Raw genomic sequence first — 130129 nt, 5'->3', positions numbered from 1 at the left:
CAAAGCTTTTGATGCGCTTTTTACAAGTGGTACTTATCTGATCCTAGTCAGGTGTCCACAGGATTGCAGGATTTCTGGCACCTAGGAACATCTGTCTGAACGATTCCTAACAAAAATGCATCCGGTCTTTTCAGGAAGGTAGCTTTAAACATTTTTTTCATTTCATTCTAAATAATTTCCCAGTATTCTTTAACCTCCATTTCTTTAGATGTCCAACACAAATCTTATTCTGATTAGCCAGTCTACTTGGGGTTGAATACCACCTGTGAATCATTTTCATATAATTCTCTTTCAATGTGTAGCATGCAGCAGATTTTAAATCGTTCTTCCAAAGTTTCTCCCAGAGGTTTAAATCCATATCATGCCCTATGTCCATTGCCCTAGGTCATTGAAACTTTAACCAGCTCATCCTTTGTTTCCCAGATGCTGTTGGACTCCCGACTCCTACCTGCTTCCCAACCAACAGGGTCAGGGGTCAGGGGAGTTGTAGTCCAGCTGCACCTCTGTAGAACCACATGTTCTCTGCTTCCGTTGAACTGTTCTCACCTGGCAAACTGCAGGTCACTTACCTAAGCCTGGCAAAGGATGAGGTGCTTCAGAAGGTGTTGGGGTGGAGCCTTAGCTCAGTGCTGGAGGGCACACACGGTGCATTGTATATAGGAGGTACCAGGCAGGGCTGACCAAAGACATTTTGGCACCAGAGATGAACCATGAAATGGCATTCCCCTCCCTGCCAGGGAAGGAGGGATGATCTACATCAGAAACGAGGAGGGAGGTAAAAGATCTACATTGGGATCTGTTGCCTCTGGGGATCCTGCTGCCCACTGGGTGGACTGGCCCTGGTACCATGTTTAACCCTTCTCTAGTTAGATCTCAAAGCTGATAAAGCAAGGGGGGGGGAGATTTTGCTCCCTTTCTTCCCCAACTTCCACTTTAGGTAGGCCAGTCATGCCAAACAGAGGAGAGTTCTTTCCTGCGATCCAAGGCAAATACATGAGAAAACAGAATATTCAGCTTGCCTGTCTCTCTTCAGAGGCTGGTGTAGCACTGCCAACCCCCCCCCCCCTAAAAACACCTGTAGCGTGAACCGAAGTCAATCCAGGCACTTGAAGGGAACATTTCCCTTGAGGCTAGGAGAAATGTACCCATGAGCCAAACACCAATTTTAAGAAGTCTATTTTGAATGAAAAGAAAGGAGGACAAAGGTAAAGGCACAATTGTACTTTAAAAAGGGAGGAAATGTTTCCGTTCTGTTGAAGACGATCCTATTGCAGCTACTTACAGGCAGATTTCTGATCTCCTGTAGCAGATCATCATTTGAGGGATTTGAGGGACAAATTACTTTTGGAAACAGTCATTTAAATTAAGAGTTTCTGACCCAGGTGAGTTGATTGACAAGTGGTTGTGTCTAGTCAAGCTGGAGTCAGTTGCAGAGATGTTTTTTGACACCTCTTGGAAGCAGAAAGATGGGAAAGATTACAGTGTTAACTACCTCCCATTACTGCATTTCCTTTGCCAGGCAGAACCTATTCAGTATATTCAAGGATAAATCTGACCTCCTGTTTGGAGGGAATGAAGAAAGAGATCTTAAAGTGACAGGCTAGTATAAATCAAGTCTTTGCTACACCCTCTGGCCATTGAAATAAACAGTCCTACAGTATGCTAGATGGACCAGTTAGCTGCATCTACTCTGCTTCCTTTGATGAATTTAATGTCTTCCAAGCCATGCAGCCACTCAGAGTGGCTGGGGAAACCCAGCCAGATGGACAGGGTATAAATAATAAAACTATTGTTATTGTTATGTTTTAATATATCTTTTCAGGTGCATTAGTATCTCATTCTTTGCAGAGCTATATTTCAGAATTAAATGATGGCTTCCCATTTCTGAACAATTGTTACGCTCTTACTGTTAGCTCATAAATTTAGGAAGCAATCCTATGCTGCAGTTATGTCAGCTGAGTAGCTTTCGGAAGTGGTGTAAGTCCTACCCGTCCCATAGACATAGCTGTCAACTTTTCCCTTTTCTTGCAAGGAATCCTATTCGGAATAAGGGAATTTCCCTTTAAAAAAGGGAAACGTTGACAGCTATGCTCATAGAGATGGGAGTTAGGCAGATCTCCCTCCATACACTGGTAAAAAATGGTGGTGGTCTGTCTATGGCATAACTTCATATTGGAGTACTCTGCCTGTAGCATAGGTCCATATATTCCTCCTCTCACTCACAACAAAAATTAATCCTCCATTGTTTCTGAGGAAATAATTTCTGTATTATCTGCACACCAGATTCATCAAGTATAGTTTTCCACTAGGATTTTTCCCCCTCCTACACAGTCCTTCTAGAATGATATTTGGGAATTGTTGAAGATTTTTGGGATGATATCTTAATCTCTATAGGGGTTATTCAGAATGTCTTGCTAGCATTCTTATTATCTACACCTATAAACTCTGCAACAGTCTGGCAGAAGCAAATCTATTCCCATCATCCTGACCTTTAATGAAACCATGAGGTACACTTGCAGATAACTGCCAAAAAAATAACATCCACCCATCCCCATATGTCACAGGGCAGCTTGATCAGAGGGTCTGGCAACTAGTTAGCTAGAAAGAATTATTATTACTCACCCTATGTACGATGGCATGTGGCTAACTTCAAAGTTGCCCCTCTGCTCTTTTGAATATTCTGATAGTTACATCATCCATGCTGATGTACTTACTTCTAGAGCAATCCCGTTGGAAGTGGTTTAAGAATGTCACAGGCGTACAAGCAATCATTCCTATTTAATGTATCAGCATTAAGCATGATTAGAAGAACGTGACTCGAGTCTGTGTTTCAAATAACGGCTCAAAGGAAATAGAGCAAGCACATTTCTGTCCCTCGTTATTTAGGCAGCAACTGCTGTGGTAATTCTGAAAACCATTTACCTCAATGGATATCTGGTATTGATGCTAATATTGTCTCAATAGGGTTGTGTGGAAAGGTGACAGAAGGTGGCACAGTGATCCTACCTCGTCTACCTTGAATATAGGTGTAACTATGCATCTCTGAACTACCTGTATCCACTCAGTCCAGATTTTGAGGTGGGGGAGTCCTTTGTAGAAATAATAATAATAATAATAATAATAATAATAATAATAATTTTATTTTATTATTTTGTTTTTCCCCAGCCACTCTGGGCAGCTCACAGCACATATCAGAACATACTAAAACATCAATCCTTAAAAACTTCTCGATACAGGGCTGCCTTCAGATGTCTTCTAAATGTCAGCTATGAGACTTTAACTTGTAGTCTGTAACAAATCTCTTTAATTTATGAGTATATAGGATGGGAGAATCAATCTGCTACATACCCTCTGATATTTTACATGTATATAATACATTTCATTCTAGGGCCTGGGTTTTCCAAGGACAGCAAGATGCCCACTGTGAGAGAAATGTTGAGGGAACAGTTGGGCCTTACTTGGTTCAATTCAGCAGGAATGTTCTTCACTTCTTGAGCTAGGGTACATAACATTACTCAGAATCACTGCCCAGAGATTAGTTGACTGTGGATAAATCCTAAGCACACGCTCTTGCTTTGTAAACATAAAGATGATGATGATGATGCCATCACACAGTTCTGATGTCAGTCCACCCTGATCTACAATCTGTATGCCACAACTTGTTAGTGGAATGGCAGACCTTCCAAGTGTCCCTATTTGCCAGGGACGTCCCTGATTTAGAGATGCCATTCCGGTTTCTGATTTGATCCCAGATTGTCCTGCTTTTCCTTAAAGGTAAAGGTAAAGGGACCATTAGGTCCAGTCGTGGCCGACTCTGGGGTTGTGGCGCTCATCTCGCTTTATTGGCCGAGGGAGCCGGCGTACAGCTTCCAGGTCATGTGGTCAGCATGACTAAGCCGCTTCTGGTGAACCAGAGCAGCGCATGGAAACGCCGTTTACCTTCCCGACGGAGCGGTACCTATTTATCTACTTGCACTTTGATGTGCTTTCGAACTGCTAGGTTGGCAGGAACAGGGACCGAGCAACGGGAGCTCATCCCGTCGCAGGGATTCAAACCGCCGACCTTCTGATCGGCAAGTCCTAGGCTCTGTGGTTTAACTCACAGCGCCACCTGCGTCCTTTTCCTTAGGACGTCCCTATTTTCAATGGAGAAATGTCGGAGGGTATGTAGTTACCCAATTCCTGAGCCGTCTGAAGGCAATCCTGTACAGTGGCACCTCAGGTTAAGTACTTAATTCGTTCCGGAGGTACTTAACCTGAAACTGTTCTTAACCTGAAGCACCACTTTAGCTAATGGGGCCTCCTTCTGCTGTCGCGCTGCGAGAGCACGAGTTCTGTTCTCATCCTGAAGCACTATTTCTGGGTTAGCGGAGTCTGTAACCTGAAGCGTATGTAACCTGAAGCATATGTAACCTGAGGTACCACTGTACAGGGAAGTTTGCTTAAAGTTTAATGTTTTATTATGTTTTTATATGTGTTGGAAACCGCTCAGTGTGGCTGGGGCAACCTAGTAAGATGTGTGGGGTTTAAACAGTAAAATTATCATTATGGAATGGGACATCCTTATTTCCATCAGATAAATGCTGGAGAGTATGGAATGAAACATTTGGCACTTCTACAAAGCAGTCATCTTCCTTCTCCATGAAATAATGCAATGGAAATTCTGTGACCGGCGGTAACGCAGGGTGTTTTCTGTCTTCACCTCTAATGATTCCCCTTGCTACTCCGCCCTGCTATCATCTACATTTTGACAGAGGCATCCGTTCTTAAATTAAGATTGTGCAGGGTCTCAGATGTATGAGGCATATTTGAACGTTCAAAGCCAAGTGGCAAATAAAAAAGAAAAGAAAAAGAAATAGGAGTCACTGTGTGTGTTTTATGGAGTGGGTTGTGTGATGTGAGCATTCAAGTATTAACATTAAATTCTGTCAAGTGGTCTCTGTTTCACTCTAGGCTGATATCACCGAGCAACAAAATCCTTTCAAGATGAGGTAAAGAGCACAGTCCCAAAGGGAAGGGAGTGCCTTGCATCACCCAACAGCTCACTTTTTGGATGATCACAACACTGACAAGCTCAAAAGGGAGTTCCTTCCAGTCATCCCACAGCCGCCAAAAGGATAGTAATTGAGCATGTGTGTCTCCAATGTGTAGAGGAAGGGCAAGTGGAGAAATCCTTAGGGTCTGTCAGGGATCTGGATGATCCTAGGGGACATATGAACAAAGTATAAATGCACCGTGAAAACGCAAGACACCTTAAAGGCGGTAAGTTCACAGACAGTTTTATGATTTGTTCTTAAGAGCGGGAAAAGAATGTGCGAGGGGTGTGGGGGGTTGGTGCTGACCTTTAAAGTCCTAAACAGCCTCGGTCCAGTATACCTGAAGGAGCATCTCCACCCCCATCGTTCTGCCCGGACACTGAGGTCTAACGCTGAGGGCCTTCTGGCGGTTTCCTTACTGCGAGAAGTGAGGTTACAGGGAACCAGGCAGAGGGCCTTCTCGGTAGTGACACCTGCCCTGTGGAACGCCCTCCCACCAGATGTCAAAGAGAACAACAACTACCAGACTTTTAGAAGACATATGAAACAAGCCCTGTTTAGGGAAGCTTTTAATGTTTGATGCATTACTGTATTTTAATATTTTGTTGGAAGCCACCCAGAGTGTCTGGGGAAACCTGCCGGATGGGCAGGGTGTAAATAATAAATTATTATTATTATTATTAATGTCATGTGTGTGACATTGTGGCGTCTTGACATCGCACATGTGAGCCTTGCACTTCCCTCCCTAAGCCGGGCGGAAGCTTCCCAGGCTTTGGGAAGGAGGTGCCAGGGGAACATTTAGGGGACTCCCAGTACGTTTCTGAGCACAATTCAAAGTGTTGGTGCTGACCTTTAAAGCCCTAAAAGCCTTGGGCCTGTATACCTGAATGAGAGTCTCCACCCCCATCGTTCAGCCCAGACACTGAGGTCCAGCGCAGAGGCCCTTCTGGCTGTTCCCTCCCTGCAGGAAGTGAGGTTGCAGGGAATCAGGCAAAGGGCCTTCTTGGTAGTGGCACCCGCCCTGTGGAACACCCTGCCATCAGATGTCAAGGAAACAACTAGCTGACTTTTAGAAGACATCTGAAGGCAGCCCTGTTTAGGGAAGTTTTTAATGACTGATATTTTAATGTATTTTTAATCTTTTGTTGGGAGCTGCCCAGAGTGGCTGAGGAAACCCAGCCAGATGGCAGTGTACAAATAATTTATTATTATTATTATTATTATTATTATTATTATTATTATTATTTAGTCCCCTTAGTCCAATGACCACATACCACTGGCATTCATCACAAATATATTGCAGTGGTACCTCAGGTTACATACGCTTCAGGTTACAGATGCTTCAGGTTACAGACTCCACTAACCCAGAAATAGTACTTCGGGTTAAGAACTTTGCTTCAGGATGAGAACAGAAATCGTGCTCCAGAGGGGCAGCGGCAGGCTCCATTAGCTAAAGTGGTGCTTCAGGTTAAGAACAGTTTCAGGTTAAGAACGGACCTCTGGAACGAATGAAGTTCTTAACCTGAGGTACCACTGGATTCACTTCAAAGGTCATAGTACCTATTTCTCAGTTGTGCCACTACAAGTTGAAGCTGTTGATGTGCTCGTACTGGACCCAACACACTTATAGAGCTTCCTAAGGATTAATCTTGACCTTCTGAGTTGCAGAAAGAAGTGTTTCTGTAAAAAGTCACTGAGACCAGTGAGTAAAATTAAGACCAGGATCTGAAGATAACCTTGCGCTTTGGCAAGCTGCTGAATGAATGAGACAAAAAATTGGAGCAACAGACACAGACACCAATGCCCTGTGAGACAGGATGTGTCTCGGGAAAATTATGCATCTGCAAAGGGAAATGACTGCAGCTGTGGCCAGAGGGAGAAGGGGGGGAACAGCTGCCATTCAACAGGATTTTCCAACAGTTAGTCACCCTGCAAGTCCATCCTTGGCATATTTCTGTATGATGCACAGATACTCAGTTCCTTACTTGTATTGATGGAACTTTCTGCGTGGCTATGTTGATAAAATATATTGCTAGGCGGTGATACAGATTATTAGGAAAAGGAAGTACATCTTTGATTAATGGTCCAAAAATTGGAAAACGCTCTTGCAATAGCATGCCAAAATCAGAACTTATAATGCATTTACTTTGAGACCTTGTAACCATCAAGTCCTATATTTAAATGGCAGTGTTTATTTTCTGTACGTAAAACCCAATCTTCTGTTCAAATGTTTGGAGTGGCTTAGAATGGGGTGTGTGTGTGTGTCAGTTTTCCTTTATACAAGCAGCCCATCATTGCTTAGCTCCCTCTCAGGATTGGATTCTGACCGCAGGGAAAATATGATTTCCTAGGAACGGATACACTATGTGGGAGGAAGATCATCTGGTTGCCCTCCGGCAGACCGATAACAATTACATATGCCTTATGCAAGAGGAACATCGTCTGGAAAGGGTCTAAGTCCTGCTGTCGGAAGGGTAATGAGGCTTCCACTGGCAGGTCTCCTCTGCCCTGTTTACCAGACACTAAATGATGATGTAGCTGCAGAAGCACTTGCTAAACTTGCCATCACTGCAGCTGCCCAAATATATAGGATCAGGGACACCAGGTGGCTAGATGTGTTTTGCAAATTATCCAATTATCTTGAGGATGAAGTTGACTTTCCTACTCATCACTTTTTCCTTTTCAAAGCGGTTATTTGGGAATGGTGGAAGAGGCAAGATAACCCTTTGCACATACCAGATTGCAATGTTGTGTTTTGTCAAGCAATTTCAAACTTTGAGGAATTGTGGATGAAGCTGTGGATCCATAAAACCATGGTCAGGTGGATGGCCTTGAAGATCCCTAGATTCTGGGATGTTTTAATATGTCACATCATACCCTTGAACATCTGCTGGTAAAGATGCAGGAGGGGAAGCCTGGGGGAAAATAGTCCTGTCTCTGTTTTATTTGTCTGTGTTTTATTGCACCATTGCACCATCTGATCTATTATTTTATAGATATCGAGGTTTTGAAATGATGGGTGTAGATGATGCAAGAATCAAAATGTATGCATGCTTATTAAAACTTTATTATTCCCAAACTTTGTTGAATATCTCTCTCATATATATATACAGAGAGAGAGAGAGAGAGAGAGAGAGAGAGAGAGAGAGGTTCAGTGATGTAATGGTACAATAAAGTCAAATATAACAAGAAGTCAGAATGTTATTCTCACTTCCAGTTGCTGTAACCCACTCAGAAGTCTCTCTACATCATAATGATGATGATGAATACCATATGAATTGTGAACTTACCCCAGAACTGAATTATCTGTTCATATCCCTGACCTTAGTTCTACCATCTAAAAATGTCAACTAGCTTCCCAAATATGGAAACTATTTCGGAAACAATAATGCAAACAATTCTTAGTCATCTGATGTTTTGGAATGCTGAGCAGACATGTTCATCGTTATTCAGCTGTTATCCAGGGTCATTTAGAGCAAAGGGAAACATATAAATGGGCTTGGTTGCCTCTTTTGTAATAGTTGAGAAATCCAAAGCTGCATTTTGGTACTGAGCAAATGCAATTGAAGATGCCATGTTGGTAACTAGCTCAGGGGTAGATTTCCATTTTGCATGCAAAAGTTATCAGGTTCAGTCCCTAGTGTCTCTGATGACTGGGGCTTGGAAAGCCCCTGATCCAAAATCCTGGAGAGCTACTGCCCATCTGTGTAGACCAGTGGTAGTAGGATTGCCCTATTTCAAAAAGTAAAAACCAGGACATCCCGAAAATTTTTGAGCTTTTAAATCAACTTGCCTAAGATCCAGGACAAAGCATCGCTTTTTGGAAATTCGCCCCGGTCACTCAGAGAGGTTTTTGGGTGTGCAAAGAATGTTGCAATCGGGGTTTCTCCTTTTCCTTGTTGACTTTTTTTTTAAAAATAAAAGTAAGGACTATCTCAAAGCAATATAAGGTACCTACGAATGGCAGCAAGGGTCTTGAGTGCCCATCCCTCTGTTTCACTGATCTAGTAAGAGTGCACTGCAGTCTAGCAGCAGACAGAATTGAGCCTTGTCTGCTTGTTTAAAATACAACATGTGCTCTTGGTTACACCAGACCGAAAGTATTTCAAAACTAGTCTGGACAAAGTACAAGGAAGGGGGGGGGGAGGAATATGGCATTGGAAGCAAATGTTCCTGAGCTGTGGAGAATGGACTGGGTGATTCCCCATACCTTGTCCCACTCAGGTCTTACTTAACTTTGTCCCATAATTATTTATTTGCTTGAAGTACCTGTTTGCGCAAGGTAATCATGTCGTCCAACCCTCACCTGTTCTGGCATTTCCCCCTCTTCTATCTTACGGTAATTCAAAAATAGGCCAGCCCAACTGATTGTTGTGTTTGAAGGTCAACTGTTTTTCACCCTTCCCAAACTTTGAGCACTATTTAAAAAGTGTGCTTCATACTAAGTCAGACCCATGGACCTTATAGCTCAAGGCTGTCCACAGTCCACTCTCCTGCCTCGGCTTAGCTCCCTGAAATCCTGGCGAGCTAGCGATGCCCAACGGACTCAGCATGCGGCCTTTGACAAGGTTTCCCCTTTCCAGAAACTGTTCCGAGAGTTTTAGCCCAAGCTCTATACCACTATCTGTTTTGATCTAGTGGGACGTGGGTGGCGCTGTGGTCTAAACCACTGAGCCTCTTGGGATTGCTGATCAGGTCAGCAGTTTGAATCCCCATGACAGGGTGAGCTCCCATTGCTCTGTCCCAGCACCTGCCAACCTAGCAGTACAAAAGCACACCAGTGCAAGTAGATAAATAGGTACTACTGCGACGGGAAGGTAAACAGCATTTCTGTGTGCTCTGGTTTCTGTTACGGTGTTCCATTGTGCCAGAAGTGGTTTACAGTACAGTGGTAAAGGTAAAGGTAAAGGTACCCCTGCCCGTACGGACCAGTCTTGACAGACTCTAGGGTTGTGCGCCCATCTCACTCAAAGAGGCCGGGGGCCAGCGCTGTCCGAAGACACTTCCGGGTCACGTGGCCAGCATGACATCGCTGCTCTGGCAAGCCAGAGCCGCACACGGAAACGCCGTTTACCTTCCCGCTAGTAAGCGGTCCCTATTTATCTACTTGCACCCAAGAGTGCTTTCGAATTGCTAGGTTGGCAGGCGCTGGGACCGAGCAACGGGAGCGCACCCCGCCGCGGGGATTCGAACCGCCGACCTTTCGATCGGCAAGCCCTAGCACTGAGGCTTTAACCCACAGCGCCACCCGCGTCCCTACAGTACAGTGGTACCTCGGGTTAAGTACTTAATTCATTCCAGAGATCCGTTCTTAACCTAAAACTGTTCTTAACCTGAAGCACCACTTTAGCTAATGTGGCCTCCCACTGCCGCTGCGCCGCTGGAGCACAATTTCTGTTCTCATCCTGAAGCACAGTTCTTAACCCTAGGTAATATTTCTGGGTTAGTGGAGTCTGTAACCTGACGCATATGTAACCCGAAGTACCACTGTAGTACCTCAAGCTACGAACGCCTCAGGTTACAAACACTTCAGGTTACAAACTCCACTAACCTGGAAGAGTTACCTCAAGTTGATAAATTTGCCTCTGGATGAGAACAGAAATCATGTGCCAGCGGCGCAGCAGCAGCAAGAGGCCCCATTAGCGAAAGCACGCCTCTAGTTAAGAACAGTTTCAGGTTAAGAACAGACCTCCGGAACGAATTAAATTTGTAACTAGAGGTATCACTGTAGTCATGCTGGCCACATGACCTGGAAAGCTGTCTGTGGACAAACGCCAGTTCCCTCAGCCTGAAAGCGATATGAGCACTATAGCATTGTCTGTTCTGATCTACCATGTATTAAAAGAATCTACAAAGATCTGGATCACCAAAACTGTGTGCTTAAACATTTCCATTATTCAAATATTGCATTTTACATGGTTGTAACCCAACCCTAGGGATGCGGGTGGTGCTGTGGGTAAAAGCCTCAGCGCCTAGGGCTTGCCGATCGAAAGGTTGGCGGTTCAAATCCCCGCGGCGGGGTGCGCTCCCGTTGTTCGGTCCCAGCGCCTGCCAACCTAGCAGTTCGAAAGCACTCCCGGGTGCAAGTAGATAAATAGGGACCGCTTACTAGCGGGAAGGTAAATGGCGTTTCCATGTGCGGCTCTGGCTCACCAGAGCAGCAATGTCACGCTGGCCACGTGACCCGGAAGTGTCTCTGGACAGCGCTGGCCCCCGGCCTCTTGAGTGAGATGGGTGCACAACCCTAGTCTGTCAAGACTGGCCCGTACGGGCAGGGGTACCTTTACCTTTACCTTTAACCCAACCCTGGGACCTTATGCTAAAAGCTAGGTAAGAAATCAATTTAAAAAATATATATATTATGGTGATGTTGATGATGATGATGATTCCTGTGTGATCGAAGCCTTTACAGAAATGCATAAGCAGCTAAGCACCTTTCACAGGTTGACCTGTTCACATGCAGAAACTTTGCCACACGGAATCCTGTCCAGTTGCGACATCAGGATGTTGTCTAGTGAAACATCTGGATTCTGCTGTATTGATTCATATCTTCAAGCAGCCATATGGAGCAGGAGGCTGCCAGACACAAAGCACCCTGGAGGGATTTCCGCATGGTGGATCATTGATGCAGTTTGGGGTACTTTGAACCACATCAGCATAAGCCTGGAAACCACAGAAAAGGCTAAATTGACCTGGTTAAATATCTCCTGAACTGCATAGTGGGGGAGCCTCTTCACATAAAACACTGGGTTGTGAAGCTGCCTACTGGGTCACTGGAACACATTAACAGAGATGGATTATTATTTAGCTTTTAAGACCAATTTATTTCTATCTGTCTATCTATCTAATTTGTCTATCTATCTATATCTATCATCTATCTATCTATCTATCTATCTATCATCTATCTATATCTATCTATCATCTATCATCTTCTATCTAATTTTTATTAAATTTTCTGTTTTACATTTTAGAATACTCTTTTATACTTTAGAAAAACCAAACCTTTCAGTATTTCATGATTACATCCACAAAAATTAATTGCACTGTTGAATTTATCTTAATGCTTCCAACGTTTTCAAGTGTACACAAATTCCCCCTTTATATTCAATAAACATTTTCCAATCTTGTCTATACATATGTTCTTCTTGTTCTCTTATTCTATATGCTAAGTCTGCAAGCTACGCATATGCCATCAGCTTAAGTTGCCATTCTTTTTTAGTTGGGACCTCTCTCGTTTTCCATTTTGGGGCTAACAAAACACAGACTGCAGTAGTGGCATACATAAATAACCATATTTGACACCTGGGAATTGCCCTCTGAATTAACCCCAACGAAAAGGACTCTGGTTTGTTTTTTATGGAAAAGTACTTTTAAACTTTTTCCACGAATTCATTATGGATTATTTCCCAATACTCTTTTATCCTTTGACAGGTCCACCAAAGACCAATTTATCTTCCTTCCCGATAGTTGTGAAGAAATATTTTAGCATCCCCCTCCAAGTCTAGCCGTGTGATTAGTTGTGCCAGAATTTGGCCAAAGATGCCCATTAAAATACCCATCCCACTGAAAGCCACATGGTTTGAATAGACAGCATCTGCCTTCAGCTATGTGCACTGTTACACCCAATATATTTTCCTGCCCGAAACTGTGCCCTTTTCTGCCGCCACAGTTGGGGAAAAAAGCCCGGCTGCAATGTCCACAGTGCAAAAAGGTCCTTATTTGTTTCTATTTGAAATGTTTTTTTGCCCAAAGGTTCCAGGGCAGCGGAAAATGTGTGTGTGTAAATTAATCTGCACAACATGTGTATGTAAGTCAGAACCAACAAATAAGGTGCCGAGGTGGGGAAAACCAACAAATAAGCATAACAAAACGTGACTATAAACAACAATAAGAAAAGCAGTAAAACTAAAAATGTATATGTTAAAAAAAAACAACTATAATCTATTCCATGCCATGCTGCATTTTCTCCCCGGGGTGGGGGGAGATGCTCCTCTTTCTAATACTCTCCTTGTGGTAAGTTATATTGGCTGAAACAATGTTCTTTTTCTAGCCACTAGAGGAAATTAAATGGTATGCGGAGGTGATTCAAAGCCCTTCCCCATTCCTAGAGAGTCTATTCAGAAAGGAAGAATGTCAAGTTCAATCTGAGTATTGTTTCTGCTCCAAGACGGAGAGGGGAGAGAAGGAAGGAAGGAAGGGGGAACATTTCATGGGGAATCGCTGCTTCTGATTAATCCACGCAGCACTAAGAGAAGGATTGCTTTGGCTGTCTGTGGCCCAAAGCTGTGTTAGCCAATCCAACGGTTGAAAAGCCCTCTTTTTACATCTGCTTCATAATAGTGGGTGAAGGTGACATTATCTAGATGATGGATAAGCACTCTGGTGATTCTTCTTCATGGTTTTCTGGCAGGTCTAGAGTCTCCAATTGACAAACAAGCTGTAAACAGATAAGTACCTTGGCGGTTTTATAAGAGTATACATTTAGCGTAGATGGAACAAATGATGAAGTTCATTTGGAATATGCAGGAAATAAAAATAAATAAATTTAAGGAACCGCAGAAAGAGGGGGAAGGAAGTTGAGTTTTGAAACGGTAAACTGGTTGCAAAATTATTGAAATATATATTTTTTAAGTCCAGCACCTCCGACCTGGACTCCCATGGGCTTCAGAACTAGTTCACGAATTGGGGAAGGGTGGACTTGAGGCTGTTGATGTTGCTAAATGATCAATCCCTTACAGGATGTGATAGTGGAGGACAAAAGAAGGGAAGGCTCCTTTCATTGCCTTCTGAAAGGCATCACTGATTACCTTTCAAAACACACACACACACGGCCCACACATGAGGCTAAGTGAGGCGAGTACCTCGGGTCGTAGGATCCACAGAGGCAACAGATCCCAATGTCGATCTTTCCCCCCCCCCCCGGTCCCTGATGTAGCTCTTCCCTCACCCCTTCTTACCTGGCAGCGTAGGGGGTGCAATTTTGGGGTCCACCTCGGGTTACCAGAATGTCTAGGAATGTTGGCATCTCTCTCTCTCTCTCTCTCTTTCACAGTATTTCAATGCAGCAGCATAAGCAAGCTCTCAGGAAAGCAAACTTAAGCACAGGATGCCATATCAACTTAAATTCTCTCCCCCCCCCCACAATGTGCACATTTTATCACTTATGCATCGCATTTGTATTGGGCCAGCTGTACTTATTTAACCGATTGAAAGATTTTGATTTGCACGGGAGAATTTCAGTGGGATGAAGAAAAGCTAAGGAAGTTTTCTCGACCTTCTCTTTTCCAGTTCCTCGAGGCTCCCTGGGCCTACATCTATGACTTTAGATGATCTCAATGCAATTGCTGAACTACAACCCGGAAATCCATCATGCAGTTCTTCACAATGCGTCTAGCTTTCCCCCCTGCAACCAAATACAGTGGTACCTTGGTTGTCAAACCATTCAAAAACTAAGGTGCGGCTTCCGATTGGCTGCAGGAGCTTCCTGCACTCAATAGAAAGCCGTGTCGGATGTTTGGCTTCTGAAAAACGTTTGCAAACCAGAACACTTACTTCTGGGTTTGCGGCATTCGCGAGGCGATTTGTTCAGGAGCCAAGCCATTCAACAACCAAGGTACCACTGTAATAATAATAATAATAATAATAATAATAATAATAATAATAATAAATTTTATTTATATCCCGCCCTCCCCAGCCGAAGCCAGGCTCAGGGCGGCTAACAACAATAAAACAGTACAAACAACACTCTAAAATCATTCATTATAAAATTAATTAATTCAAGCCACTGGCAACCATTGGGCCAGAGCTCTGCAAAGATTGACGATGGAGGGAGTCAGGCTGTGCCCTGGCCAAAGGCCTGGTGGAACAGCTCTGTCTTGCAGGCCCTGCGGAAAGATGTCAAGTCCCGCAGGGCCCTGGTCTCTTGTGACAGAGTGTTCCACCAGATCGGAGCCACGGCCGAAAAAGCCCTGGCTCTAGTTGAGGCCAGCCTAACTTCTCTGTTAGTGCCTCTGTCTCCTGTAGCTAAAGTTCTACAAAACAACAACAACACAAAATCCCACCTTTGGCATGAAGCTTTTGTGTGGAACTTTGGCCGGTCACTTACTATCCGTAGCCGAATCACCTACCTTCCTAGGTTGTTGTAAGGAAATAATTGGCGGAGGTGACTGAACGCCTTGGGAAAAAAGGGCAGAATTAAGGTTTGTTTAATTCATTCAATGATAAAAGGTAAAGGGACCACTGACCATTAGGTCCAGTCGTGGCTGACTCTGGGGTTGCAGCGCTCATCTCGCTTTCCTGGCTGAGTCATGTGGCCAGCATGACTAAGCTGCTTCTGGCAAACCAGAGCAGCACACGGAAACGCCGTTTACCTTCCCGCTGGAGTGGTACCTATTTATCTACTTGCACTTTGACGTGCTTTTGAACTGCTAGGTTGGCAGGAGCAGGGACCGAGCAATCGGAGCTCACCCCATCGTGGGGATTTGAACCGCTGACCTTCTGATTGGCAAGTCCTAGGCTCTGTGGTTTAACCCACAGCGCCACTCACGTCCCTGTATTATTCAATGATACTCTCTCCTAAACATTGGTTTGCTCCTATTGAATATTGAGTCTGCGATGTCTTGATATAAAAAGGGGGTGAAGCATGGAGATATAGGCTGAAGCATTCAGAGCAGGGGTCAGCAAACTTTACCAGCAGGGGGCCGGTTCACTGTCCCTCAGACCTTGTGGGGGGCTGGACTATATTTTGAAAAAAAAATAATAAATGAATGAATTCCTATCCTTACCTTTCCCGCCCCGACCTGGCCACAGTGATCCATGCAACGGTCATCTCCAGGCTTGACTACTGTAATTCGCTCTACGCAGGGCTGCCCTTGAAGCTGTCCCAGAAACTCCAGCGGGTACAGAATACTGCAGCGAGGCCCTCACGGGGTCTCTGCCATGGGAGCATATTCACCCAGTGCTTTTCAAGCTGCACTGGCTCCCGGTAGAGTACAGGGTCAGATTTAAGGTGCTGCTTTTGACCTTTAAAGCCCTTCATGGCCTAGGACCCTCGTACCTACGGGACCGCCTCTCCTGGTATGCCCCACGGAGAGCCTCAAGGTCCATAAATAACAACACCCTAGTAGTCCCAGGCCCTAAGGAAGTTAGATTGGCTTCAACCAGAGCCAGGGCCTTTTCAACTCTGGCTCCGGCCTGGTGGAACGCTCTGCCTCATGAGACCAGGGCCCTGCAGGATCTGATTTCTTTCCGCAGGGCCTGTAAGACAGAGTTGTTCCGCCTGGCCTTTGGCTTGGAGCCAATTTGATTCCCTCCCTCTCTTTCTTTTTTCTTTTCCTTCTCCTCCTCCGATGAGGCTACATTTTAATATTTTAATGTTCCATTATTTTAATGTTGTACTCTACTTTTGTTTTAAGTTGTAATCATTCATCTTGTTTTTATTATTGCTTGTAAGCCGCTCTGAGCCCGGCCTTGGCTGGGGAGGGCGGGGTATAAATAAAAAATTATTATTATTATTATTATCCTCCACAAATAACCCAGAGATGCATTTTAAATAAAAGCACACATTCTACTCATGTAAAAACACGCTGATTCCCGGACCTTCCGTGGGCCGGATTTAGGCAGCGATTGGGCCGGATCCGGCCCCCGGGCCTTAGTTTGCCTACCCATGATCCAGAGGGTTACCAAGAAATCCGCACAATGTCTTTGCCACATAAAACCTGTCAACTTTACCTGTGCATTGGAAGGAACCCAAGGGCTTGTTCAATCCACCACTGACCACCTGACTGTAATCCTGGGAAGATGGACACACATTAAGCAAGCTGCTTAGGAGGTGCAGGGTCATTCCTTGTCTAGATGTAATCGCTCACAATACAGGGTAAAGCATACTGATGGAAAAAGTCCAAGCTTACTAAAGCTGGGTTGAAAGTCAGGGCATACTGCCCTCTCATGGCCTTCTTCTGTACTACAGTCAGAAATCATGGTACTGAAATGGTCTCCACATTAGCAGTGAAAATATTGTCATAGGCCTCCATGGTGCTGTCTGGAGGGCAGAAATCAGAGACCCCCAGACCCTCTGCACAGGTGCAAAATATATCATACCAGAATCCTGTTCTACTTCCTTAAAAACATTGTACTGTTTTCATAATCTCTCCCTCTGCAATGCCTGCAATATTGTTTTCTTTATCTAACTTGCTTGCTGTACAGTCGAAACACGGTTTTTGAACTTCCAAAATGTTAAAAAACCAAGGATCGAAGGGCTGTCAGCAAGTTCAATGGGGAAAATTGAGGAAAGTTCCTCAGAAGCCCTTCGACTTCCGAGGCGCCTTCAAAAACGGATGCATTCACTTCCAGGTTTTTGGTGTTCGGCTTCCGAAATGTTTGGCTTCTGAGACGCTCGAAAACCGAGGTTTGACTGTACTTAGAAATATTGTTTCTTGTTCTCTGCACTCATAAGCGCTTTCCATCCTTTTCACAATTGTTTATCCCCCTGCTTGAGATGCAGACAGATGTACACTATTCTGCTCGGGTCATAAGTTGCCACAGCATATATTTAAAGCACTCACATACCATTTTTAAAAGTCTTGGATTTGACCCCGGCATTTGCTGGTCGAAAGATGCTGCTTCTGGCAACCTGGAAGTCATCTGCGAGGGTACGTCTTTTAAAAAACAAATTCAATTGATTTGAAGTCCACACATTTGCTTCAAATGCATTGGGTGTTGTGACTAGAAATTAGGGGTGTGTATGTGCCTAGTGGGACGCGGGTGGCGCTGTGGGTAAAACCTCAGCGCCTAGGACTTGCCGATCGCATGGTCGGCGGTTCGAATCCCCGCGGCGGGGTGAGCTCCCATCGTTCGGTCCCAGCGCCTGCCAACCTAGTAGTTCGAAGGCACTCTTAAGTGCAAGTAGATAAATAGGGACCACTTACCAGCGGGAAGGTAAAAGGCGTTCCGTGTGCTGCGCTGGCTCTCCAGATGCAGCTTGTCATGCTGGCCACGTGACTCGGAAGTGTCTGCGGACAGCGCTGGCTCCCGGCCTATAGAGTGAGATGAGCGCACAATCCTAGAGTCTGGCAAGACTGGCCCGTACGGGCAGGGGTACCTTTACCTTTACCTTTTATGTGCCTAGAATGATGGCCCAACTTCCCAAGTTCATTAGCGGTCAGAGATAAATGAGCCGAGGCAGAAATCCAGTGAAAGCAAGGCTGGTTTTTATTCTCTGTTGCAACAGAGTCCTCCCACCCACTTGTCAGGATGTGAAGGACCCAGAAGAAAGGAGCAGAACTCCTCTTAAAGGTTCGCATTTTGGCCTGGATTTTCCAGTCATATTTTTCTTACTACCATTGTATGGAATAAAAGGTAAAGGTACCCCTGACCGTTAGGTCCAGTCGCTGACGACTCTGGGGTTGCACGCTCATCTCGCTCTATAGGCTGAGGGAGCCGGCGTTTGTCCGCAGACAGCTTCCGGGTCATGTGTCCAGCATGACTAAGCCGCTTCTGGCAAACCAGAGCAGCGCACGGAAACGCTGTTTACCTTCCTGCCGGAGCGGTACCTATTTATCTACTTGCACTCTGATGTGCTTTCGAATTGCTAGGAGCAGGGACTGAGCAACGGGAGCTCACCCCGTTGGGGGGGTTCGAACCGCCAACCTTCTGATCGGCAAGCCCTAGGCTCTGTGGTTTAGAGCTAAACATGTTTTTTCAAGGTCTCATAATTTTGTGAAGTCTTGCTATTACTCAGTCTCTTCACATTTTTTCACGTGAGACTTAAGTAGTGTTCAATATTTGCCAAGCCAATCTTGTAGCAAGGAAGAACTTCCTTTAGAAAGGAGAGCATTACAAGGTTGCTGTATGCCTCAGAGGCAGCAGCCTCAGAGTGCTTCCCTCTGCCCCGCACCCTTTAACAAAAGGGAGAGCAATAATACATTCCAATGTTCTGGCTTTTTATTCTCTAGGGCAAGCAGCTATTCAGAGTATTTCCTGGACAGCTGATGGCTGTTCGAAGCCTGATTCAAGCGTTTTGCAACACTTCCCTACCATCAAGTCACTGCACAAGGAAAAATGCAAGACTATAGTAAGTTGACAGAAACCCAACTAATCTTTTGGCTGTGGTGGCAGGGATTACACAGGATTGACAACACTCAAATAGTCAAGATCAGGCACTAGGCAGGAAATACAGCGGTACCTCGGGTTAAGTACTTAATTCATTCTAGAGGTCGGTTCTTAACCTGAAACTGTTCTTAACCTGGAGACCACTTTAGCTAATGGGGCCTCCTGTTGCTGCCATGCCACTGGAGGACAATTTCTGTTCTCATCCTGAAGCAAAGTTCTTAACCTGAGATAATATTTCTGGGTTAGCGGAGTCTGTAACCTGAAGCGTATGTAACCTGAGGTACCACTGTATAATGAACTTGATTGCCTAACGAAGAATTATAGACCCAGGCTAACACTCAGGAAGAGTGATCCCCACCACTCACAGCTAAATCACAAACTCTGAAGCTCTGTTGGGTTTAACAAGAGGTTGACTGTTGACTAAAGGACAGAGCCTCACAGGATATAAACAGCCTTTATATTAAAAACACAAGCACAACAGATTTATCCCCCAAAACCTCATTTCCACCCAGGAAATTCGTTCAATCATTGAGGCCCTTCAACTAATTCGTTGCGCTAGCAGAAGCCAGTCCCAGTCCCGCTAGAACAACAGGACAGAGTGCTTTCCCCAGTTTCCATCCACGTTGATCTGTGAAGATTAGCCAGTACCCTTTTCACATTCAAAGGGTTTTCTCCAGAGAAGCCAGCAGATGGCCATTTCAGCTTCGGGAAAAGGCAAGGTGCCAAAGTTACTTGCCTGTAACCAGCGTTTGAATCTCCCATTGTCCTAGGTACATTTTGCAACAGGGAACTTCATTAAAGTGTGCAAATTCAGAGCTCTGGCCATGCGTCTAAGATTTCCGATTAAAAACTGCAGAGTGGAAGGAAAGGAGGACCTTTTTCTGCCTCCTCACTTCCAGCTACTCTCTGAAGACTGGCGAAGAGAAGAAAAAGCACGCCTAGACATTCCATTGTTGGGCCCACAACCTAGGTTTAAAGTGCCCTTTAGCTCCTAGCTTTAATATCTCTGTTTCTAACACTGCCTGTAGCTGTAGCTCAAGTAGCTTTAAAAAGGTAAAGGGACCCCTGACCATTAGGTCCAGTGGTGGCCGACCTTCTGATCAGTAAGTCCTAGGCTCTGTGGTTTAACCCACAGCGCCACAAGTGCACTTAATATATATTTACTATCAGAACAATGCCAGATGCTGTTCTTACCAAGGAACAGTCTTTGGGGTCATTATAGTTAAGAGGCAGATGAGAACAGGTGGAGCTAGTCAGGTAGGATCCAGCCAGCAGCAAGGCAGGGTCAAAGGTGAGCATCCTCTTCCACCAGCTATCGCTATTCTTAGTGTGTTATCTAGAACAGCACGCAACGAAACTCCTTTAAAAAGTTTAGTACTGGAGACAGATGGTGACAAAAGCAAAAACGATCACTTTGCTTCTCCTAAAGAGCCTGCCCCTTGTGGGAAGAGGAGGAGTAATCCAACCATCGCATTGCTCCCTAGCTCTTTACACACCCATTTTTTCATTTCAATTTTTAAAAAACCGTTTCATCTCATCATGCTTTCAAATTGTCTCTTTTGTTGCATGCTTTATTTTCCCAACTGAATTGTTACTGCGTCTTTTAATCATTGTATTTTATAGTTCAACAGCTACAGGCACTATTTTGCATCTTCAAAGAAGAGATTAACAACTTTGCTTATATGCAGATACCAGTTTATTAAGTTTGAACAAGAACTCTTTAAAAAGTATTTGGAAGGCTTTGCAATGAAAGCCAAGGAAGCACAAACTCCATTGAGATGGCTATGTTGCCAGGATATGACCACATCCCTTGTGCTCTGTGTGCATGTGTGTTTAGCAGGCTTGGGAGGTTATCGGGAAGTCCAGATCCCACATGCTGTTTTTAACGTCTTCCAAATACCATATGGAGCAGCCTAAATTCCAGCAAATCCTTCGCTGCTGAAGGTTAGTTCAAAGAAACAGAACTGAAGAATTTACAATTGTACAAAAAAAAACAGGTAGAGGAAGACAGTTGGCCAGTTCACAAAGCATAAACACCCTGCCATGAACTGTTCAAGTACTTTTCAGTTGTAACGAAGTGCTACTTCACATTTCACGTAAAAAAGAGAAAGGCAGTAAAAACAAGATGAAGGAGACAGACAAAGACAGATTAGAGAGGTTGAATGCTGTGTCACACAGAACAGCTAGAAGTTGAACGCGTTGGAAGTGTCCTGAATCTGGAAATTGTATGCATCGGTGCTGGATTCCGGGACGACACTCTCATCTTCTCCTTCCTAAACAAGCAGAAGAAACTTTTAAGTATAATAATCAGGGTGCAGATACAGCAACCAATAAGATGGCTGGAGCCAGTTAGGAGCAAGGTCAGGGTGTCCATTAGCTTCAACCTGATTTAGCGCAAGCTGGCACATACAAACCTTTTTTTAAAAAAGGTACAAGATGGACTTTGTACATCTGGCACGACCATTCCTCCTCTTTGCCACCCAATAGCTTTTTTTTGCTTTTTATTTACAGTGCAACAATTTAACAACCAGCTAAAACCCTACAGCAGTAAAGGTGAAAACAGGTAAAGGACCCCAGTCTAGTCAAAGGCGACTATGGGGTCTTGCTTTTCAGGCAGAGGGAGCCGGCGTTTGTCCACAGACAGCTTTCCAGGTCATGTGGCCAGCATGACTAAGCTGCTTCTGGCAAACCAGAACAGCACACGGAAACGCCGTTTACCTTCCCGCCGGAGTGGTACCTATTTATCTACTTGCACTTTCATATGCTTTCGAACTGCTAGGTTGGCAGGAGGAGGGACAGAGCAATGGGAGCTCACCCGGGATTCGAACCGCCGACCTTCCAATCAGCAAGCCCAAGAGGCTCAATGGATTAGACCACAGCTATCAGAACACGCTTTAACCCCTGATCAGTACGCTGGGATCTCTTATATGGTACAACTGCCACTGTTTCACAACACTGCAACTGCCACTTGGCCAGCTCAGAGCTTGCTCACCTCTGCTGAGAAATACTTTTCAATCAGGTTTGCCGCAGACTTGTACACCTGCTCGTTTTCATGGGACTGTAGAGCTTCAATCTTATCCAAGCCACCATACTCTTCAACCATGAGGCAAAGCTTTTCGGTCTCGCCTATCTTCTCAGCTGCCTGTCAGAAGAATACGTAACGTTTGGTAGCACCATTATCGATCCATCTGCAAACCCCATCCTCGATTCAAAGCATTATAGTACAGATAACGGCAGTTATGGAAAAGACTGTGTATGACTATATGACCATAAGCAGAGGCGCTGGTGCAACTTTAACCATCATGGGCTTCCATGATGCAACAGTTAGAAGCAATTGCCCAATATTGCAGGATATTGTTGAGCCAGTTCCTTTTAGAAAGCAAATTATTGAGATTTCACACAGGTAAAATAACTTGAGACCCGCAGCTTCTGTTGGCCAATGTTCCTTTACACTCATACACACAGTGCTTTTTTCTGGGGGGACACAGGGGTACGCATACCCCTAAACATTTTTGTCCATTTACTGTATTTATTTTTCACAATCCGACCTATAAAATGGTGGTTTTTATTGTGTCAAAATGAGAGTACCCCTAAACATTTTTTAAAGAAAAAAAGCACTCTGTGTGTGTGTATAACACAATTTAGAATATTCATTTAAACAACCTTAAAATATCAATGACTTCCCTTATTCTCTTTCCATGGTTCATTTTGCATAACATAAATCACTGCATATTTTACATAAACTAAACCATTCAGTATTCCATTAAAACTTATTTACAGTGTTGAATTTAGCCTAATGTTGCCAACGTTATCAAACGCACACAATTCCCGCCCAGGCTTCTTTGGGTCAACTTACCGCAAATATATTATTAATGGCATCCAGGATCACTAGGATGGTTTTGCTATCCTTAACCACCAGCAGGTTCAACAGTGGTTCCACCACACCAGCCTGAACAAGGTATATGATCTGGCCAATTGTTCCACCACTTGTGAAGTTGGTCACAGCCCACACCGCTTCTTTTTGAGATTTGAAGTCTCCCTGTTTTAATATACACAAGAGTATTATTACACAAAGCTAGCAATGATGGTCAGGAAGAAGTCAAAGGGAGGTTTGGTCACAAGATACTTCATGTTGAAAAACTCAGGAAAAAATATCTGGGGAGTTGCCTGCTAAAGTCAATGAAACCGTTTATAGCTAATTGTTACAGCTTCTGTTCAGCCCTTCAAAGTGCTTTCTAATAATAATTGTTTTAAAAACCACATTGATGGTTGTGAAGAGTTGCTTGGGCTTGTTACTATAGTTGAACAGAATGTGGCCAATGAATGTGCTTGAGGAAAGTTTTCTTTAAGAAATGCAATATTAAAGCAATGGAATTCTTTGGTATACTTTACTGTGTCCCAAGAGGGCTTTCCTTTTTTTGTTTTACCCTAAGCTGGGGGTCAACCAACCTGGTGCCCATGAATAAAATGGTACTCTTGTAATCTTCACCTTGTGCCCATAAAGATAGAGCCCCGCCCCCGCAGAACTTATCATTTTTATTTCTTGAAAAATTACATAGGGCTAAAAGGAAGTTGAGAGAGTGATGCTCTTTCCTGTTACTTCTTTTAACCTCTGTGTGCTTTCCAAACCTCAGCCTGGGATCTAACTGACCCAAACAGCTTGGAAACGCAAATATTGGTCTCTGGGTTGGGTGAATGTGATGTAGAGGAGAGAAATAAGCAGAGGGTGTGGCACTCCTGGCGCCTGCTTCAAAATGCACCAATGGGCTTCAAAAGGTTGGCAAACCCTACCCTTAAGTTGCTGGTTTTTCGCTTCCTCAAATGGCAAACAGGCATGGTGAAGCGTCCTACGGCATACCAGCTTGCATTTTCAGCCACCACCTCTGACAACTCTGGGAACTGTTTCTTATTTTTAAAAGCTTCCGACCTGTGGGCTTCCCCCCACCAAAGTTAAGGAGATTTTGTGTCCTCAAAAACAGGGGAGAAGCTTATGAAAGTCATTCAGTTTTCTATTTTAACGTTAACGGTAGTAGAGGTTTCATTTGACCGAAGCTGATGGTTGGCCATGGAAGAGTGTGCCTTTCGGGGTGAAGTCAAACTGTTGGAAGGTAACAGCGCCTCTAGTGTTAAATTTCAGTGAGCCCACGCTGACTCAGAGAATATATACCGTATTTTTCGCTCTATAGGACGAACTTTTTCCCCTCCAAAAATTAAGGGGAAATGTGTGCGCGTCCTATGGAGCGAATGCAGGCTCCGAGGCTTCAGCGATAGCAATGTGAAGCCTCCGAAGCGCAGAGGGAGCGCTCCCTCCGCGCTCTGGAGGCTTCGCGTTGCTATCGCTGAAGCCTGGAGAGCAAGACTCTCCTGGCTTCAGCAGAGACGGAGAGCTGCGCAGCTCCTGCCGCTTTGCTGAAGGGGCACTGAGCAGAGAGGGGGAGAATTCCCCCCCCTTGTTCTCCCCCTCTAAAACAAGGTGTGTCCTATAGAGCGAAAAATACGGTACCTTCCACTCTATAAGCATGAAGTTTTAAAAAGCAGTGTTCGTCTGCGGCAGAAATGGCACATGTGGGGGGGGGGGGGATTAGATTTAGGTTCCTTTTTTTTACCTTTGTCAAGATGCCAACGAGATATTGGACAAGCCCGTGGTCCACAACCTTCTGGATCTGGTCCTGCCGGCCGGCAGTGATGTTAGACATGGTCCAGGCTGCTTCTTTCTGGATGTTGTTTTTGTGGTGAGTAAGCAGGCTGGGGAAGACAGCGAGTGCTCCCGAATCTATTACAATCTGTGTCTGTTCATCAGTCCCCGTGACAATGTTTCCTATGGCTCTTAATGAAGGCGTCTGGGGAGGGGGGGAAATGGTTTAAAGCCATTTGAGAAGCATATTCATAAACCACACATATTAAGCTAGCTATAACATACTATTAAAGAGAGGAATCAAAGGGTGACTCTGCCTAATCCAGTGTTCACTGATAGCGGTCAGTCTCCAGCTGGCTAGGGACCCATTACATGACAAGCATCCAATTGGCACCAGCATCAGATCAACACACGATGGAGACAACCTAAATGGATCTTTTGAAAGAGTTTCTAACTGTGTGCAGTATATAGATCTAGCTTTTAGCAGACGCTTGGCTATTATATTAAGGGTCCTATTAATTATTATTAAATAATAATAATAATAATAATAATAATAATAATAATAATAATAATAGGTATTACTGTACAGCTCTTTATTTCAGTGCCTAAAACACAAACAAGTCGCACATCATTTCTGACGTGGCATCATGCAAAGCACTTAACAAGACAACACTTTTTTTCCATATATTATTTTAAAAGTATGAATTGCTTGCATGGCATTGTGGCTGATCCCATGCCATAAAATTCTAAGGGCCCAATTATATACTGTAAAGTGGCCTAGGTGTGCCCAGAGGGAAAAATCAAAGGAGTCCTTTCATCATGGCTATCAAAGTGTGAGGAAAGGGACCCAAACTTGTCGCAGAGCCTTCCTCGATGTGCACTGTTCTGGTTTGCCAGAAGCGGCTTAGTCATGCTGGCCACATGACCCGGAAGCTGTACACCGGCTCCCTTGGCCAATAAAGCAAGATGAGCGCAGCAACCCCAGAGTCAGCCATGACTGGACCTAATGGTCAGGGTCCCTTTACCTTTTAAGTAGGTTTTGGACTGCAGCTGTACTAACTGAAAAGATTCCAGGTCATAGAATATTGGAGCAATGTTAAGCTAGGGAACTATGTGCTGTCTGTGCTGAAGATAGCTGCTTGTGATTAAAAGCAACGATCTAGTCAGATTAGCCCAATAAAGCAGGGTTTCTTAACCCTGCCAAAACTTCATTAATATGTTCTTGTTGTATCCAGCTTACCATTATGGGAATTTCTCCACATCCCAGGAGCTTCACCAGCTGCGGCACGAGCCCTGTTTTCACCACCACTTCAATCCTGTCATTCGAGCCATCCGTCAAGTAAGAAATAGCCCAGCACGTATCTGCCAAGACTTCATGGTCATGGTGGTGCAGCAAGCGGACCAAAGTGGGAAGGATCTGTTCAATAGCTTCTATGGGCGGCGCGGGGTTCTTGTTACGGCAGAGGTTTGACAGAGTCCAGGTTACGTTGCGCAGGTAGCCAAGCTGAAAGCAATCACCAAGTTGATTTGTTAGCGCTGCTGTTGCTTTAACACAGAAGTGCCTGGCAGCCAAATTGCCACCGCAACACTCATACACTTACAGCGATAGAAGAGAGATCGGGAACAGCAAGCAGAGCCAAAAGCGGTTCGAGGGCGCCATATTTAATGACCAGGTCTCTGTAGGCGGAACCATCACCTGAAGGTAGAGATTGAGATCAAATGTTAAGATACACACCACCACGATATTTAAATTGTACACAGCCATGATTTTTTTCTTTTGAGTCCGCACTTTGTGAATAAAACGTTGACAGAAGAAACCCACAGGGAAGCGTTGGCATAGGACAACTTGGGCGCAGTTAAAGCATTAAACCCACAATGCAACAGATGCTGCCCATCAGATGCCACCATATAGGAGTTTCTCAACATCAAAAACGGCACAATTGGATAAGGCCCTATACATCAGCACAGAGATTCTCTTCAGGTTGCTGCAGTTAAGTCTGCAGAATCCCTGCATTAAGCACCCCCATGCTGAAGAGTGCCCAGATCAAAGACGTACTAAACAACCGTAGCCTGAGTTTATGGAGCAGCATGGATGACGAAAAGGACCATGTTTTCTCCACCTGTCCCTTCAAGTGCTTTCCACACTCATCCTTCCCCACTACACCTCAATTCCTGTCAATAAACACAGGATTTCTTGAGAGACTTTCACAGAATTATTCAACTACACAAAAGTTTCCTTGGTTACTGACTGAACAGCTTTCAGATCTCAAAGTAAAGGCCGTTGGAGTAGAACTTCTTTATGGTCAAAATATCAGCTTCGACCATAAAGCTTTAATCAATGTCATAGGAAAATGACCACCTAGTAATAATAACAACAATAATGAATTTTTAAATTCATATCCCACCCATCTTGCTGGGTTTCCCCAGCCACTCTGGACACCTTACAACATACAGTACAATGGTACCTTGGTTCCTGAATGGCTTAGTTGTCGAACCAATCAGCTCCCGAATGCCACAAACCCGGAAGTAAATGTTCCAGTTTGCGAACATTTTTTGGAAGGAGATGTCTTATGCGGCTTCCAATTGAGTGCAGGAAGCTCCTGCAGCCAATTGGAAGCCGTGCCTTGGTTTTCAAATGGTTTCGGGAGTCGAACGGACTCCCGGAACTCATTAAGTTTGAGAACCAAGGTTCCACTGTATATAGAAACACAACAAAGCATCAAACGTTAAAAAGCAAAATATCCTATACTAGCAACAAATAAGGTAAAGGTAAAGGTACCCCTGCCCGTACGGGTCAGTCTTGACAGACTCTAGGGTTGTGCGGCCATCTCACTTAAGAGGCCGGGGGCCAGCGCTGTCCAGAGACACTTCCGGGTCACATGGCCAGCATGACAAAGCCGCATCTGGCGAGCCAGCGCAGCACACCGAACGCCGTTTACCTTCCCGCTGGTAAGCGGTCCCTATTTATCTACTTGCACTTTGATGTACTTTCGAACTGCTAGGTTGGCAGGCGCTGGGACCGAGCAACGGGAGCGCACCCCGCCGCGGGGATTCAAACCGCCGACCTTTCGATCGGCAAGCCCTAGGCACTGAGGCTTTTACCCACAGCGCCACCCACGTCCCCAGCAACAAATAGAAACCAATAAAACAATACTAAATATTGTTTAACATTTAAATATTGTTTTAAGAGTGCATGCCCAAGAAAGCAATGTGGGGGATTTCTAGATCTGACTAAGGAATGACCTAATTTCTAGCTTTGATGACGTTGTGTCCTGATGGTACCATATCCAGTTTCAAGTGAACGATTTCAAGTGTATCATCCATTTCCACATTTTGCATACACGTTTAAAGTACACATAGACAAAGTAATCCACAGAATATATATATATATAGCTCAGTCGTATTGGCCTACCTGCAATATTTCCTAAAGCCCACACAGCTTGCTCACTGATGTGCATATGGGGGGAAGCCAGTAAGGAAATAAAGGCAGGTATTGCTCCACCATCTACGACAGCTTTTGTCTGCTCTGATGTGCCGGAGGCAATGTTGGTCAAGGCCCAAGCAGATTCAAACTGAATAGGGCTGCAATCTACTCTTCCCAAGAAGGTCACAAGCTTTGAGATCAAGCCAGCTCTGATTATCTGGTCTATAGGGGGCTGCTTTTCTCGGGATAGGAGCTTCCTGCGAGGAAGAAGAAAGCAAGTTGGTTTCGCACATCAACATTTTACAGACAGTCCTCAAATCCATTATAAGCCGATTGTGTGTGCTATACACAACTAACACCCCACCTAGAAATGGTGCCCATTAGTCTAGTGCGGTTTCATGAAATAACTTGCCATTTTCTGTCAACTTCTGCACATGGGTTTAAAACAACCCAACTTCAATTACAAAATCGGCAGATTGTTTTGACACCAGGTTTTTTTTTTGGGGGGGGGGGGGGATTCTTACATGAGAACTGACATTTTCAAGCAATAGGCGATGTGACTGAATGCACAGTTCCAGAACTGATCTCCTAGCTCCAATGACTCAAAATTAATGCTTTCAGAGACACCTTCTCATAATCACATTGTACCATCAGACTGGTTCATCGCTATGTGAACGCATTAGCCTGGACTGGAGACGACTTAATAGGCATCACAGTGACAGATGCTTGCCCAAAGCACCCCAGATAGGGATCTGCACCATAACATTTTAGCAGTTAAATTATCTTTATCACTTTTATTGTTAGCCAGTTTTGGAACTACAAGACAAGGAGCTGAGGTTTAGACAGCCTCCAACGTGCGTTCACATTCAGACTTCTGCCGTTTAGCTTTAGTTAGGTTCATCCTCCAACAAGGCAGCCAACTATTTAATATTTAGAAGACATGGCAAATAAATAATAATAATTTTTTTATTATTATTTATACCCCGCCCATCTGGCTGGGTTTTCTGAGCCACTCTGGGCAGCTAGATGATAAGATGTCTAGGTAAGACAAGAATGTTATGTTAGAGAAAGCTTGCCCACTCTCTTCCGTGCTGAGAACTGTAAAATGCCAGAAATTCACTGTAAATATTAGTTTCAGAACCTCAAATTATAATCGAAGTCACAGCTCTTATTGCAAGTCATTGGCTTGCCATAGTCAAGGTGCAAAGAACATGGATGTCTCTGTATGTTTACCTGGCAGCCTGTGTTGCCTGCAGCTGGCATTCCACATTATTGCTGTTGATGCCTTTAACTATTTCTTCGACAGACCAGTGGACAGTGGCCTGCAAAAGAAAATTCAAGTTATACACACCTACACATTAAGTCTCTTTGCCAATTACCAATATCCCAGAGCAAAGTCATTGGCAACATACAAATTACACGTGAAAGCTGTTGTATGTATGCCTTCTGGATTTCTGATTTCTATTCTTTCCTGACAAAAAAAGAAAGAAAGCCAGAATTCCTTCCAACACTCCAGATGGTTTTCCAATATAGACAATGCTCAAATTAATTTTGTCCCTAAAAGAAAAGGAAGATTTAAGCCACACATGCTGGCTACTCTTCATTCAAATACTAGAACCAATGATTTTATCTATGCTGCATAAATAGCAAACGAATGTAGAGTTCGGAGTTTTAATCCTTGGAATCAGGGAAAGACTCCTGCCTGAAAAATCTGAAGAGTTGCTGCTGATCAAGTCAGAAAATACAGAGGTAGGTGGGCTCAGTAGAAAGAAGCTCCTGACGGGTAATATCCAGTGATGGCAGGTTGTTGCTGAAATGAAATTGCTTAGGGCGGGAGGAAAATAATCAGCAATCCCCACTTGCCCTGCAACTACCCAAATATCTTCTAGATCTGGCCCAGAGGTTCTCCCCAACCCTCTAGAACAGATTTAAGGTGGACAATGAAATAAATAATCAGCTGAGAGATTCCATTCTATTAGCAGGCAGTCTCCACTGATACTACCTATGTTCTTAAGATTTTTTTTTTAAAAAAACAAGACACCCGTATAGCCAGAAAGGGAGCCAGAGGGGCCTGGACTCATTGCTTACTTGATTGTTCCGGTTGTTCTCCTGTAGAGGGGATGTGGCATCGTCAGGAAAAGTGCTAACATTTCTCCTTTTAAGCATCTGATCATCTTTTTTGGCTTTCCTCAGCTCCACGTTGACTTCCACCCGCCGCCTCCTCATTTCCTGGTGAAAAAGCAACCTTTTAAAAAACTGAACTGCATTTTTGGGCACACAAATAAAACAAAAAACTAACGACAGTCAGGTTTACTCACATTAGAATCCTTTCCCTTATTCTTGAACCTGTTGAGACGGGCGGCATTCTCATTGGCAGACATCTCGATATAGGCAAGATTTCAAATCTGCAAAAAGATTTTTGAGTTTATTTGTTTATGGCATTGATATATTGCCTTTCCGGCAAGGCACCCAAGGAAGTTTATGTTTTATGTCATTTATCTGTTATTTCAAAATTGTAAAGCCTGTGGAGTTGTTAAAGGTATTGCCACCTGTTCAAGAACATGAACTACTCTTCACCCAACTCAAATAAGGCAAGTCTACTTAGAGAGGATAGACTCAAATATGACCAAGAGCTAGTCCTACTGAGCTCAGTGGCTCTCAACTCCAAGACAGTGTCCTTCAGATTACAGGCTTGGGAACCTGCAAAACACTTAACACCAGAAAGAGAATAAACTTGGGTTGCCATTTGTCCTCTTTTTCCAGGATACACCCTCTTTTTTCATGGAAATTTAAAATGAGAACCGTCATAGCAACCCATAGTTAAAAATGTGTCCCTTTTTTTGCTGTTCAAAATATGGCAATCCTAGAATAAGCTATATCCTGTTTTGTTAGGCTTCAGTTAACTCCCCCATACAAGTTTGCTCCCCCTCTTTCATTCAGGCACCCTAAACATTTGAAATAACTACAAAATCTACAGCATTCCTGTGATGCTGTGTCAGTTATTACGGCTGGAATCTTAGGAACTATTTACTGGGAGCAAGTTCCACTAAACTCAGTGGTGCTTACTTCTGAGTAAACAAGAATGGGTACTCACTCAGTTTCAAATTCTCCTTCCTTGAGAGGAAAAAGGAAGGAATGACAAAGTGACAGGTAAGAGTTATCCCTTGGGGCGTTAACAATAGAATGGACAGCTTTGCTACAGTTGGGACCTCAACACTCCAATTCAGGATTTGAAAGCCATGCTTCCTCAGGTCTTCAAATTTTCAGGATCACTTTCACATTTCCCTGAGCTGCAATCCTACTGGTTATTACTTATTAATAGGAAAGTCCCGGACCGGTGCCCCTCCTTCTGTTCTTACGCGCCCTGTTCAAAACTCCCATTGTTCTAGGCACATTTTACGACAGGGAATTTCATTATGAGCTCTGGGCACAGTACTGCACCTAAGATTTCAAATTAAAACTGCCAAGTGGAAGGAAAGGAGGACCTTTTTTCTGCCTCCCCACTTCCAGCTACTCTCTGAAGACTGGAGGAGAAAACCTCTTAAGAATATTAGGGGAGTGGGCAGGGGAAGGACTAGACCATATGGGAAACGAACGCAATATTTTAGCTGCAGTTAATTCGTTTTCAGCTTTGTATTCTTGTTATTAAAAAAGTGTGCCTAGACATTACGTTGTTGCGCCCATAACCTCGGTTTAAGGTGCTCTTTAGCTCCTAGCTTTCATATTATTGCAACTGCAAGCGAACCGTTTTAAGCCTGATTCAAGTGCAACATACAACGTGACGCTAGATGGCGATGGCGAGCCTTATGGAAAATTCAATGCGTTTTTTAAAAAGCGCTTTAAAAAAAGCGTTTTCAGATTATTTTTCCACATGTGCAGATTCTACCTCAGTTTCTAACACTCCTTACACCCTTTCTTAACCCTCTCCTGCCCCAGCTCCCCTTTAAGTGAACACGTGCGAGAGAGAAAGAGAAGGTATCTAGCCCGTTTCTCCACCAGGAAAGGACGGACTCAGCTGCCTAAACGGCTCAGGCTCGAGTCACTTTCACTCGCCCAGCGTCTCTAATAATAATAATAATTATTATCATTTATACCCCGCCCTCCCCAGCCAAGGCCGGGCTCAGGGCGGCTAACAAACAATAATAAAAACAAGTTGAATGAATACAACTTAAAAGCAAGATTAAAATAAGACATTAAAACATTAAAGAGCAGCCTCATCAACAGGAGGAGAAAAGGAAAAAGAAAACCTTCTCTTGAGCCGAGCCAGAGCGGCTTATGGGGGACCACCCACAAGGAATCCCTCCCACCCACCCGCCACGTCGCCCTCGAGATTCCAGAGACGCGGCACAAAAGGAAAAAGGACCACGGAGGGAGGAGGAAAGGGCAACACCCAGTTCGGACAAGCGAGCAACTGAGCGGGAAAAGAAGGTGGGGAGGAGAAAAAGCAGAGTCCACTTCGGTCCCCTCCCCCTAAAAACCTTCCAGAGGCGTCTCCCTCTTCTCCAAATGCCCTATAAAAGGTGGGCCCGTACGCATTTCCCCCAATTTGGGTCCCTCCAGGGCACTGTCGGGGGTATCCCCTACCCGAAAAAGGAGCCCCGGCTTCGTCGCGTCGCAGCAGCAGCAGCAGCAAGCAACACCCGACACGGCCTCTAGCTCCACGACTATTAATACTCCACCCACCGCGGTGCGCGATTTGAACTTCCCTGCGCCTTCGCTCTTTCATTGGTGCGTTCGAGTCAAGTCGGAGCGCTCATTGGTCCGTTTGAAAATAAGGACGCGCTCCGAGCTCGCGCTCGCTCCTGAAAGGAGGAGGAGGAGGAGGGGAGGGAACGTCCCCGCCGGTGCCAAGACCTCGCGAGAGCTGTTAAGAAAACCGGCTCGCGGGACTACACGTCCCAGCATTCAGCGCGGCTGCTTAGTGCTTTTTTTGAATGAATCCGAGCCGGGTTCGGATCGGGAATGGAGGGCGGGATTGAGGAATCGTTAGCCGCTCCTAGGGCAAATCGTGAAGACAAGACAAGACTAGAGGAAGGAGGCTGGCAGCATTGAGATAAATTCAGCCAAGCAGACAATATTTGATGGATGTCAAAGTGGAAATCTGATGTGAATGGTGATAGTAAAATACGTAGGAAAGTTGTTTAGTCGTGCCTGACTCTTCGTGACCCCATGGACCAGAGAACGCCAGGCAGTCCTGTCTTCCACTGCCTCCCGCAGTTTGGTCAAACTCATGCTGGTAGCTTCGAGAACACTGTCCAACCATCTCGTCCTCTGTCGTCCCCTTCTCCTTGTGCCCTCCATCTTTCCCAACATCAGGGTCTTTTCCAGGGAGTCTTCTCTTCTCATGAGGTGGCCAAAGTATTGGAGCCTCAGCTTCGCGACCTGTCCTTCCAGTGAGCACTCAGGGCTGATTTCCTTCAGAATGGAGAGGTGTGATCTTCTTGCAGTCCATGGGACTCTCAAGAGACTCCTCCAGCACCATAATTCAAAAGTATCAATTCTTCGGCGATCAGCCTTTATGGTCCAGCTCTCACTTCCATACATCACCAACGTAGGAAAGTATGATGCGTCATATGAACCGTGGAAGGAGAAGAAGGGAAGTCCTCGGGTGCTTTAAAGTTTGTAAAATGTTTTGATTTGAAATGGAGAAAAAGAAAAAATCATACTGTACACACACACCGCAACAGTTCTCGCAGTGGCCAAGCAGTTAAAAGGCCTGCAAAAAAAGTGCAGCAGGAGCACTCTGTTCGCATGCGATTCCCAGAAACCGGTATACAGAAGCATAGTGTCTCTGAAAGTGGAGGTAGACATAGCAGCTGCGGCTAATAGTTATTGAAAGTCTTATCCTACATTAATTTGTCTAATCCTCTTTGAAAAGCCATCCAAGTTGGTGGCTCCCACTTCGCTTTGTGGGAGCAAGTTTAACATAAATTAGCTGCATGAAGAAGCACTTTCCTTTGACCCAAATCTTCCAACATTCAGCTTTACTGGATGTTAGAAGGGAGAGAAAACGTTTCTCGATCCACTTTCTCCATGCATGGCACGCCTAATTTTATAAACGTCTATTACATCACACCTTGCTTGCTTTTTTCTATACTAAAAAGTCCTAAATGCTGTGACCTTTACGTGGGCGTAGACAGGTTTTATGTTATGGGGGGGGCAGAACACCCACCTGTCAACATCGTCTGTCTAGCAGATTCAGAATGAAATGTATCCACAACAGTTGTTTTAAATTACTTTATTTTGACCCCAAGCGTTCAGAAAAATCTGTCAAAATCTTTCTACAATCTCTACCTTGAGTTAAGCATTTATATACAGTGGTACCTCGGGTTACATACGCTTCAGGTTACAGACTCCACTAACCCAGAAATAGTGCTTCAGGTTAAGAACTTTGCTTCAGGATAAGAACAGAAATTGTGCTCCGGCGGCGCAGCAGCAGCAGGAGTCCCCATTAGCTAAAGTGGTGCTTCAGGTTAAGAACAGTTTCAGGTTAAGAACGGACCTCCGGAACGAATTAAGTACTTTACCCGAGGTACCACTGTATTTATAAACACATTTTTAAACAAATACAAACACAATAACCATTAAACAGCAGTACAATGAATGATGTTTTTTATCCAGTCTCTAGGCATATACACTTAAACATTCAGCATTCAAACATATCACTTAGTGCTCCACTAAGGATAAAGAAAGTTTTTTTATATATATACTTGATTTACGGAGGTGGGGGTAGCTGCCCACTTCCATCCCCCTTCTGGCTACCCCATGAACCTTTCCTCATAGGGGAAGCTTACAATCCCCTTTCACCAAAGTGTCATCACTTTTGGACTGTTGCAGGGTTGCCATATTTCAGAAAGTGGAAGAGAAAATCCACAGTTGTTGAGCTTTTTTCTCCCTGTTGCTTTTTTTAAAGTTTTGGCCAAAGTTGTTGGGTTTTTTTGCAAAACCGCAAAACAAATTGGGCCATTTTGGTTACAGGGAACCAGGCAGAGGGCCTTCTTGGCAGTGGCACCCTCCCCATAGAATGCCCTTCCATCAGACAACAGGCAGATAAAGAATTACACAACTTTCAGGAAACATATGAAACTTCAGGGAAGTTTCTAATGTCTGACATGTTTTTTTTTGTATTTTGCTGGAAGGCGCGCAGAGTAGTTGGGGAAACTCAGCCAGATGGGCAGGGTATCAACAAAAATAAAACAATAATCAACGACTTTGCCGGCATGAGCTGCCAGACATCCGGATTTCCCCGGAAAAGAAAACATCCATCGCGACCACACTGCTTGCTGCAGCTGTATGTCCGGGGAATCCCGGATGTATGGCGATCCGTCTGCAGACTTGGATAGTGCAAAGCTAGGTTACAGACGTCGCTTGTGAAAATCATCCCAAATATCTAGTCCCGAGGACAGCGGGGTCAAGCGGGAGACGTTCCACGTGTTGACAGCTCCCTCACGTGAGGCGGCGCCGTCCCACGGCCAAGCTACGGTAGCCTGACATGCGCAGTAGAGCCTGCGGCTCCGGGGGTGGAGTTAAAGTCAGTCCGAAGCGCGATGCGAGCAGTACGCTAGGAAGGCGTGGCTTATTGTCTCAGGGGCGGAAGACGAAGTCAGGAGAGGGAGGATGGACGCGGAGTGGGCGGAGCCACGCGTGTCCGGGCGGGGCCCTTAGAATGCGGCGCTCAGCCATTCTTGCCAGGTGACCCAGTGGCCTAATGGATAAGGCATCAGCCTCCGGAGCTGGGGATTGTGGGTTCGAGTCCCATCTGGGTCGTTCCTCGTTTTTGCGGCAAGGCTTTCAAAATTCACCAAGCGCTTCCAAGCAGCTCGGCGATGGCTTTCTGAGCCGCTGTTGCTGCACGCTTTTGCAAGCAGTCGCGCCGTTCCCTGCTGGACGCGGGCGCAGAGGTCTGTGGACCCAGGCTGCGGAACGTACTACAGCAAGGGCTTGCAAGCTCTCGTTTGCACGAAAACGAGGGAGAAGTTTGATCAGGCCGGGTGGTGATCGCGCGCATCCTAAACACAACGCGATCTTGCGCCCGGAGAATGTGGGGCTTGAGGCTGCAGCTGCAGACGCCCCATTAAATAAAGTGCACAGTATTGTGAATGGGAATCTAGAAAGCTATTGTACAATCAAATATCAGTGTTTGTTTGTTTCTTCGCAACCTGCTTGCCTTGCCGACTTCTCTTGGGACCATGTATATGCAGAGCTGCTTCCTTTAACAAGACCTAGAACCAGAGCTGCCAACTTGAATAAAATATTTTTTGGGGGGGGTAAGCCCCGCCCCACATAAGTGATCACATGACACGCACACTATTTGAACGGCAGTGTCCATCAACGTTTGGGGGGGCAGCCCCCTCTAATATTTTATTGGGGGAGGGGCAAAGGGACCCCAGCCCCTAGGGTCCCTTTGCCCCTCCCCCAATAAAATATAAAATAAAATAAAAGCTCATAGCTTCCAACATTTCTCCGATGAAAATAAGGACGTCCCATTGTATAATACTATTTATATTATGGACTCTCTTTCCTTGGAGGTCTTTAAACTGAGGTTGGATGGTTATCTGTCATGGATGCTCTAGCTGAGATTCCTGCATTGCAGGGGGTTAGACTAGATGACCCTTGGGTACCTTCCAACTCTTAAGATTCTATGATATCAGCAGCCTTCAAGCTGCCATCCCATTCAGCAAGCAAACTTGCTTTATTGTCACATCTTTACATACTACTGCTGGATGATCACCTTCCATTTGCCAGTTCACCTACTCCAAAGGGAAGAAAAGGGGGGGGGGACCAGACACTGCTGAATATCACAGCTGTTGCCAGCTGTGTTCTGCTGGGCAGTAGAAAAGGGTTTTCTCCTTGGCCTGCCCTTGTATCCACTCAGCTACCAAGTGCTATTGCGACATCACAAGCACTCTGCAGCCAATGGCGACAGCTGGGGAGGCATCATCCTAAACCAGTGTTTCCCAAACTTGAGTCTCCCGCTGTTTTTGGACTACAACTCCCATCATCCCTAAACTAGCAAGACCAGTGGTCAGAGATGATGGGAATTGTAGTCCAAAAACAGGTGGACCCACATTTTGGAAACACTGCTTTAAATGAACTGGTCTAATCCATTATTCAAACCTACCATAATTGTGGGTATACCTCTAGTGATTTCAAGTTTTATATGCACACACACACAGAGAGAGAGAGAGACACACACAATTTATATATATAGAGAGAGAAAGAGTGTGCGGAAACATCATAAAACTGCATTTTTTTGGAGGGATCCTTCCAGGGGCCATAGGCCAGTGTTGGGCAGGGTCAGAGGCCCAGGGAAATGGAGCGACAACTCTTTATCTTTGTACTGTGGGCTCCATTCTGGCTGTACAAAAGGCCAGAGGTTTCCATGGCCCCGATGCCTCTCAAATCAATTTCATTATGCCCCATAAGTAAATGGTCCTCTGCCTATCTTAGGACCACCGGAATAATCAGTCACAAGATGCAGCACACACGCAAACCCCATTTGAATGGCAATGCCTATTGACTTGGGGAAGGATTTTATTGGGGGGTCTTGAAGGGATCTCAGCCCTTAGGAATTGTCTCCTATGGGTGGGGGGAATCTTTGACTCTCCAGATGGTGCTGAACAACCACTCTCCTCAGCACCAGCAAGCATGGTCAATGGCCAGGGATGATGGGAGTTGTAGTTCAGCAACGTCTACACACCTGGTCTGCTTGGGGAAGAGTCTGCTTGCTCCTTTCTGCATGGTACCACTATTTCAGTCTCCTCCTTCTTTCGACTAAACCTCAGATCAATTAGTTTGCTTTTTGTTTTCCCTCTATTTGCCAAGATAGCTCATATATCTCCATTTTCTCTCATCTTCCTCTTTATACTGTTATTGGCAGCTGGAGGTACATCCCACAGCCCCAATGTTCCTCTTGCCATTCTTCCCATCCTCCAAAATCGTGTTTCTACTCTTATCTGGCTCCATTCGTCTCTCGCGGGCTGTTAAACTGTCACTGGTCTGTTAATAAATCCTTTCATCTCCATAAATGATCTCCCATAGCACTCAGAGGAAGTGGGATAACACTTTCCTTTTTTTTTTTGTATACGCCCCGTGATTCCAGTCCAAAGTGGTAATGGTTCTTTTTCAATATCTTATTTTTCTTCCTCTCCCAGTGAATCACATTTGATCTCTTATCTTCTTTCAATATTTCTTCAGCAGCAGCCATTAATCACCCCCTGTCCGTATTTCCAATTTTCTTTCCAAGTTTGAATATTGGCTCCGATTGTCTTCCTTCTTCTCTGCCAAACATTAATTATTATGGTTAATTGTAATATTCATTCCAGTTTGGCTTCTGTTTAATCTTTTTTAGCGCTTTGGCAGTTTTCTTGATTCTTTTAGTCTCTTCTTTTCCTGTCCACCCCTCCCTGGATTATTTCAGGCCCTTGCTGCCATTATCGGACCAGGGTTAGTTGGAGGAAGATGCTCCTTGACAAGATTGCAGAGCCAGGGTGCTCCCAGGAACTGTGCCCTAAAGATGGCCAAGAGACTGATATTGATTAATTGGAAAAATAAAAGATACGATACCCGTTAATTGACTGGCATCACTCGCAACCTCTGAACTGACTGCTACTGGGCACACACTTAGATAAATATGATAATACCCAGAAGGATTGTATACAAATGCACTAGGCCATTAACCTTTACATAAGTATTAGGATAACAAAACCGTACCAATTTCTAGAAGAACGTGTGGGAATGTTGCATAGTGCATTTTTGCACATTCTATTTTTTATATGTGTGTCTTTGTTGTTCTTTCCCCCTCCCCCCCTTTACTTTTCTTTTTCTCTGTATTTCTTTTAATGGAAATCGCTTCAATAAAATATAAGTAAATAAAACAAACGATGATGATAATAATAATAAAAAAAGCTGGGTCTTGCTCCAGGGAGTGACTGATTCCCGTTTCCCCTAAGGATGCCTCTCATTAGCATGAACAGGGGGAAGGGCCAAAAGAGAGAGAAAGGAAGAGAGAGAGAGAGACACTCTGGCTCCCTTGGAGTTTGGAAAAAGATTTCCTTCACAATGACATCCCCAGGTCTTTGGCTGCTGGGCTTCGCGTTGGGCTTCCCCTTCAGCTCTGGGGCAGGTAAGGTATTGCCAGCAGCCGAGGAGGCCCCGCGGGGACAGACACGCACTCACGCGCTTCCCTTCCTCCTGCCCAACTTTCGCCTGCACCAGCTGCAGCCCTTCCCACAGACGCGGAGGGAATTCGCCTCACAGAAAAGTCGTGCAGCTTTTCTGAGCAAAGTTGTGGAGCATTATTATTATTAGCCAAAGCTGATGAGCTGCAATTATTATTATTATTATTATTATTATTATTATTATTATCCACAGTTATTGAGCTTTATTATTATTATTAGCCAAAGCTGATGAGCTGCTATTATTATTATTATTATTATTATTATTATTATTATTATTATTATTATTATTATTATTATCATCCACAGTTATTGAGCTTTATTATTATTATTAGCCAAAGCTGATGAGCTGCTATTATTATTATTATTATCCACAGTTATTGAGCTTTATTATTATTATTATTATTGGCCAAAGCTGATGAGCTATTATTATTATTATCATCCACAGTTTTTGAGCTTTATTATTATTATTATTATTATTAGCCAAAGCTGATGAGCTGCTATTATTATTATTATTATTATTATCCACAGTTATTGAGCTTTATTATTCTTAATAGTATCATTGGCCAGAGTTGTTGAGCTTTTATTATTCTTATTATTACCCACAATTATTGAGCTTTACTATTACAGTATTATTATCATCTGTGCTTTTTTCTAAAAGAAATGTTTAGGGGGGTACTCTCATTTTGACTCAAGAAAATCACCATTATGTAGTTCAGATCGGGAAAAATAAATACAGTAAATGGACAAAAGTACAAAGATTCGCAAATTGTTTAGGAGTATGTGTACCCCTGCATCCCCTCAGAAAAAAAGGACTGATTATTATTGCCCAAAGTTGTTGCGCTATTTAAATTATTATTATTATTATTATTGCTGCTCAAAGTTGTTGAGCTAATAATAATAATAATAATAATAATAATAATAATAATAATAATAATATTATTCTTGCCCAAGGTTGTTGAGCTTTATTATTGTTACTATTACTGGCCAAAATTGTTGAGCTATTATTATTATTAATATCATTGCCCAAAGTTGTTGGGCTGTTATTATTATGCCAAAGTTGTTGAGCTTTTATTATTCTTATTATTACCCGAAGTTGTTGAGCTTAATTGTTATTCTTATTATAACTATTGGCCAAAGTTGTTGAGAATGACGTTTTTGAGATATGTTCATGGAAAATCAGCAAAAACACCAACACAGGTTGTTGTACGTCTGGATTTTCACGGACATACCCCCGATTTCCAGCCAGACACCACTGCTGACTGCAGTATTCCGGCTGCGTCCGGAAGATTCCGGACTTGTGGCAACCCTCAACGCCCCCCCCCCCGAGCCTTGGGAAGGAACCTTTGCACCTGTGTACGCGCCTGAGGGAGAAAAACTGTGCACTAGCCTCTGGCCTGTTTGGGATGTTAATTCTGTATATATGTGTGTGTGTGTGTGTGTGTGTGTGTGTGTGTGTGTGTGTGTTTCTGGACTAGCAGAATAGAGACATCTATAAAAGTTGCCCCTTCCATGGCATCTAAATTATGACAATTGGTGAGGTGGTGAGGCTGTAGGGTTGCCATATTTCAAGAAGTAGAAATCCAGACACAAAGAGTTGTTGAGCTTTTTTTGGACACACACACTTCTCGATTCTGTTTGCGAAAACCCAGACAATTTGCCATTTTAAAATGAAAATCCCCCACCTGAATGGTAAATTTCATCCTTGGGACCCTGGGCATGTTCAGGAGAAAACAGACATATGACAACCCTAGCGCAACAGGGACTATGACCATTTGTTCCTCACGCTGGCGAGATAGTGCAGCGAATCCTAAGCCTCCAGAGATAGGAGAGGAAGGGGGGGAAAAGAAGAGAGAGATAAGAGAGAAAGAGAGAGAATTTGCAGAAGAGCTGCTTGACGCCTTCCCTAGCAACATAGCCTTCGACCGAGTGAGACTACTGGTCCATCTAGCCCATTGTTATCTGCACTGACTGAATAGCTCAGTTGGTTAATAATAAATCATCATAATCATAATCATTATCATCCCATTATTTGTACCCCACCCATCTGACTGGGTTGTCCCAGTCGCTCCGGGGAGCTTCCAACACACACATAGCTGTCAAGTGTCCCTTATTTGAAGGGACAGTCCCTTATTCCAGCGCCATATCCCGCTGCTGACCCCTATTGATAGATGTCCCTTAAATTATGTCCCTTAAATTTCAAAGGAAGCAGCTCCTCTCCCTCCCTCCCTGGGCTCCAACTGTGTTGCTTGGCTGTGTTGCTCACCCAATAAGAAGTCTAAGAACGACTGGGGGGTAGAGCTTGCATGCCTTGTGTGTGGCTAGTTAATGCAAGCTGAGGGGTTTTTTGAATGCTGGACGCCATTTTGTTGCACGTGCTGCTGCAAACGTTGCAGTGCAAAGCCAGGCCGGGGAGCCATCTTAAGTTGAGGCTGCATAGGCCTTGTGGTGCATGTGATTCAGATTCTATTCAGTTGAACCTCTGGTTATAAAGTTGGTTGGACAGTGTTCTCGAAGCTACCAGCATGAGTTTGACCAGACTGCAGGAGCTCAGGAAGACTGGAGTGCCTGGAACAGGTGAGGCTGCAGGCCCCTTATTTTGACTGCTGGTCCCTTATTCTCAAGGCTGCTGGCCCCTTATTTTCAAGGCTGCTGGTCCCTTATTTTCAAATCTGTAAATTGACAGCTAGGAACACACATAAAAACATAATATGGATCTGATGATGTCAAGGTTGCAGGTTCGATCCTTGTATGGGGCAGCTGCATATTTCTGCTTTGCAAGGGGGTTAGACTAGATGACCGTCAGGATCCCTTCCAACTCTATGATTCCAGTGTTTCGGGTGAAGGACATTCCCAGCCCGAAACCTGCTTCATCCCAGTTTAATTTTTTCCTCCCTTGTGCTTGGGCTAAACTTGCAGTCTTATGCATTCTTACTGGTGAATGAGCCTCACTGAACTCTATGTGAGCAATGCAGGGAGTAAACAATGCAAAGCAGACAGCTGTGCTCCAAGTCACCTATGTGTATTTTATTTAAAATTAATGTATTAAAATTATTCACACAGAGACCCCTCTTCCTCCTCCTCCTAATATACATAGCTTAGTGAATATTTTAATATTCCACAGTTTAAAAATGCTTTTGTATAAAATAAAATGTGTGGTTCTAGAATGAGGATGACGACGATACATCATACACTTTGGGCATTCTTGCACTATGTTCATCTGTTTTGTGTGGGGAGGGGGACTCTACTGGGAAATTTTCCCAAGCCTGGCAGCAGCACTCATAGATCTAGGGCTCCTTCTGATAGTGATAAGGATCCTGGAGATCCAGAAAAGTATAAAGCAGAATGCCTGTATTACATTCTTCTAGGTCAGAATTAGCTAGAGCAGATCAGGCCGAGTCAATCATTGCACAAGAGGGGAAGAGCTGTAATTGGAAATATAAAAAGATCAACATTTGCCTTTTTATCCTGCCTTTCCTCAAAGGACCTCCAAGCAGCATGCTTTATTGGCTACCTCCCAAAACAACAACACACATATAAAAAACGTTCTGAAAATGCTTTTTCAAAAAAGCGTTTTTAAAAACACATTGAATTTTCCATAAGGCTCGCCATCGCCATCTAGTGTCACATTGTATATTGCACTTCAAACGTACTTCAAACGTTTTATTTGCAGCTTTATAGCTGAGTCCCTTGTGAGGTTAGGTTAAGTTGAGAGAGAAAGTGACCGGCCCAAGTTCACCCACCGGTCTTTGGAGCTGAGCAGGGATTTGAATTCAGGGCTCCACTTGCCAACACATTTAAAGCAGTATCATGGCCCTTTAAGCAGCCATGGCTGCTCCCAAAGTATCTTGGCAACGGTGGTTTGCTAAAAGTGCTGAGAATTGTTCAGAGGCCCCTATTCTCACAGAGCTACTGTTCTCATAGTTCTCAGGGAACAGGGATTGATTGTTAAACTACCCTGAGAATGGTAGCTATGTGAGGGGGAACAGGGGTCTCCTAGCAATTCTCAGCACCCAGCACAAACTACAGTTCCCAGGATTCTTTGGGAGAAACCACAACTGTTTAGTGATAAAACTGAAGAGTCCTAGGCCCCATCTGCACTAAGGAAAGGTATATGATTCATTAGAACACCCTGGGATGAGACTGCGGTGAAATCTAAACACATTAAAAAAAAAAAGCCATGAAAATGCTTTAAAAAAAAGTTTTGAAAAATACATTGCAATTTTGCATTGCTCACCTTCGCCATCTAGTGTCACATTTGCATATTGCGCTTTGCAGCCCATTTAAAACGCTTTATTTGCAGCTGTGTAGCTGAGTTCTGTGCAACCCTGAACTTTCCTTTTCGCACGGCATGCAGTTGGCCCTTGTGCATATGAACACTTAGCTCTACGGTAAATGGGGCACCCGAGAATATACGGACAGGAAAAAGCGCCATCTGATAAAAGCGCAACCCATTACATGACAACCTACCCCTCGGAATCACATGCGATGGACTAAAAAACAGAAGTGGTGGGTCTGTTCAATCAAAGGAGTGCAGGGTGGGGAGAAATGGGCATGGTTAGATGGAAAAGCCACCATTTGGCCTGCAAGGGATTTTCCTCTCCCTTCATGGCAATGTTCTGCCTTCGCAGGCGGAATCAGGGCAATCTTTACTCTCACCAGCTGTGGTCATGGGAAAGAGCATATCAATGACAATGTCAACTGGCAAGAGACTTCAGAACTGGAGTTAAATCAGCAGACAGAATCAACAGTGGGAGTTGTGAATATTTGTTTGAGTATCTTATATATATAAATTCTCTATATTGACCATCTAAATGTGGGAAAGAAGGGTTGGAATAATGCAATCACCCACCCACAAACCTACAAACCATCCTGCCGGCGGGGTGGGGGGTGGGAAAGCTCATTCTCCATGGAACCGGCATAAAACCAGGTCTGGGAAGTTGCCCGTTTTGTATCGCCAGCTTGTGGCAGTAACAAAATACAACTGAGAGCTCACCATCATTGGTTTTTTTTAGCTTCCATTAGTAAAAAGGTCAGACCTCCCTAATAAACTTTCCTCTTATTCAGCTGCTAAGAAATAGGCTGCCTGCTATTATAATTGTGCATATTTTGTAACAAAATCACAGTTGCTTATCTACGTTGAGTTAAATTACTTGTATGAAGTATTTTGAATTCAAAGTTGTTAATATGGCCAAGCAGAGAGTTAACTTGACTGTGGATAAACCAGTTTCAAAGCTTAAACTGCGCTGCTATTTGCAAGCTGAAAGGGGAATACATAAAAGTTGGTTTTGGAGACTGAGCATCCCAGAACTGAAGGTGCGGTGTTAAGCGTTCCTTCTCGGAAATCGATCCAAGCAATGAATGGGGCATCTGAATAAACACAGTTAGGATCAGATTGTAATTTGTAACAAACAGCAGATGGGACATTATAGTTCGGTTTTTAGGGTTCTCAGACAACTGCCTTTGCATCTTGGGGATCTAAATCTTAGGCAGAAGAATTATTCATCAATATGCAGAGCTGGTGACAGGGCTTAAGCAGAGCAGACAACATTGTCAACAGAGCTTCCTGTGGATGGGAAAATCAAATAGCCATGTTTGTCAGGGACTTTTAAACAATCGGACCAGGATGCAGTGTGAACCCTGCTCCCCGGATGCTCCCTGGACATTCAGCATTCTTTTTTTAGAGAGGAGTTTGTTTATAAATCGTGCTTTTAATTTGTAACGAAAACAGGGGGGGAAATAATTCTAGGTTTCCATGCTTCCGCTTGTCCACAGCTGGGTTTTCTTTTTTTAAAACACACAACGCAATACATTGTTCTGCAGCGCTGAGGCCTGAACTGGAAAGATGCTCAGCTAGCCTAACAGTTTCACCACAGTAGCAATTTAAAGTTATATGGAGGCTCTAAACAGGCTCCCCCCAGTCTTGTTTCCTCCAGTTGTCCAACTCCAGGGCCCTTGAGCATTGGTACTGCTGCCTGGGGATGATGGGAGTTGCAGATCTGGATACCCCAGATTAGAGAAGATTGCTCTAGGGCAGTAGAAAATAGACAAATGCCGTTGAGTTTCTTCACTGGCATTCATGGATATGGTAGTGTTTTAGGAACTAGAAGCTGGCACAAAATCAAATGTGGCTGCTGAGACCCAAGGACAGCTGCCCTGATGTAGCAGCTACCACTCAGTCCTGTTCTTCCAATGAAGTCCCTGACCAAAATGCACCACACAAGGAGACAGAGGAGGAGGAAAAGGCAGGCTAAGAAGTGGCTGGTCTGCTTATGATTTGCTTGTATGATTTGCATTTATTATGATTATTATTATTTATTGAAATTATATACTGCCCTATACCCGGAGGTTTACCAGATCCTTCAGAGGTAGCAGGACCATTTCAGCGGTGTACAGTGGTACCTCGGGTTAAGAACTTAATTCGTTCAGGAGGTCCGTTCTTAACCTGAAACTATTCTTAACCTGAAGCACCACTTTAGCGCCCCTGCTGTGTGATTTCTCTTCTCATCCTGAAGCAAAGTTCTTAACCCGAGGTACTATTTCTGGGTTAGCGGAGTCTGTAACCTGAAGCGTCTGTAACCCGAGGTACCACTGTACAAATGTACTGCCTGTAAAATGCTTAAAGGCAAATGCAAAGGAGCAGGGTAATCCCACGAACATCCATGAATCCCCCTTAACATCTCATTAGTCACCAACTTTGACTTCCACTAGGAAACTTAAATAAACACAGTCGTGCTCTCCTCCATAGTACGTTAAGGCCTTGCCATAGAAGGGAAGAGTGATTGCTGCACCCATGGAACTTGGATCGCTGCTCGAGTTGCATTTTAACCCCTCCCTCCCTCTCTCTCTCAAATGCAGGGCCCCTGCCATATGCTGGAAAGTCTATCCAGCCGTTCAGCAAAGACATGTATGGGTCCATCGGCTCCACACCAAGCCAGAGTAAGTCTCCACTAAGAGGCGGCAGCACTGAGGACCAGACACTGCCTCCAGAAGACCTGGGGAAAGGGAAAGCCGAACAGACGCACCCGCTGTCCCGGGACAAGAAGAAAAAGGTCAAATATTCAGTAGAGAACCACACAGGTTTAAGGAAGGAGCCCATTCAGGATGCCAAGGGCTTCCCTTCCGAGAGCCGCCAGGAGAGCATTCTCCCCGCCATTAACTTCAGTCAAACAAACCGAATGCACACGGATAGGCTGCAACTGAAAGCAGCCAACAGCATCTCTGCCTACTTCCGGCCCCCTGCCTATTCCCATCGCCAGGGTAGATTGTTGGCAGAAGCTCACCCTTTCAAGAACGCAGGGTCAAGCCCCGGGCAACGTTCTGGAAGTTTGGATCGCCTCCATCGGCCTGGCAAGATCAATCCCTATGAGAAGCCCAGCCGTTTGCTGGGAAATGCCACCGATCCCTCCTGGCTCACAAACCGACAGGCGTCAAGCTTGCCGTATCACCACAGTGTCTCAAAGAACGGTAAGGAAGCAGGGCTTTGCTGCTCACCTTAAGTCCATTTACAGCTTTAGGCGGCAATCCTAAACCCGCTCACACTAGCTTGGGAGTGCCACTGATTTTACTGGCGCCTACTTCCAAATAAGCACACGTACGATCAGGTTTTTTAAGCTCAGAAGATTGTGAGCCTTAATCGGACCTCTCACGTAAAACAGCTCATTCATTTTCAGTGTATTCTATTGGATAATAGCGGCTTCGTTTCCCCTAGCATTTAAATACCATGTGCAATATATCCCACCGCAAGTAGTACGTACCATGGTAGCATCCGCCACTCCCAGTAGTAAATGCTGTAGTAAAAGGTGGTCAAATTAATGCTTTAAAATAGCCAGAGTAGTAAGTATACAAGCCACTCACTTCCTGCTTTTCATTTCAAAATAGCTGCGTGAACCCAGTACAGATCCGATCATTCCCCACATACTTATGCATTTGTCAGCTTAAGGCCCATTTATTTTTGCAGGCCTTCGGAGCATAGCAGGAGCTGTCTATTTGTCTAGGACTCAGCTATCCAACTGCAAATAAAACGTTTTAAGTGTGCCTTAAGTGCAATATACAATGTGACACTAGATGGCAATTTCTGTGCACTCTGGTTTCTGTCATGGTGTCCCATTGCGCTATAAGTAGTTTAGTCATGCTGGCCACATGACCTGGAAAGCTGTCTGGACAAACGCCGGCTCCCTTGGCCTGAAGAGCGAGATGGGTGCCACAACCCCATAGTCACCTTTGAGTGGACTTAACCATCCAGGCGTCCTTTACCTTTTACCTTTATATGATTGCACAGGTAAACCGTCAGAAAAACAAAACACAGAATCTACATATGCAGCTGTGCTTGTTTGCCACTAGCTTTCTGCCAGACAATGCAAGGCTTGAACACAGCCAACTAAGCTAATAGCTTCGAAAGGTCTGAGAAAGAATGAAATTGGCAAGGCTGACAATGGAGCAAATGAATGAAAAAACAACAACTAGTTGTTAAATACATGATGACACGGGATTTGTTTCTTGACAAAGGTGTCTTGGCAAGCAACAAGCTTTAAAGTTATTGCAACAGACAATTGGAAATTCATCTTGTTTTCTGAAACATATATTACCAGGAGAAACGAACTCTGGCTTGGATCCTGATGTTTTTTCTGTTAATGGAACAGAGCTCGTGGTACATAATACATTTCTACTCTTCACAGCCCCCTGCATTGTTTGTATATCTGGTCCCAGGGACCGGGCAACTATTTTGATTGGAGCAAGGTGTTCCACAAAGTTCTGTAGGCGGTGGAAATCGCTTCCCTCCTGTGCGAATGGAGGAACAACTTACATTTATGAGAAATTCAGTAGAAAATTAAGAAGTTAAAAACAAACTTCATTGGGGAAGGGAGGGAAACCAACCAGAATCATGCGGCAATTGTTTAGTTCATATGCAAATTAAATGTATGGATCTGGCAATTAATATGGGCTCAAGGTTTAGGAACAAAGTCTATGCTTGGTTTCAGCCTTTTGATAGTGTTTTGTTAGGCATTTGAAAGTATTATAAGGGGACAGTATTATAAGCACTGAATAAGCCACGGCCCCTGCTCTGGAAAAGCTGAACAAATTACTGCAGTGATTTCTTAATATGTTTTTTAAGCCAGAGAAGCAGCTGAAAATCTTAGTACAGGTACTACTTCTGGGTTAGCAGAGTCTGTAACCTGAAATGTTTGTAACCTAAAGCGCTTGTAACCCAAGGTATCACTTTAACCCACTGTATCACTTTAACCCACTGTATCACTTTAAAAATGCTCACATACCCCTTAATTTTCTGTGTGTAGTTCGTGTATAGTCTATGAAATGACTCAACTGTAGCTATTTAAACACATTCAAAGTTCTGAAGGGATTGTGGAATCATAGTATTGTCAGCTGGGAGGGACCCCAGGGATCATCTAGTCCAACTGATTCTCTTCCTCAGCTTACCCACCTCTCCCTCCGTCCCTACAGAATTTCTTACACCCACAGGGGATCCTATCTTCTGCTTCACTGGGGAGAGCCACTGCAGCCTCTCCAAATTCTCCAGCTCTCCCTCTCCCTGTAAACGAGCCTTCTTTGGCTTCATGGGGAAAGGGGAAGGACGAAGCTCGCGGCTGCCATTCACTTTTTCATCTTTCTCTCCGGCTAAAGACCAGACATGCTGGGAGCCTCAATGATGTTCCTCTCCAGGCTTCAGCCTGGGCAGAAACCCTGCCTAGAAACCTTTAAAGTTCGCTTTTCAACTCAAGTTTCTCTGCTGTGTGAGATCTGTTGCATTTGGGTCTCCTGAATGCATCTGCACACATGAGAGTTTTTGTTTGCTCCAATATTTTTTTTTGAGAGAGAAAAAATCCAATTAATGCATCAGGTCAGCATTCTGATATCACAACAGGAGGTACTGGAAGTTTGGTGGCTGCTAGATAGGAAAACGAATGACTTTAGAGCCATTAACAAACTGGTCTGCTCCACTGCTTAGTTGCTTGGGTAAGACGGGCTTCCATTCCTTCCTGCTACGGAGCTGCTCAGTGTTAACTTTCTGTACATCCATGGGACTCTTGTTCTTGCTCTAGATGCTGACAATACAGAGGTGTGCCTGACAGACTGCAGGAGGGAACATGAAGAGGTGGAGGCATTCTGCAGCAGCGAATTCGGTAAGATCACCCAGCTCCAACTAAATCGGTCATACTTCTGTTACATACAAGTCTTACTTCAGGCTTGGGGCAATTTCAGCAACTGTTTTCTAGCACTCCGAAGAGAGTTTTCTTTCCACTCAAGAGAGTTGTTCCTCTTTCGAGTCAGGGCTAGTACAAGCCTCCAACTTACTTGGCCATGGCGAAGTTAACATTCTAGTTTTATCATTGCCATTGATAACATTATTGTCAACCCCCAAAGGGCAGAGTAGAAATATGGAAACACGTGGAAATACATTTCAGAGTACTCAGTAGTAGTTTTCATCTCTGTGCATACTCTTACAAAGTGCTCCTTGACATGCTTTTACTTTTGACCACCTAAGATACCACGGGAACCCCTGGGTTTCCGTGGAATGCCCCCAGGGGGTCGGGGGCCCCATCTCTTTGCCTTCCCCCAACTAATTTTTTTTGTCATTTTTGCATGGAAATATCACAAATATTATGGTCTGGTTTTTAGCATACCTAAAATCCTTTGCTTGTTAGGGGCTACCCCACAATTTTGCAACGTTAGTGCTGTTTGGATCTTTATCCAGCGTGGGTACTGTAAAATGGCTTCATTTCTTCAGCAGATGGGAAGGTCACATCGAGACAGAAATCTGTTGTAGTTGTGGTTTGCAGAGGCTGCAATTTATCAGGCTGTATTTTTGAATACCCACATATTCAAAAAACTTTTCCCCCCAGGTCGGCCTCATATTTTACTATGAATAATGTATTCAGTTGTTGAATTAAACTCACCAATTGTAAATTTTTACTATTTTTATTAGTTCTAACTTTGACATTTTAATTAGTTTTTATGCTGTTTTTTATTGTGGTGAGCACTGTGCAGCGAACTTATATTGAAAAATAGTTTATAGAGTGTTACAAGCAGCTTCAAACAGTTGAAAAATTAGTACCGGCTAGCTATCAATTACGTGCTCCTCTCTTTTTTTAAAAGTGGTGAATGGGATTGTTCATGATGTCATCATGGTTCATAAAGGAACGAGTTTGGTGACACTGTTGGTGAGCAGCAGTGGGCTATACAAGATAAATCGCCTGTACTTCACCCCTGATGGCTTCTTCTTACGAGTTCATATGATGGTTGTGAATACCTTGAACTGCAGTAAACCCTGTCCGGACTTTAAACTTGGTAATGTACCACAGCCTTTTCTCTTCTAACTCAGCCCAAGTTAGCAGGGCCAGGCAAGGAGAGAGAAAAGAATAAAATGCAGAAACAATGTGTTAATTTTTGCTAAAGAAACTTCCCTAGTTCTTTTACAACAGTGTTTTCTGAACTTGGATCTCCAGCTGTTTTCAGACTACAATTCTCATCATCCCTGACCACTGGTCCTGTTAGCTAGGGATGATGGGAGTTGTAGTCCCAAAACAGCTGGAGACCCAAGTTTGGGAAACCCTGCCAGAAAGACGGGAAGCTGCCTTATACTAACTCTCCAGGGTTTCAGACATATTTCTCTCCTTGATCTACCTGGAAATAGATACCTGCAACCTTCTGCATGCAATGCAGATGTTCTTGCACTGAGCTACTTAACATTCCTGCCACAACATTCAAAAGCCACTCAAGTTGTGTATACAGTATTTTAGATTTTAATTACACCAATAGGTTGTTGTTGTTTTTTAAAAGTGTGAGGTTTCTATTTTCCCAAAGCTTCTTGAGTTAATCAAACCGAGCTTGTTGCATATGGGATTAGGTAATGAACGACAAATGGCCCTTGCAGTTATGGTCCCCTGACCTCAGCTAATGCCATTTTGGCAAGTTAGACACAAGTGCTATTAATATGGGGTCCCTCAACTCGGGTTTTAAACAGGAAGATGGAATACTGCTGAAGACTTGGTTGGCGATGCCAACCTCTCAGGCATTAATTAGCCTTATAATCAAGTTAACTGTAAAATGCAGAACCTCAAAATGTGCCCTGCACCACGTTCACTGCCGAACATCCAGAAGGCACCCATGATGCTTGCTGTTTTGCAGGAAGCAGATACATAACGATGGGTCAGATCTACCACAGGAGAAGACAGCTGCCGGCAGTTCTGCAAGAGCATGTCAGAGGGCACCTGAGGCCAGGAGACGGGCTGCTTTGGAGGGGCAACAGCTACATGAAAAGGTTCAACAGAAGGCGGCATCAGAAAGTTCAACAGGCAGCTCACACCAAATGTGGGTGAGGATGTACAGCTCCTCTGGGACTGAAGCAGGTTTGCAGCTGTTAATTAGAAGCAGCCATGGCTTTTCCAGCTTCTCTGGAAAAAAGAGTGGTGGGGTTTTTTTTGTTTCTTTTGCTGTGGCACCCTAGTGACTAACCAGGTTATTGAGACATGAGCTTTCATTGGCTTCAGTAATCTACCAGCCAACACAAAATCCACAACAAACCTGTTTGCATCTCAAGATTGAGCTGCGGTTCTGGAATTCACTACTGTTCATGGTCAACGCATGCTTTGAGTTTCTTACTCCCTTTCCTGTTTATAATGTACTTTCACAACGGTATTTCTACCTGTCTCTAACCATAGTCCCTTCAGTGGATTACATATTTCATCAAAACTAATTATTTTCATCTCCTGGGCAAGTTTCTACAGGTGCAAATCAACATGACAAGAACAGTTCTTAGCTGAAAATGATGAAACGTGATAATATAGGCACACTTGCTTCTTACCAGGCATCTTCCAGGTTGTGGTCCTGAATAATTTCATTCTCAATTCTTAAAATTAAATCAAGTTTAGGCATCTAGCTATTCCAATTAGCTCGCCTGCTATGTACTTTGCTTGATCAAAACTATGATTTGTTATTATCCAAACTCTGCAATAAACAGCATAGGAAATGCAAGCAGTCTACAAAAACCTCTCAAACGGAAAATCAAATGATGGCTGAAGTTGCCAGCAATATGCATGCTTCCATGAGAAACCAACAGTTTGGGGCATTAATATTGGGGAGTTTGCGTTCTTAAAATATGATACATTCTTTGGCACGTTCAGAAATGCATGTGATTAAAAATAAACAACGTATAGAATTTTAGCTACAAGTAAACCTGCTTATGGAATTGGGCTTTCCCAATTCCACATCCCCACTATAGTACTTTGGAGAGTGGGTTTTTAGCACAAGCCATGCCATTATTTACCTTCCTTTCTGCTTGTTAACAGAAGTAATTTATGGCGGGAGTTTCTGCTGACCTGAGAGTACACAAAGCTTATGCAGTCATATTCATCCTCAAGTTCAAATTTAATAGCCATGAACTAAGCAGAACATTGGGTGAATGTTGTAGCTCTCAGGCCAGAAGGTAAGTGTCTTCTGTTAATAGATATTTTCCCCCAGGCAATTGTACAAAGAAATTAGGCACATATAAATCATAAGCAAAAATGCAAAGAGTTACCTGCTTTGGGGGTAGTTTCACAACTAATCTCACAAAGGCAACTGCCTTATGTAGAAAACAATGCATTCAAACATTTCAAGGAAACATTGAGTGTTGATAACTGAATGTTTGGAGAAAACTAGGCCTATGTTCTCTACAACAGCAATGTCTCCAAGATGTAGTTACTATTAAGAGAAAGCAATATTGCTATCAGAATGGTCCAATTTAGTAACAGGGCATATGTATGCAATGGGGAAAAATGCAGCTCTTCGGCTCAAGTTTCAGAAGAAAAAAAAAGTCTTTGCTTGATGAGAGATGGAAAGGGAATGGAAGGCTTCATAAGCACTCTCTGCCATTGTAGGGTTTCAGTGTTTTTTTTAAAAAAGCTCTGACTGGAATTACCTAGGAGAGCTGCAACCTTATACCAGCAAAACAATTCAGAAATGTCTCCTCGTTAGATCTGTCATGATTTCATAACAGGTTAGTGCATTTTATTAATGGAAGGAAAGGAGTTGGTTCAGATTGTGTGGGGAAATGGCACACTTACAATCAAGATGTCAGAATTGAATTTTTTCCAAGATATCTTGAATGAAGGCATTTTATTTTGTCAAAAGGAGACTTCCTGGCAGCAGCCCAGACCAGTGGGAGGACAGGGGGCAGCCTGCATACAGCTATTCCCTACATTTATTCCATTAGACTATTTTCTATAATTAACTCAAATCTAAATGCCTACGATGCCAGATTCTTCCATTACCAGCGGAAAGGATGAGCTGTTATAGGACCAGTGTAGTTTTAAAACTTGCTTCCTAGAAAAGACGAATACCTATTTTGATTATATCAGTATGAGGTAGCTATTAACGTACCTGTATTAAACTAATTATAAAAATGATGTTCAGAGATCCTCTTAATTACTTTGCAGAGCTTGCTGCTTTGGAGAGCTTAGTTCTACTTCCATGGCATTTTATTCTTGTGTGTGTGAGATAGGTCTTTCCTAAAGCCTCATGACTTCATGACCAAGCTGAGATTTGAACTGGGGATTTCCTGTAATGCAAGCACTTGGTACAATCCTATACACTAAAACACTTAGTAAATCCTCTAGGACAGACTTCTGAGTAAACGTGTTTAAGATGTGTCTATCTTTTCCTAACATTCAAACACTCAGATAAGGATTAGTGCTACATATACTGAAGTTTGATGAAAGCAGACTTGGGAGGTGAAGAGAGTAACATTAAAATGCATCAATCCCTTGCTTTATCTGAAATGTTTGGCTTTTGTGTGTGTTTATTTTCTTCAGAAATGCAACTCAACAGATTCCTTGTTTACAATGTAAACTTGTAAAAGGATCTGAAACTCCAAACATACTTCTTCCCAGCAGTTTTGAAAATGCTGTTTTGCATGATGTGGTAAGAACAGGTAAACTCCCCTCATTTCTGCCTCTCGATTCCTGTTATGAGTTGGAAAACGAAAGGAGTGACATCTCTGTCCATATCTGCCTATGTAAATTTCTTTGGAGAGTACTATCCCCCCTTTAACAGTATTAGCTAATTTCCTACGTAGTCAGACTAATATGTCTAACGGTACACGACATAAAAAACTATGGTGAAATATAGTTGCTTCTCTTCCTTGCTTTTAGCGTATTGCCATGAGATAAATACTTGAAAACACTGGCTGCATTTCAGCTTAGGTTTGTTCCCTTTCTGTGAAAAAAGACAACTCTGGTTGTACTTACACTTACCTTTTACCTCCCAGCGATATCTAGATTGGATTCTTGTCCCCACAGTAACTAGTTCACTTTGGGTGTGTTTACACAGTATGTTCTTCCAAGATGTAACCACTTCTACCTGCTGCGGGACTGTGCACTGAGAAAAGGAGCTAGCATACTATCCAACGTTCACGACGTTGGATATAACAGTAGTTATAACAGTAGTTATATTTATTATGAGTAAAACCCCACCAAATGTCATTAATAAAACTCTGGAAAATGTTCCTGCGGATTTACATGCCAATTACTAAGAAGAGAATTACTTCAAAGTAAAATAAAATTTAGAAGTGCTGTTGATGTGAAATCAAAAGTAAGTCGTGCTCCACTAAATGTAACAGAACAATGGCTGCCTTTGGATGTAATGCTAAACCGTGATTTAGCACTAAAAGGACAAGCCTAGCCTCCTCCTGGGCTCTCCTGCCATGCAGCTAAGGTTTTAAATTAACCAAGGCTTCATGTGTTGTCCAAACCAAGGATCATGGTTTAACACTAATTATGCTTACCTTCAAAACTAAGAACTGCAAACTGTGGGTTACGAAGTGGGCCTGTTTAACCATGAAGGTAAAGGGACCCTTGACCATTAGGTCCAGCCATGGCCGACTCTGGGGTTGTGACGCTCATCTCACTTTACTGGCCAAGGGAGCCGGTGTACAGCTTCTGGGTCACGTGGCCAGCATGACTAAGCCACTTCTGGCCGTTTACCTTCCTGCCGGAGCGGTACCTATTTATCTACTTGCACTTTGACATGCTTTCGAACTGCTAGGTTGGCAGGAGCAGGGCCTGCCATAGTTTGTGTTAAATCATGACCCTCAGGTTAACTGTGATCCAGAGTTAACTATAAGCAGAAGCAAAAGCTTCCAAACTTCTGCTCTCAGCCATGTGGAAGGGTATGTGGTAGCCCAGGAGGCTAGGCTTATTCTCAAAGCTCTAAAACATGATTTAGTGTTATGTCTGAATGCAGTCAACCTTTGAGATTGGTAAAATAAAATGGTTGACTATGCAACTTAAAACACGTATTTTTGTTTAAAAAAATGTTTAAGAGACCAGTTGTATATGGTCACTGCTTACAGTGATCATTCATTAAAATCCACTAAATGTTGTGTTTTGCCACAGTGGTAGAAATGTTCTGCAGCTGTTCAAAGCCAAACCATTCCAACTTGAGACTCCATAAATAGGCCGTAACCCGTCACAAAACAAAGCACCTAATGAGAAGCTTTTGAACTCCATTTAGACACGGAACACCAAATCCTTCAATTTGACTGAGGAGCTGCGATTAAAAAGGGATGTCAGCTGGCTCATTTTACATAATACCCATGTTAAAGAGATATGTCTCAGTAAGTGAACATACATTCTGGAGTTTTAATAATGCACTGAGATGTTCGGAAACAAATCAAATATTCTGCACATTGTTTCATTAAAAAAAACTGAGTAAAGTATAATTTTCTTTATTCCTTTTACAGAAGTGGTATTTAAAATGTACACACATTACACTGGCTCATAAATAAAACTTTTTCAAAAAAAACCCCAAAAACTAAAAATTACCATAGTAGTTACAGCTAAGAATTGTCTTCATATATTACAAAGCAGTAGGAAAAATGATGAGGCTTGGTAAAAAGTGTATGAAAGTAGCATTTTCCTCATTTCATAATTATTTATATGAAAAATTCCCCCAAGAATTACCGCACAGTATGGCAATGCCAAGTGCTACATATGTTATTTTAAACAACTGATGTTTCATTAGGAATTCCACCAAATCTGATGTCCAACAACATTCCTTTATTTGTCTAAGATGAAATGCCCTATTATGTACAAAAAAGTTATTCTTCAGTTTGTCACAATTTGTTAAAAACAGTGCTCTATTGCCTACGGGTAAGAAAGTTCATTTCTCAACATGTTTTTTTTCTTCAGTGTCAGCCATATGTACGAATAATACAGAAATATTGTGAAGAGACAATATCTGTAGGATTAAGGATGAAAATTCTCCTGTTTTTATAAACATAATGCATACAATATGTAGCATATTTTTTTGTAAAAAGTCCTAAGACAACATAGCCTAAAACACAAATACTCTTTTTTCCCTATCTCTAAGAAGCATAAATGGATGCTCTTTTCACAATGAACAATTAACTTCCTTTTGATTTCACATTGGTTAAAATGACAGCATCTATATACAAAAGCGAAGGCTTTCGTAGAGAAAATTAACCCCAAAGTATTTGTACACCTGAGCCTGTACTTAGTAAGAAAATTGTGGTTGATCGCAATGTCTAAGAAAGTAACAGAAAAGGTTCTTGCATAGCAGGGTGAAGTTAAACCCAAGGAAAGCTTATCCATAATCAGATAAATTCCAGATCACAGAAGGGCAAAATTGTGAATTAGTGCAAAATCTAGTTAACACAGGTGTAGAGCTACCAAAACCAACTGCTGCTGGTTTATAATATACATATTTAAACTGTCATCAACAGCAGGTGTGATTGGTTGGGAAAGCAATTTTTAAAAAAATCTGCAAAGCCTCTCTTTCTGTTGGCTTCCATCTTTTTACACACCTTTCCTAGTAAAGAAGCCACAAAAATGAAACACAGTTTTGAGACCGTTATTTATCCTGACATGATCATTTGCTCCATGTTATCTCACTTAGCAATGGACAATGACAACTCTTACACAACTCCTTCATCATCAAGGCAAAAGTTGTGGCACCACAGTAGAATTTTATTACATTTGATTAAACATAAGGAAAACCACGCTGAGGGGTTAGTCCACCTTCCTACTTTTCCCTTCCATACTATCTCAGGATTGTTAACAGTTCAGAACAAACCTCCGAAACCTCACGAACAGGTTAGCGAACATTCAAAAGACACCTACATCTGTGGAGAGAACAATGATCTCCATTTATTTTGTTTCATATACATCCATATTTTGAATTTTTAATACAAAAAGGAGAAGGGGGGAAAAAATTAAAATCTGACAAATGTTTACAAACAAGATACCTTCAAATAGATTTTACTCGTATCAGTCCGGTGCAGAGTAAATGACAATTTGTACTGTTATATTCAAGGCAACAAAGTCTGTAGTACGTGACCACTTAGCCCAACTTTTATGCAAGCTTAATTGTTTTCTTCTACCATGAACGATAAACTCATTGTTGATTCCCAGTTTGTTTGTGCACATGTGTACATAGCAGCTCCTTTCATAGAAAGAAAAGACATTTAGAGGTCATCTTGTACTTTTAGCTACAGGAACCATGGTAAGATACAGAATGGGTTACATTTAACCAGAGCCGGGGCTTATAAGAAAGAAAGAAAAAGCTGACAAATGAGGGCAGCAATAAAAAAGTGTCCTTTTGCAACAATAAATAAATACAGTCAAAACTTCTCTGTGTGGACTTTAAACCAGCTTCTTCACTGAAGAACAGATGTGGCATTTCTATGGGGTTAGGACTTGACCCCATTTTACTGTATCTTGTTTTCTCTCGCTTGTTTTCCTCTCTCGTCCTTTAATAAAACGTTTTCCTGTTTCTGTCACAATTTGATCTTGACAAGAAAACGATGCTGCTGAATTTCATTCTTTTGTCCTTTGGACAAAATCAAGCCAAGAATATAATCTGATGCGACTGATAAAAATGCAGTTTACATCAAGACTTGTCAGGACGCCCTGACTTAAAAACCTCTGGCTTTTCCAATTAAAAAATAAAAATAAAAATAAAATTCAGACAACCAGATTCTTGCTCTTTGTGTTAGGGTAACACGTGGAACTTTAAGAAGTTGTAGACTGCAGTTTGTTGTTATGAGACCTGCAGAATGCAGAAAAGGGGAACAATTAAGCACCCTTCATTTAAAGAGATCTCAGTTGTTTCAAGTGGATGCCAAGGGCCTGTCACTCAGCTGGAAATGCAGCCATGCTGCTGTTCCCGTTCATCTTTCGAAGGCAAACAGCATATACAGAAAGTACCTTTCTCTACATAACCACTTTCAGTTGTGTATAAAAGCACATGATGTTCAATGGAAATATAAAAATAATAATCCAGAAATGTCACATGATACTCAGAGTGAGGTACATATTAATTAAATGTAGCCAATTTACATTGCTTTTGGAGATGTTGAGAGAAAAGTATATTTATTGGCAGAACATGAATTTAAAATATCACACTTTGGTTAGAATTCATCAAAACCTCTTTTGGGAGTTGTTGTTTTTTTTAAATTAAAACTGATTATTACATAGCTTCCACTGCTATTACTGGACTTCATTTTGACACAGTATTCAAAGAACGGATCATTTTATTTTCTGACATAGCTGCTAGCCAACGGCAGCTTCCACATTAAAAGCGAACAGCAAGTATGGATTTGTTTTTGTTTTAAAAAAGTGATTTAATGACATGGGGTACAATGAAAAAGTAAGCCAAACATCCAGTTCTGATTCCAGTTAGAAAGGTCAGACTAAAGTTATCACAATCTGCAAAAAAAGAACATGGGTGGTGTAAATGAAGCAGCAATGAGAGTCACAGTAAGTGCTGGTAATAAAATAAAGGATGAGACAAAACTAATGGCAATCTGAATGAATGTCAACTCAACTGCTGCTTTCCGCTCATGTTACTATTGCCTTATTTTGGCCTTGCTGGAAAACTACCGCAAATGAAATGCAAGAGCACCTACAGATACAGTAAGCATCAGGGAGCAACGGTGCTGCGGCAGAAGTCAACCTTCTCAACCTTTGCACTACTGATCTTTAAAGCAACAGGGGAAGGGCTGGAGCAGACATGGACAACATCACTAAGAATCACCCTCATTCCCCACTAAAAGTGACTCTCATTCTCCTGGAACCAGGCACTCTCCACGAATTTCTTCACTAGAGGGAAACCAAGCGTACGATTAAGTCAACGTTGGGCCCTTAGATCTCCTTGGTTTATAACCGAAGAGGTACTTTGTTCTGCTGTATTTGTAATATACAATGAAAAATCTTTAGCACTTTGGACAGGAAGCAAGTCCCACCGATTCCAGAGCACACCCCCGAGACTGATAGACCTTTGGGGGCACAATCTGCCTAGGTAGCCAAAAAGGGTTTTTGCTTGCCACTCCCAATATTCAAAGGCGCTATGCAAATTTTACACCCTCCTCATTATACCGTACACCATTTCTGATTTAAACAAAACTGCTCTGCCATTTCACGAGGATTGCACAATCGGTTTGACAAAACCGTAAGCTAGTCGTGCACTTGTTCTACATTCACTGCTGAAGGATCACTTTCACAGCAAAATATGCGGGGAGAACCAGACATTTAAAAAGTTGAGCATATAAATTGTTAGCAATAAACATGTATGCCATGCACACTTAATAGAAAGGCGTGCTAAGGGGGAAATGGCTACTTACCTGCTTGCTTTGAATCCTTTTAGTTTCTGTACAAAGAATGATTCGAGAACCTCTGCACACTGATAAAAAGGGGAATCACTTGGATTGTAGTAACGACAGTTATCAAAAATTTTGGTCATGTCAGCCACAAACTCGGTCACCTTCTTGTAGTAACGTTTCAGTATTCTTTCTTCCATGGTGGAAAGGTCTTCAAAGTAAACAAAGGTGTTTTTTAATTAAATAAAAAAACCCCAAGATGTCAGTAACCTATAGAATTCATCTCATACACTGGAAACAACACTTTATAACAGTTAGTAATAGGAAGGTGGAGTAGAGAACAGGATGGAGAAGGGGAGGGGAATGTATTATCATTAGCTACAAATATGCAGATTTTTAAGAAATCCATGAAGTCACTGTGGAGAATTTAATAAGCTCGCTGACATTCCTAATGGAGATCACTTGGTTTTTATACCCTTAATTTTCAGCTTTGGCTTTCCTAATTTTTTTATCACTCAAAGCAATTAGTGCACATAAACATGCTTAATTTGCAGCTCCTCTACTCCTGCTGACTGCTCCCTATTTCAATTAATAACCTTGGTTGACTGCTTCAATTAGTTGTCACTGAAATGCACATGCAATCACACAAAGAGCAGACTGTGATGAAGGACCCAGTTCTCTAACTGCCATAGTAACAACCGAGAACGAAATGAAAGCGGCGAAAAGGAGAAAGAGGGTCCGCGTACACCTTCTTGTCACAAGAAAATAGTGATAAATCATAGTCAGGAAACAGAAACATTTCTCAAATTCTACGTGAACAGTATTTCCTCAACACACACTTGCTATCACAAACTATGCAAAGCTTTTTTATTATTATTAAAAACTTGCTCTAGTGGAAGTCCTTGCACAGGCTTCTGCTAGTGGGACTTGTTAGTTGAATCCTGCAGTTTGAGTAGGAAATCAGATTAAAATATGCTTATGTAGGACCAAATTTATTCCTAATTCAGAATATAGAATTAGCATATGAACTTTAACTTATTTAGGGCACAACCTGCCAGACATTAGAGCTAGGCCAAGCACAGATGTAGATTTATCTATGTAACTAAGACTGCTTTACTCTAAGTTAACGGTGCTGTCGCACAGATGTCCTGCTAGTGGTCTTTCAATAAGCTTCTGGTTGGCCACCGTGAGACCATGTTGCTGGCCTTTGGCCAGACCCAGCACAACTCTTCGTTTGTTCTTAACGTCAGGATCTCTGTTAGAAGACTTTAAGGCACTGGGGACAGGTTATTTGAAAGACCATGTTCTCTCACATTGTCTGTCACCTTTGCTCTTCTGCCTTCACAGGCACCACTGACTGGGCCACAGAAGACGGCCTGATTTGGTGGTGGCATCAAGGATGAGGACATCCCTACCACTCAAACTTTGGTTGGCTCCGTGTTTTATAGCAAATACTCCAGACATCCTCATTTTGTCAGGATTTGGGGTTATTCTAACTTTGTACCCTACACTTACAAACGGCTTTCATGTTGCACTGTTTTCTAATTCTTAGTTATGCTTTATTACAATGTCGTTGAAATTTTATTTTGTGTGTGTACACACCCACCCACCCACCCACATATATATATATATACTTGTTTTCAAACCATATGGTGAGTCACCATGGTGACCCTTGTAGTAGAAAAGTGGGATACAACTCTCTTTTTAAACCATTTTTAATTGGTTTTTAAACAAATACAAATACAATAACCATTAAACACTTATCCAGCAGTACATCAAAGGGTGCATGTTTTATCCATTGTCTCTAGACATGCACTTACACATTCAACACTCAAACATAATCACTTAATATAACCGCTCCATATTTTTTGCTCTATAGGACGCACCGGACCATAGGAGGGGGAGAACAGGAAAAAAAAAATCTCCCCCTCTCGGCTCAGCGCCCCCTCAGCGAAGCGGCAGGAGAAACGGAGCCCCTTCCATTTCTCCTCGCGCTTCGCTGAAGGGGCGCTGAGCAGAGAGGGAAAACTGTGCAGCGCCTCTCCAGCGAAGCGAAGCCTGGAGAGCAAGAGGGATCGGTGTGCACCGACCCCTCTCGCTCTCCAGGCTTCAGGTGGCTATCCACAAGCCTTTGGAGCGCGGCGGGAACTCCTGCTGTGCTCTGAAGGCTTGCGGATAGCTGCCCGAAGCCCCCAGAGTGCAGTGGGAGTTCACGCTGCGCTCAGGGGCCTTCAGCGAAAGCAACGCGAAACCTCCAGAGTGCGGGGGAGCTCTCCCTCTGCGCTTTGGAGGCTTCGCGTTGCTATCGCTGAAGCCAAAGAGCCTGCATTCGCTCCATAGGACGCACACACATTTCCCCTTAATTTTTGGAGGGGGAGAAGTGTATCCTATAGGGCGAAAAATACAGTAGTGAAAGAAAGGGGTCCACATTTCCTGGAAGGTGTCTCTCTTTGTTGTGCCTTTAACTGCTCTCCTGTGTCAGAAATTGCTATATCCCAGATGTTATTTTTACAAATCTCTTTAAGGAATCTAAATCAGGGGTCAGCAAACTTTTTCAGCAGGGGGCCGGTCAGACCTTGGGGGGGGGGGAGACTATATTTTTCGGGGGGGGGGGGGATATGAACGAATTCCTATGCCCCACAAATAACCCAGAGATGCATTTTAAATAAAAGCACACATTCTACTCATGTAAAAATACGCTGATCCCCGGACCGTCTGCAGGCCAGATTTAGAAGGCGATTGGGCTGGATCTGGCCCCCGAGCCTTAGTTTGCCTACCCATGATCTAAATAAATACATCATTTTGCTCTGTCGTAAACTACAGAGCCGTATGAAAATTTCTTTGGCTGCCATTTTTTGCAGTGACTAGGCAGTAAGTCCCACTGAATGCAATGCCACAACTTCCAAGTACAGTGGTGCCTCGCAAGACGAAATTAATTCGTTCTGCAAGTCTCTTCATCTAGCGTTTTTTTCGTCTTGCGAAGCAACCCTATTAGCGGCTTAGCGGATTAGCGCTATTAGCGGCTATTAAAGGTTTAGCAGATTAGCTGCTAAAAGGCTATTAGCGGTTTAGCGGCTTAGAAAAAGGGGGTGGGGAGCGAAAAAAAATCTCAAGACTCGCAAGACATTTTCGTCTTGCGAAGCAAGCCCATAGGGAAATTCGTCCTGCGAAGCGCATCAAAAAACGGAAAACCCTTTCGTCTAGCGGGTTTTCCGTCTTGCGAGGCATTCGTCTTACGGGGCACCACTGTATACATGAACAAGATTGTTTCTTTGGGTCTACCCTTATGTGTGATGAGCATATCCTGGATAACAGATCTGTCAATGAAAGGCAGCATATGGGCACTGCACATGGGAATACACTTACCCATCGGTTCTTTGATAACACCGTAATAATCTGGAGCATCATTGGGATCTACTGGTTCTAGGAATGGCCATGCCATCTTGTGAGCCTGTTAGGAAAAGAAGATATTCAGTTCAAAATCCACTTCATTCATTAACATGAACCCCATTTCAGCCCAAGTCTAGTGGGCTGGATCGACTGTTGGCTGTTCCACAGACAAATGGGCTCCTTCCATTCACTGATGCTACTCAGAACCAGCAGAGGCTCCAAGCTAAAGAAGAAGGGGGAGGAGAGATTATCTTTGCTGATTCCCTTTATCCCTCACCATCTCACATGCTGTTTCTGAGCAGCTTCTTGGGAGCAAAGGGAGATGCAAGAATCTGCAATCATTGTCTTCCCCTTCCTACAGTGGAGCATCCCTAAGCAGAAACCAGGATCCAATTCTTTGAGTCTGGGAAGGGATGTATGAGGAGATATTTATAATTTTGGGCAATTGCTACCTACTAAGTGGCCTGCTCTGACTTCAGAGGGAGTTTTATGTCCTCAAGAGTGCTTTTCAATTCCATGCATTTAATGAAATTCCATTGCCAAAAGATGTATTAGAACCGAAATTAAATATGCTGGGGGACTAAATTAAAATGAACCAAGCCTGGTCCTTACCTGCAATGACCGTAGCACTCTCTTCAGCCCCTCATAATCTTTATCAGTCAAGGGACTGAGTACTGTCATGGCATCTTCAGTTGACTGACACTGCGGACAGACATACTCATCAATGAGGTCTGCCTCACTTTGCAAAATACCAACGCAACGCCCATGATACCAGTTCTGACACCGGTCACAGCCAATGTAAAATCTGCAAGATCCCAAAAAAACCAGTTAACCTTTTCATGAAAATATTCCACTGGTCAGTAATCTAAACCGAGTAAGAACTTTTGCCTCTCAAATTTGAAATGAAACACGCTATAAATGCTAATCAAGCTACATGTTTACTGAAATAATTGTAACAGCATTCAATTGTGAAGAAAAATTACCAAAAACCACCAGAATGCCTATATTATGCAAATCCAATTGAAAAAACATGTAAACATAATAGGCCGTATAGTAACAATTGCAAAGCTATTTACTCAAAACTACTTTCCAAAAATTAGATACAGCTTCTTATAATACCATTAAAAGAAGCAGTATCTAATTTCTGAAAAGTAGTTTCGAAGAAAAATTACCAGCATCAACAACATTTAATCTCAAGCAATTGAATTATCTACAGACCATAACAACTTGCAAAGCTGAAAGAAACAAAAGTGAAGCCAGAAATCATACATTTTGCATTTGCAAACAGAGGTGTTATCAAAAGTAATAGTTTGCCCAACTACTTTTTAATATATCTATATTCATTTAAAAATGGTAATTCAGAGTCCTGCAACACATTAAAGGGGTACTCATAACAGACTTAATACCACTCAGATACCTGTACCATATTCAGTTTAAACAAAGCATAACTTTAATTGCAGTAAGTTAGGAACTCCTACTAGCTATTGTATTTTGTAGGAAATGTGTTGTAACAAATCAGTAAAATTTGCCTGCTTTAGAATATTAACTTGTTTTGTTAGAAATACTGCAAAACCCACTTTTCCTGAAAGTCAAACATTCATCATTTTGAGCAACATTTCATTTTTTTTTTAAAAAAAGTCACATCACTAGATACAACATATGTGGAACAATATTTCTTTTTTGTTCAAGAAACACATTACCAAACTCAGAGCAGTTTGCTACCTATATATTAAATAAGAGGTTCTTGTCAGAACTCACTGTGACTCATCATAAGGTGTTCTGCAGATACAGTATAATTCCTCACTGCTGCCCTCTTGTGCCCGTTTACACTCATTACAGATGTACACATCCATTTTCTTAGCCTCCTTTTCTGTGATGCCAACACATTCTCCATGATACCAGTTAGTACAAAGATCACAGCCAATATAGAACCTAAAAGTATTTACAATGAAAATGACAATGTAATTGTCATTTCAAATGGCATGGCACTTGCTAACCTGATTCCCTGAAACGTTCTGATTTCATTTTCCTAACTACATCAACCTACCCTTCCAAAGCTAACCTCTGAAGCTAATGCGGTGGACATAATTCTTTAGGGCCTGGTTCAATAAACAGTTGTATTTCTTAGAAAAACAGGTTGGTTGATATGCACTGAATTCTGAAATATGCGAATGTCTCAACTGTGAATGCACAAACACAAGGCCAAAGAAAAAGATATTCATTTTCAAAACTGTGCAGCTAAGAAGCCACTTAAACAGAGGCAAATTTTGTAAGATTTGAAAATGTCTATCTCCATTTTAAAAAACAAAGCACAGACACAACTGGAAGAGGTACACTAAAAAGAGCATGCATACCAGTCATGTGTAAAATACATATTGGTATAACATGACATGAAGGAAAATGGGACAAGTGGATGTAAGTTTTAAAATTTCTAAGAAACAGCCTGAAATCGGTGGAACTTGACTCTTTAAAACTGAAAGGCTATTCCTTCAATAATGTAAATTCTCAAGACAACACTGTGTGACAGATCAAGTATGGTATGGTTAAGGCATGAAGTAAAAAAAAACACCACACAATTCTGCAAGTATCTCTCTCACACTGGCAATTTTGCAAGTCGATATCATTTGACTGCATCTAAACTCAAATGCGACTACCAAAGTTATGGAGGAAAAAGAGCCACGTCTGTGGCATATCGTGTCAAACCACAGTCTGACGCTCCAATTCTTTCCCATTCGTCCTGGTTGGGGGCAAACCATATATCCAAAACTAGGTTGGAGGGGTGGAGAGGTACTGTGTGCCCCGAAACAAGAAGGGAGGGAAAGAAGAAAAATGCAGCCAGTATGGGAAGAAGGAGCATGTTGATTCTTAAGGGCGATTCTAAGCTCGTTCATGTGCCACCAAAGCTGGTTTGGTGTTACATCTTGAATGAGTTTCTATCTCGAAGCTAATTTGAGTACGTCTACAGGGTGCCCTCTCCTGGTACACCATGTTAACATTTTTAGTAACGTTATGGGCTGAATTCCTGCAGACTGATCGGCTCCAACACAAAACATTGCTGCACAGCAATGCTTAGTATATATTCTGTTCCCTATCCCCAGCTCATAAAAAGGTTACCCCCCCCCCCAAAAAAAAATAGCTTGGAATTTATTTACTAAGGCTTCAATGCTCTCTTTGTAGCATTGTTGAGGAACTTCTCCACTATAATAATAATAAAAATAATTTTTTATTTATACCCCACCCTCCCCAGTCGAAGCCGGGCTCAGAGCGGCTAACAACAGTAAAATAATACAGCATTCTAAAATCAATTCATTATAAAATCAGTTCAAATCAAATTGATGGCAACCACTGGGCTAGAGTTCTGTGAAGAATTACCAAAGGAGGGGGTCAGGCTGTGCCTTGGCCAAAGGCCTGGTGGAACAGCTCTGCCTTGCACACCCTGCGGAAAGATGTCAAGTCCCGCAGGGCCCTAGTCTCTTGTGACAGAGCATTCCACCAGATCAGAGCCACAGCCGAAAAAACCTTGGCTCTGGTTGAGGCCAGCCTAACCTCCCTGTGGCCAGGGACCTCTAAGATGTTTTTGTTTGAAGACTGTAAGGTCCTCCGTGGGACATACCAGGAGAGGCAGTCCTGTAGGTACGAGGGTCCTAGGCTATATAGGGCTTTAAAGGTTAAAACCAGCACCTTAAACCTGATCCTGTACTCCACCAGGAGCCAGTGCAGCTGGTATAGCACTGGACGAATGTGATCCCGCGGCGAAGACCTCATAAGGAGTCTCGCTGCGGCATTCTGCACCCGCTGGAGTTTCTGGGTCATTCTCAAGGGCAGCCCCACGTAGAGCGAGTTACAATAATCCAGTAATTTTTAAAGCGATGTCTCAGTTCACCACCTTTACTCCTGGCTAGCCTTCCACTGCTGCCACAACAGAACATCTACTGAGCCTAAAGAAACAGTTTTGCTACAGGATGGCCAGGCATACACATCACAAGAACTGCTAATACCAATACACTATGGCTTGGATCCAGGCAGCGCGAGTGGAACTCTGTTCACACAGTGGGGCTTCTCTACCTTCTACTCCTCTGAGCACCCCCCCCGCCACTCAATTCTGGATAAGTCCCCTGCCCATCAGGAGCAGCAGAGAGGCAGCAGTAGAAGGAATGCCCCATCACGAGAGCAGAATTCTGCTCACCCTGCTCTGTATGCAAGCCTATGGCTCCTGACAGACTTGCTTCTCTTACGTTCTGTCAACCTCTGAGAAGAGTGAGAACATTAAGGCTATGGGCTTGAACTGCAAGAAGCCTCATCCCTACGCTTAGCATAAAAACATATACATAATGTGGTATGAATCATCAGTTCTCTTCCACGTCATCACTGAAACTTAATTTTTAAAAAAATTTAATCCAAAGTAACAAAACAGCTTGACTAAAAATTTAATAACCTGCAATTCGTAAATACCAATGCTGCTGTTCCATTTGTGCAGAAGGATTCTGCTTGAGCAACAAGGCGCACCACTTCTCGCCCCTGGTGTTCCCTGCACACTCCCAAAACCTGTTCCATAAGGTTGGGAGGTGGCTCTGGAGCAGGTTTTGGGGGCACGAGGGAAGAGAAGAGAAAGGGAAGTCACGTTGCACAAGGAACTCTGTTCACGCAGTGCTGGATCCAACCCTAGCTGACCTACTCACCAAGGGAATAAGTTCAGAGTTGGAGTAGAGAATGAAACTCCCTTCTACTTGTTTTGAACTGCAAGGGAGAAACTACCTTATTTGTAGAAATGCATTAAAAATGCTGAAAAATCCGAGATCTACTCCTAAGACTAGGCCCATTAAAATTAATAACACGATAGAAAGGATCCGGGTTTGGTGGCTCATGCTCAGGCTTAACAAAACAAATGCTTTTTCACACACATGGTGGAATTAATTTCAAATACGCCACCTCAGCCATATGGTTTCACTATACTGCATTTTACAATATCGTACTTTTCCGTCTATAAGACTCCCCCATGTATAAGAACCCTCCTATTTTTGGGGACTCAATTTTAAGAAAATGAGGGGAGATGGCCCAAAGTTGTTGAGCTTCTCCCCCCAAACAGCTGCACATGGGAAACACCCCCTGGATTGTTACCCGCGCGCACGCCGCTTCTTTCCCCCATTGCCACTCTCCGTGTATTGGACAACTCCAGTTTTTTGACACAATTTTTGAGTCAAAAAACCTCATCTAATACATGGAAAAATACAGTAATAAGTTCTAATAAAGAAACATTAGGCTGCATCATGTTGTTGTGCCACTGCCAGCAGTTCTAACTAAAATGATTTGTGAAGCTGTTAACTCTTAAATCGCAGTAAAAGGCTCATTTGCTCATTCTGCTATAAAGCACCTGCAATCATTTAATTCCTTTTGCTCACTGTAGTCCAGAGGAAGAAAAGAAAAAAAAACCATATGGCTGAAATTCCAGCCTATGTTAAAATGCAGTACTGCACAAGGGCTTGTTTTTAATTGTGTCCCTCTGCTCAGAGAAGGCTCTTTGCTCCAGCAGATCTTTCGATGAACTAAAGCGGGAGAAGTGATTTTTAAATTAATTTTTGCAAATCCCCCCTTTCTTTTGCAGCCCCATATTTTTCTGGAGGGTTCCTCTGCAGTATGTTGGGGGACAGGGCAGGGAGGCAGCATTCAGGCAGCAGAGGAAAGGAGAAATCAGCAAGACACTCTGTAGCCCAAGATCAAGGAACCGCCTGCTGGACTGAAGAGCCTTTCTTGTGAGCGGAGGGACACAACCGGATAAAACGGAACAAGACTCTACCTTAATCTGATGATCATTCATAAAGCTTTGCTCTAAAGATGGAACAAGAAATGGCAGACTGGGGACTCGTGACTCCCACAAATTTAGCACAGCTACAGCAGCTTGGTAAAAAGTCTAAAGTTGGCTTGGCAATGAATACCAGAGATTGGAGCAGGACAAGACGCAGAAATGAATGCTCCACTTTGGTACCATAACCAGAGATGAATTGCCGATTTTGATCTATTTAGTAAAAGTGAATTCTGTGAACTGAGCACAGTTTCACTAAAAGGACCTTTTAGGTGGTACTGACTTTTACTGGTTCTCAAACTCTAATGAGCTACAAGTCAAAGCAATTTCTGTCCATGCCACACTAATGTTTTCTCCATTTCAGTCGTACCTTGGTTCTCAAAGGTAGTACGTTCCGGAAGTCTGTTTGACTTCTGAAGCGTTCAAAAACCAAGGCGTGGCTTCCGATTGGTTGCAGGAGCTTCCTGCACTCAAACAGAAGCCGCGTTGGACGTTCAGCTTCCAAAAAACTTTGGAAAACCGGAACACTTACTTCCGTGTTTTTGGCATTTGGGAACCAAAATGTACGAGTACCAAGGGTTTGAGAACCAAGGTACGACTGTACTTGTAGAACTCTCCCTTTCCTTGTTTAGTATTATTATTAAGTTGAACATATTTTATATAGAACTGCAGTTTGCATTTTGTTAAGTGCCTTCAGCTTCTAAAATACCAAATCTTAAAAGTCTGAAAAAAGATATTAAATAATCTAAGAAGAAATAAACACTTAAAAAAATGTACTGCAGCACAGTAACTTGGACTCTATTGTAAACTACAGAAGAAATGCTTCTCCCCTGTGCAGAAATACAATCCAGAAATCTCTTTGGGGGGTGTCCAGAGCCTGTTGAAGAGAAGAAGACTGGCCTATAATCCCTTGCTTCCAAAGTAGAGGCATAAAGACAAAGGAAAGAATAAAAGCAAAATAAATGATGTGCAATGTGAGACATCATATAATGGAAACATGCAAATAGATAAAATATGAATCACAACAACTAACAGACTGGTATTTAGAAATACAATCCTGAGTGCTTACATCTTCCGTACCTTCCCAGTGACCGTATAGAAAACTGATATATACATATATACAACCCCATTTCTGGTAATCTCCCACAACTACTAACTAAATGCTAAAACTAAACTAAGTATAACACAAACGCCTTTAAGATCCACTACTCACTTAGATTCATCATAAGGCGTCTTGCAGATGCAGTAAAGCTTGGTGTCCTTCTTGGATTCCTTTGAGGTAGTAGATATCATTTTCTTTTTCTTCGATTTAGAAGACGAGGACTCTTTCTCTTCCTCTCGCTTTCTCTTATGGGATGAAACGGGACTCGTGACCGTGGTTGTCGATGCAACATTGGTACTGTGAGGTGGTGGTGGAGGAGGAGGTGGTGGTGGAGGTGGAGGAGGAGGAGGAGGTGGTGGTGGAGGTGGAGGTGGAGGTACTGCTGCTGCTGCTGCAGCGGCGGCAGCTGCCTGCGCCTTTTCTTTCTCTCTCTTAATTTTCGCCAGGTCTTTCTTTAGCTCTTCCTAAGTGAAATTAAAAGCAAAGAAACAGCAAACATGGACAGTTAATTACAAGGCCAATCTAGATATACGCCATTAAACACATGGAGCTTGTTGCTCCTGCTGTGTATGCAGGTTTTTTGAATGGGTGGTGAAGATTTCGCGCAGGGGTTCTGGTCCTGGCCCCTGTGAGCGTCGGTGGAGCACATACACTGGTACCTTGGGTTAAGAACGTAATTCGTTCTGGAGGTATGTTCTTAACCTGAAACTGTTCTTAACTTGAAGCACAGCATGATTTCTGTTCCCATCCTGAAGCAAAGTTTTTAACCCGAGGTAATATTTCTGGGTTAGCGGAGTCTGTAACCTGAAGAGTATGTAACCCGAGGTAACACTGTACAGTGTACCTCAGGTATCACTGTACAGTGTACCCGAGGTACCACTGTACAGTGGTACCTCAGGTTACATACGCTTCAGGTTACATACGCTTCAGGTTACAGACTCCACTAATGTCGTTGTGTTTTGTGGTAAGATGGCATGGAATTCCCACAGTGCTAAATCTGTCTGGAACGGACCAATTAAGATTTCAGCTAACAGGGGTTCTGGCTCATCAGTCAAGAGTGAAGGCCAAGGGAATATAATGGGAGAGAAAGTGCTAAAATGTGGCAAAACGCACTGAGACAGAATGCACTTAAGTTAAAATGCATATATTGAGTGGGAATATCCATGAGTACAAAAAGTCTAGCTCTGAACTTTCTCTTACATAGTCAAATAAATAAGCGGAGAAAAATTAATTTTACCTGCACTTCAATTTGTAAGTCTTTGTCCAGAAGTGCCCTTTTCTTTAGTATTTCAGCTTTAAGTTGTTCCTTATGTTTGAAGAGCAGAGCCGAGAGTTTAGTTGCATTCTGTTTACTGCGCTTTTGTTCCACACTCTCTTCTCGCTTTCGTTTCTTAGCAGCCTGTTTTTCTTCTTTATCTATCTTATCCAGAATATACTTCATTACTTGGTTGCACACTATCATTCTGGAGAAGAAATAGAAAAAATACTATTATGAAGAGACTAATAAGGGGGCAATGGAGAACCACAAAGATTGCATTTAGTAATCAAATAAAAATAAGAATAGTTTTAAGATAATGACTAAAGCTGAAGAGCATTTGTAGGGAGAAGAAAAAAATATCATTCAAAACCCGAATCTTTTTATGGTACCACAGCCTCTAGATTAGATGTTACTACACATTATGTGAAGCTACAAGGTGTATAAACAGGCACCCTAACCCTCTAAATAATATTCTGTATTCACAGCTTCTCTTCCTTTTCCACCATTCAAATTTTGTAGAATAGTAAAAATAACCAGCAGACATGGGACAATGTCAGGTCATATTGTAAACATGCAGAAAAAACATGGAGCGGTTTAAGTAAAGGGATGCTTACAAAAACATACTGTTATGCAATTTTGTAGCATTGTGCATTTTGTGGTTTCTGTGTAGGATCAGAGGTTGGAAGAAGTTACTTAAAAGAGATCACAATATTGAGTAGTATGGTCGCAGCAGGAGAAAAGAGACCACCGGGCTTCTTCTCTGCCTCTTATCCCCCCCTCCTCCTCTCCAGCCTCCAACTCTGCTCTCCACCAGACTCTTCCTGCTCACTAAACCCGGTTACCTCTTCACCTTCCAACACCTTTTCCCTCCAGTCTGCTCCCTTTTCTCCCTCTGACCACTCACTGTCATCCCACCACCAATCCCCGGGGTCCAGATTTTCTCCCTTGGGGGTTCCCCGGCTGTTGACTCCCACCACTTCTCTGCCCCCAGCCAGTTCATGACACAATGGCTCAAACAAACATGAGCAATCATTTCTATGAGTACGTTGGTAGTAAACGTTTGCATCAGCACATATTCTTCTACACCGGAAAATACTGAAAGGCACCATACGCCTTGCTTAATGTCTGTCCATCTGCCTTACCGCTGATTCTCTTCCCGTTCAGCAGGGGTCAACGTCTTTTTCTGTTTTAGGTGCTCGATCACAGCGTTGTGCTTCATTACCACCTTCAAGAAAAGGGGGGTGGGGGGGAAATCAAAACCTCTGATGGCAAGAAGCGACAAAAGGAAACACACTTTTAAAGCCACAGGTAATTTTAAACTTGAGTGTCACAGAGATTAAACCCATGGCCAGTAAAGTAAAAGCGACCTTCATTTGCTCAGCAGTTGCCTGTGCAATTCTGGAAATAGGAGCCCTTGACTCCTTCTAAAGATGAGGAAGAAACAGATCAGGAGGGGTGGGGTGGGATATTAGCTGCAGAGGAAGATTTGATGGAGCAGTACATGAGCTAAGAGTGAAGCATTCTCCGAGTTTCAATTAAAGAGGACTACAAAATGCTTTTGAAGCTCTCCTTCACTTTTGTACAGAATTCTTAAAAGTATTTTAGATGTATGGCACTATAGCGGGGACAGCCAACATGTTGCCCTCCAGATGTCGTTGGACGCCAGCTTCCATCAGCACCAGGCAGAATGACCAATGGTGAAGGACGATGGGAGCTGAAGTTTAACAAGTGGGAGGACGGGGACGTTACCTACTCTAACACTATAGTATGGCAACAGAACTGGCTGTGTATGAATTTTCTTCCCCAGATCCATCACTAGTAGTTTACAACACTAGGCTGCTATCATGCCAAGTCTTCTCTTCTACAGAAAAAATGTAGTGCGGAAATAGTGTGGAAGACTGAGCAATCAGATCCAAGTCTCTTCTCCCCTGAACTGAAGACGCCCTGGCAGCAAACTTTGAAGTAGTAAATCATGACCCAGATGCCACCAAGTACTTAAAAAAAAAAAATAAATAGATACAGAACATCTGTTACATTTACAAAAAAGGGATATGCAATGTAGTTTAATAAGGAAAGACCCCTAAGATTTAAACCAAATGCACAGGCCAAAGGATTCACATGCATATAGATTAATGGCCAAGAACAGGAGTGATAATGTCTTTGGATAAGTGTACCTGTTTCTGGATAATGTCACTCTGATTAGAAGCCTGGAGGGAGTGCTCACGTTTAATTTCTATATGCTGCTGTTTTTTCTTCTGCTGCTGCTCTCTGAGCTGCTGAACCCTTTGCAGTTGCTCTTGAACGCTGGCCGCTTGAACAGTTACCACGTTCTGGATCTGATGAGCTTGCACCGGGCCGGCTTGCTGAATCTGAATAGGCAACTGAAGTTTAATTTGCTGAGGCAGACCACCTTGCTGGGCCTGTATCTGAGCCACAACATGGGACTGGAGCTGAGAGAACACCTGGACTTGCTGCTGAAGCTGCGGGACTGTGATCACCTTCGTCTGCGGTGGCTGGATTTGCAGCTGAGGACGTGGAGATTGCACGGTAACTTGATTTACGTTTGGCGTGGGCGGCAGAGTTTGAACCGAAGTCGGAACCTGGGGCTGCGAAGTCTGGATTTGGATCGAAGGATGCGGCTGCAAGGGGACGTGCTGTGGCGCTGGAGTCTGGACCTGAGCTGGCTGAATCATCTGAACTTTGGGCGGGGTCTGCGGGTGTACCCCTGACTGGGCCTGGCTTTGAACTGGAGCTAAAGGCTGCCCTTGCGGAAGGCTCTGGGGTGGAGTCTGAGCAGCGGCTGGAGTTACGGTTGGTTGCGATACTGGAGGCTGTGCTTCGGAGATAACTGGGCATGGAAGTGAAGCTGGAGGCTGAGCTTCGGCGGCTGCCTGGGCTTCAGCCCGAGGCGGAGATTGAGTAGGCTGCGTCTGAGCTGGAGGCTGAGGCGGAATACTCTGGGGTTGCCCCTGAGACTGGCCTTGGAGCTGACTCTGAGGCGGCTGGGGTTCAGGAGGAGGAGGAGGAGGAGGAGGAGGAGGAGGAAGCTCTGGCGCTGGCTGTGTTTGGGTCTGTGCTTGAGAAGTTTGCTTCTGTTCTCCTGCAGCTGGGAAGATAAAAAGCAGGACTTACCTTCAGAGGCATACTAACAACAATCTGAGGAGCAACTTTCCTTCTCTAAGAAGCCACCACAAGGCTTCAGCATTTCTAAGCCCGAAAAGCATTCCCTAAGAAAAACTACTTTTATTTCATAGCTGAAATGCATTTGTTTCCATTTAATTTTTTTTAAAAAAACAACAACAACCCTACCTGGTGTTGAGGTGGAAACTGTAGTTGTCGTAGTACTAGCTGCAGTAGCTGCTGCTGCTGCTGGTGGAAGTGGGGTGAAAAGAAACCGCTGGATTGTACCATTTGGCATAGCTGCTTGCATTAGCTGTTGCCCTGGTCCTGGTATTACCGTGACACCCTGCGGGATCAACTGCAACTGCCCAGTGGTTTGACCTTGCCCTTGAATCACCACAGTCAAACCTTGACTGCCACCCTAAAAGTGGGGGAAATGTAAACGTCAATACCCCAAAAGATCCCTTCCAGCTGGAATGGTTGGCGACACCCAATGTTGGTGCGTCCCCTTCTCCCTGCAATCACCCACCCACAATTTGCTCCCGGAGGCCCCCCAACCTTTCAGAGAAAATCTTGATCGAATACACAGGTGCTGCAGGGAGGAGAGAGGATCCCTTCCACCGCTAGTGGATAAGATTTCACCCACAAGCTCTGGCATTTGGTTATTTAAAAGAGCAGTCTTTTCTGAAAAATCATTTAGCACACCTATAAGTTATTGCAAATAAAGAGGGGGGAAACTGAAAAGATTTTCAACAACAAAGCTTACTGGGAAATGATATATATTGAATTGAAAAAGATGTTTAAAATAACATTTGTTTTAAAAAAAACAAACCCCACACAGCAGCCTTTCTTCTGGGAATTATAGGGGTAGAACTACCAAAACGGTATAGAAATTTATTCATATATGCGATTACAGCGGCAATGATGTTATTTGCTCCAAAATGGAAAGAAGAAGGCCCGACGAAAGAAGAATAGATACAAAAACTTATGGAGAGATGGTGAAATTTACTAGAAAAATAAGAAATCAAGATAACAAACTTTTTATAAATGGATGGAAATGGTTTATTGAATATGTAAAAATAATTTGTAAACAGATAAAGACACTGGCAGCATTATTGTAATAACCTGCAGTTTCATAAGAGTAAATAATTAAAGTAGATGAATAAAAGAATAAGTTAATTTAGAATATGCAGGAAATGATTTAAGGATGATTAAATAAATTTAAGGAACCGCAGAAAGAGGTGGAAGGAAGCAAAGTTTTGAAATGTTTTGTGTGTGTGTTTGTGTGTGTGAGAGAGAGAGAGAGAGAGAGAGAGAGAGAGAGAGAGAGATTTTCATATACATTTCAATAGTTTTACTGTCATTTTAACATTTCAAAACTAGACTTCCTCCTCTTTCTGAGTTTTGAAATATTAAAATGACTGTAAAACTGGAAATCGTTAAAAAAAAACAAAGAAAAGTTTTTCAACAATAATGCAACAGAAACTAAACATGTCATTTGAGATCAACCCATTTACCTCCAGCGGTAGAGGAACCGTAGCTTAGGATGAATCTTTTCCAAACTTCTTACAAAAATGTGGTAGATGCAGTTATTAACTCAGAAGATGCCTGCTTTAAATTGACATTGCAAGGAAAGGCAAATCATCGCCACACAACAAACATCACGAAAGCTTACCTGTCCTTGTGTAAGCTGTGTGAGCTGCGCCATTGTAAGTTTCACCTGACCCTGTTGAGGACGAGGTGGGTGTGGTGATGCAGCTGGCGGCTGCATGTGCTGCAAAGGGGCTCCTGGAGTTGTCACTACCTTTGGATTTGCAGAAACGGTGGTAGCACTAGACACTGCTGTGGAAACAGGCTGACCTCTGATTATCTGGGTCACTACTTGCTGGGTCTGGCCTGCATGGACATATCATTTGTATTATTAAGAAGCTGTTCCCACCACAAGAAGCCTATGCGTAAAAGAATTCCAAGGCTGCTTCTCCCTCCCATCTATCAAGTTCCATTGACCAGTAAAATCACTGGGTCCACTGACCAGTCGTGTGCCTCTATGTCTCTTCAAAGCCATGGGGGGGGAAATGCAGCCTAGTATTACCTTTTCCTCATTCTGCAGCTTAGTTATAATATATGCCAATGTGGCTAAGCTTTGGTCCTCTGGATGTTGCTGGGCTTCAATTTCCAACAGCATAGCCAATGGCCAGGGATAATAGGAGTTGTAGCCCAACTGTATCTGAAGGGCCGAAGCTTAGCCACTCTTGATAGAAGCCAGGATGTACACGAACATGTAACTAGTTATGGAAGTCCAGGATGGGCTTGGACTCGTGTTTCTGAAACAGAAGCCTTCAGTGCAGTCTGCAGTGGATCTCAGCTTTTCAAACCACAAAAAAGAAGGCAAAGATTCCTATCGTCTAGCAGAAGCACCTTGTCTGAGCCTAAGAACAATCTGAATACAGTGGTGCCCCGCAAGACGAATGCCTCGCAAGACGGAAAACCCGCAAGACGAAAGGGTTTTCCGTTTTCAGAGACGCTTCGCAAGACGAATTTCCCTATGGGCTTGCTTCGCAAGACAAAAATGTCTTGCGATTTTTGAGGGTTTTTTTTGCTCCCCAACCCCTTTTTCTAAAGCGCTAAGCTGCTAATAGCCTTTTAGCAGCTAATCTGCTAATCCCTTAAACCTTTAATAGCCGTTAATAGCCCTTAAACTGCTAATAGCGCTAATCCGCTAATGTGCTTGCTTCGCAAGACGAAAAAACCGCAAGACGAAGAGACTCGCAGAACGGATTCTTTTCGTCTTGCGAGGCACCACTGTACCAGCCAGAGTATTTATCGTATTTATGATTCAGAAACAAAAATAAGTAGCAAAAGGCATAGTGCTTTCTTTTTAGTATTATTCAGCTGACTGGCCCGAAATGTTTAAGTTTTATCGGTAATTTAAAGCAAAAACCCTAACACAGACATGCCTGAATTAGTGTTGATGACACTTCTTTTTCTTTTTTAAATGAAGAAAAAAAAAATCATGGATTTCACATACTGGAGGTTTAAAAATCAAAATTAACCTACTAGTTGGAAGAATACCTTGCTGTACCACGACAGGTGTTCGAATGATGGTCTTTCCTAATGCTGATTGCTGAAGTGGTGTCCTTATGACTGTCATCCCAGGCCGGAGAGGTGTCCCAGCCATGACCTACACAAGTTACAAGGAAAACAGTCAACTTTTTCTTGAACTAAACTTATTTCTATACATATTGTGACTTGTATATGGAAAAAAAAACCACTTTTAAGAAACCATTTTTTAAAAAACGGTTTTTCAGGTAAGCTAAAAGTTGAAAAAAGCAAAACATCCCCCAAAGTTAAATATAAAATGTAACAATATATAACAATATACTGTTAAATTTTTACTTTGGGTTCTGCCCCCCCAAGCTTTTTATTTATCCAAAACACTTTTCAAAAGCCTTTTTAAGGTGCAAACTACATTACTTTTTCTCTGGTTAATCCACCGCTCTTCAAACATCTCCATTCATATTTCTTTTCATGAAGTTTTATTTATGTAGTGCAACCCAAACATTTGCAACAATAATAAAACTCCAGCGCTATGAAAAATGAAATCACGTATGTCTTGAGAGAAAACTGGAAGAAACGACCGACCGAGAGAAACACACAAGAGGACCCATAAAAGAAAAAATCCCTTGGGGCATTCTTCAAACATGGGTAGCAAGGAGACCTGAACCGGCCCAGAAGCCACCTGATTTAAAGCAAGTCCCCATGGTGAAGATCTACTGAGAGATAAGTGACAAAAGTAGACAATGTTCTAGTTCGTGCATAATACTCAGCCAGGCCATGACTTAGCAGAAACATGCAGGTTCCTACAGCAACCATGGCTTAGCCCCAGGTAGTGCCGGAGGAGTAGAAAAGTGCAGCGGATGCAAGCTTTGGTCCAGGATGCTAGCTTAGTCTTATGCGCAAACTGGGCCAATGAGCGTCTCTTAAGAAAATCAACAATTGTATGAAACCCTAGGTTTAGATTTCAGATTTTTAGTTCCAAGTTCTGGCACGGTAAATAGTTTCTAGAGTAAACACCATCTCAAATGGAGTCCAAGAGCAACCTTATTACAAAACTTCAAGATCATTAATCTTCAACAACAACAACAACAATCTTACTTGTGAAGCACTCGTTGTACACACCGTCCCTGTGTTATTTGGCCTAATAGTTACAGTTGCTGTCCTCGGCTGGAATGAAGTAAATGTTTGTTGGTTTGATCCAGTAGTTGATGGAATGATACCCAACACTTTCTGCTGCACTTGAACTACACCTATTTGGGAAAAGTATTCATCAATTTAAAAACATTACTAAGTAAAAGATCAACACCCTCTTGTTTTAGGTGATGTGACTCACTCTGCAGAATATTTATACAGGTCTCTAAAGAATGAACCCACATTCGGGAGGGTTTGTACTGGTGTGCAGTAGGGAGAATTCACACATGTTCACTTAAATAAGAACCACACTATGCCTCAAACTTGTACACCGCTAAAGAAAATAAGCAATCTTAGTCGCTGAGAATAGTTCTAAAATTTGAAAGTTTACAAGGGAGTTAAAGCAGAAGAGCAGGTCTTAGTTTGGGTTTAAAAATGATTTAACAGACATATCTTGTAGAAAACCTGCGAGCATAATGAGAGCTCCTTCTTCAACTGAGAAATCGGGAATGGCACGAAGGATCACACATATCAATTCTAATCTGGCACAGAAATCTTTTGATCTTCCCTACAGAGAAATGGTATTTTGGCAACCAGTAGTTTGGCTAACCAGATTCCTTGCTAAATGTATTCCTTTATCATGGTTAAGGCAGAAGAAAGAAATTCACTCGGTGGAGGGGAAAGGCGCTGCATGATTCCATGGGGTTTTCTCTTAATCGCTTAACTACCATAAAGAAAGTCTACACGTTACATCTGTATCTCTCCAGATAGCAAAGGCAAAACTCAAACGAATAGGTAAGTCCTTAATTGGTTTCTGAAACTGTAGAAGGGAGGGGGGACTGAGCTCCCTTGGGGAGAGAATGCTACAAAGGGAGCCTCAATGCAAAGAAAATCCTGTATCTCCTATATCATGTGACCAACCCACATATTCCAGCTGATGGGACCACTAGCAGGGCCTCCCCTGCAGATATGAAAGCACAAGGCATTACCTGTGCAAAAGGCATTCCTGTAAGTAATTGGGCCTAAAGCCTTTTAGGGCTTTGTACACCAGTAGAACCACTTGAATTGAGCCCACTAGCACACAGGTATAGCACACAGGTATAGTGCAGTATTGGCCACTGAAGCTACCTGTGCTCTGAGTGTTATCTTAGAAATGAGAAAAACCCGTCCCTTCAGGGTGCTATATCACCCAGAACTGTCTTGTCTTCCAAATTCCTGAACTTGGGAACCAACTTCCCATAGCACCTCCATCTTATCAGGATTCAGTTGGTCAGCCCGCATTCAGCCAATCATGTCTCCAGGTACTGGTCCAGCACTTTCACAGCTTCTCCCAATTCAGATGGATTTTTTGGGGGGCGGGGGGGGGGAGAAAGAGCAAGCAAGTGGGCCTGCTGGGTGTCAACTCCGTATTTGGCACGCGGTGCTCCAAATCCCCAGCTAACACCTCTGTTCAGTTTTGTACTGGTATTAACTAGCATGCCGTCAAAGATAGTCCTGAAAGCAGGCGTGGAACTGCTGCAACACAGTGTACTCAACCAGCAAAGCCTTTCCATGGTCAATAGCAATAAAAGTAAAAGCCTGGGAATTCTCTAATATAACCATTTCCCAACATACTGAAAGGCATATGCAGCCCTTCTATTAAGCTTGAGAGTAGTTTTTTCACTAAAGCCTTCAAAAGCTGATAATGTGGAACATTATGTAGGTGAGCAAAGGGATATCAAAGATAGATAATTTCAAACAGGAACAAATTCCCACTGGAGAAACTTTAAAAAGCTAGAAATGTGACCACTCAATTTTCCTAGGAAAATATGCCTTTGGAACCTTCTTGCATTACATACCAGATAGGCACTGTCTCTATTGTCTTTTTGGCCCCTGCTGAAGACCTCCTTTTCTAAAAAGTCTTTTAAGCGGGATTTATAATTCCAGTTTGCATTTGCATGCATGTTTTGATGTTTTCATTGTTGAAATCGCTTTGTGATGCTTTATGAAAAAGCGATTCATAAATGGAATGAGCAAGAAAGAAAGAGTTCAAACTGCAACGGCGTTCTCCTACCTCCTTGAGTGGCTGGGACGTTAACAGCAACTATCTTGCTATTTGCTGGTAGAGGCAGCTTTGTTATCACTTTGCCTGCCATAGTCACTGGGCTGCTTGCAATCTGGAAAGTCTGACCACTGCTGGAAATGGTTGTTGCTGATGTAGCAGTTGTGCTTGTGGCTAACAAAACAGGAATGGCGGTCAGTTTCTGTTTTCTCGAGACAGGCCACTAACAGCAAGTATCATCGCAGCACTGTAGAAACCTATGGCATGGTTGCCTTTAAAATGCTGTGTGCTCTAAATAATGTCTCTTCAACAAGGAAAAGTCTTAAGAGCTGGCACTTTCTTATGAAGATTATAAAATCTTGAATGGTCGCAACAGTGGATAAAGAAATGCTTCTTTCAAAAACAAGCCCCCTCTTTACAGTACTTCAGTTCATCCAGTGAAAATTTTCAGAACAGATGCAACAGAAGGGCTGCTTCATGTAACTCAATTCATTACCACAAGGAATGGTGACATCCTTACATGAATTAAATCTACAAACTGCTGCTAGCCATGTCAGCTATTTCAAACAACATACCTTTTTGAGTATCAGAATACAGGGGTAAGCTTTCCCCATCACCACCATGCATTGCTTTGAGCTTCCCAGGGAAACGTGACTGTTCTCTTGAGGAGACATGAGTACTAGGCTCGATGAATGAGCCTTGGCCTAAACCAGTTTATGCCCTTATAAAGCAGTTGAGGCACACCCCATATTGACAAATGTGTTAACCCACAACTACAGCTTTTAACAGAAAAAAAAGTATTTCTTCCCTGTTCAAGGATGTAGCTGAAGTAAGCATCGATTAGGTTTTAAATACTTTGTGTGATTGCAATCCAACCCCGTTGGAGATCATGGCTAAGAGATGCCTGGGCATATGAACCACCTCTAATAGTACAAGTAAAAATTTGGTTATATGTGTTTTGTTTTTAAAGGGTGAAGATTCTCCGTCATTATTATTTTTTTTAAAACTAACTCACTCATTTACCTGATGAAGACTGGCCTTGCTTAACCCAGGTAGCAAAAGTCTGGTGAAAGTTCTTGTTCTGCTGGAATGTTACTGTAGCTGGAGATCCCACTTTAGTAGCAAGCACCACTTTGGTTCCACTGGGAATAGAGCGTGGCAGTGGGCCAACCATAACTTTCTGAGGAGTGGAGACGGTGGTTGCCGTACCGCTGGTAGTCGTGGCTGTAGCGGCGCCACACACGGCAGGCAACTGCTTCTGTTGTTCCAGTCGCTTCTAAAGGAGTTAAGCAGAGGGGTAAAATGAAGAAAAGCTACCACTAGTCCGCTCTACAATATCAGCCCTCTCGCCCTATGTTAAAAAAGCACACTAAGGCTGCTGTGATCTTACGAATCCTCATTGGAAAGCAAGTCACGCTAAACACAGCCAGACTTGCAAGTAGGCCTATGTCTGTACCACGTGCTTCGCATGAAAGTCATTTCAAATGCGAGAATTTTCAAACGTGAGACGCCACTGTATTTGCAGACAGAGATAGCAATAGGAAGGCTTCCAAAGAACAAGTGTTCACAAGTGCCAAGCTATTATCTGCTGAAAGTCTGACTAGATCAGATCTGGTGTACCGTAGCAGCTATGAGATGGAGCTACAAAGCAGGATGCCTTTGCTTTGAATCTCTCCTCTTGCTACGGCCGCTAGGGGGTGTTCCGCTCTTGTCATTTGTAACCTGTAGGTGGTAATAATACTGATCTGCTTTAGGATTTCATGTAAGAAATCCTGCACCCTCAAAATTGGGGTTGGGTTGGGAGAACTCCCCAGAACAGCATGCAGGGGAAGCTGATATGCTTGCACAGACACTGTTTGCCTTAGCATGATGCTGAATTCTACCTTATTTTAAAATGTGTTGTACAGGGTTTGTGCTTCATTTTTTTTGGGGGGGGGGGGCAGGTTATAGTAACAGAAAACCAACCCATATAAAACAATGCTTTCAAAACTTAACTTCAAGTAAATAGCCTTTTCTGATTACATTATTTAATGTTTAATAATGCACAGAAAGGTGGTTCATAACTAAACATTAACCAAATCAATTTAAGGAAGATCAATTTAAGGAAGACTGAAAATCTGAAAGAAATATTATCTTTGTTCTCATTATTAAGTGGTTTTTAACAGTCTGAATAGCTGTAATCACTACAGTGCTTGGTTGTATTTCTATTTTGTTACATGCCCCTCATATACACAGTGATTTGCTATAAAAATAGCACATTTTTAGAGAAAAGGGGAATTGATTGGGGGTTTTTTTCCTTTTTAATTGGAGCGGCATTGTATCAGCTATCTAAAACAGAAAGAATGGCATTGTCATTAAGAAATTTTAAGCAGTCACTGAAGAAAGTATAATTTTGGTAGACATTTTTGAGTTGCCTTCCCTCCGTGGGTGCTACCCTTTTCATTTGTCTTATTTTTGTATTAATGTGGTTTTAGTTTTTATTATAACGTCTTTTGTTTTGAAAGTCAAATGTAGTAAAATATATAAAGCAAGCAAGCAAAATAAATAAATAAATAAACAGGGTTGAATCTTAATTCATCGTTAGCTACCCTGAGTGTACATTTTGTTGAGATAGACATAAGTTTTCCAAAAAATATATAATGAATGACATGTTTAAATAAGTATTGAAAAGAACTTTGCAGTGATGACACCATTCTTTACTGGGCAAACAGGAAAAGTTACAGATTTTTATGACTGCATGCATGCGTCAGAATTAGGAGACTGAAGGTGTAACCACTTTTTAAAATACTGATTTATCCAAATTAATAATTTAGTTTTCATTCCAACATGGAAGCATCTCCGATTCTATACTTGGCAGGATGTCAAACCTCACTTCCAGGAGATCTAGGTTATTTAGGTATCTTAGCAACATCTACCGTGACACTTTTGTAAGACTGAAACACAACCCTGAAGGAGAGAGTCAAATTCCCACTGTATGTGTAATATTAACAGCACATCAAATGATTAATTTTAGTATCGCAATGTAGTTCTTCCGATAGGGATATGGAAATATTTACTCAAATGAAAACGTTTGAACAATTCTGTGTAAGAAAGAGACACTTCCATGTTTATTTTAGGATGCACAAATGCAAGCAATGCAAACTTCAACAGGCGGGACTACCAAGAGCTCCCCCACCTGCTGGGCAGCCAATCGCTGTTGTTTTAGTTGAGCCTCCATTTGGGCCTTGAATTCCTCAGCCTTCTTCTGTTCACTAACCTTAGCCTGTTGCTCAACTGCTTGTGCCTTTTCCTTCTCCACTCTGTCAAAGAGATGAACAGAAAATCACTACTGGGCATTGCAAATTACTACAAAACATGCATTTTATACCAACAGCCCTTTTTATGTGATAGGAACCAATTCTCAGTGTTACTGAAATGCTACATCTAATTTCCAGAAATTTTCTAGTGCCGCCCTGTTGCATATAGGCCTGCTTATGTGTGAACTTTCTTAAATCTGGCTGTCACCTTCTGTCAGTTTAATGACAAGCAGCTCCCATGAACATTCTCACAGTTTATGCACTTTTACAAGAGAAACTCTATGGGTTGGATCCAGAGTTGTTCTTCTGTTTGCAGAAGAGACTGAGAATCAGCAAAGGCTTCCACTGAAGGGGAGAAGAGGGTGATTTTCATTTTATTTCCCCTTTTCCCTGCAGCCACCAGACCACCTTCCACAATGTTTTCTAGAGGGTCTCCTGAATTGGCAAAAATCACCTCCCTCCTCTTTCTCCTGTGTGGCATCCCAGGGAGCTTCAGTGAGAACGGACTGAGCTTAAATCTGAAAGGAGATAGAACTGTGTGGATAAGCAAAAAAGGCAAAGGGGTGGGGGCATGGTCCAAAAAGAGTGTGTGTGTGTGCTGGGGGAGGGGGAAGCCCAGATGGAATATACTGAGCATGCACCCGGTGGCTGGCAGGGATAAATGTTAATAAAGAGGCCTGATGTGAAGAAAAGCAGAACCCAAGTTGCAACAGAAACCAGGAAAAACATACAATGTAAGGACACACAGCACTGTTGCCATGATGAGACAAGAAAGGTTGAAGTTTAAGAAGTTGAGTGTAAAGGGATATCAGAAAGTAGGTGTATTGACTATGTAGAAAGCTAAAAATATTGAAACTGTACAGAGATGTCATGAAGCTGACAAAAGCAGGGGTAAAAGCGAAAGGAATACAGAGAGCAGGGAGGGAAGGAGTAGGAAACAGTATGAAAAACAGCTAGAGAAACTAAGGGCTGGGGAATGAAAAGAGGACTGCACAGTTTAAAGTGCTGGGAGTCGTATCCGATGTTGCACAAGCAGAAGGCAAGTTTCTCCCTTTTCCTCTGCCTGCACTGCATCACCCAAAATGTCAGGTTCTCCCAATCTCCTGGAGAGGCTTTTTGGGTAGAAAGTCATGGAGGGGGAGCGGTCTTCCGCTTGCTCAACAATAGATACCACCCTTAAGTGTTTCAAATTCACATACTGATTGCAATTAGCCAACCAAATATTTGGCTTCATATCTCTGGTTTCCCAGTTTCCCATTAACTGACAGCAGGGCATGCCAACGGAAGGTATATCTATTTGATGGTGTAAAGTGTACTTTTGTTTCCACTTACTAGAGTGCACACATAGTTCAAAATAATTTTGCAGCTTTAAACTTACTATTTTAGATATTAAATCCACACCCAACAGGATATTTACACATCTAAATACGTTCAAAAAGCAAGTCAAAGAGCTTAATTTTAAGCTGTTAGATTACCTTTCAGAAAATGCTTTTATTTCCCACAGTTCTAATTCCTCCTCTGCTACCCAGGTTTCAATTATAACAGGGCCGGTTTGTTTTGGAGTTTCTGGCCTTTTGGGTCGCAATGCACTTGATCGAAGCCCTTTCCTCTGAGGAGTAGGAGTTTCTGCAGGAACGGAAGGCAAATTAATATTCAGTTTAAGTATCTGATAGCGTCCCCCTAAAGTCACATACTCCTCTATAAGTAACTTGGGAATTTTATATTCATGCTTACCTTTGGGGGCCTCTGGAACACCAATCGGACAAATAATTTTCCGTACACAGTACTCCGATCGAATTCCATATGGTCCAACATCTCTTCGCTTGATTATTTCAGTTGTTGTTATTTCCATTTCCGATGTGTCTACAAACATTCATTTCAAAAGTTTCAATTGCAAGTCTAGTAAGAAATGTTTCTCCACAAATTCTGGAACAACTTATTCTCAAATAACATGATGGAAATATTGGCATTTTGTTAAAAAACAGTCCAGATTTATTTTCAGTTAAAACTTATTATTCTATAATTAGAAAGAGAAAGCTTTTCCAGTTTGCTAAACTACAGTGTCCCCATGATGTCTGACCCAGGTAACTGGTTTAAGGCTCTTTGTAAATCAGGATTGCAAACCACATTTTTATATCTGTTTGTAGAGAATACTAAAACACAGTTTCCTGGTTTAGACCTCAAAGTAACTGTGGTTTAATAAAGCAGGAAGTCTCCTCTGTAGTCAGGTACAGACAGAAGGAGCATTTGAGCTTGTGTCCAATGTATCCAATGATGTTGCCCTGACAGTGCAAGGACTTCCACCTGCACAATGCAACATTTTCTACCTCTCGTTGCACACCAGCTGTGCCCCCCAAAATCAGTTTTGGCTTTCCTCCAACCCTTCAGAGCAAACTCGGGGGGGGGGGGGAGACGACGACGACAAAGAGAGAGGAAGTATTGTTGGACAGGTGGAAGTCCTTGCACTAACAGAATGACTTCACTGGATACAACCTATAGTTTGGTCGACTGGGAATCTGGGCTCAATGTGCCTTACATTTCCTGTTCCACTTAGACACACACACCACGTGGAATCACAGAATCATGGAATTGAAGAGTTGGAAGGGAATACTGCCAGGAAGAAATAGAACCAGTGAAATACAATGACTCCAGTTCTCATCTCAAATGATTCCAAGACCTCACCCTCCCCAAATCTCCTGATGAAGATTGCTTAGGAGGAAGGAAGTTTCAGTGCCAAACTGGAAACCAGACTGAGAAGGGTCTAGTGAATATGACAGGGGTTATCATGGATCCATCCATGATAAACTTTCTCAGGGGAAAAACAAAACAAAACAAAAACCCTTTTGCTTCAAATGACTCTAGTTTATAATGCGTATTACAAGTTCTGAAATAATATTTAACCAACAATGTTTTTATAAATTAGCAAAATTAAGTATTCCTAAAATATCTACCTGTACGTGTAGTTCCTCCACCAGGCGGGGGTTTAGCAGCCATGTCATCCCATTTCAGACATGCCCAGAGTAACCTCAACATAAGGCTAACCCCTGCCAAAGATTTTACGGTTTGCAGTCGGTATCTAGAAAAATAATAATGAAGGAAGTCATGTAAATCACTTCTAATTTCACAAAGCAGCTGGCCTAAATGCCATAGTTCTCAGAGATAAGGCAAAGCTTCTTATTTTACAGCTAAAAGTGGAGTGTATTTTCATATAAATTACAAAAATCTATGGTACTCATTATACAGGCCTGTGCTATCATAAATTGGATCTTGCTCCATGCAGATTTTTAGAATGAACCAAACAGGTCCAAAATATTTCTGGAACAGAGGTCCACATAATAGCTGACTTTTTCCTACAAATATGTAGGTATTGGGTGACATCCAACATCATGCAATCGGACTTTGCTGTAGTCCCTCCCAACACCTCAACTTGGGGGCCCCATGCGAGGGAAGGAAGGGAAAGTCCCACTGCACCAAACAGAAATGAATTTAACTGCTTTGAGGTTTTCTTATAGTCAAGCAGTATAGAAATGCTGCAAAATACATAACTAAATAACAATAATATTTGTTGGCAGATGGATACCACTGGATCTTACCCAAATGTTTTCCTACACCCACATCAATATTATAAAGGAAGGTAACATACAAAATGTGTAGAGAACACTAGCTGACAATTTCAAACTAAGTATGATAAACTACTAGATACTTGTTTCAAGTGCTCTTAACCAACTGAAAACAACTGTACATGAAACAAGGGTGTGCAATTAAAAAATCCTTTCTCAAGTAAAGCAAGCTGAATAATCTTGGATGCCTTGGTATTTTATTTTATTTTATTTTATTAGTTAGTGTTTTCTATTTTAAAACTGCCATTCTGGGAATCACCAAGGTATCGTCAAGCTCCAGACTAGGCCAGTGGCATATTGCCAGGGTATGACCCATGGTTGTTCTTTTTGAAAATCCCATCACCAAATACTGACAAAATGAGGGTTGTTAAACAAATGCCTATTTAGTAAAGGTAAAGGACCCCTGGATGGTGAAGTCCAGTCAAAGGTAACTATGGGGTGCGATGCTCATCTCACTTTTCAGGCCATGGGAGCTGATGTCTGTCCGCAGACAGCTTTGCGGGTCATGCGGCCAGCATGACTAAACCACTTCGGGCACAATGGGACACCATGATGGAAACCAGAGCACACGGAAATGCCGTTCACCTTCCCGTCGCAGTGGTACCTTTTTATCTGCTTGTATTGGTGAGCTTTCAAACTGCTAGGTTGGCAGAAGCTGGGGCAAAGCAATGGGAGCTCACTCCATTGTGAGGATTTGAACCGCCAAGCTTCTGATCAGCAATCCCAAGGGGCTCAGTGGTTTAGACCACAGCGCCACCTGTGTCCCTCCCCTATTTAATTATCTAGATCAAGGCAACTTTGTAACGTTAAATCTTTTGTCTACCAGATAACTAAACAATCTGTTTTTACAGAATATCAAATCATTTTTGCTATACCCATTTTAACTGGTTCAAATCGCAATGGTCAGGTCAGGCTTTCAATACACCTCCATATAGGTTCTTGTGTCTTAGGGAGAGTTTATTCAACGTGTATAAGACTAGGAATGTATATGCCAACTGTGTATTATCTGCCCTAACTCTTCACCCCTCTGCATGGTAGATGCCAAGCTGCCATATGTACACTGGCTGCAGAAGTATGTGTTTCCCCCCTTCAATACTGATCCTATTCTTTGACAGTACATAAAATTTTAAGCCTGGAAGCAGGGTAACCTTTCAAATTGAGCACACCTGGGAAACGAACATTCCTGTTAGGTAAATTCAGCTCAAATATCCTCAAATATGGAGGACCAAAAAAATGTTGGGTTAATATTTAAAAGGGATAACACCTGAAGTGCCGAATTTTCATGCTGGATTATAACACGCCTACCATTTGTATGAAGACATGTTCTCCCAACCAAATGATTTGAAAGAGCTGTTAACACTGTACCTCCAAGTGATACCAAACGTTGGTCTCGGGGATGGATAAGGCCAAATATCCAAAGCAGGCTTCGCAGTATAGTTGAAACAGGGAACCTCTCTGATCCCTCCTCTTCTTGCTAGCTTCTTCAAGTCGTCATTGGGCAAGACAAATATGCTCTTTTTACTGCTTTTGGTAACAAACTTCCGGTAAGATGGCAAGGCTGTTCCAGAACGAGTTTTTTTCGGCCTTGAAAATTTCATGAGCTTCACTTTGTCCCTTGTGGAATATTCCTTGCTGACTGTCATAGAAGTCACCAAGGTTCCCGCTGCAGTAGTCAAGGAATCCGTCACTGTTGCTGTTACCACAGTTTTGCTATGCTCCTTTACAGAAATGACATCAGTATTGCTATCTGTAGTGGGAGCGGTAAGTTTTCTTACAGTGGTCGTCGTGGTGGTGGTGGTGGTTACAGTGGATACAGAACAGTTCTCCATGGATGATACCCCACTTTCCCTATCTTCCTTGATGGCTGACAATCCCGATACTTTATAAGTAGTTTTGGATTCTGTAGAAACAGTTGACGTGGTGGTCACTTCCGTAACAACGGCTTTTACTACACTTTCTCCGTTGACGCTTTCGATTTTGTTGCTTATCGGTAATCCGTTCTGATCAGCAAAGTCATTACTCAAGCTAGATTCCTCACAGGAAATTACAGGTGATGGAGCAGTTTTCGTAACACAAGGTGGTTCAATCTCCATGCATTCGGTTTCATTATATATATTGTTTTCACTGGAGGAATGGAGAGATGTGATAGATGTGTCATCAACAAGGCTAGACCTTTCAGGAGAACACTGCTTTCTTCCAGTATTTTGATTAGACTGAGACATATTATCTTGAGGCAAATCATTCTCTCTGGAATCACCACCCACAGAACTCTGTACACCCAACTTACTGACCAAATTATCATTTGCATCTTCCACTACAATATCACCATTCATAAATGGTTTTAGAGATTCGTTAGAAGAAAATGATTTGACCAGAGGGTTGCTTTTGCTAATATTATTGATTTTCGAGTCAACGCCACTCTCGGTTTGTGCAAGTGTCTCTCTCTTTAAGCACTCTTCATTAGGTAATACTTTAAAATCAGTGTCTTTTCCATTAATCTGAAATGCTGCTGACTTCCCCTTTTCCGTTTGTGTATTCAATTCCCCGTTTTTATTATTATTTTTGTCAGCAATACTCTTAATCTGATCAAAACACTTATTTATGGAACTCGGTGGGACACACTTCTCCTGGTCTTGCTTTTCACCATTTGTTTCAGTGATTTTAGTCTTCACCACCTCATCAATAATATTTTCTCCAATCATGTCAGGAATTTGGGCTTCAAATGCCTTTTCTGAAATTAGTTCAGTATGCAGCGATTTTAGGCCCCCGAGAGTCTGCTTTGGATTTAATGCAATTTTGGGTTCAGATGCATCTGAAATGTTTTTCACATGACTCTCTTTTGCTTGCAGAGATACCATGCTGGGATGATTTTCTAACCTACGAGCTTCTGCAGAACCACAGTCATGTTTTTCAGATGTTAACGCTTCATTTCCTATCTCGGTTGAAGATGAAGTGTTTCCTTCACAGCTGCTTTCAGTTACCATTGGCCGAATAACATTTCCGCACTGAGACTCAGTATTCGCTTGCTCCAAACATTTTGCATTGTCCTCTAAGATACCACATGTTGTTGTTTCTTTGTTTTCTATTGGTTTAGAGTCTTCTGTTTTCAAACAGTCAGTGCTTTTCTCCTTACTCTGCACTTGAGGGTTATCCGTATCCATGGATTCAGAAACACTTTCATTACTATCCTTTGCTTTCAAACTCTGAGTATCTGGACACTGAACTGAAGTTGCATCGACTTCTCCCTCTAAAAGCCTATTCAAGCAAGGCAAAGATTGGACTGATTCACTGGTTTTGGTAAAGTGGCGATTGCTAGGTGACAAGCGGTCTTTAACAGGATCTTCTGTTTGATTTGTCTCTGAAGTATCAATTCTGCTTTGGGATGTCAAATCTGCTTGCTTCTCATCTCCTGCTTTAGGTAACTGTAGGTCATCCTCACTCTCCTGTTGCCTCAACAATTTACAACCTGAAGAGTTAGAACCAGATTTGAGCTTTATTCTTTCTAGTCGCTGCTTTTCCTCAAGTGTAAACTGTTTTACTCTCCTTTCAAGCAGTCCATCTAGTTTTGATGATTTTACTTTCCTTTTGTAAAATGTCCTTAAGTGGAAACTCTCGCTGACATTGATTAAATCCACATTGATTGGGGCTTCCTCATATTTTGTGGAGGTATCCACTTTCACTTCATCAACCTCCATAGATTCTTCCTTGATGTCTTTATCACCTTCATCAATTTCTTTCATCTCTGTGAAGAACAATTTAAATTCAGTAAGACATTTTAGTAATTACTGGGTCTTTCTGACCAGTTTCGCCTAACCCACATGGTTCCATTCATACACATCACAACTGTGTGTGACCACAGCAACAGGAAGTGGCTTCCTTATGTGTGCAGGTGAATGTGTCAACGGGACTTTAGTATCCGACATCCACAGTTTCAGATTTTTTTTAATGCCCCCCCCCCATTGTTCTCAGATTTACATAAGCACGCATACATTCTGCTAAACAGAATTAATCCGTGTAAACCTAAATACTCACCCACCCACCCATATGCCTTAAATGCTTAATACCTTCTTTTGCATGATCTGATTTTTCAAAATGTTTGATTTCAGATTTTTCTTCATGCGGTTCATTTTCTTCCTTGGTTTGAGCTCTCTTTGTGGTCTCGGAGTTTTCAGTTTCTTTTTGGTCCTTCTTGTGTGGCTCACGGAAGTATTTTATCTTTTCTTTCGAAGAACCATGCTCGACCTTCACTTTTGCTGGAGTTTTCCTTTTATCCAGTTCACGCTGTTTTTCTGGGATGGTAGTACTTTCACTTTTTGCTGGTTAAAAAAGGACACGTATATTTATTTATAAGATTTCTATGCCACCTTTTCAAACTCTCAGGGTGCATGGATTAAAGAGAGCATTAAGTTACGGTGTGTAACAAAAATATTCAAATGTATTGATTCTTGCACCTAAACACAGCATTTTGAACTCAGAACTATAACTGTAATTAAAAAGGCAAAATTCTTACAATGAAATACTCAAAACTTAGAATGAAGCAATACATGAATGCATTTGAGTATCCCAAAACGTTAAAAAATGGAGCTGTTCGAGAACTGAGGTTTGACTATAGTGCTGAGAAGGCCTGTTTATGATGCAGCAACTAACAGTAAAAATTATTTCAAAGCAAAGATATTTAACACCCACCTGGTAGTAATTTCCTGTAATTGACATTAGTATTTCCTGGTAATCTTGGTACAAATCTATGAACATGAGTTTTACTAATCCAGATCCATCCACCATACCCTGTTACTCTGTATTCTTCTCCTTTTTGTTTCCAAACCTGCAAAGCGTTACAGATACATTTTAAAATAATAAATTTACTTTAAAAGCTTATATACAATTACAAAAATAAAAGATGGCTTTTCAACAAATGCTGCAGGAAACTGCTTAAACTTCGGCTGCAACACAGATCTGCAACATACATGCATGAAAAAGGACTGAGCACACTACTAGAACAATTGCCTCTGCTCCCAACAGTAATGCACACAGAAAAGCAACAACATTTAAGGGATGCAGATTTGCCATGACCAGTTGGGTTCCTAGAACCCCGATTTCTACACAAAGAATACTAGGGGTGCATCTATGCAGCTACTCAGGACTTTTTTTTTAGAAGGGCTTACCAAAGGGTTCCACATAGACTTCTTAGTGATTGTTATGGATAACTCTTAATAGATAAATGCTACTATATTTTGTTTTTAGGCTTTTTTGTCATGGGGCTAGAAGGAAAAGGAAATCATCTTCATTGAATAGATGGAGTACATGGGATCTTGACCTGTCTCAAATTTCTCTTACACTTGGAACTGGGATACATTAAATCCCATCCTATGAATATACAGTGTCAAAGATGTTTGGTGAAATCTCTCTTCTATCACCTGAGTAATATTACAATCCTCCATGGATTATTATCCAATTAAACAATGGCCAAGACATGAATCGGTCTCAAGTTCTCTCTTTTCATCGATCCTATTACTCACCATGTTAAAAAAACACACATACCCCATCCCATACAGCCTTTTAAATTTAATAAAGGAAGAGCGGAAATCTGCTAAAAACATTTACTTAAGATTACTATGCAGAATCTGTACCTGATGTTTGATAGGAAATGTGTATTTCACCCATGTTGCTTGCTGCATGGTTTCTTCTTCCTCTTGTTTTCTTTCCTTCTTTTTCACTTTTTCCTTTTCTTCTCTTTCAATAGCTGTCATTCTGCGCAACCTAATCACAAGATACACATTCTTTTGGGCCAGTTATACTTCAGATACACAAACAGCTGCACGCTGCTGTACAAACAGCGAATGCAGTGGAGTCAAGAGCATTTAAAGTACACTGTTGTTGAACTTTCAAAGTAGTTTTTCCATTGCTGAGATTAACTGACACGAGTCAACTTCCAGGTGGCGAACATATTGCAAAAACTGTGCCTGTGAATTTTCAGTGTGCCTGACCAGAGTTTTTTATAATGGTGTTAAATTCTCCAGTACAGTACTTGCACATATTGTAATGTAGACTTATGTTTTTCACTCATTCAGACATCTTACCTGGTGTGTCCCAAGGACTCCCTCCAGATTGGCAGCATGACAACTGGCTTGATTGCACATTCCAATATAGCTAAAGCCAATGCAAATTCTCTAGGTTTACTACACATCTGCACAGCCTTGATCCAATTAGACCTACAGGTGACAAAAATATTATCAGCCCTGCATTCGCTGCATACAGTAGGACAAATGATATGTCAATAGCATACTTTAAAACTAAACTGCCCAGAGTGGCTGGGGAAACCCAGCCACATGGGCGAAGGTATAAAGAAATTATATATTGATTTTTATTTTTATTTTTGCAAATTCCAGCCTTCCCATGTAGCAGCCCGTGCCCCTGAAAAGCCTGCAGAACAGCATGGAAAATGTTCCCGAGGGAAACGAGGAATAGGTAAAAACTATTGTGCCCCCCCCCCCCGCTTCTGCCAGCAGGGAAGCTCTTCTGGATCCCAGGTTCCTGCACAAATGGTTCATACAGGAGCAAGTCTGGATCCAACCTATATAATTTTAAAAACCACTGCATAAAAAAATGATGAAAACCACAAATATATTCACCTGTGTGAAGCCCAGTTGGGGTGAAGGAATGAGGATGGGATGTTGTTCTCGAGCTGAATTATTGTTAATCTCAGGGTGGATATCGTGAGAACCTTTGACCCGTGGACAGAGCCATTCCATTTGAACTCTCCAGCAGGACTCAGACAAAATTTGTGAGAGAGGTGCCGCCTCTTGTCATGATCTTCCCGGTGTTGATGCTTGTTCAAAGCGAAAGAATTGGTGGCATATTGATTGTGGTACACACGGTACTTCCCTTCTTGGCCTAGTTTGAAATAATTGCTGAGGTTTCCTTTCATCACTATTTCTTTCTTCGTGTTCAGTCGGGAGATTTCTCCTTGGGAATTAACCACAAGGACCTTATTGAAATAAAAAACAAAATGCACACAAATTTTTAAAAATTACAATCTTTGGTCTTAGATTTTAGTGTTAGCCCAATCCCTGTTATCTTTAGGGAATGTAATGTCGAGGATTAGATAATGCAGCTCTTAATCTAAAAATACGTCCACAGGATGAAATAGGCTCTGACTGTAAGAACTTAGGCTAAGGATAAACTTGTCTTCAAAGTTGATTTTCCTAAAGAAACAAACTCTACCTATACCCAGGAGTAGGTTCCATTAAAATCATTAGAGCTGACTTTTGAATAGCCATGAATAAGATTGTGCTGTTAGTTTTCACCACCCAGTAGAAGCCACCAGGTGACCATCTTCATTTTGCTTTCCACGAACAGGAGTATTTCTGCAGTAAAAAGTCTGAAAATTAACACAAACCTCTTTGCCTTCTTTAAATAGCTTATTTGCTTCATGTGCAGCAGCAGCAACTTGCTGACTTTTCAGCTGGCTGAGTTTGCTATCCGGATTTCGTAACCTGGTGACCATTCGTGTTGAACCCGGTGTGCCTCTTCCAGTGTTTGGAGATTCACTTCGTTCACTGTTAGATCTATCCCCTGTCAAAAACCAAAACAAACCACCCACTTAAACAGGAGACAGAAAGGCCAATTAGTACAGATATTGCTGAAACATGTCATTTTAGGAGCAGCAATCAGCTACTCCAGGCATAGGCAAACTCAGCCCTCCAGATGTTTTGGGACTACAACCCCATCATCCTTAGCTAACAGAACCAGTGGTCAGGGATGATGGGAATTGTAGTCTCAAAACATCTGGAGGGTTGAGTTTGTCTATGCCTGAGCTACTCTAAAGACAGACTGCTTTATTTTTACCTAGCTCCTCTGAGCTCTGAGATCCTCCTTCAATATTTTCCACTTCATCAGAAGTCTTCATTGATTCATCCTGCATGGAATTTAGTACATTGCTACAGCTGTTTTCTGGATCAGACAAAAGTGCTTCAGTGGAAGAACCAACGTTCAGGCTGGGAACCATCTTAGCTGTTTCATCTGTGAAAGATAGGAACTATTTATGTACGTAGTATTACATGAAGGGCACTTTAAAATGCAAGATGAACATCCTGAAAAGGTGCCGAAACATCAATAGTAGGAGAATATAAATGATAATTTATTTCTGAATTTAAGTCAACAGGTGTTGTATATATTTTAATTACGTGCACCTTCTTCTATAAAGCCATTATATTTCTTATTTTAGCTCAACAGCTAAGCACATTGTTATTCCTGCATTTAGCAAACATGATTAATAACCAAATTACACATTCTGAAAAATCCCATTGGGGAGTGGGAGAAGAAGAAAGGTTGAATTTGTATGCACACCCACTTTGAACACTGAAACGATTACATGGGAAGAGGGTTGGACTACAACTTTCCCCAGATACATGTTTACATAAAGGGAGCTGTATATTTTGGTTAGGTGGGAGAGCTTACAGAGAGGATTACTGAAGACTGTCTCCAATGCACAAAAGGAATACGTGGCAGACATGAGTAAGAGGATAGGAAGGAATAAACAAAAGTGTTTTAATTATGAACAGAACTAAAAGAGGGGCAATTATTTTTGAATCATTGCTATCAATCTTATCATGAGTCACCTGAAATCAAGGATGAAATATCAAGATGGCCAGCACTGAAGATGATACCACATTATTCAAGGAAGTAAATTCTCAGATCACTGGGCAACAAAACAACTCCTAACAGGTTCACAACAAGCTGCTGAGGCTGCTAGTTGGGCAAGAAACATCCATGCAAATAAGCCTGTACATATTGCTGTGGTATTCACAACTTCTGCAGTCGTGGAATAGCACCCTAGAGACATAGTTTCCCAACTGGTCTTTATATCTATCATATAAAAATAATATATTGCCGTCATTTCTATACAATGATACTTAATACGTAATTTCAAATTCCCCTATGAAGAAAGAGTTTGCCCATGTGGAGGTAATGTGCCTGAAGACTTACTCTACTACTTACTGGTATGCCCAATCTACGAGGACCCAAGAGCAGATTTAAATCTCCCAGTTGGGAGATTGAGATGAGTATGTGATAAACTTTTTATTAGGGAACAAGTCCCCTTACACCTCACAAAAAGTGGCCTGTTTTGCCTTTAGAGTGTCAATTTTAAGGAGAAAAGTTTGTGGGGATAAGTTAAATTCTTTGGGGGAATCAAACTCTTATCGGGCAGGATGCCAGATTTTAATAATTATTTTAACCATGTCGTGCATTTTATTCTGCTTTCATTCTGTTTTATGTATTTTATCATTTGTAACGGCTTCGGCTGAAATAAATAGTAGTACAGTGGTACCTCGGGTTAAGTACTTAATTCGTTCCAGAGGTCCGTTCTTAACCTGAAACTGTTCTTAACCTGAAGCACCACTTTAGCTAATGGGGCCTCCCCCTGCCGCCACGCTGCCACCACACAATTTCTGTTCTCATCCCGAAGCAAAGTTCTTAACCCGAGGTACTATTTCTGGATCTGGGGTACTATTAATTCAATCGAAGACAAACCTATCAGAGTGTTAGGGATGGCAGTGCAAACAAGCAGCACAAATAGCATACACTGTAAGTGGTTTTAGGTGATTTCCATTTACATAACTGTTAAAGGTAAAGGTACCCCTGCCCGTACGGGCCAGTTGTGACCGACTCTAGGGTTGTGCGCTCATCTCACTTAAGAGGCCGGGAGCCGGCGCCGTCCGAAGACACTTCTGGGTCACGTGGCCAGCGTGATGAAGCTGCACTGATGAGCCAGCACCAGTGCCGCACACGGAACGCCGTTTACCTTCCCGCTATAAAGTGGTATCTATTTATCTACTTGTACTTAGGGGTGCTTTCGAACTGCTAGGTGGGCAGGAGCTGGGACCGAACGACGGGAGCTCACCCCGCCGTGGGGATTTGAACCGCCGATGCTCCTCTAAATTACAGAGGTATTTTCTGTACCTGAGACGTTCTTGAGGGCCTCTGATGTCACCAGCTTCTTGTTCGCCTCATTATCATCCAGGATTTCTGACTCATTTCCGACTGCACTCTTTCCTTCAGAAGCACTAGACTCTGTTTGCTCTACAGTAACAAATGAGTAACAAAGTGCAACAGCTGTTTTAAAAACTGGCTTATACAAAGATGCCAAGTTTTACCTACACTGAAATGAAAGTTCGTGAAAACTGCTTGGACTATGTCACTGGGGAATGAGAGCTGATTCTGTGATGATGAGAAGAATGTCTGTCTAAATCTGAAATTGTTGACAGACCAAAAGATACAATAATAAATGCTATTAAAAAGAAATACACGGGAGTAAACACTACTGCAGAAAATATGTTAATTTCGCAAATATCGTCTTTACCTTCCTTTCTTCCTTTTTCAGAACTTTCATCTGGTGGCGTTTCTTTGTTTACATCCAGCAGTTGATTCGAAAGTTCCTCTTTGCCATTATCAGTATCTGTACTGTCTTTATTCTCAACACTAGCCTTTTCCTTTTCCGTTTCATCAGCTATTGAGCTTTTATCTTCTGGTATTTCCCCCTTTCTGGCTCTGATTGCTTCCAGAATCTCTTCTACAGCAAAAAACGGACAATAGACACCTAGTTCAAAGACTAGGGGCTCCAGAAGTATCCATTTTAACCCCTGCCAGACCCATCTAACAATTGGATACATGGTCCACAGTGCAAGTGACATTTGTGAAGTACTGTTTGCACATGTAATTTTTAAAAAGTCATTTAACAGGTGGATTACAAGTCCATACAGGCGACTCTCAATTTACATCGGGGTTATGTTCCAGGGATAATATGGAACACCAAAATCTTGTATAGTCAAAACACACTGGGTGCAATGGCGGACGGGATTGCCAAAGTTCTTCTTCCCTGGACACCCAGATCCCTTTTAATTTTTTTGCCAAATGTGTAAAGTTGAATATGCACATGTTAAATGCACGTAAATTGCAAGTTACCTGTATACATAGTCTCAAAATGGCAGGGATTGCAAACTGACAACATAAACATGGAATTTTGTGTACATCACTCAGTCAATATGGATAATCTACAACTCTACAAGCAATGTCAGAGAACGTGCATTAATTGCTATTGATTCTGCAGATTAATTGAAGTTTTGATAACATGCATATATAGTAAGCTAACAGATCTACAAATCTGTGGCTCCTGAACACTAATCTGGCTCCAAACATGCAAAGACTGAAAAATAAGGCTGAGCTGTGGGATTATGGAAACCTCAAGTTAGCAACTCTTCCAACAAGGATGATGATCAATCTGACCTGCTCCTGCCCTCAATTTATTTATCCGCTGCAATATTTTCAGCCCTCTAGAACTAGACTAAGATCCTAGTGCCACCAAGAAATCCATTTGGTTTGAAACAAGTGCAGACTTGAGAAAAAAGCTGCGCTCTTCCAAAAGGCAGGCTTCTCCAAAAGCAAAAGGATGCTCAGTTTATGTCTCCAGTTGTTGCCCTGTTTTAAGGCACCCAGCCTAGATGTAGCCAGTGATCCAACAGTTTGCAAAGAAACAAAAATTTGCTACGGCTGTTACAAAACAGAACACTGCCAAGAAGGGATGGTTGTGAATAAAAAGTATGGAGCAGGTGGTCTTGCCCATACTGACCCACTTAAGACTGAAGTATTATTTCTTCTATAAAGCAGTGGAGGTTTTGTAAATGCCACTAGGTATTATGATCAACTAAGGAAACTGATAACTGACAAACAGTACACTGGTGACTATTTTTCAAAGGCACACTACAGCTAGCTATATTTAGGAGTGAAAAAGACAAGCTTAAAGTCATCAGGAAGAGCTCTGTAGACTACAGGTGTTAGAGGAAGAATCACATTTTATCTTTTGCTTAAGAGCAAAAATATACCATTTTATCTTTAAATACACCCCCCTACACACACAGAGTTCCACAGCCAACACCATTCAATTTGTTTCCTCCTGAAAAGAGCAGAGAAGTCACTTTCTGCTCACATCCTTCTGTATATAGATCCCCTGCAGTTTCTCGGGGTTTTTTTGCACTATTAAACAAAGTCTGCGCTTTTTCTGGGGCAGCAACAAGGGTAGCCCCGGACCAATGCTCCCCAATTCCCTGAAAAAATCTGTAAGGCCTAACAGGTTTAATCGAACCTTCTCAAATGTACCTAAAGGCTATATGTATTCCAGTGGCACTATAAATGCAGCCCGTGGAACTTGGCCTTCCCAATTTTAACAGACATGCCCTTTTCCTCATAAACCTTTCTTCACTAGAATACACGTCAATGAAGTAGAAATTCCAAATGCGCTCGATAATCCATTGTGTGCTGTTAGCAATTCAGGATTAGTTTTGTAGATTCTTACCATTTGCTGCAGCAAGAAAAGATTTGTTGCTACCCCGTGCTTTATTGGTAAGGTCCTCCGTTATATCCATATGCCGATGTATTTCTTCACGCATTTCTTCCAGAGTTTTGCAGATATCAGCTTCCCAGTAATCTTTGTCAAGGCATTCAATTAATTCTGCCAGCTGGACTTTTGTGCTATAGTACCAGATTTTCTTATCTTTCTCACACTCTGAATCTTCCTCTCTGTGACAGTATTAGAATAATTGTTTATGAGACAAATGGCAATGAAACATATGTATATACTGGGAAAGAAACAGGAATGAAAAGAATAACTGAGTTCATATCGTAAGTTCACTGTTGAGCATGTATTTTTAGTTTACCACAGCTATTACCAAACTCTAAAAAAATGTTATAACATAATTCAATTCTTCCATAATTCAGCTGCATAATATGAGTTGCCACATTTAAAAATTGCATTATCACAAAACACAAACCTTTTCTTCCCTTTCCAATACACAAATAATATGTTTCTTTACCATACCGTACTCTAAAGTATTATGACATTCCCATACAAAAGGAATTTTCAATGATAATTTCAAAAATTAGACACTGAATCATTCGAAGAAATGATTATTTCTTCCAGGATGTTCTGTGGCTTCTCACCTAAGAAAAATCTCAACATAGGTTTTATTCACCATGAAGTCCTTGTACAACCAGTTAATCTGGTCTAATTATTGATGACTTGGAATTGTATAGCAAAAATATGGTGACTGTCTATTTCACACAAATCAGAATCATTAAGTGGAGGGCAAGCACTTTGGGTACAGGCATTATTACTTTACATCACATTTAGCCAATCCTGGTAGTCAGAAGAAATCTGCTGTCATGACTGACCCTGCCCATTCTCTTATTTTCGATATCGTGCTGAGCTTTGGGGGTGCTCCAAAGCAAGAATTAAAAGATATGGTCTGAAAAAAATTATGCTCTGCCACTTTAACAAATCCACACTTTGCATTGAGGAAATAATTCACTTTTAAATATAGTATTATATGACCTTTGCTTCTTTTTATAAATCCAAGAAGCAAGTAACAAATGTACATACGAGATGAGAGTAAAGATGAAATAATATTTTAAAGAGCCCTTAAGGTGGAAAAGAGGATGGAGGGAGTGGAGGAGACCTGGGAGAAACTATACCACATCCAATGTGGCTGCACATAGGCTCTGTTCACACATCATGATAAGCAACAAACCCCACTTTGCTATGAATGACCAATATGTTACTGCACATGGCTCAATCACTCCTGCTTTGCTCCACCCTGTCTGAAACGTGGAAGAACAAGCTGTGAAATACCATATGCAAAGGCTTTAATCCTAATGTTGCATACAAAACTGAATTTAAGTTCTTGAGCACCTCAGCCTACAACATGTCCTACTGCAAACAATGAAGTCTTATGAATTAAAGTGTCTACTTCTTTGTCATGTATCTAGATGTCTGCATGACTGCCTGATGCAATTGCTATGGAGTCCAGGGGTTCAATGGCAGAGTCCATGCTTCACATGCAGAGGGTCTCAGGCTTAACTGAAAGTTAAAAATGACCAGGCAGCAGGTTTGGATGGAAAAGCCATCTCCCTGAGACTCTGGAGATCCACTGCCCCTCAAAATAGACAATGCTGGGGACAAGATGGACTAATGCTCTGATTTGGTGCAAGGTGGCAGCATATGTTCTACACAAAAAAGTAGTTTTTGCTGAATCAGTTATGATAGCAAGTATGGTAAAGGTAAAGGCAAAGGACCCCTGGACGGTTAAGTCAACTATGGGGTGCTGCACTCATCTCGCTTTTCAGGTCGAGGGAGCCAGTGTTTGTCTATAGACAGCTTCCCGGGTCATGTGGTCAGCATGACTACATCACTTCTGGCACAACGGAACACTGTGATGGGAAGCCAGAGTGCACAGAAATGCCGTTTACCTTCCCGCCACAGTGGTACCTATTTATTTACTTGCACTGGTGTGCTTTCGAACTGCTAGGTTGGCAGGAGCTGGGACAGAGCAACGGGAGCTCACCCTGTCACGCAGATTCAAACTGCCAACCTTCTGATCGGCAAGCCCAAGAGGCTCAGTAGTTTAGACCACAGTACCACCCGCGGGTGGCGCTGTGGGTTAAAGCCTCAGCGCCTAGGGCTTGCCGATCGAAAGGTCGGCGGTTCGAATCCCCGTGGCGGGGTGCGCTCCCATTGTTCGGTCCCAGCGCCTGCCAACCTAGCAGTTCGAAAGCACTCTCGGGTGCAAGTAGATAAATAGGGACCGCTTACTAGCGGGAAGGTAAACGGCATTTCCGTGTGCGGCTCTGGCTCGGCAGATGCAGCTTGTCATGCTGGCCACGTGACCCGGAAGTGTCTTCGGACAGCGCTGGTCCCCGGCCTCTTTGAGTGAGATGGGCGCACAACCCTAGAGTCTGTCAAGACTGGCCCGTACGGGCAGGGGTACCTTTACCTTTTACCACCCGCGTCCCTGTTGCAAGTATGGAGTCAACCCAGCGACTGGAGAGCTGAAACCAGCACACTGGCTTCTGCCAAGGGACCAAGACTCCTGAGGTTGCTTCATCTACATCACAGCATGGTAAAGACCAGGCTGACCTCATTCATTGGCCAGAAAAAAAGTGGCTTCAGAAGCTTCCTCCCCACACACTACCTGCCAGAGAAACACAGCAAACAACTGCCAGTTGCCCAGGGACTGCAGAAGTAAAGGAAAAGAACACTCTGGCCCTATCTATCAGACAAAGGAAAAAGAAATGCCCATTAGTACTCAGTAAAGAATACCAGGAAGGGAAGCTCAGCCTGCGCTCCCCCCTCTTACACCCACTTATAGCTTCACCACTGTGTTCTGGCATTAGAGAACTGACCTCCCTCTCCTACCTTTCCCATTTCCCTTTCCTTGTGTGTTCCTGCAAGCCTGATGGCAATGCCATCCCTTTTAACTGATCTGAGCAGCTTGGGGGGGGGGGGGGGACATTGGTCTGAAAAGTGGAATACAGTACATATTGAAAAATATACAGTAATAAGTAAATAGTTTGATGACATGCATTTTCCATTCAGACTTTGATATGGGAGACCCCCCAATTCATTTCCCTAGCGTGCACTGCAAATTTATTACATGTAATTATCTCTTTAAAGATTTATACTGCAGTCTTAATCAAAATATCAAAGAATTCTAACAAGAGAAGTATCAGGAGCACCCGAAGAGTCTGGCCTAAATTTGAAGATGAGGCACTTGAGTTTTACCACTGGGTCACTGAAGTGTTACTATGTTTCAGTAAAAAAACCCAACAAATTTTTCAACAAGCCCCTCTTACATGGCTTAAGGCAGTATCTTTAGATATTGAGGCTTTACATAGAAAGGGGACTCAGCTACATTATTAAAGATGCAGTGAATTGAATGCGCTACAAACATGCAACGCCAGATGGCGCCAGATAGCAGGAAATTTTAAAACAGTTTCCCATAGTGATTTTTTTCTTTTGCTAAAATGATCTAATTTCTGACTTATTTATAGCATTCCCCCCCCCCCCCGTGTTTAGATCCACCCGGGGTCTACTTCAGATTCGTATGATTCTTCACTGGCACAGATGCGAGGAGGCAATCAGAAGCTTTCTTTTCCATTCTTGATTAGCCAGTGTTCAGTATTACACCTGAACTCTAAACTGCACTTCATCTTTAACTATACTAATTGAAAATAAGCCAGCTTTGTAAATCAGGGATTGAAATTTACTTGCTATCATATTCTTAAGACTAGATGCAGTTTGTGTTTGGACATCAATGATAACCATATGCTTGTAGGAAACAAAGTAAAGAGTCGTTCTCGAAAATTTTATTATCTATATTCAACCCTATACTGCTACAGCAGACTTAAAAAATAAATAAATAATGAGCCATGTCAAAGACTGGCCCATTCTCCTATGCTGCTTACAATTTTTTTAATGGCATGCCTTTCCTCAAGTACCAGTGTAAGATGTTTGAATAAAAAAGAAAAGTTTTTCAGTTTCATAAAAAATTCTCTGCCCTGTTGCCTAGAGGCAATTTTTGCTCATCATAGGCAAATAGAACACTGGCTGTTTGCAAGCCAACAATGAATCTGGTAGGAATCAATGGGAGTTTTTTATCTTCACGGTAAAGGAAACTCCTTGAGAAGGAAACGTCCTCTCAAATGATCAAAATACAAGGGCTTTATCCAGAGTGCCATCTTTTCTTTCTACAGTTATTTACTGTACTCATTAGTGGTAAGATCACATGCCTACAAAATGGATGTGGGTTTACAGAGAAAGACAGCAACTTTGCACTGAAAAAAGGTCCAACGGTTGAGTCATACAAGACTCTTCAAAATATGAAGTACAGTGGTACCTTGGTTGTTGAATGGCTTGGCTCCTGAACAAATCAGCTCCCGAACGCCGCAAACCTGGAAGTGAGTGGTTTGCAAATGTTTTTCAGAAGCCGAACATCTGACACGGTTTCCGATTGAGTGCAGGAAGCTCCTGCAGCCAGTCGAAAGCTGCACCTTGGTTTTCGAACAGTTTTGGGAGTCGAACAAACTCCCAGAATGGATTAAATTCAAGAACCAAGGTACCACTGTAGTATGAAATCCTCATACAGGCTGAGATTTCATGCCTGATGATCTCATATATGAGTTTTTAGTACAGGAAGATGTATTGAGAAAGCTGCGATCTAGTACAGAGTGTCATATAGCTCTTTCAAAATGAAGAGAATTTACTACTGCATTAAATACAATTTATATAATAAAGTGAAATAACTTTTTGTGTTTTGGCAAATTATAAATACCAGTCAGTTAAATTCAGGACTCTATGCCACTGAAAAAACACTGAATTTGGTAGTGGGCACAAAATTCACCTTCCTGAGAAGGAAGCTTCTGCTTTCTTTCTTTTTTAAAGCGATGTTTCCACATCTATAAGACCTTCTTGAAAGTATAAAAGCAATGGTGCTAAAATCGCAGAAGCCAGAAAAGGCAGAGTAAGATTTTTCAAAGATTGCGGGGGGGGGGGGGGGACGGGGACTGCAGAGTCCTTACCCATCCCCAACTGGCAAAATCAGCATAGATTTTATAAAATAGGAAGCCAATGAAGTGACTTAATTTAACCTAAAAGGAAATCATACAAACTTAGTCCATTTGCATAATATATACATTTTACAGAATCTAGCTTTTCTTGGAGAATAATTTGGATGGCCTGCACAGAATTTAGTTTCGTGCAGCCATGGAGTACATAAAACTTACTGCTATATTAGGAAGCAAAAACATTTCCTCATAGCCACACCAGAGGGAGGGAAAGAGGAAGGGGAGCAAGAGAGCCCCAGAGCCTGGGTTCATTCACATTACACTAAACTGTGATTTAGCACAGGGATGGGGACCTCCAGTTCATGGGTCAGTTCATGTGGTAATGAGGAAAAAAACCCGCACTCAACAAAGCATTTTTACAATGCCTTGAAGTGCCAACCATCACCTCAGAAAAATATATTAATGACTCCACAGACAGGATGGAATCACCACCCATGGTAGCCTGACACCATTTGCAGAAAGAAACACACGTGGCAGGCAGGGTTTCTTACTCATTTTATTTGACTTCTATGTACTTCAAATTGCCGTTTTATGAGATCAGGTGTGAGGTGTGAGAATTGCATTGCTCCAAAAGCTGCTTAGTTGCCTGATAATGGTATCAGCAGAGTTGCAATTTCTTTTTCCAACTGAGACTCTTAAAATAAACGGCATTTAAAATTTTATTCTTAGAAGAATCAGTGATCTGGCCCTTGGGCTTTTGCTGATATTCAACAATTTGTAATCTTTTCTGATGCATTCTAAATCTCAGGGTTCTGCAATCATGCCTCTACAAAAAATGACTTTGCACACTAAGCTCTACTACTTGGGTCATCACAACATAGCAGCTATGTTGCATTTGGATTTAAATGAAGTCACTGCCTGGTGTAGTGGTTAAGAGCGGTAGTCTCGTAATCTGGGGAACTGGGTTCATGTCTCCGCTCCTCCACATGCAGCTGCTGGGTGACCTTGGGCTAGTCACACTTCTTTGAAGTCTCTCAGCCTAACTCACCTCATAGAGTGTTTGTTGTGGGGGAGGAAGGGAAAGGAGAATGTTAGCCGCTTTGAGACTCCTTAAAGGGAGTGAAAGGCGGGAATCAAATCCAAACTCTTCTTCAAGTTATGAGCAAGATAAGAAGGAAAGAATGGATTCACAAAATACTAAAAATTCAGCAGTACTCTCAGGGTTAGAAAAATTGTCACTTTGGAGAAAAAGAAAGTAATACTGCTGTTAAGCTTGTTCATTCAAAAAACATTAAATACAAACACCAACAAAATAACACAAGTTTTCTTTTGCCAGACCAGATCTTATGTTTCTAAACCCTAACTTTTGTTTTGAAACACTGTAAGCAGGATCCTGGTATTTTTCAGTAACAGCCACTTCATTTCACCATTTGCCCCTCACCCCCCGCAGTGCAATTACTTTAATATTGCATGGAGATATAAAACACATTTTTGGCCCAATATAAAAGAAAATCCCACCTTCTTGAAAATCCACCATGCACCAATATTGTTACTGTGCTTAGAACATTTACTTACATAACGAGCCTCCTGTTCAGGAACCAGTATTTCCGCCTGTTTCTGTCGTATCCAATAGGTTCATGTCGAATGTATGGTTTATTTTTTTGGATTTCAGCAATACAGTCCGTTACACCAGGCACCTTATGTGCTACACAAACTTCACACTGCCATTCATCCTCAGGTACCTCTTCAAGAGGTGGTTTCACACACTCCAAGTGGTACACAGCTGAGCAAGTTTCACAGCAAAGCAAATCCCCCAGTTTGTGACAAACTCTACAATGGTCATCGTATTGTATCACACCTTCCGACATTAATTCCTCGCGTGCAATGTTTGTTGTAAGAAACTGATCCACTAAAAACTGCAGGACTTCAATTTTATTCTCAACGGGTCCATAGGGGTAGTCATCTGCCTCTTGGAAAGGAAGAACATGATGATATTCCTTGTCACTCTCACAATAAACCCGCAGAACCTCGGGCCACGTCATCCCGTCTATGAAATACAATGTGGAATTAACGCTATCTTTGAGGTCAGCAGGTCCAAAGGTAGTATTTGAAGTGTCTTCTTCACGTAAAACAGCTTTTAAAAGCACTATATGCATCTCTGCCATAAGTGTACACTGCTCCTGGCTTACCAGAGCAGCACAGAAGTCCTCAAAACGAAAAGGGGACAGTCGCAAGACAGTGCCAAAGTTCCGCAGTACCTCATAGATGGCAATAACATTCATTATATGCTCATTAGGCACCATTAAGTCCTCTGAGGATTTAGGCAAGTCAAGAGAAGGGACATCTTTTTCTTCCAGTATTGGAGAACGTGGACGATGTACTCTTTGTCTCCTCCTACCTGTAAGTAGAAAGGAACAATAAAAGATTAACAGGAAACAGAGGTAGATATAAGTCCACTTATTATACAATGAATGTGATGTGAAATAAGAACCATGTTAGACGTTTCTCGCACACTTCAATGGTCTTACACAGTTGTATTTTAAAAGTCTTGAACTTGCACTTCAACATAGGCAGTTATTCTTCTACCTTAAATTGAAACTAACATACCATGCGTGTTGCACTTTTACCAATGACTTTCCCATTTACAAGGGTTAGAACAAAACTTTTCCCTCTGCAAAGGGAAGGGCTCTTTCCATTTCTCAAAGGAACCATTTTATATTGTAAACTGCCCTGTGATCCTCAGATGAAGGGCAATACAGAAATTTCATTAAGAACCATCACCACCACGAGGTAACCATTTTATCTGATTCTCTCTTCCCCATGTAGTCTCCAACACCACTAATCCTCAACGTTTCAGGGGAAAAGAGGAATCAGCCAAAAGTGGCTTTCCACCTCCTTTTCTCTACCTCAAGCAGAACTTAGCTGAGCACAATCCAAGCCATAATCTTGTTTCCTCTCCTAAATTTCAATTACGTGAGAGACATGTTCATTTTTCTTGTTTAAGATATTGGTAGGAGTGAAAGAGATCTACAGAGCCATTGTGCCGCCTGTTTAAGTTTGCTGAATCTGTGGGCTTTCAACAGTTCAACAAAAACATTACAGAAATATATTGCTTTCCCAGATGTTGTAGGGCTTCAGTCCAGGCGGCATGACATGCATATATGCCATGACTGCATGGCAGCTTGAGCTGTACTTTCTGGTTTTCACTGCACATTCCTCACTGCCTACAAATCAACTTGCTCTTTAAGGTGAAGTGGCAATGTGAACAGCTGCAGTAAAATCTGAAATGAATTTCCCTCTATTTGTCTACAAATTCAAAACACTTCTTTCTTCCTAACTCTGTAATTCAGTTGCAAAAGCTGGAAATGTTCCATTTTCTCTTCAGTGATGAACAAAAACATATTACTAATTGCAAATGGGAGAAATCACAGCACTCTAGGAACACTTTACTAAATAATAATTGCAGAGGTTTGCATTCTGATACACTCAAATCTAGAAAACAGTTTACCCTGGATTATGGTTTCCATTTAAATTATATCTCTCTTTTGCTGAAGCTACTCATCCATATTTTATACAATGTTTCCCTGATCACAAAAAAACAATAAGCTGTCTAATTCAGAGTAGTTTTGAATTCTTCTTTAGACTTCACAGCAATAGCGTAACAACTAGATATGTGAAGCACTTAAACATATTCAAGGTACTGTAGTGGTAAATAGGTAAAGGTAAAAAGGTAATGTAAACACCGTTTCCGTGTGCTCTGGCACTTGGCATGGTGTTCTGTTGTGCCAGAAGCCATTTAATCATGCTGGCCACATGACCCAGAAAAGCTGTCAGTGGACAGCTCCCTCGATCTGAAAGCAAGATGAGTGCCACACCTCATAGTCGCCTTTGACTGGACTTAACAGTCCGGGGGTCCTTTACTTTTACCTAGTTGCAAATGCTGTGGGATCCAAAGCCTTTCTAAAGAAAATTAAAAGTGAGTAGAAACCCCTTTTTTGGGGGGGGGGGGTTCTTTGTTCTTAAACTCAAAAGTTTTGGACAATTTGACACAAACCAAGTTTTCTAGGTATGTTACTGGTACAGAAGTTATTTTCCCCCCCCCCTTTTTAAATCTCTCATGACAACTTCCCACAGACTCTTCCTCTCCTCTAGCTGCAACCTGTTATCACTAGATAGAAGCACTTAAACATCAGATTTACTCTACAAAAATGTCTTTATATAAAGCAAGCACATTATGACACAATAAACCTGAGAGGCCCCCTTTTTATTCTTGCTATTGGATGCTGGTCATTGTTTATGTAATTTTGTTATATTTATAGTACTAAAACGTTATCTTCTGTATGTAATTATATTTGCTACTGTGTCGTTTTGCTGGGCTATTATGAAATTATTTTTGCACTGTTTGGTTTTGAAATGTTTTCCCGTTTCCTTTGTTGTAAACCACTTTGAGAATGAATTTTATGTGTGGAAAAGCAGCATACAAATAAAATGAATGAATGACTTGCTGAGTGAATCACTTGGCCCAGATTTATTTCCAATCTTTCACTGGACTCCTGTCAATAACAAATGGTTGTCATGTCAAGGTCGCTATGAGGACAAAATTTAACTGGTAAAAAAGGCTACTGATTTCTTAAAGAACTCTTGAAATCCATATAATGTATGTGTCTATTAAAAGTGCACAGGAAGGGGGAAATGCCATTGGCGGTGCTGTTATGAAACTACCAATATTATTTATTTAGATGGTTCAAGGTTCACTCAACAATTACTTCAGATTACTCAAAGCTTATTCTGGAGCATCAGGCATAGTCCATGCTTCCAATGAGGGGGCAACAGAAAAATGGGCCATTTCAGTGGTCTCCCCAAGTGCTATTTTTATCGATGCTTAGGAGCCAAGCAGTGTTAGGAACTCAGATATATAAGTTAGATGCCAAATGGCACCAGGGCTCTAGGTAACGGTTGCCACAACGGAGTATCTATTCACCAGAAGATTTGACTAGATGGCCCTCAGCATCCCTTCCAACGCTACAATTATATGATTCTACGATCTCAACTACATTGCTTGGTTGTAGCTTGCTCTTACAACAATCCACTGGTCCCCAGTATGCAAGAAGAAGTAACACACAGGGGAAACGGAAATAGTATCAACTATGAACTAAGGCAGAAGTTTTTTAAATGGTGGTCGCCAACCTGACACCCAGAAATCTCCATAGTCTCAAATGGACCCGCACCGGTAGCAAAACGTGCCTGGTACCTGTGGAATTTCAAACACTGGAGCCAAGCACATAATATATTTTTTTAAAAAAACCAGGGCTTTTGGTCTTTAATTTGAAGGGCTTCAAGTATTTGCGGCCTATTTTAGTGCAACAGGATCTGTAAGACCAGTCCTTTATCTGTAGAGATGCGTTGTTTAGGTTTTCATCGGTTGTGCTTTTTAAATTTGGTTTTAGTGTTTATGATGTGTTTGAAAGTTGCTTTAGTCCACTTCTGTGAGAAAAGCAAATAATAATAATAATAATAATAATAATAATAATAATAATAATTCAGTTCAACTGCCCCAAATGACATTTAGTAGTTTTCCATTTTAAATAAAGTCTGGTTAAGATATCAAATGCTGGCCTAAGAGACATCATAAGCCTGGTGGCTTTCACCATTTTCCTAAACCTTAGTATCCATCACAGCCCTTGTTTAGGAGGACACCCCACGTCTATGGCACCATATACTTTTCCAAAGTTAATATTCTGACCTTCTTAGTTTTTGGTCAGTGGGGGAAGACTATTCCAAATAACTCCAACACAATAATTATTAAAAAACCATCACTTTCTTGAAGTGATAATGAACTTTCTCATGAGGAGGCAACTACATCCATCTTGCACTTGTAATGTGCCTGTGAGTTATTCAAGGTATTGATTTGTCAATAAATTACTGCAAAATTTGGGACAGAATGCAGTGGGGAATCTTGTGTTTCAATTCTATCAATCTCCCACAAAAATAAAGCTCCCTGGGCATGGAAGACAATCACGTGAGAAAGCAATAATAGCTCTTAATTGGTCAGTGATGTCCTATTCACATGTGCACGTTCTGTAGTACTGGAACGTTTGCACAGTTAGAAATCAAGAGGTCAAACTTAGAGCTGGTGCATGTTCAGAACTGAGCAACTGCCAAGTTTACAAGTGTGAGTGGCCCAGCAAAAACAACCCTACAGAGTTTATATTTTGTGTCTCATTGCCTCAACTCAGTTCATACATTCAGCTGTCAGCCATGAAATATTCAATAATTTAAAAATCATCAACAGCTAAGTGTGTGAACCAGGTCTTTTGAGAGTTCACATACCATGTGCTTTATACTACACATACATGGTAACAGAACAGAACAGATTTCACAATTTATAAGCAAAAACACCAACAAGTATTTTTACCACTAGTACTATCACATGCCCTTTGCTAGCAGGTCCCTGGGCAGGTTACAACAATTTAAAATTCATAACTAACAATCATTAAAACAAATGTCAGTCACAAGAATTGGGTGGATCCTGAAAACACACATCTTAGACCAGGGTAAAGAGGTGCATCTTCAGCATTTGCCAAAAGCTATACAGTGAAGTTGCCAGATGCAATTCTGTGCAGAGGGAATTCTACCGTTAACCTGGAAACAGGATGCACCCTGATTTAAACCTGATAACTGCATATATCTTGTTGGGGGGGGGGGAGCACAGATACTTAGCATGACATACACTCAACATAGCTATGACTCTGTACCTTAAATTCTGCTACAGCTGACTACAGAAATTAGGGCAGAGCCAACAACTGCCCTACTGGTTCACAAAACAAAGCTCTGAAAAGAAGCACTCCAAGTTATTATTTAATTCACGTTATGAGGCTAGTTTGGTTGTGGGTCTTTAGTGTAATGGACTTCAGGACATGACAGGGTTATCAGGGTTCCAGATTTGAGAACTATTAGCAACAGGGTTGTCTGCAATATAAAGCTTAATAAAAACAATATAATCATGGCCAACTTCTTAAGTTTGATGGGAGGCTAAAGACTGTAAAAATCTTTCAATTAACCGGAATACTGAATTGGATGAGGCTTTAGTTACACGAAAGTCCTGAATGAGAATGCACATTCCCTAATATACACAGAGATATACCCAGCCAGTTTAACAAGATGCAGATGTTCAAAGGGAAATGTGTACCCAGGCACACACCTGCATGAGTACTGTATGCAAAATTTCCTTTTAGAATTTGGGCAATTAAACTTCAGATCTAATGCCAAGTTTAGGCGATATAAATCTGAACTTATATAAATATGTATTTGCTTCTTGCACTTTTAAGTTCTGCCTCCTCTTGTATGACCTTCTGTAATCTTTATCATCACAAACAGCACATCAAGTGCAACATATATACAAAGGGGAATGGCTATTGGTTTCCCCATAGCTCTGCACTCTTTCCTGGCAAATCATCAAATCTGCATTTTAGACATCTTTCAGAAATTCTGCAAGAAGTTTAAAACTTCTGCATTTTGACAGCTAGGGCTAAGTCTGCAATGAATGAATGAGATTTCATTCTGTGCACTTCAGCTTGTTTTACATGCTTTTATTTACTTTTGGTACATCACCAGTTATCCACTTTCAGTCTTTGGACAGGATTAGCAGCAGGTTTAAACAAAATGTTATCTTAATATACACTGAAGACATGCTATTTCAAAGCCTCATATGCACATCAGAATACCAAGCCACTCATAGTTTGAGGATCAGTCCTAGAATGATTAGCAGACTAAGATTTCTGATCATCAACAAAGAATGGTAATCTTAAAATCTCTTTGACAGAACACACACAAGGAGTGAAAGCTCACAAATGCTAAAAATATACAGTACATGCATTCTTTGCAAAGAAACCAAGCTACAAGTGAACAAGCCACAGTGAACCTAAGGTTTACAAACACACATCCTCCACCTGGGTTGTCATTAAGAAATTGTAAAGTTTTCAGTGTGGAAAAATGTGGTTTGTCAAGATATCTAGAACAACGAACTGTGGGTAACATTAACTACTGTTAGTTTAAGACACTGATTATGCACCCCTCCCCCACATGTTCAGAAAAGGTCTGATTTTCTGATCTGTACCTTCTTTTCCGTCGCCTTTCACAAATTATCTAGATTACAAGTATTCTTAGATTGCCAACCTACATTTAAAAATAAACTTTCTAGTGCTCTTGTTGGGAAGAAACTCTTAAGGTATTACAAACCACAAACCATGCAAGATTTGCATGGATCAAGGGTACCTTATGGGCTGCCTTCTCCTGCATTAATGTAACTACCGAATGAGGCCTTGCTTCATCTCCTGCCACCATCTGAGGTGCGGTTTATTTTAATTCATTCATAGCAAAATACTAAAATTTATACTCTGTTTTTCCTTTCCAAAAGAAGTTGCTCAAAGCGGCTGACAAAAGTATTTAAGAAGCACAAAAATGAAATAATAATCCACCTTTTAAAAAAACTAACCATTGCACAAACCATTACTAAAAGCAACATCGAAGAACAAAAAGGAGGAAGAGCTGGAGCTTGCAACAAACAAATTACATAAAGCAACAGCAGACACAAAGGCTTGTTTAAAAAGAAATGTCCTCAATTCCTGGCAAAATACAAAGAGGGAAGATGATAAGCTAACCTCTTAGAGCAGGGAGTTCCACATCTAAGGTACATCTAAGGTATTGTCACAGAGAATGCCCCAACAAGCATATACCGTATTTTTTGCTCTCTAAGACTCACTTTTTCCCTCAAAAAAGTAAGGGGAAATGTGTGCGCGTCTTATGGAGCGAATGCAGGCTGCGCAGCTATCACAGAAGCCAGAACAGCAAAAGGGATTGCTGCTTTCGCTGCACAGCGATCCCTCTTGCTGTTCTGGCTTCTGAGATTCAGAGTATTTTTTCCCTTGTTTTCCTCCTCCAAAAACTAGGTGCATCTTGTGGTCTGGTGCGTTTTATAGAGCGAAAAATACAGTAACTAATGCACAAAGGGATGTGGCCAGGTATGACAGTGACTGTAAGAGGAATGGAAAAGCTGATGCACCAGCCAAAGTTGGGTGAAAGCACTTCTGGTGGCATCTTAAAACAAGGCCAAGTCCAGGAGTACTTCAAAATTATGAATTTTATTTTGTATGGGGAGTGCAATCAAGGCCAAAATGGGCTGGCTTCCTATTCAAATAAACTGTTATTTAATCCTAGCCTTTTCTGAACGAAAGCTTTAATTACATGCCTACCGATTTATGTCATGTGACAGTTAAGTTGGGTGTTCTCGTAAACATAACCAACTCATGGATTGTGAAGAGAATTTTCACTTCTGCAATGTAAATTCTCGGGGAGGTTCAATGGACCTCAGAGGACTGCATACAATGTAAACAGAGCAGCACCCCTAACCTTAGCTCCGCCCAGAGTGATATATATTGTAATTGACATGCCACTTGTGCAAAAGGTAATCAAATAGTGGAAGGCATCCCTGCCCACTTTTGGCAGAAGCCCTACTAATTCTGTGTGATGTGACCATAGGACGAGCACCCGTAGGTGGAGTTTTTCAGTCAAAGTGAGTGAAGTTTAATCACTGCAACATATCAGTGTGAACAGAGCACCAGTTGCTAAAGTGTAACTTTTAAACAACTCTCATCTTCCACCCCCCGCCTTTACACCATTTTCCAAGGAGTGCATTGTTGAGGCCAAGGTATGGATTACTAAAGCTTTGTAATGTTGCAAAAAATATTAATCCTTACCCTACAATCACCTACAAGCTTGCACATTAATCCCCTGCTCTGCTTACCAAGATGTGCCTATTTCTCCATTGACATTTACACTTACCATGGTTAGCTTGAATAGCACTTTGAAAAGCTGCCTTCTAACAAACTCTAGTTTGAAGGAGTCTTAACACTGCCTGTGAAAAGCAAACGGAGGGAGAACTTGTATGCAAAGCGGGGAAGGAAAGAGCTTGCAAGTCTATAAGGCACATATTACCGCAACACTGGGCCACTGTTGTACAGTGCTCACTGGCATAATGTAAATCAGGCATAGGCAAACTCCGGCCCTCCAGATGTTTGGGACTACAACTCCCATCATCCCTAGCTAACAAGACCAGTGGTCAGGGATGGTGGGAATTGTAGTCCCAAACATCTGGAGGGCCGGAGTTTGCCTATGCCTGATGTAAATTTTACAAAATGAAACATCCACTGCTCTGAATTATTAGTCACTCCACTTTACTCAGAATTATTTTCCAGAAACAGCACATTCTCAGTAAAGGTGAAGGGACCCCTGACTGTTAGGTCCAGTCGTGAACGACTCTGGGGTTGAGGTGCTCATCTCGCTTTACAAGCCGAGGGAGCCGGCGTACAGCTTCTAGGTCATGTGGCCAGCATGACTAAGCTGCTTCTGGCGAACCAGAGCAGCACACGGAAACACCGTTTACCTTCCTGCCGGAGCAGTACCTATTTATCTACTTGCACTGTGACGTGCTTTCGAATTGCTAGGTTGGCAGGAGCAGGGACCGAGCAACGGGAGCTCACCCCATCGCGGGAATTCAAACCGTCAACCTTCTGATCGGCAAGCCCTAGGCTCTGTGGTTTAGACCACAGCACCACCTGCATCCCTTCACATTGTCAGTAGTGTTCGAAATTAGCTTTTGACCACTTGTAACCAAGTGAAGATGCCTGGGATGGCGCTTGACATCTCCACCATCTGAGGATTACTGGATCTGGACTGTTTTCACACACTAATACCCCATCCTGTAGAACTCTATCCATTATATTTTATCTGAACAACTGGAATGCATTTCTGGAACCAAATTGCTTTTTCTGTGCAGCCTGAGCAGGAGTGGTCACCATTAAGACATTAGAATAGGCCAAAATATACATGGACTGTCTCTGACAGTCTTTTCTTCTTTAAGGTCTCAAAGCTCTTAACCTAGCTCAAGGTTGTCGTCTTGAACTAGCCATGTGTTTAACTAGAATCAATCAGTCAGTCCATCATTTGAAAAACAAGACTTTAGAGCTGTCTTGCCCCAAAATGGCAACTAGAAATTCCATTTTGGCGACTGCAACCTTGGTTTAAGGAGCCATTTGGCGCCTAGCTTATACACCTAAGTTTCTAACACTGATTCTATAGCACTTTAACAACACACATTCTAGGGTGTGTTTGTGTATGTGGGTGGGTGTGAACCAAGTAGGTCAATAGGTGGATGCAGTATTTGCCATCCAGTACACCATCACAACCAAAATATTATGGTAGGGCCAAACAAACCGTGTCATACCAGAAGCCAGCAGAATGCAGGTGCACACTGTTCAAGTTCACCTGCCCTACTCTTCAGTTGTTCCCCATGAGGAGGAAACAAACTATAGCAGCGGATTAGCATTATGTTGCTTCTTGTTATCTCTAGGCCAGTGCTCTGGTTTGGTTCCTCCTTGTTCAGCAAAGAGGGGAGCAGCAGGGCAGGCATGATTTGACAAGTGTATACCACCTCGCTGCTGATGAACCAGAACAACAAAAACTTAAGTATCTACTGAAACCGATTGATGGACTATCATTGGCCATTGTAAAAACAAGGAAAGCCTGACACCAACTGTCAGAAAGAAGCAGCAGCCGCAAGAAATACCTGTAAAGTAAATCTGGCTGTTTTGTTTTAAGGGTCATTCTATGTGAAGTGATCAAATTATATATATATATATATATATATATATGCAGGTTTTGGTGTCCTCGGGTGTCTTCCCGTGTAAAAGTTGGGGTGTCTAGGCGACGTTTCGACGAGGTCTCACTCGTCATCTTCAGGCTGGTGCTTTCGGCTTCTTGTTACTGGAACAGAGCAGGATCTCAGTGTTTGAGTTCCTATAAATACTGTTGAGGAGGTGTGGTGTATAGCCTCCAATGTTCTGGGCAGAGAGGAGGTTCCCAGGCTAGTGTGCCTTTTCTTCTTTTGTTCCTTAATTACACGCCCCTATACACGAAGCCAAGCCAGAGCACAACCAAGTGCAGTACAGCCATCTTCTCAGAAAAACTCTTCACAAAGTTCAAGAGTTCAAGACACGAAGGCTTTAGCAACTAATCCACACCTAATGACCCACCTAAGTGGGATTCAGGAAATCACTCAAGAAATCACTCAAGATATCCCTCAAGTAATTAAGGAACAAAAGAAGAAAAGGCACACTAGCCTGGGAACCTCCTCTCTGCCCAGAACATTGGAGGCTATACACCACACCTCCTCAACAGTATTTATAGGAACTCAAACACTGAGATCCTGCTCTGTTCCAGTAACAAGAAGCCGAAAGCACCAGCCTGAAGATGACGAGTGAGACCTCGTCGAAACGTCGCCTAGACACCCCAACTTTTACACGGGAAGACACCCGAGGACACCAAAACCTGCATTCCTGTACCCGTGAAAATCTACGAAAGCATATATATATATATATATATATATGCAGGTTTTGGTGTCCTCGGGTGTCTTCCCGTGTCTTCCCTTTGGTGTTGCCGGGCAAAAAACCAAGAACTCAGCTCAGAATTGAGACAGCTCATGAAATGAAGTACAAACAAGAATTCTTTCAAAGCATTAATTCTATCAAGCAATAGCAAGCTATCACTCTGCTTTTAAAACACATTTTTAAACTAGAAGCCTGACTAGCTTTTCAGATGCCTGAAAAATAACTGATATTACCGTATATTTTGAAGCCTAGTTTATTCTGTTATATCTTACTCCAAGAAGGCCCATTTATCCTAAATAGAACCCAGTAAGGCAGACATGTATGTTCTCTCTCTCTATATATATATATTGATCTCATTGAGATCCCAAGATGAAATTTTGCAGGTAGCGCTTAGAAATATTAAATAATCAATACATTTTTTGGAAATTTTTGAACATATTATTTTTAATCACTTTTTAAAATTTTGCAACTTAACTTTAAAATGTAAAGTAAGATGTTCATGTGACATATCATATTAAAGCCAATGACGTTCTGAAGAGATTGGTATTTTTAGTTTTGACATACCTCAGTTCTAGGTTAAGATTGTAAGATTTTTGTGTAGATCAAAATTGCCAATTTTTTGAAATTTCAAACCCTCATAACTCAAAAACAGGATGGGATAAAAAATTTAAAACTGAAATCTGGGACCCTCTCTTATATTACTTTTAGGAAACTGAAAGTGGAAGAAATATAAAATATTAAGGTAAATGTGATTGGATCACTTGATATGGAATGACCCTTAACACCAACTCTTAAGTTTTTTAAAAACAGTTAGAATAATCAGTGTGTGTGTGTGTGTGTGTGTGTGTGAAAAAGTCATATCCACTGCAAGACATCAAATATCTATCAATGGCACAATGTTAGCATACAACACAAATTAGATACAAAACAATACATATTTTAATTTGGGTATGATTCAGTTTCTGAACTGATCTCATTAACATTGACACTTAACATTTGAGAACTGTGTAAAGAATTTATTCAAATCCATTCAGAAACTGAATCATATCCAAATTAAAATATACACTTTAGAAGCAAACTAAACAGCACTAACATTTCCTTTTCTACAGGTGAACAATTATAAAGGTCTCCTTGGATCAAAATTCAGTTCCTACGTTGTCAATATAGAAAAATATTATTAGTACTATGAAATAATCCCTTGCCATTGAAAAGCAACAGTGAAGGGAAAAACCACAGCTAGGAACCATTACAACTAAACAAAACTTTAAACTTGTTCATGCAGTGTTCACTCTCATATTGTGAATTAGGAAAGCTTGCCTTTATAAAAGCACCTTAACAATAAACAAAATTAACTGCCTCTTGGAAAACTCAACATCCATTTTAATATAGAGAACTGCGTCTTTTGATGTTGATACAGATGAAAAATGGGTCCGATTTCCCCCCATAACTTTCATACAGCCATCGTACTATACAGGCATATTTAGTAAAATGTAAGCTATTTCAATATTCCACACTGGGGTTGTCCTTGTCAAACTGTAAAAGCACAGAACTGTCATATCAATCACATCTACCAATATATAAGTCCCAATCCTGATTGTTTACATACTTGATAAAACACATGCAAGTATATAAAAATAGTTGCCACCAAGTAAGGAAAGTTAAGCATGTAAGATTTAATGCAATAATATTTTGCTGGATTAAATCTACATTTTTTTAAATAAAAACCCCAAAACATTCTTAAAATGCCAGAAGTTCAGCATGATCCATACTACAATCAAACTCTTAAAACTTGTTATAAAAAGTTGAATATAATTTCTTCCAACAGTTGAACTGGCAAGTTCACCGTAAAATTAAACACCACAAGCTCTCTTTAAAACAAGCTGGAAGCAAACACTGCTGCATAACAAAAATTGGTAAATGAAAATGAAAAAATAAAGAAAGAAAAAGATATCCATTTGAATGTTTTCAATTACTACAAATACATGTGATGGGCTTGCACGCTATGATTTAAACCATACTGTGCGTCCGCCAATAATTTGATCTCTATTCCCAACGCACTGCTTTCCTTTGTAAACAAAAACACCACCCCCTAGTTTTGCACAAAGTCAAGAGTCTGCAAGATACTCCCCCACCTTCCCCAAGCATCACATGCATGCTCCCTTTCCCCTGCTATTTCGCTCATCCCCAATTGATTCTTCCAAGACAGTGGTTCCCAATTAGCTGATTACTGAGGACCCCCTATTTTTCAAGAGCCACGGACCCCCCACCCCACTCTCGCTTTGGAACAAGTTGATAACTACATGGTAGCTGCTTCTGCAAAGCAATTCCGTGCACAAAATGTGGGGCAGCCCCTAATAAGCAAAGGAGTTTTGGTATGTACTAAAAACAGCAACAAACAACAACAGGCCATAAAATGTGTGATATTACCATGCAAAAAAGACAAAAAAATTGTTGGGGATAGGGCAAGGGATGGGGCCATGGATCCAGTGGACCCCCATTCTAATCACCCCCTATTTTTTCAAGAGCCACGGACACCCCCCTCCCCGCTTTGGAACATGTTGATAACTCCATGGTGGCTGCCTCTGCAAAGCAATTCCCTGCACAAAATGTAGGGTAGTCCCTAAGAAGCAAAGGAGTTTTGGTATGCACTAACAACAGCAACAAACAACAACAACAGGCCATAAAATGTGTGATATTACCATGCACAAAAAATGACCAAAAAAATTAGACATAAGGGAGGCAACGGATGGGGCCCCTAACTGGGAACCCCTGCTGTCAGACCATGTTTGCCATCTCCTCTTCCTGCGAACAAGTAGCCTAGGATCGCTATTTATTTTCTCTCTCAAGTTCTGCCACTGTGGCTTCCCGCACCTTGCCCTCTTCCTGACGGAGCCCCTCGCTTCCCTTCTCCCCACATCTTGCCCCCATTGCAGCGCGCATCCCCGTGGCGGGGGGGGGGGTTTAGCACCACCCCATTAACCCCCACCCCATCTAAAGCAAAAACCCGTCCACCACCCCTTCCCTAAGGCGATGGGCTCCGGGGTGGAACAAGTGGGGGGCGACCCCCCACCCCGGGCCCTAGACCCCCCCCCGCTCGCCGTACCCGGGGTGCTGCTGTAGGTGCTGTGGCTCTTGAAGCTGCTCTCCGTGCAGTAGCTGGCGTCGTCGTCCTCGTCCTCCTCCATCTCTTCGGGGTAATCCGAGTCGTCGTCGTCGTTCTCCTCCTCTTCTTCTTCCGCCACGGCCTCGTCTTCCCCGGAGTCGGGCTTCTCCCCGGACTCGCCTTCCTCGTCGTCGGACACGGCGCTCTCGTCCTCGTCGCTCTCATGGTCGTCGTAAACCACTTGGCTGCTGCGGCCGCTCCTCTTGGGAGCGGAGGAAGAAGCACCACCACCTGAGGCGGCGGCGGGCGCCCTGCTTTGGCTGCCTCCTCCTCCTCCTCCCGCCGCTCCAGCAGCAGCAGACCTGCCCCTGCCCCGGCCGCTATTGCCTCCCCCGCCAGGGGTGCTGCTGCTGCCGCTGCCGCCCTTCCTCCTGCCGCCTCCCCTGACTGAGGGGGAGGCCTGGGCAGCGGCCCCCCTCGGCTTGGGCCCTGCAGCCCCGGCCGCCTGGGCCGAGGCCGCCCACCTGCCCCGGCTGCTGCCCCTCAGGCGGGAGCGGAGTCCCCCGATAGGGCCCGGCGGCGGGGCTGCTGGAGCCGGGGTGCTCGCCCGAGCCGGGGCCGCCGCAGGCTGCTGGTGCTTGGGCGGCCTGCCTCGCCGGCCCCGCATCGCTGGGCGCTGGCCGAGAGCGCTGAGGGGGGAGGTGTTGTGTGTGCGCGCGAGGGCCTTCGGGTGGCTTTTCCGAGCGGGCGGTTGCGCTCTTTCTCCCTCTTCCTCCCCGCCCCCCCTCCCTCGGCGGGGAAGGAGGGCCTCCGGCGAGCCGCTCGGGCCGAGGGGCTTCAATGCGAAGGGCCGGCGTCCCGCTCGGGATCGCCGCCGGCCGCCATCTTGTTTCTTCGCCTGCTTGCCTCGGATCGCTCCGCTCCGACAGGGGGGAGGGAGGGAGGGAAGCGGCGGCAGGGCCGGAGCGGGTCACGTGGCCGGGCCTTGCCTGCGCTTCGCCGGGAGAGGCGGAAGGGGGCGCGCGAGAGGGGAGCTCGTTCGGGGATGATGCTGATGTTGCGGATGCTGCCGCCTGAGCCAGATCTTCTTTGCACCCGCGAAAAGCCGCGTCCAGAAAACACGCGGGGCGCGATCGCTTTCGCAGATAAGAGTTAAGTCGCGCCTCATTTGTACACGGGACTTAAATGCCGTACGCATTGCAAACGGTCCCCTTCGCGTGCGTGTCTGAAAGGCCTGTGTCTGAAACACATGGTTACTGGGGTTGCCAGATTGTTTCACCAGGGCACCCCGAAAGTTATTGTTAAAGGAAATTGCTGAGCTTTTTTTAAAAAAACAAGTTCAATACCTTGCTACACAAGTTTTTTTTTAAAGCCAAGTTGTTGCGCTAAAAGAATCCCATTATTTTTTTATTGACTTGACTTTTTTTCTTGAGCTATTGTCATAAAAAGGAAATTCTTGAGCAATTTTTTTAGACAACGCTCCCCCCCAAATTGTTCAGCTTTTTGTTTTTGTTTTTTTGAGCCCCAAAAAATCCTGCGAGTTTTCAATTGACTTGACTCAGAGCCAGGACAAAGCGCCACCATTTTGGAAATCCCCACCCCTGGACATCAATTCTGCCTTTGAAATCCTGTTGATATCCAGGAAAATGTCTGGACGTATGACAACCCTTTAATATTCATCTTGCACATGGCAGAGCTTTCCTACATCCTTGGACTCAGCCATAGGGCTGCAAATAAAACATTCTAAGTGTGTTTTAAGTGCAATATGCAATGCGACACTTGATGGCGATGGCGAACCTTATGGAAAACTTAATGTACTGTACATGTATTTTTAAAAACAAAACAAAAAAGCATTTTCAGAATGGTTTGTACATGTGTGTAGATTCCACCCTTGTTGAGCTTGATCTGCTCCTCAGTGGGCATCTCTTTCTTAGTTCATCTAATAAACTATATTGAGCTTTAGAAGTGACTCTCTTAAGTCCAGGTATGGTATGGTGTGTCCCATTTTCTTTCCAACTATTGCCCTTATTGCGGATGGGGAACCTGTAGCCCTCCACAATTTCTTCTATTCCAACGCCTGTCATCCCTGGCCATGCTGATTGGGGCAGATGGGAGCTGGAGGGCACCACTTTGGCCCACCAACATCTAGAGAGCCACAGGGCAGATGGGAGCTGGAGGGCACCACTTTGGCCCACCAACATCTAGAGAGCCACAGGCTCCTCATTCCCATCCTATAGCCTCACAGTCCAGTAACGAGGAACCCATGGCTCTCTAGATGTTGGTGGGCCAAAGTGGTGCCCTCCAGATATTGTGGAATTAGGCGCCCACTGTCCCTGACCGTGTTGGCACAGGATGTTGAAAACAATGGGAAGGAAAGGGAAAGGATAGGTTTAGATACGCTCAGAAATGTGTCTAAATTCCACCGCTGGTCTGGGAGAAGAAGAGGAGGAGTTTGGATTTGATATCCCGCTTTATCACTACCAGAAAGAGTCTCAAAGCAGCTAACATTCTCCTTTCCCTTCCTCCCCCACAACAAACACTCTGTGATGTGAGTTAGGCTGAGAGACTTCAAAGAAGTGTGACTAGCCCAAGGTCACCCAGCAGCTGCATGTGGAGGAGTGGAGTCATGAACCGAGTTCCCCAGATTAAGAATCTACCCCTCTTAACCACTACACCACACTGGGAGGATGCCAGAGATCAAAGTCTCTGCCTGGCACACTGACACCAGAGCTACGTTTGCTGAACAAGGATGCAAAGGGAGGTGATACCTTTAGAGAGGGAAGCTAAACATTGGATCTCCCACTCGGGCCTCAGAGTAACATTGGGAGAGTAGATTGAATCTATCTTATGGCCCACGGGACTCCCTCCAATAGGCCCTAGAATTACACCCTGAAGGTACCCTCATAATATTTAGTTTGTAATATTTGGCACCAATAGAGAATGTCTTTCCAATGCAAATAGGAAACTCAGAGGGGCTGTTTCCCCGTCCCCTCCAGCCAACACAAATCTAGTTGGGACCTTAGAAGAAGAAAACGGCTAATTTGAGTCAAATGGCTAATGTGCGTAGCAACAAGCCACTGGACACAATCACCACATCTCATGGAGAGCATAGGAGCCAACTCCTAGGGGCCAAGGCCCCTTGCCCCCTCCCATTAAAATATTTGAGGTGGCTGCCCACCACCAAAGTTACTGGGCATTGCCACTCAAATGGTATCTGTGCCTTACCTTACCTCCCCCCCCCATTCAAGTTGTTAGTCCTGATGGATAATGTGCGCATCATTAGTCCAGGAAACTGAACACCTTTCCTAGTCACGATACAGTGGTCGCACTGGGTACCATGCTGCAAGCAGGGTGTTCCCAAACAATGCTGTAGAACGGAGCACGAGAGGTCAGGGGCACTGAACTTTAGCATTGCACAGGGTGCTGCTGAAATTTGAGAGGCCACTGTGCTATACATCCTCTCCAGCAAGCCTTTGAGAATGTGTGTATCTCCGCGAGATTTTGCACCGTCACTGGCATTTTGCATCATCTCCAATAAATGCACAAAGGCCTACATATGCACATTCCCCAAGGCACGTTGGAAAACTCGCACTACCCCTAACATAAACAAAATAGCGATATGACAAATCAGCAAAATGATCAACAGCTTATTCCGCTTAACATATTGCTTATACAAACTGGCAAACAGATGTGTGATGACGAGCGAGCCTTTTAAATCTATAATTGACTCCTGTTGAGTTAAAGGGCTGATAAACCATCGTGTCTTCGGTATTTCACAGGCGTTTTGCCTTTTTATATATGCAATTTAATGAACGTTGGTTATAAAATCTTCTGGGCAGAGCAGTCCTATGGAGGAGGCGGTGAGGAAGACTCTATGGGGATGACCTGCACTGTTAGGCTTGTTCTGACCAGAGCAGACACTGCTCTCCCATTTGTCTGGGAGGAGCAGCTTATTCTCCACCCCGTTCCCCTTTTGTGAGCTTCCTTCCCATTGAGTGTGCCCTCTCCATGATTGCCAGTTTCATAGCTGGCTTGGGGGCATGTGCAGGGAACTGGATGGCTTGGGACCCTGCAGACCCAAAGCTTCCCTAAATCTGCAGGGATGTGCTCTTTTTCATCCAGTGCTGCCATTGAAGGCAGAGATATGGTAAGAAGAGAAGAAGAGTTTGGATTTGATATCCCGCCTTTCACTCCCTTTAAGGAGTCTCAAAGCGGCTAACATTCTCCTTTCCCTTCCTCCCCCACAACAAACACTCTGTGAGGTGAGTGGGGCTGAGAGACTTCAAAGAAGTGTGACTGGCCCAAGGTCACCCAGCAGCTGCATGTGGAGGAGCGGAGACATGAACCCAGTTCCCCAGAGTCTGTACCCTACAGACTCCTTGGGCTCAGCCAGCGACATTTCTAAAGCTCTCTCAGAGGTCTGCTACCTTGATGTATTTAGGTCATTAATGCTTTATATTTCCACCCGGTTTTAAAATGATTCTGCTTGTTACTTTTAAAAATGTGCCTTTTATCCCCTTGCTACCCTCTGCTTTACGCTGTCCACTTTACTACCAGCATCTTTTATGTAAGGGAGTTGGTAGCAATTTGTCCCCTAGCTTTCTCTCTCGGTGCAGTACTCCTACATGAGGTGGATGTGGGAGAATTTAGGTGGTTTCAACCAATGCTATTAAAAAGTAAATAGAAAGAGACTGGCTTGAATCCATCCCTTCCACAGATTATGTTCATTTTTATAGTAACCCATACAGGCTTCTCAGTCAGAATTGCGATCTGAAAACCAAAAGCGGACTGGAAGCTCATTAGCCGTGCAAAGTCTTTGCAGATAGCCCTTATCCATAAATCAGCAGCTTAGAATAAAAACAAACACAAAATAAAATGTTGGACCTCCCTTTTCAGTCAATTGCATCTAGATGTGTAGCTTGCACTATACAGTGGTATCTCGGGTTACAAGACGCTTCAGGTTACAGACTCTGCTAACCCAGAAATAGTACCTCGGGTTAAGAACTTTGCTTCAGGATGAGAACAGAATCGCACAGCAGCGGCGCAGCGGCAGCGGGAGGCCCCATTAACTAAAGTGTTGCTTCAGGTTAAGAACAGTTTCGGGTTAAGAACGGACCTCCGGAACGAATTAAGTTCTTAACCTGAAGTACCACTGTATAGCACAAATAATTTGCCTCTTTCATTCAAGTGTTGGAACAGTAAATACATTTAGTGGTAGTATTCCACTAAGTTTTACTCAGGGTAGACCCACTGACATTAATGGGTGGCATTCAGTGTAGTGTTAAGTGAGGTTAACTGTTAACCCAACAAGACTAGCTCCTAACCCTCCAGAGCAATTTTATGTGGCACAGCAAGGCAGGGAGAAGCTGGGAAAGTCCTTTCACATGAGCAGACCACACAAGAACTTAGCTGAATTCCACCCAATGACCCTAGCCTGGTCATATTCATGAATTTAAATGGGTCTACTCAGAGCAAAACACAGCACATTTTCAAATTCAGCAGTCTTTGAAAACAGGTCAGATTTTGAATGGTTACCCCCTCTGCCTGCCACACCCCATATGGCCTTGGATCCCATCTGCACCCTTCAATTCCAGAACTGCTATAATCAATGACAGGACATTAGATCTGGAAAAGAGACATGTTAAATCGTCTTCAGGGTTAACTGTAGATCCTTTGATCACACAGATCAGATTGTTAATAATTTTTGGAGGCAGGAATATTTTGCCCCCGAATAGCTTAAACTATGTAAGATTAGTTTTCCATTTCATAGAACATTATCATTAGACTCACCTGTGCAAGTCATCATAGTTTATTCTGCAAGTATCTTCTTGAGGCCTGCTGTCTGCTTGCTCTACACTTGCAGCCTTGTGAAGATCAGGAATTCCTATATTCTGTCGTAGACCACTATTCTGGTTAACTTGCAGTTCTACCACAACATGGCCACCACATGGGAAGGGTATTATTAAAGGTGATTCAGTTAACAAATTTTCAAGGAGCAGCTCCACCCGCATCGTTCTCCCCGGACACTGAGGTCCAGCGCCAAGGGCCTTCTGACGGTTCCCTCACTGCGAGAAGCCAAGTTACAGGGAACCAGGTAGAGGGCCTTCTCGGTAGTGGCGCCCGCCCTGTGGAATGCCCTCCCACCAGATGTCAAATAGAGCAACACCAGACTTTTAGAAGACATCTGAAGGCAGCCCTGTTTAGGGAAGCTTTTAATGTTTGATGTATTACTGTATTTTAATATTTTGTTGGAAGCCACCCAGAGTGGCTGGGGAAGCCCAGCCAGATGGGTGGGATATAAATAATAAATTATTATTATTATTATTATTATTATTATTATTATTATTATTATTATTGAGACAAGATGCACAAACCTTGCATGCTACCTGCTCCTGAGTTGCACTTTCCTCTAGTCTTCCTGCACAGGTGTACAAAAGTTGAATTCCAGTTATTAATATAGCAACTGATTACCTGCAGATGCTGTCCTTTATAGCTTTGTTGGCAAAGGCTACCGCAGAGCTTTCCAAACTTTTCGTGTTGGTGATGCACTCTTTGGACATTTGTAATTTCGCGACGTGGTAATTCAGTTTTACTAGCAAAGCAAAGGTTAAACAAACCCCTTTCCAGCCCCGGGAGGAACTTGGGGAGCATTTGTATGACACACCTACACACTGCAGCCAAGCTCTGGGCTACTGGGTAAACCTCACAATGATACAACCCATTCCAAGGGAGTTTGACATTTAACAATAGCATCAGGGTTCAGCTAGAATGAGTTAGAAAGATCCACAGGTACCCTTATGGTTTTAGAAGGGTGTTTTGATCTGACAAGAGACCCCCCACAAACTTAAGGCAGACAAGTCATTTTCAATATACTCAAATGTCAGAAAATAGTATTTCCCTTTCCCCCTCCCTTCCCTGAAAAATCTGCTTGGGAGGGATGAGGGGCTCCTCAGAATAGTTCAAGAATAGTACAAGTAGCCTGGTGGAAAAATTACTGGCAAAAGTCATCTCGCAGCCTTCTACTTGTAGAAGCATTCACCAGAGTGAAAGCCTGTGCATTTTTAAATGGACTCCCTAAGTGAATGATAGGACATTTTTGGATCCAACCCAATGTGATTACAACAAATTGTTGATGGTTGAGTAAAGCTATACAGCTTTAATGTTTATAGCCGCTTTCTTTCGTGTGGACAGTCAAGAATGACAATTTGTCATTCTGTCTGGATGCCAGAGTATTGGTTTGCGTAAGTATATGAACCAAATCTTTGTTATCCACTCCTTTCAGGAAAAGGCATAGCGTTTTAGTATAATATTGAGGTCAATCCTTTTGGTCTACCTATCACCAAATTCATTCTGGTGTTGCTATCTTTTCTAAGTGCTTCAACTTGATGCAATGCCTGGGGAAATGGCTAAGCTAAAGGACTTTCCATGTTCCAGTCTGCTGTTAAACTCAGATCCTCACTACTAGAAGATAGCCACCACTCAAAGGAAAGTTTAAGCAGCTCTTCAGAGATCTGAGGTGGTGTCTGTATGGAACATAGGTGTTCTAAATGATATATGAATCACCAAGATCTTCACACTCAACCTCCTTTGGTAATTTATGCAGCAATCAAAGCTTATCAGGTGGAAAATCAGGGACACTTGAAATGCAGAATACGGCCTCCAGCAGAATACAATCTGCAAATTTTGCAGCATTAAAAGCAGGCTGTAAGTTTTATGATGGTTATCTGACAGCTGTACAAGGCTTTTGCAGCCTATCAGACTTGCTTTTGTAAGACTGACATTTCCCGATAGCTCTGTTAAGGTACAAACGATGCTTTTTCTAACTACAGCCATATCTTCTATTGCAAGCTGCAAATGACAAAGCTCATCTGATTTCCATTTTAATTATGAAGCGACTAATTCATGAGTAAACAAGAGGCCACAAATCTGTTTTTCTTTGTAGCACCACATTTTAACTCTGATTTGTCGATAAATGCATTTTTAAAGTCGCTTAGGTTTGCTGCGATGAACCATTGCCTCTAGGCTTTACCACATCATAAACAGAACATTGTTGTTGTTGTTTAGTCGTGTCCGACTCTGGACCCCATGGACCAGAGCACGCCAGGCACTTCTGTCTTCTAACATTACAGCTCTCCTAACCCTAGAGAATGGTTACCATAATGCCTGAAGATAACAAAAAGGCACAGAGCACCACAGAACCTTCATCAGCAGCGAGTGGCAGGGAGTTGCAGGCAGGGTACACCTGGCTTCCCAATGTCAATGCCACTGAGAGGGGGAAGGACAAAGGATGGGTGTGTGAAAGATGGCAAGAGCCAATCCAATGCTTCTGCAGCAGGTTTATAAGCAAAAGGACCAGCGGTTGTCTACTGGCATATGGTATTCCCGTTGGGTTGACCCAGTTGATGGAATGCCGAAGACTTAAGTCAAAGTTGTCTTAACACAGCAAACTATTGGAACTTGATAATTTACTAAAATTACAGCGTTTTGACCTAGTGCCTGCATGTGGCTTCTGTATCATCTTCTATTCCCTTGTGCAGGCAGAAAAATAACACCATATCTAGACGCTTAGCTTGTGTGCTTTTTGTTCCCAAGTAATTCACAATACCAGTTCTGGTGTACAGAGCTGAAAATTATGTTTTCAGGAGCATCTTTCCCCTGAGATGCCCAAAGCTCTTTCCTGGTTTGTTAGGCCTGCCCTATTGAACAATGTTATCAGCATGGAAACTTGACCAATTAAGGCATGGACTGAAACTTTTTTTGTAATACTTCTTTCAAGTGAGTTTTCCTTGTGGGAGACTCTACCTAAAGTATGAAGTTTCACGGTTTACAAGACTTTCTTTAGCAGGTTTTAGGAGCTAGAGTTATCTCTAAACTGTATTGTGTGTATTATGTATTATGCATGCAGTACAGTGATACCTCAGGTTACATATGCTTCAGGTTACATACTCTGCTAACCCAGAAATATTACCTCGGGTTACGAACTTTGCTTCAGGATGAGAACAGAAATCGTGCAGCAGCAGCAGGAGGCCCCATTAGCTAAACTGGTGCTTCAGGTTAAGAACAGTTTCAGGTTAAGAACAGACCTCCAGAACGAATTAAGTTCTTAACTCAAGGTACCACTGTACATCAAGCTACTGACACCATTGATCTACAACGTTTATACTAGGTCTGAACTTTGCTGTTGTAATTTACTTTTCCCGTGTTAGATAGCTTGCAAACAAGTCTACAAGATTAAGTGTAAACAAGCTAAGACCTCTTTTAAGAAATGCATGTTGCTTTCCTCATGACACCCTCTTGTCTTTAGTGTATCTTAAAAGTGGATCTGAGCTATGGTATGTACACACACACACACACGATATTCAGGTCGGATGTTGTAGTCATA

The 130129-nt window shown here is 42.6% G+C and overlaps 3 protein-coding genes and 1 long non-coding RNA gene across 8 annotated transcripts; 1 reads left to right on the top strand and 3 right to left on the bottom strand.

Annotated features, from left to right (window-relative positions):
- Positions 1 to 20818: 20818 nt before the first annotated feature.
- On the bottom strand, positions 20819 to 33021 carry KPNA2 (karyopherin subunit alpha 2). 4 transcript variants are annotated; one of them, XR_014507948.1, is made up of 11 exons: positions 32789 to 32943; positions 30523 to 30609; positions 30293 to 30433; positions 29438 to 29526; positions 28193 to 28461; positions 26382 to 26476; positions 26021 to 26284; positions 24656 to 24985; positions 23002 to 23827; positions 22138 to 22287; positions 20819 to 21418 (listed from the first exon to the last, which is right to left on the bottom strand). XR_014507948.1 is itself a non-coding variant. In XM_083427037.1 (11 exons), the coding sequence occupies exons 2-11, from the start codon at positions 30583 to 30585 to the stop codon at positions 21329 to 21331; spliced, it is 1578 nt and encodes a 525-aa protein (XP_083283163.1). In that variant the 5' UTR covers positions 30586 to 30609; positions 32789 to 33021; the 3' UTR covers positions 20819 to 21328. The 4 variants fall into 4 exon arrangements, 3 of the variants coding, with proteins under 3 accessions (XP_083283163.1, XP_083283164.1, XP_083283165.1); XM_083427037.1 differs by having other exon boundaries at positions 23002 to 23184; positions 24752 to 24985; positions 32789 to 33021; XM_083427038.1 differs by lacking the exon at positions 32789 to 32943 and adding an exon at positions 31299 to 31385 and having other exon boundaries at positions 23002 to 23184; positions 24752 to 24985.
- A 4699-nt stretch (positions 33022 to 37720) lies between these two features.
- On the bottom strand, positions 37721 to 49287 carry LOC310671825. Its single transcript, XR_014508232.1, has 2 exons — positions 48657 to 49287; positions 37721 to 38714 (listed from the first exon to the last, which is right to left on the bottom strand). It is a non-coding gene; the product is annotated as an uncharacterized lncRNA (long non-coding RNA).
- On the top strand, positions 39179 to 54882 carry LOC310671546 (UPF0450 protein C17orf58 homolog). Of its 2 annotated transcripts, none has more exons than XM_083427796.1 (6): positions 39179 to 39329; positions 46240 to 46848; positions 49443 to 49523; positions 50497 to 50688; positions 51529 to 51715; positions 53817 to 54882. In XM_083427796.1, the coding sequence occupies exons 1-6, from the start codon at positions 39266 to 39268 to the stop codon at positions 53890 to 53892; spliced, it is 1209 nt and encodes a 402-aa protein (XP_083283922.1). In that variant the 5' UTR covers positions 39179 to 39265; the 3' UTR covers positions 53893 to 54882. The 2 variants fall into 2 exon arrangements, with proteins under 2 accessions (XP_083283922.1, XP_083283923.1); XM_083427797.1 differs by having other exon boundaries at positions 39180 to 39329; positions 52689 to 54561.
- Positions 54883 to 56088: 1206 nt separating this feature from the next.
- Positions 56089 to 121644, bottom strand: BPTF (bromodomain PHD finger transcription factor). Its single transcript, XM_083427158.1, has 32 exons — positions 120748 to 121644; positions 106777 to 107599; positions 100160 to 100383; positions 98171 to 98380; positions 97771 to 97935; positions 95656 to 95829; positions 95207 to 95409; positions 94440 to 94795; positions 93888 to 94019; positions 93438 to 93567; positions 92497 to 92632; positions 91875 to 92126; positions 89176 to 91552; positions 87142 to 87266; positions 85925 to 86053; positions 85666 to 85816; positions 84070 to 84193; positions 81918 to 82170; positions 80907 to 81068; positions 78821 to 78972; positions 77738 to 77846; positions 76341 to 76561; positions 74855 to 75086; positions 73720 to 74651; positions 72688 to 72770; positions 71525 to 71750; positions 70399 to 70751; positions 65144 to 65317; positions 63998 to 64190; positions 63362 to 63446; positions 60020 to 60206; positions 56089 to 58446 (listed from the first exon to the last, which is right to left on the bottom strand). The coding sequence occupies exons 1-32, from the start codon at positions 121412 to 121414 to the stop codon at positions 58410 to 58412; spliced, it is 9777 nt and encodes a 3258-aa protein (XP_083283284.1). The 5' UTR covers positions 121415 to 121644; the 3' UTR covers positions 56089 to 58409.
- Between the last annotated feature and the right edge of the window lie 8485 nt (positions 121645 to 130129).

Source organism: Podarcis tiliguerta (genome assembly GCF_965153285.1).
Source record: "Podarcis tiliguerta genome assembly, chromosome: 2".
NCBI lineage: Eukaryota > Metazoa > Chordata > Lepidosauria > Squamata > Lacertidae > Podarcis > Podarcis tiliguerta.
Note: the sequence above shows the minus strand (reverse complement) of the source record. Positions and strands in the feature narration are given on the sequence as shown.

What these genes read in the sequence shown, in the direction of transcription:
- KPNA2 (XM_083427037.1), bottom strand. Translation starts at nt 30,585, where the DNA reads ATGTCTGCCAATGAGAATGCCGCCCGTCTCAACAGGTTCAAGAATAAG. An exon ending in ATAAGGGAAAGGATTCTAAT is followed by an intron (nt 30,434 to 30,522) that starts GTGAGTAAACCT and finishes CTTTTTCACCAG; the next exon opens with GAAATGAGGAGGCGGCGGGT. An exon ending in GGCTTTAGGAAATATTGCAG is followed by an intron (nt 26,477 to 28,192) that starts GTAGGCCAATAC and finishes CTCTACCTTCAG; the next exon opens with GTGATGGTTCCGCCTACAGA.
- LOC310671546 (XM_083427796.1), top strand. Translation starts at nt 39,266, where the DNA reads ATGACATCCCCAGGTCTTTGGCTGCTGGGCTTCGCGTTGGGCTTCCCC. An exon ending in ATTCTGCAGCAGCGAATTCG is followed by an intron (nt 49,524 to 50,496) that starts GTAAGATCACCC and finishes TTTTTTTAAAAG; the next exon opens with TGGTGAATGGGATTGTTCAT. An exon ending in GCAGCTCACACCAAATGTGG is followed by an intron (nt 51,716 to 53,816) that starts GTGAGGATGTAC and finishes ATTACTTTGCAG; the next exon opens with AGCTTGCTGCTTTGGAGAGC.
- BPTF (XM_083427158.1), bottom strand. Translation starts at nt 121,414, where the DNA reads ATGCGGGGCCGGCGAGGCAGGCCGCCCAAGCACCAGCAGCCTGCGGCG. An exon ending in TGAAAAAGGAAGAAAGGAAG is followed by an intron (nt 97,936 to 98,170) that starts GTAAAGACGATA and finishes TGTATAAGCCAG; the next exon opens with TTTTTAAAACAGCTGTTGCA. An exon ending in GTGACATTATCCAGAAACAG is followed by an intron (nt 72,771 to 73,719) that starts GTACACTTATCC and finishes CTTTTCTTGAAG; the next exon opens with GTGGTAATGAAGCACAACGC.